General features: G+C 39.4%; 2 protein-coding genes and 1 long non-coding RNA gene across 3 annotated transcripts; 1 reads left to right on the forward strand and 2 right to left on the reverse strand.

Moving 5' to 3' along the window:
- Positions 1-3,681: 3,681 nt before the first annotated feature.
- On the reverse strand, positions 3,682-74,244 carry ZZEF1 (zinc finger ZZ-type and EF-hand domain containing 1). Its single transcript, XM_087957901.1, has 55 exons — positions 73,615-74,244; positions 66,493-66,637; positions 65,227-65,421; positions 63,334-63,505; positions 61,554-61,753; positions 57,928-58,138; positions 56,782-56,898; positions 56,496-56,674; positions 55,454-55,552; positions 54,342-54,433; positions 53,521-53,669; positions 51,564-51,675; positions 49,401-49,616; positions 48,649-48,749; positions 47,981-48,150; positions 46,700-46,830; positions 46,314-46,384; positions 45,256-45,370; positions 43,808-43,967; positions 43,491-43,612; positions 43,273-43,395; positions 42,151-42,317; positions 40,901-40,982; positions 40,571-40,772; positions 39,657-39,805; positions 38,522-38,762; positions 37,611-37,690; positions 36,586-36,679; positions 35,260-35,752; positions 34,284-34,448; positions 33,965-34,084; positions 31,993-32,154; positions 30,434-30,563; positions 29,155-29,293; positions 27,814-27,979; positions 26,683-26,945; positions 25,215-25,375; positions 24,159-24,324; positions 22,841-22,977; positions 22,249-22,526; positions 21,229-21,403; positions 20,709-20,841; positions 19,651-19,847; positions 18,540-18,659; positions 17,845-18,030; positions 16,823-16,923; positions 13,797-13,932; positions 12,400-12,759; positions 11,250-11,393; positions 9,292-9,460; positions 7,388-7,486; positions 6,815-6,980; positions 5,009-5,159; positions 4,852-4,923; positions 3,682-4,482 (listed from the first exon to the last, which is right to left on the reverse strand). The coding sequence occupies exons 1-55, from the start codon at positions 74,125-74,127 to the stop codon at positions 4,408-4,410; spliced, it is 9,072 nt and encodes a 3,023-aa protein (XP_087814027.1). The 5' UTR covers positions 74,128-74,244; the 3' UTR covers positions 3,682-4,407.
- A 421-nt stretch (positions 74,245-74,665) lies between these two features.
- LOC148132690 (uncharacterized) lies at positions 74,666-89,235 on the forward strand. The gene is made up of 4 exons (XR_015748063.1): positions 74,666-74,734; positions 74,936-75,072; positions 79,491-79,750; positions 83,971-89,235. It is a non-coding gene; the product is annotated as an uncharacterized LOC148132690 (long non-coding RNA).
- An 8,607-nt stretch (positions 89,236-97,842) lies between these two features.
- LOC113415153 (uroplakin-3b-like) lies at positions 97,843-118,787 on the reverse strand. The gene is made up of 6 exons (XM_026672432.2): positions 118,463-118,787; positions 112,286-112,435; positions 107,730-107,952; positions 103,915-103,991; positions 100,631-100,760; positions 97,843-98,083 (listed from the first exon to the last, which is right to left on the reverse strand). The coding sequence occupies exons 1-6, from the start codon at positions 118,530-118,532 to the stop codon at positions 97,972-97,974; spliced, it is 762 nt and encodes a 253-aa protein (XP_026528217.1). The 5' UTR covers positions 118,533-118,787; the 3' UTR covers positions 97,843-97,971.
- Between the last annotated feature and the right edge of the window lie 25,392 nt (positions 118,788-144,179).

A 144,179-nucleotide genomic window follows, 5' to 3' on the forward strand; every position in this document is an offset into this window, starting at 1 on the left:
GCTTCCAACTACCACTGCACGTCCTGTTTGCATTGTTTAGACTACGAATTTCAGACTAAATTTGACTATGAAATTTTTCAGCCTTCTGTTCTGCATCTGTTGGAGCATTAGCTTGGATAATAATCCTACTGAAGCAGGGTTTCTCAGCATTGTGAACTTTATGATGTGTGTCTTCAAGTCCCAGAATTCTCCACCCACCCACGCTGGTTGGAGAATTCCGGGAATTGAAGCCCACTCATCTTAAAAGTTCATAAGGTTCAGAAATGCTGTATTAAAGGACTGTGAAATCTAATTGATTTTATCTGCTGACTGACTGCATTTCATCCAAGTACTGTTTTTGCTATTAGGAAAACAACACAATTTCTTGTTTCCATGTCCCAAAGACCAAACAGTATGATCTACTGACTGAAAGTTTCTGATTCTAGTCCATTTCAATTTTTCGGATACCCAAGATGTTACCGCGTAGTTGATTCCTTTAATCTTTGAATGTGTTGAGATTTCCCATATTCATCTTTCTTATTTTCCATGTTCCCATATAAGTCTGCAGGGTTTTTTTGTTTTTTGTTTTAGTATGGCAACATCACAAGTTAGACATCCAAAAGGCTTTAATGTAGCTGTGTCATACACTAGTAGAAAGATTCTCAGTTCTTCCTCAGTAGTAATACTGCCATGTGACCGGAGAAGTTTTATCATCTGGCATTATATTGTCAACCACTTTATATTGTCTGTCCATCTGCCTTTCTTGATAAAGTGCAGAAATAGTTCATCATTGCTTTCTCCCACACAGTATGACTGTCTTTGCTGTTGTTACTAAAGTGATCACCTGCCTTCAGCATCTTCCTATAATACTGCTGTCATCAGATATAGGTGCCTATTTGCTTTAACTGGGCAGTTGGGATCACCTTCACGCTGGAGGTGCTGATCCTGCTGGAATTATACACTGTATTCTTGGAATACCTTCAGTGTTATTTGTTTATCTCTCCCAGAAAGCTCCTCTCTCCAATCATGAGGAAGTGGCATAGTAGGACATCAGGTCCTGCAATCAAAATAATTCACAAGTCTTGTCTGCTGACCAAAGCTGCAGATGTGACTATCAGCCTGTTTCGTAATGTACTGGTGGATCATCTTTAACAGTGTTTCTCAACCTTGGCAGCCTTTCAAATATGTGGAATTCAACTCCCAGAATTCCCCAGCCGACCAACCTAGAGTAGCTGGAAGTTCTGGATGGGAATTCTAACACACTGGAGGGCACTGAAATGGCGGAGCATATGACAAAGACAGAATCTGTCAATGCTGAAGGAAAATGAGAGAATAAAGCAGTTCTCTATAGACTAACCTTTCCAATCCCGATGCCCTCTAAATATGTTGAAATATACTTCCCATCACACTGGATGAGGAAGATAGAAACTAATTCAACACACCAAGAAGACATCAGTTTGGAGAAGGATGCTACACTCAAAGCTCTGGTAGTCCAAAACATTTATTTGAAATTCCTACAATTCAAACACTTTTTTGTTGATTGTCAACAAATACATTTACATAATGATCAGTCACATATTTGGTACTTCCATTTTTAATATAATTTTTTACAATATATCTCTTCATTTGTATATATTCATCGCATTTATAACTTCTTTTTAAATACATATTAAGCCAAACAGGAATAAATCTAAGAAGTTGATTTTAATTATGTTAAACTAAAACAGACTATCCTCCCCCAAACAAAATATTTTTTTTTGAACCCCACCTCCCCTCCCACCCTCCCAAAAAATAAGCATGTAGGAAAATTAATGACTACTAACATTTAAGTTTTATGTTGGGAAAATAAAGTTATATTAGGATGGTAATAGTCTCTCGATATGTTGGATGCAATTTAAGATACACAATAAATCACTTGTAGGCACGTTTCTTGTTTTCTTCTCCCCATTCACCCTTCAAATCTCAGGTTCTGCATTCATTTGAAACTACTACAGATAATGAACTGCAATGTTTGTTAACTGTCTTAAATTCAATGTATAATGTGCATCTTTCACACTAGCTAAAACAAAGACCATAATTCTTCCCTGTGAGAAAAAATAAGAGAGCAATCAATGTAAGGCAATGATTTATGTTCATGCTCAGCGGTGACCCAGTAAATTCCTTGTACAGAGATTAGAACAAAAGATGGATTCAATCTTTTCTAGCTTCAAAATTCTTATTGGTCATAGGAAAAGCAATAAGCAAGGTATAACAGTTCCTTTCTTTTCAATATTCATATGATTATGTAGAAAGAGACACATTATAAGCCAAACAGAAACAGGAGGAATTGAAATCATGAAGCTGTTGATTACAGGTCTCAGGTCATGCTGTCCCATGAATAAAATTTGCAAGTTTGTTTTAGAGGAGAGAGAAAAATAAGCTGAGACTCCAGGTGTCATGAGTTCCTTTCCCCTTTCAACAAGCTATCCATCAAAACCCTGTCTTTTAAAAATTGTGACGGACTTTTTTATTTTATTTTTTACAGGAGCAACATTGCTCTCATAATGGATTTTTGGCCTGTTTGGATACAACTATCATTGAAATAGCCTTCAGAAAATGCTTCCCTTCTAGCTGCACCTGATCCATAGCTTGTCTCAATATACAGCTCGGAAGACAATAGATATCTTTGCTACAACAGGTATCATTCTCCTGTTATGGATGCTTTATAGATAATCTGATTGTGAGAGAATGCATCCTGGCCAAAAGCTGATTGTGCTGGTTATGGCTTCTGCTTTTGAAGAGAGATGAGAGAGAAGAGAGTTAGAGGTTTTTTTCTACATTGATTGACACTTGCCATTGTAAACAGTCAAGTACTCTCCACTTTCCCTATAGTGTATTGCTTAAGCCAGGAAAGCTCCAGCCCCTTGGCACAATCATGAAGACCAATATGCAAGCACCTAGCATCATCTTCAGCAGTTATATCTAGCCTGGGGTTTTGCAACCTTGGCAACTTTAAGATGTGTGGACTTCAACTCTCAGAATCCCCCAGCCAGCCTTGTTGTCTGGGGGATTCTGGGAGTTGAAGTCCACACACATTAAAGTTGCTAAGATTGAGAAACATTGAATCTTTTTATTTCGCTGTCAAAAGATCAACCATATTTAAATCTTTATTTTATAAAGAAAACACTGGTTTTTTTTTTTAATGCTTCAGCAGGAGCAATATATTCGATGTGTTTCCCTACACTGATTTGCCATCACAATGTTCAGATCCTCCAGTTTCCTCTGGATTCTGAAAATCTTGAAAGACATACTGAAGCACAACTGATGACTGGCAAGCTTGATAATAATATGAATATATAGCTGGCAATATATGGTTTCCACATAGAAGCATCTAGCTTTCCATGCAGTTGTCCTGGGAGAGGACCAAACAACAACAACAACAAAATCTCCTCTACCCTGCACTGATATTTTCCCTCCTGAGGTGAGAAATTAAAGCCTATTTATTTCATTTTTGAGATCTTATGTCTTCCCAATTCAGAAGGAGCTCTGTGGTTACTGTTGTGAAAAGCAAGATGAAGTAGTTTACTTTCTCTACACCACAGTAGTCCTAGGATTTTGGGGGAGGGAAAAAACCCTGTTGCACTCCCGCTCTCTTCTCAATGTGATCTTATTGGGGGAAAAACCCCTTCCTTTCTCTTGCCTTCTTATGAGCAAATACTGTAAATTCCAGGCCACGGGAAATTTTATTGTATGACATCTCCAGGAATTCGGACCCCACCACTATCATTCCATAACTGTCCACAAAATCTACCCTGCTCTTCCCGGAAAATACATTCTTTCTTTTTGCTCATTTGTAGGAACTGATCTGGATCCTGGAAGCTGCCCCTTGGATAGGAAAGGAGCTCACATCTCAAAAGAAAAAAGGGTGTAAGGCAGCAATTCAGTTTTCTGCCATGCTGTAGCCTGAAACCCTCTTAAACATCTTGCTTCTTCCATCCACATTCAGGCATTTACAGGCTGCTACTTGCTAATTCCAGTTCATTCGCTCATTAGCCTTCTGGGAAGAGGGTTTGCCCAGGATGACCGAAGGATGTGATGACTGCCAGAAGATGACCTGAGTTCTCCTTCTTTGGGGGAACTTCATCCCCCCTTCCCTGCCTTTTTTTCTTCCAAGATTCAGAGGGTGAATACTGTTCCAAAGATATGAAGTGCATACATAACTCTTGATGGCACCAGAAGTGCTCCAAGGAATTCTCCCTGCTTCCCCAGATGTGCGCTTTTGCTCTTGCAGAATCTAGGTTGGGGAGGAAGAAAGGTTGGCTGGCTGCAGAGTGCACATACACTGAAGCAAGAGGGGCCTCTGCCTTTCTCCGATTCATGAACCGAGCGAAAACGCCTGCACCAAAGTTTCTCTGGACAAGAACTTAAGTTATTCTGAGCAGCGAAAGTCTAGACATTCCAGGGACTTGTTGATTTGTTGGGATAGTTAATGGCAAGACTAATAGCAGCAATGTTTTTCAGGGCCTGTTAAAACAAACAAACAAACCAACAATAAAAAAAAAAGCAGAAAGATAGTTAAAAAAACATTGCATTTACTATCAGGAAATGCCACTGGCTGTTAAGTTTTTTCAGGTTGAATTCAGCATGTTAATTTGAATTTCAAAACCAGCTTTCCCCAGTAAGAGAAAGTGGATTTAGAAGATAATAGAATAAACACTTGGTTTTTCTTATTATAGTATTTGAGCTAATTTTGGGAGCAATGTCTCTGGTTTCACTGGCCTGATGCCAATGTAGTCATTCCAAAGGACTTCACACAGAACCCATTTCAAACTCTTCCAAGTACTTCACCCATATGGAGAGGAGCTTTAGAACAGGAGGAACAGGCTGTCTTACCTGGGCTGTACAGTGGTAGAGATGGTCTTCCGTATTTAAGGCAAGCAAGTAATCCTGCAGAGACCCAAGTTCCTGCAAACAGAAAAAGTGAGGCTCATAAGCAAAATATAGAACACACTTTTGTGGTCTGCAAAACAAAGAAAAGCAAATGACTTACACTAACTCTGCTCTCAGCAACGAAGAAAAGTTCAGTGAGTGCCCGGTGGAGTGGAAGAAGGACCCCTGGCTTAGTGACTTCATACTTCATGGTTTTTTCCATGTGGCTGAAAAGATGCCACAGTGGCTTCAGCAAAGTGAGATCACAGTCCCTGGGGGGGGAAAAGGTGTGTTAGAATTAGCATGAAAGGCAGCGCTCTGCAACTGGCACGACCACTGACCACTGTTTTACGTTCACATACCAATATCTCAAGTTACTATTTTGAATGCCATTTTATCCCTGTAGTTCTTAGGAATCCAAGCATTAGCTTTACACACAACCACACTAAAAAGTTAGAGTGTAAATGTTCATTTTCCACAATGGAGCTGGGGCAATTGATAGTAGGCATCTTCTGCCCACTTGTCATGAAGGCAGGGCTCAAGATCTCTTCTTGAAGGAAATAAGAGTACTTTTGTCAGCATTAGACTGCAACGCTAGAGAAAGAGATGCAGGAGAAATAAGGCACTGAGGAGTGAAAACCACACATAGCCAGCTGGCTGCAAATAGGGATGGAATCCCGAGGTGCCTGCCTATTTTTCTGGCTAGAACCTTTAGGGCATCTGAAGGGCCAAATGATTTTGAGTCTTTCAAGCCTACTGATGTCTAGATGTCCCTGTATAGTTGTACAAAAACAACAACCCTGCTTTCTGACTAAGCCTAGTGGACCTGGGGAATAATTGCTGGTCATGTTCCTTATCTAAGGATGATTTTACTTCCTTGCTCCTTGCTGTCTGGTTCTACATCTCTCCTTAGGATGCAGGCAGGAATCCCCCTACAGGTGTGGCAGAATGGTGCTTGCCCACTGTGGTGGTGGATCTCTGTCTGAGCTGCAGACTGGTGATATTTCACTCTGCCCCCAAAGTCCTTGTGACTTGTGCCAGCTGGCAACCCAAGGCAATACAGAAAGGAATGGAGAAACACAGAAAGGAATACCACGGTGAGATGAGGAGGAGTACTGCTGCACCACTAGGCCCAGTCTCCATGCTTGGCCTCAGCCACTGCAATGATCCTCTGAGAGAGTAGGTTACATGAGCCTGCTGATCATGGCCCCCGTGCTAAGTTAAAGGAAAAAGGAACAGAAGGGGGAAAGTTCTGACCATTCTGGTCATGTGAATAGCCCATAAAGTTCACTGTTATGCATTGTCTCTTGAGCAAGGCAAGCCAACAGCTGGGAGAAGAGAGAAGGCTGGGAGAAGTCCACAAGTCTTAAAGTTGCCAATTTGGACATCCCTGTTGTAAAGGCTTCAGGAGAAATTTAAGTGCTGCCTTGAGAATGATGTGGGGGGGAGGACTTTATGTAGAGCAGGGATGTCCACCCTTACCAACTTTAAGATTTGTGAACTTCAACTTCCAGAATTCTAGGAGTTGAAGTTCACAGGTCTTAAAGTTGCCAAGTTGGACACCCCTGCTGTAGAGGCTTCAGAAGAAATTTAAGTGCTGCCTTGAGAGTGGTTGGGAGGGACTTTCCATTGGATTCATTGGAAAAACAAACAGGTCAATATTTATGAAGAAAGAAGTATGAAAAAAGCTAAGTAACCACTTGTGAGACAAAACTATTTCTTCCGTTTATACTTTGGAACGGAGAGAACTCAATTTTTTACACTCTCAATTCCAACTTAAACAAAGCGTTTAAAATGGAAATACACAGCCCTCAAAAATCATAGGATGACACAACATACAGTAGTAGTGTGGATTATGAGTCTTCTGCAAAAACACAAGAACTAGGAACTCCCTCAAGAAAAACAAAGGTGGGATCAGAACGTGTACCTCTCACCGCTGCACTGTATGATCTTCAAGAGCAAGTGGATGGCTTTCAATCGTTGGTGTCCAATTTGCCTGCAGGCCACGCCCACCTGCCATTCCCAAACTTTCGCAAGTGGAATATGAGGAATTACCTTTTCCTCCGACAGCATTTGCTTCAAGATCTCAAAGCCTGAAATTCAATATAAGCACACTGCGTTCTATATGCGTTCTATATGCGTTCTTTTAAGTCCCTGTATTCTTCTTTTTAATTAATCCTATACTCTTATCCGTAGAAAAGCTCATAACTAAGGTGGTGTACAGAGCTTAAGAAAAACATACAGATAATTGAGGAGATTAGAAAAGCGGTTTCATAAAGTTAAAATAATCTAGATAGGTAATTGTTTTTATTTGCTTAGGGCAGCCCCCTGACTTCCTCTATCTAGATGTGTTTGGACAGTGACTCCCAATGTTGTTGGAAGGAGACTGAATTAGATCTTCTTCCGTTTTCAATGTACATATTTATTTATTTTATTTAGTATCCCTACGTAAAGATACCCACTAAGCAATAATACAAGGTGTGACCTAAGCAGTACTGACCTGTTTGGAATCTCCCCAGGTGACCAGCTGTTACTGTAAACTTGTAACCCCACTCAGTATTGCTCATGTCAGTGGTGAATCGGTAGTACAGCGTATCTCCTGTCAAAGAAGAAGGAAAGATTCTCTCACACAGCCTGACGTGACCCGTTTGACAAGGCCTTTTTCTTTCATACACCTGTAGGAGGGAGACTCCTACAGGTGTATGAGTCTCCCTCTTACAGGTGTATGAAAGTAATTTTTACTATTTTTACTATTTGTAGTTTTCATAAGAATTTGTATTAAAAATGCTTTATATAGTCATTCTTTTTTTAAAAAAATCCTTCATTTATTGGAATTAATTAAGATGATGGGATTAAAATAATCAAAATTTATTTATTTATTTGTGTATTTATTTCAGAAAATTTATATAGCAATAGCACTTAGACTTATATACCACTTCACAGTGCTTTTTACAGCCCTCTCCAAGCAGTTTACAGAGTCAGCCTATTGCCCCCAACAATCTGGGTCCTCCTCATTTGACCCACCTCAGAAGGATGGAAGGCTGAGTCAACCTTGAGCCTGGTGAGATTCAAACTGCCACTGCAGTCAGTCGGCAGTCAGCAGAAGTAGCCTGCAGTACTGCATTCTAACAACTAAACCATCATGGCTCTTACTGCCTACTCACTCACATATAGCTGCCTACTCACTCACAGCGACTCTAGGCGACTTACAGGCAAATAAAAACACAATGACAAAAAATTAATAAAATAAAAATAAAATAATAACACACATACACACACAAGCTTGGTGACAACACACACTCAAATCAGCCATTTAAACCATTTGATAGGCTCCATAGCATCTAGTAACAGCTAAAACAGGAGTAGGAATATTTAGTAAAAAAATGAAAAACCACATTATCTTTGTAATCTGAAAGGCCTACTTCCCCGCTCCCTTGGTTTACACAGATGCAGTAAAATATAGTTTTTAAATAAAACAAAGAAAACTAACAGCAATCCTTCTGCACTTATAAAGACAGACTTTATCAGGATTCTTATCATGATAGAATTCAGACTAGCACTAGTATGGAAATAATGTTATAAAGAATAAATGAAGGACGAGGAGAGAATTCCATAAGGCTCTTTCCAATCTACAAAAAAAACCAAGGGAATAGAGAGGTAGAACAGGGTGTACATCAAACTAAGTATGGTCGTTAAATGAACCCATTGTCAGGAATGGACTTTTTTTTTTGCCCCAATCAGGACATTTTTGGCAAAATACATAGATCTAATTCCTATTTATGGCTTTGAGTTCTTACAAGCATTTCAGAGGCAGTATTAGAAATTACAAGCAGTGAATGTATACTACTTAATATTTTGTTTGAAAAGGTGTCCACTTGCTTCTCAAAAGACAAAGGTCAATTGTGATAATTAAGAGCATCTAATATCACCAATTAATATTTGATACATGAATGTTTTTGACTGCCCATGTCCAGTGTAGTAGCCATTTTCTGAAAATTGTCATAACATCTTTTCAAAATTTCAAAATGTATCCACTGGGCCCAAAACACTGGGTACTTATTTTCCAAAGCACCAAAAGGCAAGGCAAGAAACAATGGATGGAAACTAATCAAGGAGAGAAACAAACTAGAACTAAGGAGAAATTTCCTAACAGTGAGAACAATGAACCAGTGGAACGGCTTGCCTCTAGAAGTTGTTGGTGCTCCATCACTGGAGACTTTTAAGAAGAGACTGGACAGTCCTTTTTCTGGAATGGTATAGGGTCCTCCTGCTTGAACAGAGGGGTTGGACTATAAGACCTTCAATGTGCCTTCCAACTCTGTTATTCTGTTATGCTGTTACTTCTGACATGAATCTTCAAAATAAGGGATAATTGGTTTCTTGAAGAAATATTTTGTAGTTTACCTGGAAGTTCAAAATCAGTCCATTTGTGTGGAGGCCCGCTGAATGTATGTCGATCATGGATGAAGTCACAGCTGCTGGCTATGACCAACTCATCACATCCCTCTTCGGTATTACACTGAGAGTCAAATTTGACTGAGAGGTAGATAGCACCAGGGATATGAACTTTATCCTGTGGGTAAAAGAATGTATGAATATTAGTGGTGTTCCACAGTCCCATATCAACATGGACCAAATGGGTAGAAGCCAATCAACCAAAATGACTAAAGAAAACCTGCTGGAACCTTACAGCTCAAAAATGGGGAAATCCTTGCCTAGTCCATGAAGAGGAACATGCAGCCCAGCAAAACCATTTGGCCCTAGGTAAAGCTGCATGGGTCTATCTAACCACCTCACCAAAAGCTGAAGGTTAAGCATTTCAATTCCTGCAGAGTCACTTTTGAATGCAGAATCAAATATTTTTAAACAAATAAAATGATTTATTTCACCATTCTTTCAACGAGTTTCTGTGTCTGCTGTTTTTAACCTCACACCAAAGCTCAGGTGCTATCTTGCTCCACTTTCTAACAGTCCTCCTGATTTCCCCCTTAAATGAGTTGGGCGTGCACATATTCATGCCTGCTACTCACATGGAACCATCCTTCCCTTAAAGCCTCATCATTTCTATCCGGAGGTCAGCAAAAGTCCATTAAAGGTTACTAAAAATAATAATATGTTATTTCTGGCAAACCTTGATCAAAACAACTGTAGAATCTTTGCTTTTACTCCTAACAATCTTGATCTTTAGTCCTTTCAAATAATGTCCCAGAACTTGATTTCTTTCATTTTTTCTAATTTCTCACAAAATTCTTCAAAACTTTAATTAAATTTATTTAATTACAGACTTATTAAAGCTTTGAAGAATTTTGTGAGAAATTAGAAAAAATGGGAAAAAAATCAAGTAAATAAAATAAATCAAATATAAAAATTATCCAGGTCATTATGATTTGTCATTTGTATATCCCTTTCAATTATTAAAACATCAGCTGGTTTCTTTTGTATGTCCAATGTAGTATCTTTTTTATATAATTCTTGTTGCCTGACATTTTAAATTTTACTTTCAAATCAGTTTCAATCTTGTCAGAATCAAATTTAAATGTTTTTCTCTTTTAATTATAATCTTTGCTTCCTTCTAGTCTAATTTTTAAAATCTTATTTTTTATGGATGTTTTTAAAGAATTAAAAAAGAGCGATTTTCTAATGGGAAAGGCTCCTTACAATCAATATCAAAATCTTATTTCAAGACAAGATTGAATTATCTTATCTGGACCCTTAACCCATTTGTAACTTTCTAAAACCAAAATTTTAATCATCCTTTTGTTGTTTATTCCAAACAATTTTTTAAAAACTTGTATTTAAAACTTCTTTCACTAAGGGTTAAAGGAAACCCATCTGGTGCTGTAAAACTTGTCAATCCAAAAGTTCCTAATAGCCCAAAGGCAATTAATAAATAATTTCTGAAAATGTTTAGAAAAGGAAGCATACAAGCCCCAGTGTCCTTTCAAAGGTGCCAACCAGAGTTTGAGTAAAATGGCCATTCCCTCATCTCCCAGAGCTCGAAACCTGCCAGAGATTTCTTTCTCACAGTCTCCTTGGGAGGAACAACAGTCTGCAGCACTTGTGAATGACCTTATATCTTCCCCTTGTCTGGAGATGAATTATCAAAGAGCGAGTCTATTCGCCAGCTCTTCATTTCACTTCAGTCATCAGCTTTGCTTTTTGTGGAACTGTCTTCAGTCCGCCATTTCTTCTTTGGTAGCCTTGTACCTATAGTCTACACAGTAAGGCATTTAATTGGGTTGACCATAGCCACCTTTTTGATAAAATTGAACAATACGAGGTGGTCTTTTTCATTTGGAACTGCCAATGCAAACATGACTGACATTTTGCTCACCTGGCATCAAGACTACTAAGCATAGTACCTCAAAGTTTGTATTATTGTTGTAAGGATGCTTGGACTCGCGCACTTGGACTGCCATCCCAGGCTCCTCCATGAACTGACAGGCTGTAAGTGCCATCTTTGCTAGCATGGTTCCACTGCATCCACGGAGCACTTTCAGTAGAATCTGTAGGATAGACCAAGATGAGGGAATGACCACACAAAAATGATTCACAAAATAAATGTTGTTCCAAGTTAAGTTTGGTATCAATAAAAAATACAGGTGGGTGTGATGAGTAATGAAACAAGAAAGGTAGAGAAGAAACAAAGAGACACTGGATAGCCTTCGTCTGCTTTTGCCCGAGACCCTGAGGTCTAAAAGTGAGAAAAGTACTTACTATACAACTATTCACTATTTCTCCTTCGGAATGGATTCACAGATTTAAGTATGAACAAAATTAATTAGAGATCATTCTTAACAAGATTAGGAAGCAATTTCAAACTTTTTTTTCCAATTTAAAGAAGAAAACTAGGAGGAAGGAGATGGTTTCTAAGTAGAAGCCAAAATTTAGAGCACATGGATAAGAACACCTTGTAACCACATTTCTACAGGTCAAAACTGATAATCTAAAGGATTTTTTTTTGTTAGTATTAATGGACCGCTCCAGTAACATCAGTTATGGTCAAAACAGGAAGCATGCATTCTCCCTGAAAAAATAAGGCAGTTATTGTCCACCTAGCCCAATTCCTTTTACAGTGACTAACAGTTATCCAAATACTCAGGCATTCCAGGATCGCTTTATTTGAGATTGAACTATGATTTTCTACATGATAAATAAGTGCTTTACAATTTCTTACAGACATTCTACATCTGAATCTCTTCTGTCATGAATTTTATGCAATCTTCATGGATAATTTGATTATGCAGCTGAAACAGTCAGGTAACAAGGAAAGGGTGGGAAATGGAACAAGGAAAATGGAAATATTCTGTTTCTCTTTTTTCCTCTTGAAATTCAACTTGAATAGAAGACTAAAATATTGTCTTCTAGTGTATTAAAGACAAAATTGGCCCAAACAAAACAAGTGAGTTGCATTTGTTGCTTGGGACTGATTTATGTTCTGATTTATCTGCTAGTGTCAAGCTACTTTTCCCAGTTCACTCCCAAATCAGAGGGATAAAACAAATAATTTACCTTTTCACACAGCTGTTTTTCCTCTAGCTGCAACAGCATGTCCAGGATATATGTCATGTGTGCTGGGCCACTGAGATCTAACATCTCCTCACTTATTGCTACGTCGTCAGGCCACTCAGCCAATAACAAAGCGAGGACATGCCTGGCATACAGGACAGCAGTAGCTTCATTGACTCGGTAGAGATAACCCCGCACGGTTTTCTTGCTTTTGGAGTCCAACTCTTTATGCAGGAGGACAGAGCTTTTGGTGCGTCGTTGTTTGGCGTAGCTGAGTTGGAGGTCACTTTCTGTGTTGGTGATGAGCTTCTGGGTCACTGGGTTGGATTCATCAGTGGCTTTGTTGCAGGGAACAGGCTTGGACTGTAACATAAAAGGACTCTCAGTAGATGTGAAATTATCTCATTTCAAAATCTATCCTGCTTTTGGATGCTGCCCATGTACTGTGTGATTTTTTTTTATATAAGAGTCAGTAATAAAAACTGTAATGGGTCTTTATGATTAAGTGGAGACTGGAACTGAAGTCTTGCTTGTCCACATCTAAAATCCTGAATGGTATACCATGCTGAATCAGCTAATCACCTACCCCTAAATGACCGGACATATATTGAAGACTGCTTGTAAAGCTCTCCAAACTGGACACTAGTGTTTAAAAAATGCATTAACATTCTACAGTACATTTTGAATGTAAGGGTTTGATATTGCAGATATATCATATTTTTTGTTGTGTGTTTCTTTAATATCCTCTAGATCAGGGGTGTCAAACCCGGTTTCATTAAGAGCTACATCAGGGTTGTGTTCTGCCCCCACCCCCCCGGGGGGGGGGGCAGCTCAATGTCACTTGGGTGATCAAATGCCACTTTTGCTAGTAGTTTGTTTTGCTAGCACTCTGCCAGCGAAAATGGAGCTCATGAGGGCCGCGCATGGCCCTCCCAGGCTCCATTTTCGGCAGTGACAGCCTCCTACAGCCTTCTGCTAGCAAAAATGGAGCCCCAGAGGGCCCCGTGTGGCCCTCCCGAGCTCCTTTTCACTGGCAGAGGCGCCGTAGTTCTTCGTTGTCTCAAGGGCAGCCCTGCGGGCCAGATCTAAGTACCCCGTGATGTGATCAACGGGCCTGGAATTTTGACACCCCTGCTGTAGATGTATTAAATTTTTGCTTCTCCAAATATCTCATAGCTATGCCAATGAATGACTCAAGAATGGCGATATTAGTTCGGTGTACATTGCAATCAACCAGCATTTCTCAATGCCCGTGTCCTTCCAGATGCTCAGACTAGAATTCTAATCAGTTCCAGCTAATATGGTTAATGATCACGTTTGATGGAAGTATTGGTAGATATTACTACATAAATAAAAAAATAAAGTAAAAAAAAATGCTTTGCATAAAACAGTATGCTCACCAAACATGGCACAATGATCATATCTGTATCCAGGGCTTTGGAATTCTGCTCTTCTGTGCGTAAACGCTTACTGGGTTGCCATTTTTGAGCCAATGTACGAATCCTTTCATCCATGGTAAGTACTTCCCCATCAAATCTTTTAACAATATGCACACAAATATTTTTACTGTCAGAATTTAAAGACAGTACCTTTGAGCTGAGCAAATTCTACATTTAAAACCCTTCCCTATGTTTCATCCCATCAAGCGCTACTTTATATTAGCAGTTATACGGTCACGTGGCTTTGTTTCTAGGTATCTTGTCCATGTTCCATGCAATAAAAATAATTTATATTTTGGCCCTTCCGGTTTGCTAGCTTTCGGCGGCGGCAGGGATTTGCCACTGTGCGATCCCTGCTGCGTTCACTTAAGGTTCCCGATCCATTTGGATCTGGGGATACAGCTGCCCTGTAGAGGCAGCGGAAGATAGGGGATCCGGCAAGGGGTTTGGGGTGCCGCAAACCCCTCCCCAGCCGGCTAAACTCCCTTTTCCCGAGGCGGAGGAACGGCGGTCAGCAATGGCCGCCAAGAAAGCTGCAGCCGGGTAAGCAAGAGCAGGAGGGAGAGAGCTGAAAGAGAAGTGAAAGTTGCTTCTGGCTGGGACAAGACGGGAGAAAGTTATTTGGAACCTTGAAAGCTGTTAAGTATCTATTGTTCCTTGCGAGAGTTACAAGCTGCGAATACCCTAAAGGGAAAAGTTTTTTTTTTCTTTGTTCGACTCTCCTTCCTAAAGTGACACCGGGGAAAAAAAAATCTTTTTGGCTGTGAGTGGGAAGGGAGAGTGAAAAAAAATCTGAGTAAAATTTGAAAATAAGGAGAAGATTGCCTAGAATTGCAGAGTTTAAAAACTTCCAAAAAATATATTTGAAAAGGATTTGTGATTACTTTAACCCCAGAAAGAGAAAGTCAAGAAGAAGAAGGTATCTAAAAGAAACAGTCTGTTTGGATTGTTTGGTGATTTTGGAACCTTGGAAATTATTTCTGATTAAATCATCTGGGTGGTTGTTTGGAAAAACTTTTTCTCTACACAATGGCATCATCTATGGATGAATTGGAACTTATATATCAAAAATTTGAAAGAGAAAAACAAGGAGGTGAAGATGGACTTGGCACTATTTTCCAATACTTAGAAATGGCGGTTTATATTTATGTGAAGCAGAATGAGGATGATGGGGATAAAGAAGAAGGAGAAGCCATCTTTGATGAGAAAAGGACTTTGATTGGAGAAGGGAAAAAGCGGAGGTCTTTAAGATCTGGAAAAACAGCCCAAAAAGAGAAGAATAAGGTGGAAAAGGGACATTATGTTAAGAAACAACAGAAAGGGGGAAAGCAGAATAAAAGGGAGGTGGGGAGACAAGGGGTTAAAGAGGACAAGGAGAAGAAGAAGCAAGGGAGAAAGGATGGTGAGGAGCAAGATATTAAGAAGCAAAAGTTTTTCAGAGATAATGGATAAGTCTTATTGTTAATGGGATTCTAGAAGGTACATAAGATTGCATTTTTATATCTGTATTTAGAAGTAATTATAGAAAATTAGAAATAATATGTAGTTTAAAATGTGATAAAATATTTAACATAAACAAGTGAAATTTTTGTTAAGAAAAAGGGAGTATTGTAATGAAATATGATCCAAGATTGTGATGTGGGGGGGTGTAATAATCATGGAAAGCATAAGTGTTCCCACAAAGGCATGACATTCAATTGAAATGGATAAAATGTTTAAGATATAAATGATTGTTAATATTAATAATTAGAAGATGGTATATTAGCAAACCTCTTGTGAAATGAGATTTGAAGTAGAAGAAGGAGGAACATTTCAATGAAATATTGAGCTATAATATGTGAGGGGGGGGGGAATAATTTTGAAAAATAGGGCTCTCATAAAAGCATGTGATTTAATTGAAAAGTAATGAGTTAAATATCTAAGATATGAATGAATATCAATATTAATGAATAGATTTGTATTATTTTTGATAATATAGTATAATTTTAGAATGTATCAGACAGAATCCCAATGTAGGTTATGTATTTTATATTAAGTACTATAAATATAGGGGAAAAAGACAAAGGCATCATACTCCATATAGTGTATAGGAGAAGTACTTCTTCTTTTTTTTTAAAGAAGAAAAATAAATGATTGGCTGGAATAGAACAGACAAAGAATAATAAATATTACGATATGAATTGAGAGGAGATAAAAAAATAAAAATGAAATAAAATTGAGAAAATTTAAAGGAGAGGAGAAGTTATATAGAAAATTGAAAATGTTAAGAAGATATGAAATGGTATGTAAAATGAATATGAAATTGAACTTGTGTCTGTACCAAGAGTTTTAACCCGGGACTAAGCAACTTTCAGAAAAGAGATTTTTTATACTTTTATGTTTTGTGTTTATGTGTATTTATGTATTGTTTGTCTTGAAAAATAAAACTTGTTTAAAAAAAAATAATAATTTATATTTTACACTTTTAATTTGCAATATAAACATGTTTTCAAAGCCAGGGTAACTAATTTATCCTCTCTCTGTCTCTAGAAGGTCAAGAAAATTTGTGGATGTGTTGGGCTCTATCATAATTTATAGTAAGAATGAAAGGATAACAACTCTGAAATGGTTGTTTATCAAAAGATTATAGCATAAAGGTATCTTACAGAAGTGGTCTGCCTATCTCTGGGGTTGTGCCATTTTAGCTTGTAGATGAGCAAAACCATGATGGCATGTTTCTTGCACAGTAAATAGTTCTCCTCACTAAAACCTGGCCAACAAGAAAGCTGTCCTTTGAAATGATTCTCTTGTCTTCCTCAAAATAATCAATAGCTCATTTAGAAATACAAGTAGTCGCCTGGCCCCATTGCACAATACCTGCAATTGTTAAAAATAAATTCTTGGCTATCTGCTAATTTCCTTTTTAGGTATTTTTGATCAATAGATTAATTAAGTCACTATGGATAGATAAACTTTTCATTCCAAGTCGGCTTTGGAAATACGCTTACCTCTTCTGAACCTCTAGGAAGAAAGAATCTGTCCTTTTCATATGAAGTTCATACATGGCTCGAAGGATGTGTAGAGGTGCATCAAGAGCATCGTGTGTCATCTGAAAAGAGGTTTAACTCTGATTAGGTGAGAAGAAGGAAAAATATTTCCTAATATTAGACAATGTAGCTCAGGGTTGAATTCTTGGGTTCTTGGTTTTGGCTTGGTTGTTTTTTTTAAACTGCAAATATTTTTTACCAGATGTTTCATTGCCAGTGAACACCAAAAATCCAACTGTTTTTTTCTATGCCTCTAAAAACAATTGTGGAAGTATTGCAATGGCAGAGTCAACATTTGAATGCGAAATACTACGTTAGGCTTCCACAATATACAAATACCCCCACCCCCCGCATGACTAATACTGGTTGGATAGATAAGATCTGCTGTAAAAGATGGAGGTGTCAATGCAATTTCTGTCAATTCATTGCATTTACTTTCACAGAAAACAACAAAGTAAAAACACTAAAAACATCAGCCTAATATTACCTGAAATATATAGATCTGTTCAAGAAAAAGTTTTACATGGACTAGAGTCCACTTCAGAGGCTAACCATGTATCTGTTCAAAGTTGACTAGAGTCTATGAAACTGATAGTACACCTAATTTGTTGATCATTCAGGCATAACTGGGTCTTATTTTTGCCACTATAACATGCTAACAGGACTTTTTATCTGTATTTTGGGACAAACTGAAGTTGAACATTGAAGCAGAGATGGTGAAATGCAATATAACTTCAGGGACACACACTGTATGGCTGCACTCCTTGACTTTTATACCAGTTAGCCTTCTCCCTGAGTGAAACACTAATCTGAAATTTCTGCTTGTATTCTTAGGCCTGCCTTTTGTCTTGATGAGGACCAATCCCTTGTTGTCTCAAGAGAACTTCAAACAACATGCACAGTGCAACACAAGCTGACATGCTGTGCTTTTGAGAAAGCACTGTTCCCACCCTGTCCACTGCACAATAAAGAAAAAACAGTACCAGGAAGCATATTTTGGTGGTTTCATCCAAGCCCTCCAGTGGGTCAAGCCTATTCTGCTCAGGATCAGAAGTATCAACAGACTCATTTACTGCTTGCTCATGATCTCGCTCATTGAACTCTATGTCCTTCTGCTCAGCTATCGAGTTTAACTCCTTTTTTGAAGAATAAAGCATGACTGACAAGATCTGCAAGGACAAAGACAAGGTACAATTTAAGTTACAAGACAAATTACAGACCAGATTTGCTTCTCTTCTGTAAGGCTGCTTCCTCTTTAGCCTTTAGCTATACTCTCAGATTTTAGTAGTTGATCAATAAAGCATGAACATAATCAATAATAATATATTGTTAAACGATGAAGTGAACATTCATTTATTGAAATGCCACGGAACTCTTATTCTCAAAAAGGCTGTCACAATCTATAACAGACTCACAATGCCTCCAGTCCCCCCTCCCTCTATCAATTTGCATTCTGATTAGGTTTGCTGTGTGTATATCATTCCAGTCTGGAGCAAAAAGGCTAGTGACACATCCATTTAATATTCCTTAGTTGAAGCATAATTAGAATAATTAAAATTATGAAGAACACAAAACTGCAAGAATGAGAAGGAACTGCTGGATGTACAGAATAATTCAAATAACAGTACTGTTCATAGGGAAGAACTTGCCCAGCTGCTTAAATGCATTGTTATGTTACCTCCAAGTCTCTCAGAAGCCAAGTCTTACTGAAGCCTGTCCCTTTGCTACACTTCTTCACCAACAGCTTAAGCAAACCAGATTGCAGAAAGGCTGTGCGTATTTCTTCAAAAGCATGTGTCTGTTGATCACAAGAAAAAATGGTAACCATTAACACTTTGACTAAGAATGATAGCTTATCAGGTTTTCTCAATCTCAACAATGTTAACATGTGTGGACTTCAACTGTTGAGTTCACACATTTTAACAATGTTGAGGTTGAGACATGCTGGCCCATATGGACAGATTTTTTCCAGGATTTTTTGTTAAAGGATTTCTTACATGAGAAAGGCACTGAACATATGAAGATCACGTTTTCATCTATAGTTTGAAGAATTAGATATAGACCTCTGTTCCTTCCCAAAGAAAAAAATAATGTGGTATATTGTAATCTGATCAAGAAAACATAATCTTGGATTGCAGTGCTTGTGTATTAAATTATAAAGATTGAAAATAACTTTTTAGAAGGGTGAAGGGATTTTGGCTGCTGGCTTTTGTCTTAACTGTAACTTTTAGATAATAGAATTATCAACAGTCTTAAGCTGTATTCTTAGTGGACCTTCTTATTCCTTTAGGTTCTTTCTTCTGTTATTTTAAAGAACCTAAAATGGTTGGTTCAAAGTCAAAGCTAGACAGCCATTTTTAATTAACGTTTCAATCTGGATTCCAGGGCAGAGGCCTAAATGCCCTCTTAGACTCTGAAGCTAAACCTCAAATACTATGGCCACCAAATGAGATGTCTCATTTGAAAAGATCCTGATGTTGGTAAAAATTGAAGGCAAAAGGAGAAGGGAACAGCAAAGAATGAGATAGTATCACTGACGCAATGGACATGGGTTTAGGACATCTCTGGCAGACAGTGGAGGACAAGGGGCCTGGCACACTGTGGTCCATGGGGTCATGAAGAGTTGCGCACGATTTAGCAATTGAAATGTCTTCTTCCAGTTCTGTGATTCTATGTTTCTTTATCAGAAACCAGCAGTGGTCTTTCTTCTATGCTCCCCACCCCCCACACAATGATTTATATAATTCTGGGTTATAAGATGCCTCAGGAATCTTTGTCCATTTCTGTACCTTAAGTGTTCTGTAAAGTCCCTTCAGAGCAAGAGATAAAACCCACGTTGCTTCCACTGCCTCTGCAAAGCTACTGTCAATGCTGGTCTGGAGAAGATGGCTAGTTATAAACACAAAATGTTGGAGATACTGGCGGAGCTGGCCCTGAGACTCAGCATCATCTTGCTCACATGGCTTAATCAGCTGGAGATCTTTTACTAGAACAGAAATAGATGAATACACAGGTTTCAGTTGGTAGCTGTCCTGGGTTCAGCTCTGTTTACTTAAGTCTTGCAATGTGAAAAAAATACAAACTCTTTAAAAAAAAATTCAGATCCACCTCAAAAGTAAACTCTTTAAAGAATTGTTTTTTTACATACACAGAAAGATGATGTAAGCAGAATGTAGATTAAAAATAGGCTTGTAGTAAATAATTTTGTCATATGATATGCATTCAGCCACTTCTAATATTTTATTTCAATATAGACAGCCTTTACTTACTGCCTTGTTCAGTGACCATTCAAAGTTACAATGGTGCCGAAAAATAATTTTACAACCAATGTCCACATGTACAACCTTCACAGCATCCTTCAGTTACGTGATCACCATTACAGTTAGTGCGTATTGTCCTGTTGTTTTTCTCTCCACACATTTGCGGAGCAGAGTTTGGAGAGGAAGGGATTTCAAGAGAATAAGAAAGCACACAATGGACATAGTGGCACTGGCAGCACCAAGCATGCTATGCAAACAGCCGGTATAGTCCCCAATGTGTACTTGCTTACTCTCTTGTAATCCCTTCCTCTCTAATGAATGTAAATTACAAAAACTAATTCCTTTGTTAATTATCCCACTACTTGGATGACTGTTCCAAAGCAGTAATGGTTAGGAGGCAAACGTGTAAGTTATGAAACTAATAATCACAGGTTGTAGCAATATGCCAACTATCCCAGCACTAGATTGTGAGTGGGGAAAAGGAAAGCACAGTTGTGATCATGTAATTTTTCCATTTAGCTCACACACACACATTAAGTTTCAATGTACAAGATGTAAAGAAATATCCAAACATGAGTGACATGAACCTGCTTTCCTCTTTCGGGTTTTAATATCCACAACCACAGCCCTGTTCTTCTCTGTGAAATGCTTGAGGATGATCACATTGTGGGCCTCATTTGCATTATCCATGTACACCGATTTGGTTCCCATGCATAGAACCTGTAGAGTTGGAAAGAGACATTCAGATGACATTTGTTCAGTTAAAGTAGATTACAACTAAATTTGCTCTCTATCCAAGCAAGCTACAGGTAAAACTATGATTTACTGAACAATTTGAGGAAGGGGTTAGCCACTGTAATCTAAATTTACATCATTTGTATCTATTTATGACAGACATAATTACATACACATGTAATTATACTCCATCAATTTATGTGATTCATCTGGACTGTCATTCTGAAAAGATGCCTGGATATAACTTTTGTCTATTGCATCTGAAGTCCTCTAAACTGAAATCAATCAAAGTTTAAACTGTATGTCTTGGTTGCATTTCTATTTGCAGCTTCAGAAAGCGGCCTAGAAAAGCACATGCCTTAATATGCTCACCTCTGGAAAGCCAACAAGTACCAGTAATGTGAAAATGTTGGTATGTTTCAACTGAAAGGGAAGCTGCTTGATGCAGTGGTCGGTGAAGGCACCAATCACATAATGCCACTGAGAGGAGGAGTTCAGCGCTCGCAGAATGTCTGCCATGGTGCAGGCCCAGTCCAATCCGACACGGCTAGAAACCAACAGTTAGAAATAATTATTTATCTTCATATGTGCTCCCACATGTGCCTGTCTTACATCAACATTGCTTCAAAAACTGAAAGCGGCCAATGACTGTTTTGCTTCACTTGTAATTCCCACTGAAATGAGCTGCCTTCTTGGGGTAGATCCTGCCAGCTAAGAGGGACATTTCTTGCACAACTTACTGTTCCCCCCATGATTGTAATGAGCTGCAGAAAATGACTTGGAGGGCAATAAGTGGCCTTCAGGCAGTGAGTTTGAGATCTTTGCTTTAGGCAGGAAAGTCTTGCAAAGTTTAAAATTTAGGTCTATTTTCAAATAAGCTATAATACAGGATTATCTTTAGCATTTCCCATTTCTGTTTTTCTTCCCTTAAAAAATATTTACATTAGTAATACTGATAGCAATAGCACTGAGACTTATATACCGCTTCACGCTGCTTTACAGTCCTCTCTAAGCGTTTTAAAGAGTCAGCATTTTGCCTCCAACAATCTGGGTCCTCATTTTACCCATTTTGGAAGGATGGAAGGTTGTGTCAACCTTGAGCTGTTGAGACTCGAAATGCCGAACTGCTGGCAGTTGGCAGTCAGCAGAAGTAGCCTGCAATACTGCATTCTAATCACTGTGCCATGACGGCTCTTACTAATTTCATGTGAGCCTCAGTTTTGTTTCTTATTGAAGGCAGTATTTGCTGCCTTTTAGGGGTGTTTTTGTTTCGAGCAGCAGCCATGCTTGCAAACATTTTTAACATTCTGCCATTCCGTGATAGCTTTATAACAGAAAGCGTCACCTGGACATATTAAAAGCTTTTGAGGTTAAGCCATCATGAAAACTGACCTGTCCAGGCAGACTGCTCCCAGACTGAAGAGGAGATGGGTTGTTTTCCAGCCTTCTGGCACTATGGAGCCATCACCAGCAGCCACAAGGCTATGCTTGGTGGAGAGGACCTTGTTCACAGCAGCATCCACTTCTGCAGGAGTCAGTCTCCGAATCAATTGTCCCAGGAGCCCCAGAGTTAAGTGGTAAGTTTCATTTAAATGGCCAGCATTGGAGATCACAACATCAAACATAAGAGGAAGGATTTGGTCCAAGTTAATTAGAGACATTGTTAAGCCCTACAAAGAGAAATCAGGGAAGAGTATGGAAATCAACAGAGCGGATGATACAACATACTTTATTTTAACTAACATACTTCAAAAGTTGAGTTTTTCAAAGCTAGATAATTCGCAGTTTGTTTGTTTTTTTCATTTTTGAACCAACAACAGGTCTACTGGATATCAAACAATTTGAAGAAGGGATGGAATGGAATGTCCTAGATAACTCCTTCCTATTCATATGAACTTCTGGAGGGATTGCCCTTTTCTTACTTCCTTAATTATCAAGCACTTAAACTCCTTTACTGACTTCCCTAATTTGGATACTTCCTTACGGATTTCAGCCGTGGCAACATTGCAGCTAGTAGCCCGAGAATCCTCTTCTGGGAACATTCAGCAAATACTTCCTCTTGACAAGGCATTGCTTTTTCTTCAGCTTGGTGTGGAGGCAAAGTATCAGAAACTTCAACATCTGAAAACCAACAAACAAAAATGCTTCCTCAAGTTATGCTTACTGTTGAAATTATCTGTAATATTACAATCACTGCAGATTTACAATGCATCAATTCAATCTTCATAATGGTGCACATTTCCTCATCATATATAACATAGTAAAATAGGTCACTATTATTCCCAAATGGATATTATTTCCATGTTCATATAGGGAGTTCTAGATGAACAATATTAATTGAGACTGGCAACTCTGTCAATAAACAGCGCAGTCATGTATGTGACCATGCCATCTTAAATGGCACTTTCAATTATCACTGTTAAGCAAATCCTGCAGTCATTAAGCATGATATCACATGATTGCCATTTGTGATTTCCTGCTGGCTTCCCCACTGACTTTGCTTGTTAGAAACCAGCAATGAAGGTCACAAATGGTGATGAGGTGATGCAGGATGTTGTGGCCATTAAAATTGAGAGCCAATTGCTAAATGCTCCCATTTCAATTATGTGACCGAAGCAGTACAGTGCAGTCTCTTTATTCAGCAGTCCTGTAACACTGGACTGTCACTAAACAAGTAATCATTAACTGAGGACTATCTGTACATGGACTGGTAGAGAGGGAGACAGAGCATGCTAGGAATTCATGCATCTACCTCTGGAAGGCTGGTGATCGTTTTTGGCATTACCAGGATACAGCATTACACATGTAATATACTAACTATTGTTTGTAAATATAGGGTATTTAGGAAAAACATAGCAATTTTCTGATTGCATGATGGGCAGCTACACTAGTATCAATTTTCAAAATGTCCTTGTGTACGCAGTTAGGCTCAATGTTATCAATTTTCTAAGCTATGAATGAGAAATGAGTGAGAGCCTGTGTATTAAAGTGAATAAAGTGTTTCATCTAACCTCAGTCACAGAATCTCACTGAGTAACCTTTGGCCAATTACTTTCTCAGTTCAACTTAGGTCACAGGGTTTTTTTTGTAGGAAAAAGTAAGATTTCTACTGTGGTAAAATATAAGAGCACACTAAATAAATACATTTTAGCCAATTTAGAAATCAACAATAATGTATTGCTATTAGGAGCAGACCAATAGTAATACAGTTGGCTGCAAAGAATGTACATAAACAATCAAGAAAAAAGAAATTGAACAGCAATTGCTCTTTTTTTATAAAGGAGCTAAAAAGTAAAATTTACCTGGGGATATGCTCTCTTTTGCAAGTAAGTCTGAATTAAAAGCAAGTGTCTGTTTCTCTTGTGATACCATTTCTTTCTTTGGTGGAAGACCATTGGAAAGTTTGTTCTCAATCTTCATTTTACTCTCTTGTTTAGAAGTCTGAATTTCAGTAGTGCTTCCATCTCCCTAAGTAAAAATAACAGAGTAACTTCAAACTGTATTTTTAAGCAGTTACAGACTTTTAAGAAAGAAGCTATTTTAATTTTAGCCATTTTATTTGCAATGCTCCAATAGAATAACATACCATAAACCAGTGTAAAATTCTAAAGTTCTTGTTGAAGAAATGCTCCTATCATTAAGCAATAAAGGGGATCGTTCCTAATATATGAATTAGCCTTCTCAGGTTAGAGCTCTCCAGATAAGTGGGTTCTGTAATTCAAAGTCATCAGATTTGGGGAACTGCAGTGGCAGCACATCTTGAGTGTTCAGTGTTAAAGAAGGCTGTTTTGAATGTACACCTACCCTCCGAGGTCTCCAAAGAGAGAGAGTCAACTGCAGCTTATTCAGTAGCTGACTAAGAACACAGGAGGTGAAAGCCACAAAGGCTCAAGGTTTAGCCTTAGGAATATTTAGGATTTCTTCAATTTGATGTAATTGAGGTCATAAAGAGATCTTGCCTAAGACCAGGTGAACCAATAATCCTGGAACTCATCCACCTTCCTCTGTAGGAAACAGGTTGACCTGTTTATTAGCCTAGTGGTTAAGGAACTAGGCTACAAAACATGAGACCATGAGTTCTAGTCCCGCCCAAAGCATGAAAATCGGCTGGTGACTTTGGGCCCATCACTCTCTCTCAGCTCCAATCCACCTCGCAGGGTTGTTCTCTGCCTTGAGTTATTTATAAAAACAGGATTAAAAAAACTAAAACAAGATCACTTAGAATCCATCTCCCCTCTGTTGAGTGCACAACAGATACTCCCATATTTGCATATATCTCTTTAATATCAAGGATCTGCATTGATCTGCATTGATAAGCAACTTAAACAACTCAATATATGTTTTCAAAAAATATTTACATTGCTGTGGATGACAGATTTGGGTATCTTGTTATTTTCCATTATTTTCTCACTGGTGTGATTTTCTACATCGCTATCTGTGGAAAAATCAACTGAGGGCATCCCATTTTCAGACAAAGGTTCTTCTGGCAACATGCTAAGCAGAGTTTGACTTTTCAGACCTAGATGCAAAGAAAGTAAGTTTAGATGTTCAAGACAGGTTAAAAACAGTCTGAATTCAGGATTCACCCCAATCAATGCATTTCCGAAAGACAGGATACATGGAATTGGTTCCATCACATATCTACTGAATCCTTAATCCTTCATGTGTGTCTACTGTTCTGTTCTGTTTTGTTCAAGCTGACAGGAAATGGTAATGTGAGAGAGGAAGTGGAAATTCCTTTATCCACCCATCCTGGACAACTTCTACCTCATCTGGAGTTACTTCAGAGGATCTGGGATGGATTGTCTGGTTCCCTTTCAGGCATGAGCTGAAGCCTGGACCTGGCTCAGGAACAGCATTGCTTACGTTGTGGATGGGCTGCACAAAATGTGGATGGGAAAACACGGTCCTCCTCATCCTGCTTGATTCTCAGTACCATTAAATATTGCTCATGATGTTTGGGCCATCAGTGAGATTATACTGAATTTTCTTGGTGAATTCTTGTTGCAAGTTTAGAAAAAATGAACTTGCTATAAATAGAAGTTTCACATCAGAAATGGTGGTAACAGAGATGGAAGGTCAACCATCACTAGCAGCAACTGAAGTTTTCTTGATGTAAGACAAGCATCCGAGAGTTACAGATACCACAATAATGGCAAGAGCTGTCAAAATATTTTGGGTCATACAATGGAAAAGATGAGCTCCCTTTTGTTCCACAGAGAAACCTCAGCATGTAACATGTTCATTAATCTACCGCTGTGGAGTGATTTGAAAGTATCTATATGGAGAGCATAAATTCCTAATTCCTACTATTTTTATATGACTAAGTTTAAGAGAAACAGCTTAAGGAATCAACTATACACACTGCAAAGACTATTCAGGAGGAAGTCAGTTCAGACAAGGTTGATCTGGAATGCTGAAAGAGGATATGTGATGAACTTATTTTTGATAGACAAATATCCTTCATGTTTGTGGACTCTTTATGTCTACCAAAGCTGTGCCAGGACAGGAATGCTAAATATCTTGCATTCAAATAGCCACGTCTGTCTGCCCTTCAAGGTAGGAATCCATGAGTTCTAACACTGCCTTAATTGTAAAGTTACAGTTAACAGAATCTTGCAAGTCTGAAAGCACACAATCCACCCCTCCCCTTTCTTTTATTCTCCAAGCAACTAGGGAGGGTCCCTTCTAGGATGCTTTCCATGCCTTTCCCCTATTTTTTTTGTGGGCTGAGACGTCTCATTTCTTACTTTTTGCTCTGGCTGTGGTTCCTCCTCCTCCTGTTTCTCAAGGATATTCCCACAGTGTTACAATATCTCAACTCACCTTTTCCATGCTGCACTTTCATCAGGCAATCTCCTATCAACTGAATACATTCTTGCTGCAGGATTTTAGCATGAGCGATGATTTCTGGACTGAGTTCTTCTCCATCTGCTTGTTTGCCACAAGTTAAGTCAGCGCTGTAGAGAGCCAAGGCAGAAAACAGGAGCCAGGAATAGTTGTGAAGGTAGGGCTGGATAAGCCTATGGCAGTCACTGATCCTAAAGGTCACCATTGGATACACAGTGATGCTATGGGTAGGCAGGTGGCTAAAACAATAAAAGAGTCTTTGTTATAAAAGCTGGTTGATATGATCATTAATTAAAACAAAGTATTTTTTCCTGCACTCTGTTTAGAGATATCTGAAGCCTACTGTCTGTCATAGTGATGAATGAAACATAAATGGTTCAATCATGTGACCCACTTCATGGCAAAGGCATCAGCTACAACCCAGTCTGTACCACCCAGTTGAAAATTAATGATTTGATAGATACTAAGTTTTTACTTAGACAGAAGTGACTGTTCTTGACATATATCAAATACTGTGAACAATATCAAAGACTATAGCAAAAATGGGCAGAAATTATACAAATAAGATCAGGATATACTGGAAGCAAAGATGAATCGATAGATGGGGAAGCACAGCACTGCAGTACAGGTAGTTCAATGGCACACTCTGTCATGTGACTGGACTTCAGGAGCTTGGCAACCAAGCTACATTTATGGCTCTTTGTGGCATCCTGTGATGGCATTTTATGATCGTTTTGCCAAAAATGGAAATTTCCTTTGTTCATTTATTGACCGCAGCCAAAAGGGTTATAAAACTCAGTTTGTCATGTGACCGACACACTTTATGACCATTACAACTTACAACCTTGATGGGCAAGCTCCATTATGGTCATAAGTTGAGGACTATCAATATAGAAAACCTTTGCTTATGGGAGAAGGGTAGTTAAGCAAAGTAGAAAGGGAACAACCAGAGTGGTTTTCTAAGAAATTAAATCTTGTCAATTAACCCCTTTTGTTCCTTTCATCCTCCCCCAGACATCTTTCTCCCTATAGCAAAGACAATGTAAATACACAGAGAATGTGACCAAGAAATAGGCTGGCATTTAGTAGCCTCTAATGGGCCTGTACCTGTCGGAGTACTTCTTTGCAGAGTAGCATCCATAGCAAAGGTCAAAATCTTCACACACGTTGCAGTTAATGCGCTGGCCAACAATAATACCTTGGCAGTGATTGCAAACATACTCCATGTTAATCATGTCGTGACTGGCCTCGTGACCTTCAGGTCGCACTCCACCTTTTAGTAGGCAAATGCAAAACACGTCATTCACATTGTCATCCTGCAAATCATTCTGCACTGATGGCTGGGGAATTCTGGGACTTGAAAGTCCTTCTGGGACTTGAAGTCCAAATATCTTAAAGTTGCAAAGTTTGGGAAACACTAAAGCCTCAAAGCCACACATCCAAAGTTTCGTGCAACTGGGAGCCAGGCCCTGCCCTGCTGCCTATTTTCCTCCTACTGAAGAAGCCAAGAAACTGTGCCATAAAATAACTGCTCTGTTTGCTGAATGAATGTTATTCCACAAGAAGCTGATAAATTACTCCCGAGAAATGTACAAGTTAAAAAACCAGCAGATTGTGTTAAGTCTATTTCACAGAATCATAAACCATGAAACTAAGTCATAATTGGCATTAGACTTCATTGTATTATTGAATGGTTCTATTTAATTTTTTTCCCATTTTTTTCAAGGCAATGGTGAGATGTGTGTGTATAGATAGATAGCAATAAAAACTTCATTTAACAGATTTTAGTTTAGTGGACTTCAACTGTAACGAACAAAGTTTAACCTTATGTACATAATTTTAAAAGCTATTGGGTAACTGAGAGTTCTAGGCTTCCTATAGGCATGAAAACCGACTGAGTGATTTGGGACCAGGCATTCTCTCTCAGCCCAACACATCTCCTAGGGCTGTTGTACTGAGGAAAATAGGAGGTACAAATATTAAATAATATATGAAAAGGTGGGGTAAAAATCTAATAGTAACTCTAACAGCAATACCCTTCACACCAAACAATTGTAGGGACAATTAGACATTTCCTATTTACACAATCCTACATTTGCTAGTTGAAAAGGCTTGCAATATCCTTTTCTCCACCTGCCATGATCATCTAGATCATGGTTTACATCTAGAAGAGCAGCTGTTTATGACATGGCATGTCAGTACTGCTACAGAAATTCAAAAAAGCCCACTTAGATTTAACAGACATAGACATTTGGTTTCAACAAACACCCTTCCACCCTTTATTAATTTGTGGAGTTACTTTGTGAGTATGTATGCACATCTATGTGTGCACATATACACCCATATCCCGCCCCCTCAAACTGACTCTGAGTATAACAATGAAAGTTAAACTAGAGTTCCATTATGGGAAACCAAATTTATGATACAGTTTCCATCAATCTACCTTACCCAGAAAGCAGGTTTTACACAGATCCATATCATTGCACTGCAAACAGCGGTAGCGATGCCATGGCGCAATCTCATCACACCCATCGCATGATATATCCACATGTAACAGGTCACAGTAGCGGGCAATGAACATGTGCATCTAGAAAGGAATAGTGATAAAACGCTGATGAACAATAAATAATATAATGGACAGGGATAGTGGGGGTGTTGTGTCATCTTCCCACCTAGTGAACACTGCAGAAAAGCACAGGAGCAATCAGATGAAAATGGGAATCCAAGAAGGATGGCATCTTCCAAAACCCGAAAGTAATTTCACTGACAGAATTGCTTTGAATTTCAAAGGGAAGAAATGCATATTATATTCTGGTTTTGTTTCGAAAAGTTGTGTAATAGCATACCTCATCTTTCTGAAGCTCAACAGGCTTGGATACAGAGGGTTCCCAAAGCCACACAGGTAGTCCTTGACATATGATGGCTCGCTTAGTGACCATCGGAAGTAATAACAGATGCCCCCTCCAAAAACTTACAACCTGGTTTCTAAGTTCCGTGGTGGTGGCACAGTGGTCAGAGTGCAGTACTTCAGGCTACTTCTGCTGACTGCTGGCTGCCAGCGATTTGGCAGTTCAAATCTCACCAGGCTCAAGGTTGACTCAGCTTTCCATCCTTCCAAGGTGGGTAAAATGAGGACCCAGATTGTTGGGGGCAATATGCTGACTCTGGAAACCACTTAGAGTGGGCGGTAAAAGCACTGTGAAGCGGTATATTAGTCTAAGTGCTATTGCTATTGTTATTCCGATTGCTATCCTCCCCTGTGGTAATATGACCACACTTTGAGCACCTGGCAACTGGTCTATATTTATGGCTGTTTGCAGCTTCCTGCAATCACACAATCGTGGTTTGTATTTCTAAGAGAACCGCAATTTATGTTTCTGCCATAAACTGGCATTTATTTCTGGTTTCTAGCAAAAACTGTCCCACAGCAAAAAAAAAAAAAGGGGGGGGGGGCTTAACAATCATGGTGTTCACTTAACAACCACCACAAAGAAAAGATGGTACAACTGGTCATGTGATGACTCGCTTTAATAATTATCACAACTTATGACTCTAATTGCCAGGCTATTACAGTCATAAATCAGGGACTACCTGTTCAGAGATTCCTGAACACTCTTCCAGTCCTACTACTGTCCAAAAACATTTAACATATGTAAGCTACAGTACATCTCTCTGTTTTAAAATCTCTGTCTGAAAAGAAAAACGTTAACATTTTTATCCTTCTGACCTTTCTCTGCTTATCAGGATCTGCTTGGCTTATCTTGTCACACCAGGTTTCAAAAACTCCTTCCTGGCATTCGTCCATCCACTCTGAGTTTTGCTTGTAGTCAGCAAGTTCTTCTTCTTTGTTGCATGGACTGAGAACAAAGCCATTACATTAAAACTCATTACAGAACAATGACAAAGCCAGACAGACCATCTCCAACAAATTTGCATAAACAAAACTAAAACAGAAGAAGCTGTAGTTTCTGGTTTGCTAATCATTGTTCCCTTTGTTGCTGCTTTTGAAATGTACTCTTAGCCTTTAGCATTTTTAGCTAGCATGACCTTTGGGTAGGAAATATATAGTAGTCAAAGTACAATATAACAGCAGGACATCCAGTTGCAAAGAGAGATTTTAAAAAAATTAAGTACAGCTTTAAGATGTGAAACACAGAAATGTCATCTTAAAATCTGCTTTACATCTTCTCTCTCACAAAAGATGAAATACCTCTAAGACAATATCAATAGAAAACCTAAATACCCAGAAGAATGAGCTTACCTGCTTCACAATTATTGCTTCACCTTTAATAAAAATGTTTAATAAAATGTTATCAGTAGAACTATAATTGCAGCATCCTGTATCTAATTAGAAGAGATGCAGTGGCTCAGTGGCTTAAAAGACGCTGGAGAAAGTCTATATTCTGGGGGTTCAAGTCCTACCACCACATGATGGAGTGAGCTCCCATCACCTGCCTCAAAACTCCTGCCAACCTAGCTGTTCAAAGGCATGTACAGGTATAATCCTCGAGTTACGAATGTAATACAGCCTGCCAATTACATTTGTAACCCAAGGATTCATTAATTGGATCACATTAAATAAATGTGACCACCCCCCCACTTTACCCAATGCATTTGCTAATTGAATGCACAGGTCGTCAAATGCATGTGGTATCTTAGGGTGGGGAAGACAGTGTTGGAACAGGTCACTCAAGGCCTCCCCTGACCACTAAGACACATCATGATTGCTTAAAATCCTTACTTACTTCTTACTTTTGCATCATTCCACATGAGAAAATGTATATGTTTGTTGTTTGGAGATGGTTGCATGGCTATTGCATTTATACATTTGCAAATGTTAACCATTTGGCTGGAAGGGAACATTCAAACAATGAAGCACAGAAAACACAGGCTTATTAACCAATCACCATGCAGGATGCACATCTTTGCACAATGTGTAGTTGAGATTTGGGAGGTGTGCATGTCAACTCATCTGCAACTATCTGCAACTTATGCACACCCATCGATCCCTTTGCAGTGTAGGTATGCATTGATGCCTGCGTGCAGTTGCAGACAAATCTAAATATAGCTTTAAGCAATGACTACATTATTCCAGATAACCAAACCAAACCAAACCAAATCTATAATTCTATTCCCTCTTTGCAGAAAGTGACTAATAGTGAAGTCATAATGTTTACAATATTAGTACATTCTATATATAATCATTTAAATATTTTACTCCATTTTAATGAGTTTTTAAAGTGGTGTGGAAAATGCCCATGTCCAAAACGTATTTTCCTGACTTACCAAATTATCTTGTCATGCGTACTTATGTTTTCTTGTGACATGGTAAGAAGGAGACGTGGTAGATGAATATCAATGAAGAAGGAAAGATCGTTTGCTTCCCAGCCCATATCCAAAAAGTGAAGGAGACATGTCTGCACACAGGACAAGGCAGGCAGTAATGATCTAAACAAGTAATAATAATAATTCATTGAAATTGAGTTAGTGTCATCTAGTTGTATGCAGAATATAACTTTCATTCTTTGTAAGTCAAGGTAATGATAGCTTACCATCTCCATTAGTGGAACAGTTGTATTGGGTTATATCAGTAAGTGTATATAAAAAAATGAAATGTCACCTAATGGCTATTAATATTAAAAATTCCTGAATCTTACTCCACATGTTGATAAATTTCTCACAATAAATTGAAATCCAATGAAGAAACAAAAAAGAAGCCACTGCATGGAAGTCAGTAAATTTTTGCATACTTATATTGACAATAGCCACTCAGTCTTCCTAAAACTTGATTATTTAAATTTAATGTGACCTGAAAATATGCCACTGCAGCTTTGTCTGTGTAAAATGTATCAGAAATGAAGCCATGCTTTGGTTGTAGTTTAATAACTTATTTAAAATTTCTTCAGATACCAGAGTCTTGCTTAATTGTATCAGTCTATGTAGTCCTTAGCTAAAAATTGTATATAACTAAATATATCCAATATAATCACTAAATATATCACTAAATCAGCTTTATATAGTATAGAAACTGGTCTGATCTATTAACTGAATTGTGGGAAAACCAAATTCTGCTTAATTAAGACCTGCTGTTATGCTTGCCATGCAGGTTTCTAAAATGGACATCCAATTTTCAAGAACTCTCTTTCTAAGAGAAAGTTTAATTTGATAGACCAAGAGAGTCCAGCTGATTTTTTTAAAATAACTCACTGATTGGAATAATAGTTTCTATGAATAATATAATCAAAAGATACCAACTGTGCGGAAATGGATAGGTTAGCATTAAAGATAAAGGATAAAGAAGATACAGAATATTTTTCAACATGGGATTTGTTTTATCAATGATAATAGAGGTAGAAATTAGAAGTTGGAAGAATACCACTATGTACAAGTAAATAATTTTATTAACTATTATTATGTATAACTAAATTGACCCAGGCAGTATACTGTTTATTAAGCACTTATGTATATAAAATGTATGTGTGTGTGTGTGTGTGTGTGTGTGTGTGTGTGTTTTCTTAAGTTTTCGCGGGTACTTACATGTATGGTATTCAGCTTTGTTCGGATATTTTCCCACGTCGTTGTAGTTGTGCTTTTAAAGTTGTAGCAACGTTTCGGCAGAATCTCATCTGCCATCATCAGGCTTCTGTATTGTGTTCTCGAGAAGCACAAAGCCGAAGACACAAGCCTGAAGATGACGAATGAGACTTCGTCGAAACGTCGCCAAGACACTTCCAATTTTACACGGGAGAAAACCTGAATATCTATCTATCTATCTATCTATCTATCTATCTATCTATCTATCTATCTATCTATCTATCTATCTATCTATCTATCTATCTATCTATCATCTATCTATCTATATAAATGGTACAGATGTCTGACCCTGTGAATCAACAGTTTTACAGCAACTAATTCAGCAATATCTGAATACAGCAATGAAATAATCTCAGAAACTGATCCACTGTAAACAATACATGGTGATTATTTATTTATAACATTTTTGTAGTATTCATTCCTGATAACTCTGAGAGGCTAACGATCAGATACATCATTACAAAAAGTTTAATAAAAATCCATATAAAATAATAAAATATCTCAAAGTTTCAGAAAAGTATATGTATGTATGTTTCCAAATTGAGCCAATAAGTTTATAAACTCTCCATCATAGAAGGACCAATGGCTACCAAGAAGATCAATTACCAACATAAGTAATAACATTAAAGAGTAATTCAGCATGTTTTATTAATAATGCTCATACTTGTCACTGTAGTTGTTAAATCCTTTCAAAGCATTGACCAAGAAGTGAAGCAGCTGGTAGAAGGATTCCCGTATTTCTCGGTGTAATTCAGCCCCACACCCTTCTAAGTGTCCAAAATAGCTGGAAACAAACAAACAAAATAAGGCTAGCAAACTACATCATAAACTCTACACTGGGTGATACCAACATTACATGCATATATATGGGATATGGGGGTAGGAGATTCCATGGACAAGTGGACATTCCAAAGCACACCAGTCCAACTGTGTATGGTCTAAGTTGATGGAATGTCAGGGGAATGGTTTTCACCATGTCTTACTTTGTGAAGTCTTTCTGGCAAGCTAAAAGCTCCAGCAGGAAAATTATGCAAGGTGGAACAAAACAGTGAGGTTGGCTGAGTGATTTTAGGCACTGGAGGATCATCTTTAGCACTTCCAAAATATTTTTGGCTTGAGCTTTCCTCAAAGCAAGGATTTTCACGACACTGTGGATAAAACACACACATATCCAAATGTGATGACAGAATACTACCACCACCGTCATATTTAGATGTTGGATGCATGGAACAGAATTCAGAATTTACAGAATCTTGGTACGGAAAAAGCTATATGAATCTTGCCTCAAGTCATGGGTTAAACTTCAGATTAAACAGACTATGTTTTTCTTCTAAATTAGCATAGGATAGAATGGCATAAGTTGCTTATTCTGGATCCTGGAGCACCTGAATGGTTGCCTTCCACTATTCTGTCAAGTCTCAAGTCCTGAGGAGCCAGTTAGTACCGCTATCATTTTCACAATGCTCTTACACTTGGGCTGTTGGAAACATAGCTTTCAGTTTGCCATACTTCAAAGATCAACATTACCTGAAGGAATCAACGGAAAATGCTATTTCTGTTGCCTTATGCAATTTCAAAGAGAAGTTAAGCTCCATATTTGCTTTGTTCTGACATTAATTGGGGCTGTTGTTGAACGTTCAAAGTTAATTTCCTACATTTCTCTTCTATAGAATAATCCACTTGATATCTGCTCTAGAACTCTAAACAAAAAATTATTTTCTTTACTAAAATAGGGACTATTTTACTATGTTTGAGTACTGAAATAATTATTAAAATATATTTTCTTTCATTTGCTCACTCCCTGTTTAATGTCCGGAGTTTGCTTGCCACAACATATTTTCAATTCTTTATTGACTATAACTTATAGGGTTAAACAACATAGCCACTCTTGGAAATCTAAAGCAGAAAATATGATCAACCCTATGCACAGATTTGCATCCAGGATGCAATTTGGCTCACCTTTCATGGGAAAGAGACCGATCTTTAATGAAATCCAAGATGTCTTTCAAGATGGGATATTTCTCCTTGATGCTGGGTGCAGGTTTAGAGTCTTCCATTGAGCGGAAGGAGAGAAGTCTTAGCCTTCCACGGCTGAATGGAGGCTTGCGGGTTGGGGTAGAAGGTGGGGACAAGGTTTCTTCTGTCTCTGAGGTTTTTTCCAGGGAATTACTTTGGGATGCTGAAGCCAGTTCCCTCTGTGGGGAATCGGGCACTTGTTTTTTCTTGAGTTCAGAGTTCTGACCTCCCTCTGGGAAAGGGAAACCGGTTGCTTCACAAGCAGGTGATGGATGTGAAGCTTGGAAATCTGCTTCTATGACAGAACTTGTCCTATGGCGTTTACCACTAAGGCCTTGCCCTTGGTCCTCCAGATGATCAGAGTTAAGACCTTCAGTCTTGGCCCGTACAGGCAAAAAATTCAGCAACAGAAGACTTTTCTGGATACACTGCTGGGCTACAATGGAAGGCAATATATGTTTTGTAAGAATAACACAAGCAACACTCTGCACCCCAGGATCTCAGCCTATTCTTGCGATTCTTGTTTAGCAATCTGGAACATCCACCTTTGGAATACAGCATTTCCAAGTGAATGAAAGAAATGAATGAATGAATGAATGAATGAATGAATGAAGACTATTATGCAGACTATTAAAAAAGCAATACAAATTTAACACACATTAAAGCAACTATTAGAATAATGCTTTGGGTGAGTTCTCCTGAAAATTTCAAGGTTGGCCTCAAGCATATCAGTGCAGTGTTTTGTCAATCCAGGCAATGGCAAACTGAGCCTAGATGCTGTAATTCAAACAGAGCCCAGTGAGCAACAAGACCTTGGGACTAGTGAGAGACAGAAAAGAAAAGGTTTCCTCAATCAAGTGAGCAATAGGGAGACAGGGTCTTCCCTCAAGTTCATACCCTAATTTATAGACACTAGAACCTGTTTTTCTCATTTCTAATGCAATTTTTGGATTACAATTTGATGTTCAGTTAAAGAGTAACTTTCTACAGATACCAATAAGTATTTCTCCTTGGTGAATTTTTACTGGATTTTTGCTGATTAATAAGGACAGTTGAAGATTTAGAGATGGGTTTATAGAAAAAGGGACGAAGTATAGAATGAAGAGCTATCTGGTTGTATTTTAAAAGAGAGTGTTAAGTTGATAATGAAGCCGCTTTTGGACTTTTTGTGAGAAAGACAAATGTTCTTCAAAAAGTTCTTTGGAAAATGGACATATTATTAATAACTAACAGGATTGCAAAAAGAGGCGAGTGCAGAAAGAGACTTACCAAGACATTCTGGGTTTACCTCGCTCATCTCACTAGCCTGCTGCTCCTCCCCATTACTTCCTTGGCCCATGAGGAACTTCTGCTTCATTTCCAGCTGCAGAAAAGAGAGTTTAAAAAAGAATATGGTTCACATTAGCCTTTCTCAGATGACATCTCCACAAACATATTTTCTCACAATGAGTGAAGATCAGCAGATCAATGGAATTGTATTATAAGTCCACATCTTTTTAAAAAAAATCCTAGAAAAATATAAGAATGGGCAATTTAGAGACCTAAGTTTGAAAATGATTAGTTCAAATTTCGGCAAAGCACTTGGTCTTTGGAAGTCAGATTGCATCAGGAAGTATATGACCGTTAGTTTGATGAATGGGTTAACAACCGAATTTTCATGTCATTTCTTGCACAAGAAAGGATACCAGTAACTCATCAGGAAAACCAATTGATATATGAAAGATATGCTTGTCTCAGATACATTTAAGTGGACGTCTTCCCCTTCCAGAAATTTAGTATATTTTGGGGGATAGCACCTGCTAAACATGCTCCCTGACATGAGCAGCAGTCCTCAACCTTTCTGGCTTCATGGAATGGAATGGAATGGCGTCGGGGGGTGGGGGGTGGTTTGGTGTGCGCCCGCCACAAATAGAGCATCATGCACTCACATGCTTGCCTGTAGCTTGTGCGGCCCAGTTCCCAATGGGCCACGGACTGGTACCAGGCTGCGGACTGGCAGTTGGGAACCTCTGATGTTGAGTAGCAAGATTTTATGCTATTTTTAAATGAAAGGTTATTTGGGAGCTCTCACCTGTTTAGGAGTACAATCTGCACAGACATTGATCAATTCCATGAGAAATGAGTTTTGCAGGATTAATTGCCCCATAAAAGTTGGTAACTGATCAAGCAGAGCATTAGAGATACTCAAGCATTTAATCAACATCTGACCAATTCTGAACAGCTCCGAAACAGATCAACTCTGTGACCCACTTAGTAAATGACGAATATATGATAACACTTAGCAGACATCTTACCATCCATATTCTGATCCCATCTGCCAGCAAATATACTTGTGCAAATTCTTCACTTAAAGGAGATTTGCCACCACTATTCACTGCAAGGACAAAAAGATGGAGTTAAGATGACAGATCCTTTTAGTCTAAATCAGTCAAAGAACAAGGCACATCCTTCATACAAGGTGCAAAATCTTTCTAGATCTTTCTTAAAGAGGTGGCAAAGCTTTGCTGAGGAAAAATAGTGAACTGACCTTTCTACCACTTCCAGAATTCCCAACCATCTTGGTCTACGACTTTACAGTATTTTCAGGAATACATGTCTTCCCCTTTCATCTTATTACATCAAGGACCAGAATGATGTATTACAACCCAACACCCGTCTTTCTAAGATCAGGACAATTAGGATCAACCAAGGTATCAAAAGGTCTCCCATCTTTTGAGGTAGAAGAATCACAAAGTAACCTTGCAAATGTACCCCAATCAAATATGATACCCCATTATGGTGTCTTGGAAATTAAACATATCTCAAAACATTCTTCAGAGGAGAATGTTCAAAAGAGTGGTTTCCTATACTAAACTTCCTAGGAAAATTTAATTTGTGTACACCTTTCCCTGCCGGTAACACTACTGATTTCTGAAGCCTAATGCTTCAGGTTTTCCTTGTATATAAAGTGATGTATGTCAAGATCAAATATTATTTGAAAAAACATGCAAGCTGTACTTTTCTGGTGAATTTTAAATAACAACTTTCTCATCCTGATGACCTGTTAATTTGGTAGTCTACAGTTCCCATAATCCTCCAGCTGCCACAACCTCTGAATGTTCACTGTCATCCAGCACATGTGGAGAACATCATGCCACAGAAGGCTGCTATGTAATAAGAGCAGCAGTTTTTGTTATGAATATATATTCACTAATGTAGAAGTTACCATATTTTTGCAGCTTCCCATACAAATCTGGAGAGAGATACACCAAAGCAGCAAATGTAGATTGGACAGCTTGATCGATAGTGGAACCAGCAACTATATCTGTCTTTGGAGCCTGTTTATTACATGCCTGTAAGAGTCCTTTGAAAAGTTCAGAATTTGGCCCACCGAACTCCTGGGTAGGGTCTGACTTTGAGAACTCAAGGAGAAAATTATGGCAGCAGTTGGCATCTGAGTTGACTGCCTAAAAAAGAACATCAGAAGAGATACCGGCATTAACTTCTATTTCAACCCAACTCTAAGTTCCTAAAGATTAATTCTATAAGCATTGTAAGATCCAATTGCAACGTGAACATTAAAACAAATAATGTCATAAAAACTTTTAATCAGTTTGAATAAAAACTTAACTTAGATGCAGTAAAAATAATTTTAAGAAATTCAAAAAAAGAAGATATCCTATTTAGATTTAAAAACAGGACCATTAATCTTAAAAATCCATTTTCTACTTCCCTAACTGAAATGGAATTAGAAAGCTGCAGTGTTATATCCTGGTTATGGGGTTTGCGGATGGTTGGCTTTACCATGAGAAGGAAAAATCAACAAACTAGCCAAGATTTCAACTAAGTTATTCAAGTATCAGTAACAATGCCAATTTATTAAAGAAAATAAAACCCTGATAAGTCTGTATGATCTCAGCACTCTTTGCATTGTGGGTAAATTTCTTATAAAAATCCTATAATTTTAAATTCTATACTGTATAAATAAATCCTTGGTTTGATTTATAGTTCAGCACTCTATTGTATTAGGCTAATACATATTCCAGGCAAGGAAGTAAAAGAATATCCACAAAAACAAAGATTACATGACAACTGAACATGAACTCTGAAGAAATTCTAAAATTAGGGTAGAAAAAAAGGAGATTCCTCCCACTGCCACGAATGAAATCTAGCCTAATTACAGTTGCTCCCAGACAGATGTTAAACATACTTTTAATCCAAACTCTATCTGATACAGAATTGTGGCACAGCATTCCAGTCCCTGAATGATAAAACAGCTATCAGAAAAGATGGGGGGGAAATGATCAAAAGGCTCTCTGAATTGGTGTTACTAAGTAAGTGTAAGTCGCCAACCTTAATACCTTTTTATTTTCCTGTTGAGTTTGGCTTTGTTTTCTGTCTACTGGCATTTGCTCAGAACGCATCCGATGCCTGAAGACAGGTTTCCATAAAGGAGAGTTAAGAACAGCTGTTGCTTCTGTGGGAGGCAATTCTATTTCACTTTCTACTCCTGAAGAGAATAAACACTAAGTTAGATTAGAAGAAGCTTCATCAAATTTAATATATTTTAAGATTATAGTTTGTAATCTATATTTACAAAGATTTCTACAAAGTAAAAAATGAAAACTAATTTCACTATAAAAGCCAGCCAATACATATAAACTTTTTGAAATTGGCACTCTTTGCACCCTTGCTCCCATTCCTTCTGAGACTTTCAATATATGCATTCAGTGTTGCCATAGGTTATGGTGTTCTTTTTGTTGGATCTTGGATTTCCTGATAGACCAATACTTCTTTGGGGAACTATACTGGCTAAAGTAAAGTAAAGCACCAGAGGATAGATATCCCTATTCTAATCCACTTTGTAGCAAAATTATTATCTGTTCCTTTTTTGTCAGGAGGAAGTCCCCAAGCACGGCTTACAACTCAGAGAGGGAGGAAGGGAAGGAGGGGATGGGAGAGGGAGATGCACATCACTTCAGACAAGATAATCCTTTGAGGATAAATGAGTGGGTGAGATATGGAAACACAGAAATTCTAAATGAATTTAAACAAATGACAAATTCAGCTTTGATGCTGAGTATTTGTTTTAAAGCACATTGCTTAGCTTTTCTTCCACTGTCTCTTAAATGTATAGGCATTTTAAAAATAAACTTTGAAAATAAAAAATGCCAAGCCAGCAGTAGTTTTCAGCTGTATCATATCACATCCATGTCCCATCTATAAAAGCATCAAGAATTTGAAAATGAAGACATTTAAACTATAAATTACTCACCTTGTGAAGATTTTAACACCATACTCTGTGAGGCGAGGCGCCCCATTAACTTGGCCACAAGAAGATGCAAATCCAGGACCCAAGAAATGTCAACATCAGGCAATCCATAGGCTGTGACAGAGAATTTGTAGCCCCACTCATTATTACTGCTATCAGAGTAAAAAAGAAACTGCAACCGAGGACCAGTTTTGAAGGTCACTTTCTACAGAACAATAAAACAGCCAGATTTTTGTAGGTGTTAACAGGTCAGAAGAACAAGTCAAGATCAGATATCAGGGATATGAACATCATCAATATGAATTTCTCGCTTAGAATCTGGAGATTACTCACCTTAGGCCACTTATCTGTGCCAACTTTGGTATCATAGCGAGTTTTGGCTCCTTTGGCATCAGTAAATTCCAGATAATCATACCTACAATGTTTTTGAACAAATTAAAAGGACAAGTCTTAAATGGGCTAATTTTGGCACCCTGTGATTAATCTGGAAAATAAGACATGCAACTGAGCCACAAGACAATTTTTTTTATTATGGCTATTGGCCACCCAAGGTCCATTATGATGCTGAAGGAAAACAGAAAGTTGATAATGGAGAAGGGAGTTACATAGCAAGCAGAAGGCTCCAGTAGCAGGACAGCAGAAAGCCCACTCTCCCCATGAAAAGTTACCAAGTGCATTCTGGGTTGTTTTTTTCCAAATTAGGAAGTGATCTTGGAGTTACAGAGGACACTTGTCTGAGATGTTTCCTCATGTTTTATTCTTGGCCTGGGCTCAGGTCTCTTTTATTTGACCATTGCCTTGGTAGTCCCAAAGATGCTTTCAAAAGCAACTGGCCTTTCTTGGTTGTTGTTTTTTTCCTTGAAAGCATTTAGCTTCTTGGAGGACAAGAGAAACATTTTCAAGGAAAAAAATCAAGAAAGCCCAGTTGCCTTTTGAAAAAGCACCTTTGGGACAACCATGACTTGGATGATTGAGAACTTCCATAGACATTGCCTAGTAGCAGCTCTTCCTCCTGTTCTTCAAGGCCATTCCCTCCTCCCTCTACAACAGAGGTCTTTAAACTTGACAGCTTTAAGATTTGTGGACTTCAACTCCCAGAATTCCTTCTCCAGTCATGTTAGCTCAGGAATTCTGAGAGTTGAAGTCCACAAGTCTTAAATTTGCCAAGTTTGAAGACCCTTGCTTTACAAGCAGCCTAGTCAATATCTCAGTTTTTAACTAGATTAAATTGAAGATGCCACTTACTACTAGTGTGATCATCTGAATGCAATAAACTGCAATCCCTACAAGAAACTGATTACCACAATATATTTCCTTGAGTGGCAAACATTAGCAGTAAAGGACTTGATGAGAGAAGTTTTAACATGTGAGACAAATGTTATCGTTCAAAACCATCCACTTGTCTTCTTACATTTGGTTCTAGATTTAAAATTTCTGACTCTTGAAGAAGCAGAGTCCTAGGACTGGTATTACCTAAACAATCTAAGAACCACCTCTTTTTTTCAGTAGCTTTAAGAACATAGCTAATAAGGCCAAAAGGAAATATTAACCAAAAAATGTTAATACAGGATTGATCAACTTGCCTCCGCTCCGTTTCACATCTTTCATCAAACTCAACTTCAAAGGAAGTTGCTCCTGGGCACAGGAAGACAGTAACATCATGGCAGTTGTTATCATAGTTATGGGGAGATTCTGTTGTCCATGTTCGTAGTACCACTGGCTGCTCCTGCTGCCAGCTTTCTATACCCATCTGACACAAATAAAACCACAGAGGAGGAGCAGATATTAGTTAACCTCTCTGAAAAACAATTGTGACCACTTATGCAGTGGCATGGAAAATTAATCCAGACCCTCACTTTAGATCCTGACTTGTCTGGTAGCTATGGGCCTGCTCACTCAGGGATCTGTTTCTTTAATTTAAAAGCTGTATCTGACTTTCAAAATTGGATTTTCCTAACCTGGTTAACAACAGATCTTCATATATCAGAGGCTAGAAATCTGTGATTCAAGTGAAGCCTCTGTAATGCTTTACAGATTTTGGAACATGCTTTAAGCAGGACAGAGAAATGTCAGCTACAAGTAGCATAGTTGTAAAAATAGAGCAGTACAGAGCTAAGATTCATTTAATGACTGAATAAAATCAGAGTTTTCAAGTGCTATTCCAGCTACAATAGATACTTATTTTTTTTGGATACTATCTTTTCATTCAGAGCTTGGTAAAGTTTACGAAGTACTCACTCTTCCTATTTTTCCCCAATATAATATTAGCATGAGGTAGGTTGAACTGAAGAAAAAAAAGCCTGACTGGCCCAAGGAGATTCTGATTCAGAATAAACTAGAAACTGGGTCTGTCACTCCTTATTTAACATATGAGCCACTACCTCACACTTGTCCCAGAATCTCAGGTTATCTCTCTGAACTCCCAGGAATGTACTCCACATATTTTCTTAGTCTTAAAATCTTTTAACAGCCTATCAGCATTTTGCAACAGATCCTGGAATAGAACAGGTAACCAAAAAGCTGAGATACCAGAAGAATGTGTTCCAACTGAAGATAAGAATTTCCTAAGTACCCAGAAGCCTGCAATCTACTTAAGAGCTTCACTATGACTTCTTATCCACAGTGTTGGTACTGTATTACAATACCGGCATTTAGTTAAAAATGAAATATTGTTAAGCATTTGTATTTTTTTCCTCTCAGGTTACCTTATTTGGACTATTTTCAGGCTCTGCAGACAGATCATTCAATAATTTTGTCAATGTGCCAACATCTTGCAGGAGGCTCCCATGGGGGATGTCTAAAATGCAGAAATCCTGCAGAAAGATCATCTAGGGAACACATAACGCATCTGATGTTAACACTTACAAAGAGGCACCAAACTGAAAATAAGCAAGTGCTGTAGGAACTCATTCAGCTCACTCACCAGCTGACGAACTACCATGGCAAAAACAGAGTTGCTTAATTTTTCCACAGTGGTTTTCACATTGTATTGAGATAGGAGAGAATCTAAAATTGTCTTAATATTTGACAGGAACTGTTGCACATCTAGATAGAAAAAGAGAACAAGGCAACAGTTAAAGGAAATATCAGCAACAAGATTCTGTCACTGAGTGCCCACTAACTATATTGGATTACATCTCTCCACATTTATAAACAGACTGACACATATGTCGCTTTAGGTAAGGATAGCCTAAATTGTTGGTAACTACTTATGATTATTACCTCAGATACATTACTCACATTTTGTAAGGATTTCTTTGGCAAGACGTTTAGATGCTGCATCACTGCCTTTAAGTTGCAAGTAACACCAAGACAGGAGGCTACCCTGTACTGACCAGAATAAGGATGAGAGAACCGGGCCAGTATCTTGCAAGACAACGTCCTTCATCAACATTTCACACTGGGGGAAAAATCAGTTAAGTTACAAAGTTGTTAGAAATCAAAACTAAAAATTAAGCAACTAGAATAAAATGCACACCCTTTTCTTGGCCTGAGAGTGATCACATTTTCTACTTGGGGATCAGAAGAGGTATGGAACCAATGAGCAGATAGATGCTTTTCAGATACTTTCCCCTGCTTCCTGAAGTTTTAGAGAGTTTAAGAAACACAGCCAGTGCTTTAATATTGCCTGCCCTTTAATCCTTGCCTCAAAATTAGCACCTCTCAGATTGATTTGGGGAAGGATTCCAGGGTTTTTAAGGGATATAATTTCAATCCCTTAAGGTCCCCCACAAGAAATCTGTATCCAAAAATTTCAGTCCCATTTTCTCAAAGAGTATGCCAGGTGCAAATGAAGTCTTAGAGGTTATTTCCCTGTGAGCTGCCACCCCTGAATTAGAACAACTAACTGGAGGAATTGATATTCAACATCACATTTCCCCCCCACTTATTATTTTTAAATGCATAACATAACAGAAACTGCACTTTTTAAGTCTTAAGTGTCAAGAATAATTAAGCAAGGTAGACAATCTTTTGGCAGTCAATAGTCAAATCTGAATGAGATGAAGGGATCGAGGATCATAAAGTGGGTGGGATAACACCATATAAGTAAACTGGATGTGGCTATTTGGATTTTTTAAAAAAATCTGTGAAACAGCATTGAATCATTACGTTTAACTTGATTTCCTATCAGAAATCAAAATGAAACAGTTTGTTGGCCAGCTAGCCACCATTTCAACTTGGTCATAGTTCTTTTAAATACGTTTAATTATAATTAAATATAATTTTAAATGAAACAAAATCAGTTTTCTGCTGGTTCTTTCTCCTGTTTTGGGAAGGGCAATGCTTAATGCAGATCTGAAATATCAAATGTAACACTTCACCCCAAAAAAATAGGCATCCTTACTTCACCATAACTTCACAATCTGCAACCGGTTGTTTAATTTAAAAATGCTGTAAAATAGGGCTATTATATTAAAAAGAGCTTATTACTAAAAACATACAAAATTTATGTTCAGCTTTGGTTATGACCAACAAAAATCCAGCTTTATTGGTAATTAAATATGCCAGTAATTTTTTGCAAATTCAATCAATATTGTCACCTTAAGAGTATTTATTGGAAAAAAAACCTGATACACCTGTTCTGTAACTATTGGAACATGTTGTCAGAAGTAGCTTTCACAGACTTCCCAGAAATAATATATAAATTATCACTTCCATATGGGAAAAACATTTTTAAAAACTACAACCTCTTTTGACATCACCATCAGGAGAGTCTTCATCACTGTTAGCACTTGAGTAACATCAACATCTGCAGAAGTTCCTTTATCTGGTAATAGCAGAAGTCCTCCTGGATCCTGATCACTGGCAAAGAACATTTCCATCATAATGTAGTGTTAATTACCAAACACTCTAGAGCAGGGTCACAGTTCTTCCAAATATGTTTAATTATAATTAAATATAATTTTAAATGAAAGAGCTTTGCTGGATGAGGAACTCTTAGAGTTGAAGTCCACAAGTCTTAAAGTTGCCAAGGTTGGAGACCCCTGCTCTAGATGGAACATCCATTTTCAACAATTGGAATTGGCAACTGGTTAATCTTTAGATCAGTATTCCCCAACCATGGCCACTTCCAGGCATATGTATTTCAATGGCCAGAATTTTTATCAATGGCCATGGAATTCTAGGAGTAGAAGTGCACACACTTGGAAATTGCCAAGTTTGAGAAAAACTGCTCCAGATAATGCAGAATTCAACGTCAGCCACCCCTGCTAGCATGAGCAATAAAAGTGGATACTAGGATCTATCATTCAGCCAATTTGGTCCAGTGGTTATCACACTAGGCTAGAAAGTAAGAGTACGTGAGTTCAAGACTCGCCTTAGCCATGAAAGCCAGCTGAGTGACCTCGGGTTAGTCATTCTCTCTCAACCCAACTTACATCATAGGGTTGTTGTTGTGGGGACAATAGGAGGAGGAAAGTGTGCTGAATATGTTCGCCACCTTGTGTTATTTGTAAAAATAATAAAGATGCTATAGGAACAAACAACAAATATAACAAACATATGAATGGCTGCAGGTTTTAAAATAGAGCCATGTATTTTTCAATCCTTATGGCCACAGTTTATCTTTTTAAGTAATTCAGATGAAGTTCCTATATTAACCGTATCTATTTTTTTGTTTCCCAAGTCAGCAATCTCATTCTGATGATCTGCAGGTTCATACCACAAAATGCCAGATATAAAAATGTTTAAAAAAAAATGCCAATGAGATAATTCAGTCAAGAAATGCAAAGATTAGCTTGCTTACCTAAAATAAGCACAAAGCGATTTGAAAGTAAGTTGCGCAGATGGATTGTGTTTCTGCTCTGTAATATTATTCTGTAGAATAGAAAAGGCTCTTTTAAAAATAAATCTCACAAGCATAAAGTTTTGGCAACAGAAAAAATAAGCCTCAAAGGATTGTCGGGTAGATGCAAAATGGCAGGGATGGAATCTAGATAGCGTTATTTACAATGAACATGTACAAGATAAAATAGAGTTAATAAATATTACAACTAATAAAAATGTGTTTCTGGTAGGAAAGTTGAGGTAGATTGGACAGAAGATGCATGCATCTAAAGAATCTAATCTTAAAAAGTACTTTTAAGTAACAGATACAACAAAAGCTACATTTCACTGATCTACACAACATACCAGCATTGCAAAGAGCTGCTCCCGCCTGGTATGTCTCTGGGGGAAAAAGATGGCCGCTCCATTCAGTAATGTGTTAGTCACTTCCTGCTTCAGAGTCTTCAGCGGTGTGGACTCACTGTCACTGTTAACAACTGTGTGTTAAAAAAGATAAAAATATGCTGGCCTAATAAACCATTTTGAACTCCAATTCCTTTTCCTGCTATTTTTATTCTAACTTCTATTATAATCTCATCTCATACAGATATTCCTAGACTTACGACCACCATTGAGCCCAAACTTTATGTTGCTAAGTGAAGCAGTTGTTCGGTGAGTTTTGCCTCACTTTACAATCTTTCTTGCCACAGTTGTTAAGCGAATCACTGAAGTTGTTAAGTTAGTAACACACAGTTGATAGGTGAGTCTGGATTTCCCCATGGAATTTGCTTGTCAGAAAGTTGCAAAAGAGGATCACGTGATCCTGGGATATTACAACCATCATAAATATGAGCCAGTTGCCAAGTGTTTTAATTTTGATCATGTGACCATGGGGATGCTACAACAGTCATGAGTGTGAAAAACAGTCACAAGTCACTTTTTTCAGTGCTGTTGTACTTGAACAGTCATTAAATGAACTGTTATTAAGTCAAGGACTATCTGTATTTCCTCTATTTCTTTAAGACCCACCAAGAAGATACCAATTAAGGGTATCTTTGTTTTGGGAGGATAAATTACAGTCTACAATTAGTATGTAACAATTTCAGCAGCTGTACCAATTTGTAATAGCCAGGCTGGAAGACGACAACTCCCACCCCAGCAGAAAATAGCTAATATGAAGTGGCTTAGGATTCAACCTGTATGAAATGAGGCTTGGGCTCCAACAAATAGGAGATTAAATAGAAATTTAAATAAAGATTAACAGATATTCTTATGCACAAGGTCCCTGCTTTTTTTAAAAAAAAATCTGTGAGTTAAGAAGGAACTGGCCACAATAAGAAGCTAGCGGGGAGACTATAAATAGGTGAACTTCAGGTACAGTTAGTTTTTCTCCTTCCCCAGCAGAAAGCTAACTCAACTCCAAGTGCCAGTCATCTTGGGATCTGAGGTTAGGAATCTGTCATGGAATCAAGAATCAGTATGAGATTCTTGTTACCAGGAATTTCATAGCAATTGCATTTCCTTTCCATAACTCCTTGAAGAATTGCCAGCCACCCTGCTCTATAAATACCTCACATTATTGTATTAAAGGAAGAAGCTGCAACTACATGGAATCCATGGGTTGCAGTGAAAGATAGGAATAATCACCTTCACACAAATGTTTATAAAGTTCTTCTGCTGCTTCTGTACTTTCAAGAGTTGTTTTCTGAGCAGCTTTCTCAGTCTTTGCAGCCTTGGGATCTGATGTAAGCATTGAGAAACAACTCTGAAGAAGCTGTAAGAGCACGGCCTGGGCATCAATGCATTCTTCTCTTGGACTACAAGGAGAAGCCGCAAAACAATTGTCATGAAACAATAGTTAAGACAGTAATTCAGAGTTTAAAAAGCTTTCCCTAAATACATAACCAAGCCTAGAACCTTATGTTGTTTAACTTCCTATATGCCAATCAGTAGAAAGTCTTTATAACACATGTTTGTGGGAGTTAATAAATGCCACTGGAAGGCCCTGAATTCTGGAAAATGCAATACTTGCTTTAGATTTTTATTTTTTTCAACTGTATATTGATTTCCTTTTAACAACAGCATTGTGCCTGCTGATAATTACAAATGTGGTTTATCGTTTATTATAACTTACCAGTTTCACATCTTCCAATCTGCTGATTTGTTACACCCAACAGGACAGTGTGATTGTACTCATGTATTTGACAATAGACCAAAGCTGAAGGTTTTGTTCACTATTGATAACCACCACAATGATAACCCAACATTCAACTAACTATACCGATTTTTGTTTAATATAGTGGAAAGGGACCTACTTTTGGTGAAGTTTACTATAAAAATTCCAGAAAAGCTTTAAATCCAGGCCTGTGAAGTCCAGATACGATTTATACCGTTGACCACTTTCCTTCTTCTGAACCTATAAGAGGAATTACTAAATAATAAAATGGAAAAGAATTTGATTTGAAATAGATTTTGTTGGGACAAGAAGCGCAGCTTTTAAATAGAATGAGCGGGAACTGATTTTGCATCATGCACTTGATGATCTGCTATTTGCTGAAATGGAATCCAATCCCTGAATACTAATTGCATAATACATCTGAAAGTCTGAAATGGGCCATATAATCATGTACTTGTTATTACCTTAGCTATACCATCTAGTTATTGACTACTTTTGAAGTATATTCAAAGTGTTAGGATACTATAGACTGGATGTCATTAGGAGCTGCATTATCATTCTAGATCATCTTTCTAACCATAGACCCCACTGCCACACCCAGCTATGATGGAAGAAACTCAGATATTTAAATGCAACTGGTCAAATAAAAATGCCTCAAATTGCAAATCTGCATTCTGAAGAGAATGCAATCTGACTCTGGTTAATCCTTTGATAATTCCTCTGCATAACTGAATTCCATACAGAATGGGTTTTATTGAAATTTTGCATCCTTTTATATTGTCGTTCTTGACAAGATCCTTTGTTTTTAAGAGCTTATTAAAACTTGTCGTCAATGTGTCTTTACAAAACACTCTACAGAAGAGAAGTTACAATGAACAGAATGCCACATACCAAGTCTTGTGCAAGTTGTTGAATGAAGGACAGAGTTTTTAGAAGAAGAGTCATCCCACAAACGGTATCACCATTTAGTTTGTCACATTCCCTACAGATTTTGTTTCTGCTAGGTTCTTCAGATGCTGACCGAATATAACCAAAGACACTTAAGCCTTGTACTCCGAGCCGTTCAGCTTTCTCTTGCCTGGTGCATAAGAACTTTATCATCAAGTACTAGAAAAGAACAGAAAACTAACATGAGTCTAAACAATTTTCATTAAAAAAAGACTAAATCATTTCACACTAAGATTTACAAGCACAATCCTGCTAAGAAATATGGTTAGCTGTGCTGTTTGATCCATTTTCAGTTCTTTTAACATCAACATATGAGTTCTGAATCCATAAGACTAAAATGTTTGATTCGGGTCATTACAGAACAGCTTCTTTCCTGTTGGGGGCAATGCCTTTAACACAATGCCTGTTGCAGCATTTAGCACACATCTAAAATAGTGTGTGACTTTTTACATTAGACCAGGAATGTGCAATTATCATTAGATCAAGGCACTTAATGCAAAAGAATGCAGGATAAGGATGCATTTTAGGGAGGGCAATCATTAGGGCTTTAAATATCTTAAAACTTTGCAATAATTACATTTTGCTCCTTAAATTGCTATCCAAAACCCTGAAAAACAACAAAAAAGGCTGAATTCTGGGACCACCCACAATGTGTGTGAGGCAAGGACAGATATAAGAGAAGCTAATAGAACATTTGTGCCCCCAGATTACAACTCTGCTTTAAAGCTATACTTTGTTATGATCAAATATATATAGATTTACTCTATTAACAGCAAGAATACAACAGTCCCTAATACAAACAGTTCAAATTTGCACAGAATAACAGTCACCAAATTGGGATAACAATGGAAAAATTAAAAAGCAACCATAGAATGCTGCTGTTTGTAATGCTGCCTTTAGCTCGATGTGACTGAGATATCTAACTGCAAATTAATGTACCTTCCTCCATTAAGCCTGATATATAATTCATGTATTTATTAGATTAGTACCCTACCTTTATTTCTGAATAACTCTAGAACAGGCATCTCCAAACTTGGCAACTTTTAAGACTTCTGGACTTCAACTCCCAGAATTCCCCAGCCAGCATAGCCCACAAGTCTTTAAGTTGCTAAGTTTGAAGACCCCTGCTCTAGAAGGTGCAGAAAATGCTTCCACCTCTTACTTTTCCTATAATGACAATTTAGCGAAGTGGGTTGGGTGAAAAGAAAGTTGTGGTCCAAAGCTACCCTGCCACCTTTCACAACTATGAGAAGAGTACAACCCAGTCTTCCAGTTTCCACTTTCTATTTCTGCACAACTGAAACAGAACTACTACATAAAGACTCAATCTTGGTACAGTCCTTCCGAGCAATGCCTAATAACGAAGTTGAGATATAGACCACATTCATTTAATATGGATAGACAAAGTTAGCCAGGATTTAGGATTAACTAGGAACAAGGAATGAACTGAAGCATCGACCCATTTGGCTCCTTCTGACAATGGATGTAGCGAACTACAGACACATATCCTGTGGTTTGTTTATTAAATCATCTGAACAAGGAAGCCAAGATCACACTGCTGAGGTGGCCAAAGATCTTCCTGGAATGTGCCTGGCAATCTCTGTGCTCTCCCTTCCCCCATGTAGGACCAAACAGCACATTAATACTCTCTATCTACAGCACAGCACACCATACCATACCAGACACCAGTCTTTCCTGCTATAAAGTAGGATTAAGTTTCCAGCTATAAGACTGGAAACATTGGAGGTATTTAATAATATTCAAACCAGTATGTTTTTCTGTTTGCTTGACCTCCAAGAGTTTTGGTTTGGCTAGTAAGTCCAACCAAAAAGTTGTATGCATCTCACTGAACCACCACTGAACCCATTACGTAATAGATTATTCTTTTATGTCTGGATATATGATACAATGAGAGACAGTATGATACAGTGTACTTTCCTTAATTCTAAGAAAGCACCGGGTGACTTTGGGCCAGTTACTCTCTCTAGGCCGAGTTCCTGTTGTGAAGATAAAAATGAAGGGATATCCTCACACAAGTCATCTTCAGCTTTCAGAGGAAAGACGCCATGCATATCCATAGACAAAAAGACAGTGCGTCTGTTTTACCTTAGATATTCTACACTGCTGCATTTTGACTTCTACTTCATCCCATTCCTCTTCCATTTCAAACCATCCAACAGGATCTTCCTCTCCAAGTTCATCACATAGAGTGCTACTTCTGGAAAACAGGCAGCATAAAAAAAATAATACTTGTACTTTATAAAAAGTACCACTTACCTCCAGAGGGCTAGAATAAAGGGTTCCCAATACCAAGCTTCTTTTTCTGGGGAAGATTCAAAGGAACGGAAAGACTGGCTGAATAATCCAAAAGCATTGCTGCACTAAGGAAGATGACAGCAAGGTGTGCCCAACCTCCTGCTCAGTGAGGAAATCCAAACTAACTCATCTGCAACTAATTTCTATTTTGTCTTGAACAAATTCTGTGAAAGCCCACCAGTTTGCTGCGTAATGGGTTCCACTGTCACATTGCTTTTACTTTTAGCAAGAATTTTCTAATATTCAGTTGCAGTAATAACTAAAATCCATTCTTCCATATCCAGCATTTTGGGATTATTCAAACAGGTCCTGATCCTTTCACATCGTAAGGGTCTCGACTTACAACTGTCTGTTTAGTGACCAAAGTTACAAGACCACTAAAAAAAAAATGACTTACAACTGGTCCTTGAACCTATGACCACTGCAGCATCCCCACAATCGCTTGATTAAAATTTGGCCACTTAGCAACCAGCACCTATTTAACGACGGTTGCAGCGTTCTGGGTTCATGTGATCACTACTTGCAGCCTTCCCAGACAGCTTCCAACAAACGATGACAATTGGGGGAGGGGGGAGCCAAATTCACCAAACAGCCTTGTGATTCATTTAACAACTACAGTGATTCACTTAGCAATCGTGGCAAAAAAGTCATAAAAATCAGGCACGACTCGCTTAACAACCACCTTGTTTAAGCAATGGAAATTCTGGTTCAAACTGTAGTTGTAAATCAAGGACAACCTGTATTTTTTTAAGGCAAAGATATTCATGCTTATCATTCCTTTTTAGCATGATTTGTGCAGCATGACAAGAAGCACGGGGCCAGGGGGAAGATAAGCTGGAACAAGAGCCGACAGAGATGAGAGGGTGGCTCCATTGGCCTTGGAGGAAACTGGGGAAGGGCACAGCCAGTCCAGGCAGAGCTTTTCAGGATTAGAAAGGCTTGTAGACAAGGAGCCGCAGGAGAGATAGAGCTCAGGCGAAGAGCAAGGACCATCTCCTCCTGATCCTAGAGCACAGAGAGAAGAGAGAAGGCGAGAACAATGCAGACTGAGCAGGCAACGAGGGAGGAGAGTGCCCCACCCCCCTTCACAAGGCACACCTGGGGACAGATGTAAGGAGGTGCTGGTGGGAGGAGCATTTGTTGGGAACAAGCGTTGAATCTGTGGAGCCTCGTGTGCACTTGCCAACGCCTGGAGATTACTGTGCTCTGTCTTGTGGGGATTGCCCCCGTTTGCCTGCTTCATTGAACTTCTTGCTCTGGTTACTGTTTGGGCTAGCCTGGCTTATTGGACTACTAGCAGCCAGAGGCTTTTGAAGGTGCGTGTGAGAGCTTTGCTACAGGACTTGTAGTAAATGTGGGGACGTTTGGGGGCAAAGCTGGAACAATAAAGGGGAGTTAGACCTGTTCTCTGGCTGTGTTGCTTTTGTGCCACACCCTGGTCATCACAGAAATGATCTTGTGGATCAATTGGTCACTTTAAACTGGAATTGACTGTTGGGATTGTGTCTTCTGTCCCAACAGACTGTCATGCTTAGTTTTCAGGGAAATGTCACAAGTCAAAGAGCCTGCATAGAAAGTCCCAGTTGTCGGTCTTTTCAGTTAAAAAGAGCAAGCAAGCAGTGATAGGCAAGGCTTTTGTCTACTGAGCTCCTGGGGAGTTACTGTCAATGAAAGAAGCTTATAGGCTAACTTAATAAAAGGCAGTTTAACATAATATGTGAATGAGGCACATTTGTTTTATACGTACCTTGTTTTTAGGAAGTGTCGGAAATCCTCTAGTTTCCATTTGTCATAGCTCTCGAATCTTTTGAAATGCTTATCTGCATGAAATTTATCTGAAGAGGAATTGTAAGCAAATACCAGTCCACATCGGGCTCCAATTGCTCCTCTTCGCACCTATCAGGGGAAAAAAGCATGTTTAGCATTGCACAAACCAAGAGGAGAAAAATTAAATGACTCTTCTGAGATTAGCTCACATAAGCTCCATATAATCTTATTCAACATAAATAATACTCTTCTCAACTTTCAAATTGATTTGATGCATTACCTGACTCATTCATAAAAGTAGAGGATACAGATATTCACTGCTTGTTAATTTCATAATCCTCATCCTCATTTCAGCCATTGTCTATCTACTACAGGATGAAGGCCTCTTCCGCATGTCCCCAACCAATACGGTCCTGAGCTTTCTTTTGACAATTGGGCCCACAATACTTGCTGATGTTGTCAGATCCATCTTGTTTTATATCTCTTTCTTGGACGCTTTTTATCAAGTGGGATCCATTCTATGACTGCCTTGGTCCACCTACCACCAGTTCTTCTTGCTATGTGACCAGCCCGTTTCCATTTCAATTCTTAAACAAAATATTATTATTATGGGTTCCCTACTGCTATTGTTAATATTTTATTGTTTGATATATACGTTCTACAAACTTGTTTAATATCAGACTAAACCTTAAAGCTTACAAGAAGTTAAATTAGCAAAACTTTATCTTACTGATAAAGACCATGCAATTAAAAAGCAAAACAAAGAGATTCACAAAGAATATTTAAGAAGCGCATTCAGACCTTGATTCTGATTTGTGTGACCTGGAAGGCTGATTCTGTCCCAGTTGAGAGAATGATGCTGGCCTGTCTTTTTCCGGTCTCTGTCAGAAAGCCTTTGGATAAAGCAGAATATCTGGAATATTCAGAACAAACTTTTCCACATTGATACATGTTCGTTTGAGACTATGCAATTGGTGTGCACATTAATTAAAACTTAACTGTGTCTAAGAATTAAGTTCGCAATTGGAGTGTGCTCTTGGAACTTGCTTTACTCCTGATGGCTGGCTAGTGTATAAAATGCAGGGATGGTACTCACTTAATGACCACTCATTCAGTGACTATTCAACCTTACAACAGCACTGAACAAGTGATACTTATGATCGGTCCTCGAAGTTCTGGGTGGACATATGTAATGTCATCACAATCTCGGTGCTCAGTAACTGGCTCACATTTACAACATCACAAGTGTCTTATGGTCATGTGATAACCATTTTTGACCTTGACTGCTTGCTTTCAACAAGCAAAATTAATGGGGGAAACCAGTAGGAGGTTGTAAATGGCAGCTATGTGATATTGCAAGAATTGCCTAACAGCAGCAATTGGAAGTTGTATAATTGCTGTCACTAAGCAGCATGGTCATGTGCAGTTGTGCTTTATGATTGCGTCACTTAGTGATGGAAATTCCAGTCCCAATTGCTGTTGTTAACAGGGGAGTACTTGTATTTCAAGCCACTGTTACACATGCCCAGTTTTATTGCAATATGCTGAATATGGAGTTGGCTCTGAACATCTAAAAGCTTTTGGTTGTTCATAACATGTCTGAGAAAATGCTAAAAAAATTCCTGTTATTTGGCATATTGCTTTTGTTTCCAGCCTCAATTCAAATTGGAAGCTTTTACCACCATACTAGTTCATGATAAGTTTAAACCACTTTCTACCATGTTGATGGCTGTCTTGCGAAGTCATATATGTCACACATTTGTATTGTCTGACATCATTGCTCTTTTCTGTTTATTGGGTTTTTAATATTCTAAATTACTGTTTAATTGTATGGCTCTTTAATATCTGAGGCAGAAAAGCAAGATGGATATGTTTTTATTGAATTGAAAATGAGAATCAAAGGAGGCCCTTACCATCTCCTGTCCATGGTTCCACGAGCATATTTTCAGGTCCTGATTTGTCTTCCTTCCCTTTGACATCACAAGCTTGCAGAGTTAGCTGCAGGGCTGTTCCTGGAAAAAGCAGAGAAGCTTTATGAAGAGATACAGGCTGCCCAATTGAGTCTAACTGAACAGAGTGGGATGAGAATAACTCAGAATAACCTCTACTATTTCAGCTTAAGTTCACACGGATGACTCCAGGTCCAACATTTACAAGCAGAAGTATGTGGTTGAAAGAAAAACTTAAAATTTATTCTTCCATTTAACTGGGAATGGTCACTAAACAAACTGTTGTAAGTTGAGAAGTACCTGTATGTTCATATAGCAAGGTGTTAAACTGAGTAAAACAAAAGGGAGGTAAATAACTGTTTTTTCCCCCCACAACAGATACTGTGGGAAGTAGTCAACCTTAGGGGAAAATGGGGAGGAGAATCAGATGTGGATTTGCATGTGAAAGATTGAACTGAATTCTACTATTATAAAAAAATTATTTGGCTGAGTCACTTTTCAGAAGCATCCTGATCGTTTAGACTCCATGAAAGTCAGCGTAGCACAGAACTTAAGATGTTCAAGTGGGATCAGAATCATTTGGGGGCTTGAGAAAAAAGTGGGAAAGGGGCTAGAGCTTCTGAGAGGCAAATCTCTTTCACTCTCACCCTTAAACCTCCCAACACAAAAGGGGGGGGGGGGCACACAAAATAACGCTCACGACACTTAGCACAAAAATGGCTAATTCATGGTTGTAGGGAATTTAATTTGCTCCCAAATATTTCCCCACACATTATAAAATGGGCCATCTTGCTACTGGATCTCATCAGTATAATCTCAGAGATGTGTGAGATGCTGGACAACTTCAGGTGGACTATAGGCTGCCTCCCTGTGCTGTGGTTTGTGGACTGTGGAAGGCCAGCAGAGAAACAAAACAAACTCCTGGTCGCAACAATAGGTTATCTGCCAAATTCTAACACAGAGAGGACTGAACATCCCCAAGCCCAAAGTTTCCAGTGATGGTTACCATATTTGTAGAGCAGGTTTTGCCTGACTGTAGCCATAGAAGTAATTAGAGAAGCAGCCTTATAAGCAGTTTCCAAGTGGCCAGCAATTGTGCAAAGTGAATTCAACACTTTGGTCAGGCTCCCTCTGGCCAGAGAAAAAGCTAGCAGCGTAAGTTCTACTTCTGGAGAGGCACAGTAACTGGAACGGAAAAAGAAAGTTTAAAATTGAAAAACTTGCAATTTATTCTACCTTGCTATCCTCCTCCTCCTCCCCCTTTTTATATTCTAGATTAACCCTTACCGTACCTGGTAATTCCCAGGAGAAAATTGTCCACTTCTTCCAAAACATTGGAAGATAAGAAACTTGAAATGTCTGTAGAGCCTGGAGACAGAGACAGAGGTGGCATATGTTGCAATGCCTTCCTAGAGGGGAAAAGAAAGAAAAGCCAGGCCATCAGTAATTGTCTCAAACCTATCACCACAATGAGTAATATTTGCCCAAGAATCTGGCAACAAAGAAACAAGGGACTTAATTACATTTGCTTTTACTTTGTGTTTTAGCAACCTCTGCTTGTTTTAGCCATTCAGGTCCCTGAAAGCAGATTGCTAATGAATACTCGGATACCTGCCCTATAACAGGCTCAATCATGAGAGCTTATTCTACAGAGAATTCAAAGAAATTAATTTCTATAAGAAACAAAAACATCCCAGCTTGCAATCAAATTTGTTTAATCCATGCCATCCAGTCCTGTTGTACACTTTTTAGTATTTCCCTGAAGGTACATTTAAAAACTGGCTGATCATCAACATAGTTATCTATAAAGTAGTGTTTACAGTAGTATATGGACCTTGGCTAGCAGTATATGGACCTTGAATCTTTTGGCCACTAGGCTAGTAGTTAATACCTTTAGGTTTCCTGCAGCTTTTCCTCCACTCCATGGAGGCAGGGAAGAAAGTAGTTAGTGACTAAGTTAATTACATAACTTTATACAATTTTATTTTTTGAAAATAATAGCTTACAGTTTTTAAACTGTTTTGGAGTTTTAACTTTCATTATGGTGCATAAAATAACAAAGTATTTTTAAAGAGCAGTTAGATATTGCCTGCTTCATTTTGAAGGTTTATACTACATTAATAAAAGTGAAGCATGTATTTATAAAATTTATAGACTGTGGGACTATGGACAGCATGAACAAAGGAAATTGTTCCAAACTAGCATAGTTTAGGATTTTAAATCAGTTTTTTGTATTCCTGGATTAAAGATAGTTACATGCTGTCATTCAAAGTTCCAAACATAAGCTACAGAGCAACCTCTAGATGGGTGAATCAATATGAATATGGATGAATACTATTTTTTAATGCTATAAAGGAATATACAACAAGGTATGTTCACACTCAAAACAGGGAAGTGATTTAAAGAGAATTAACATGCCAAAAGAGGAGAGAACTTACTGGGTATTTTGCAGAATGGCATGAACAATCGCAGGGTTGGTTTCCATGGATGCTGTGACCAGAGAGGTCAAAAGTGACCAGTACCAGATTGCTGAAGCATCACATACAGAGACACAGTCTTTTTTCACTCTTTGGTACCCAATAGCCCTGAGACCATGAATTCTTGTGTCACATCCATCACTAAGGCAACGCTTGATGTTAATCTGTACATCTGTCAAGAATATCAAACAAGGGTAATTTCTTCCAGTCAAGGGCCAAACTGAAAATTTCAGAAATTAGTCAATTCTTGATACATCATTTAAGAACAGTTCTGAAGGCACACAGCTACACAGTTGAATTAATCTTTAAAAAACACAATTGTATTCTAGGTATAATCTCAATTATTTCAGGGAGTATTAATATGTCTTCCTAGTTAGCAAATCTAACCAAAGGTAAGCTCATTTGGCTCATGGTGACTTTTGAGGCAGGACTACTTTCTGAAGATTCTATGTAAGACAGTTTGTAAGGTGAGAGAGTTGTTCTTGAAGCAGTGGGGAAAATTGATAATTTAGAAAAAGTAAATGTCTAGTCATTTTCATAATCAGGTTACAATGGGAAAACTACACACCTTTGTTATTGTTGTAGTAATAGTAATTTTTTTCTCAGAAGTCATTCTAAATATTGATTTCTAATCATTTCTCATGTCAAGAATAATAAATAGATGCTTTCATGGGAAACATCAGAGAAATAAGTAACCTCTTGCCAGCAGAAAAAGGTATCAATTGAAAACTATACAAGACTCTTAGAATCATGACCTTGAAATGACTAGACTATTAATCTTTTAACAGTGGGAAAGCAAGCAAGTTAAATGCAAGCAAACACTGCAGCACTATCTCCAGAAGGGTGCATCTGTATCTGTACATGTGCTAAATACAAACACTCAACATCCCCATGAATTTATATGGAAAAAGACATGGGTGATTTAAGAGCAAAAAAGCAAAGGAAACCTACATAGTTCCCATGTTTGTCAAATGTAAAAGGTTTAAATGGCCAGCAATACTCCTGTGACAATGTCAGTTCTGGTTTTGGGGCTTTGGAGAATTGTAAAATGGTATTCCATAACCTAATTGGATTAATACAATTTCAATCACCTGGCATATCCTTCTGTATGAGTCTATTGAACTAAAAAGCACAATACCCAACAATTTCAACAAATGAATGTCCCAGCACCATGAGAACAACTCCTATGATATCATGATAACTTAGTAGGAACTATGTTCTGCCACTGACGCTGACGTGCCTTATGTTTGCAAGTTCAATTCTTCGAGTTCTACTAAAAACAAAACCCGGGGGTGGGGGAGGGGACACGACTAGAACAAGTAATTTACCATCTCTGACATTAGAGCATTATTTCTTCTCAATGATTATAAGATTGGAGTTCAAGACTCAATTGCCAAAATTAAGAATAAATTCCTACATCGAAGTAATCAATCAAATTTACAAGGAAATAAGACAGTATATTATATCAACAGCAGATGGATATAGGCCAAGAATTTATTTGGCAGATGGCCAGGCTATCTGTTAAAAGTAGTTACTTAGGGGGGAAATAAAACCAGAATTTACAAAGGGAAGTATAATTCCATTTGGATCAGGATACAAGTCAACCTGCACTATTTTTTCTGATCCAATTACCTTCCCTCAAACTATTAATCACAGAGGAAAATATACACCCAGCAATAATGCATTGGGGTGGGGTGATAATAGTATAGTTTTTGAAAAATGGCAGAAGAGAACAGAATGGATTGGCCTCCATTATTCCTACAGTATCGTTGTTTCATTATTCTGAAACAGGGTTCCACTACCACAATTGTTTTAAAGTGAAAACATTTCTTAGAAAAACCCAAGAAATACTCCATATAACGTAATTCTTTCAGCCCTATCATATCTACTCCAATGGGGCTCCTCTTGTCTCTGTTCTCATAGACAGATGCTGAATGTTGCTGATATACGCAACCTAGGCAACAATTTCTTGATTAAAAAAATGATTTTGTTTTGATTGTCACTGACAGCATATATATTTAATGGTTAGTTATAATTATGATACATGACTATTGCCCAAAGAGAAATTCTAGTGATTCCTAAAATGTTGCAGGTATATTTACACAATCAAGAATTGAGACTAATAATTGAGATCTGCAATCAAGTGCCCCAATATATTTCTATAACTAAAAAGTGATCCTGTTTAGAGCTGATTGGCCTTGAAAAACTAAAAGTTCAAAGTTCAAAGGAAGGAGATTTCCCCAAAGAACAGGAGAAAGTGCTGTCACCCTCCTCTTACACTATGAAACATATGAGAGAAACCCAAACTTACTTAAGTGCGGGAAATTTTCCTCCTTAGAACAAACTGGTACAAAAACATACTGGAAAGTTCCAAATAATTTTCAATTTGTTTGTTACTTTTAGACGTGTATACATATGTATGCAGATGGAGTCCTGAGTATAACTTTATTCGGGTATTATAAAACCCAGAGTAGCTCGTGCTAGCGCTCCCAATAATCTATGCCCTGTCTTCACTGACATCATTTATTATTATTAAAGTGCCTGCTTATGTAAAAGTCACTCTTATTTTTGAGTGGCCCTATTCCATTTCTACACAAATAAACAGCCAAAGATTCAAGGCTGCTGTTTTCATAGATAATGATGGTTGCAATGGACCAAACCACAACCTCAGGACAGAATTATGAGAAATAATTTCACTTGTGCAAATATGTTTGTAAGTTTATAGGTGCTACGAAGGGATGAAGGTTCTGCTAAGAGGAAATATATTTTTAATTAAATTATCTGATGGAAGAGGTGGTGAACACATTGACACCTCTCGATTAAGAGATGAGCCCCTTTTACATCTGCATGTCTATCTCCTACTTGTGAGAAGCTCCCTCCCCTTTCCTCTCACGTTCTTCAGAAAAAAAACTATTTTCTATTTTCAGGCTTCTTTTTTAAAGAAAGCAATATTGGAACCTCACAGCTATTTCCTGAAAAAAAACCAAAATGACCACAGAGAAAGAAGATTTTGAGGACAGTCTTCTTTTCATTCTGAAAAGCCAGCAGGAGATGGTGGTTGCAATTTCTTTAAAAGCCCAATTTGCAGAAACACTCAACTACCACTAACTTCCTTCTCAACAAACAGAAAGAAAGATGGTTTTTCTCTATCAACACAGTTAACAAAGTATTTGTTGGACCTCACTGCTCTTCCCTGCAAAACTCTAATGGGAAGAGAGAAAATGCACCCATAGCTCCCTACTACAAAGAAAAGGAATAGCTGATTGGCACATCTGATGCTTCTGAGAAGGCTAACCATCTCTTATCTCCTCAGGTTCCTCAGGTTCCACATTTGCAGAGACTTGAAGCAGTGCCTTACTGCTTCTATCTCCTACAAACTTTTAGCAAAAGAGAAATAAATATGTTCTTTCTCATAGAGAAAGACAGAGTGAATTATCTTCTCATCCAGTTTTAGTAAATAACAGCAATGGCTGCTTGCACTTTCTTTAAAAGGGTGTCAAGTTCTGCCTTTAGCTTCCAAGTTATTCAGTAATTTACTTAAAATAAAAAAAACAGCAAAAAAGCCAATTGTATTGTTATTGACTCACACATCTGACTAATGTTAGCGTTTTCCAACAATGTCACGTATCCAGTAACATTGCTGGGAATGTGAACATCTCGGACCTCCTGGAGATTGTTGGGAGTCCTTCCAACTGCTACTGTAATTTGCTGGGGCATGTAACTCTGGTCGTTCGCTGCGACAGCAATGGAGAGGTGCCTCAGAATGACATCTGGCTTCATCTTTAAACTGCAAGGCAGAAAGAAAGAGTTTATTTATCAACTGCAACCACAGTGGCCTCAGTGGCTCACAAAGTAAGAATGTATGCAATGAAGTATAAAAACACAAACACAGGACAATTAAGGTATGATGACACATCACTGTTATGGAAACTTTTAATACAAGCATTATTCATGAAAGCATGAAGAAACCAAGAGGAATGCCTTCAATACTCACATTTCTCAGCAACCAATACAAAAATAAGTTCAACTGTAGTCTACTTGACAGAAAATAGCGTAATATAGCAAGCATGACTGTATCAATTGATAGGCTTATATTTCACAAGATAAAACATTTCCATTTCAATGACTCTTGAGAAAACAAAAGGCTGCAACATTTAGGCTGCATTCCTAGTTATACTGCTACAGATATAGATACACAGACTGATTGTGCTGGATGGTTTTATCTTGGCTGTTGTGTTTTTGTTTATGTTATGATGTTTGTAACTTTTAATTTCTTGTCAGTTGCCTAAAGTCATATATTTGAGATGGGTTGCTGTATAAATTGAAGGAACAAATACATACTTAACAAGAAATAAAATTCCATTTACCTAAAATAGATTATCAGAGATGTACCCTGTTTCTCCAACAATACGGCCTCCCCCAATAGGAAGTCCCAGCATGTTTTATAGGCATGAAATGAAATTAAGCCCCTCCCCCCAAATTAAGGCCTATATTAAAACATGCAAAATGGTGGGGAAATGGTGGGGGGGGGCTTGCCGTTAGGAAGCACTTTTGTTGCACACCCGGATATGGTGCTGCCTGCGTTGACCCCGATACAAAGTGCCTCACCAACGCCGAGGTCAATATCCAAGCCCTCACTGCCCGCCCGCCCGAAGATGCAAGTGGGGGGAATTAAGTCACCCCCGAAAAGACGGCCTAGCCATTTTTTCGGGACTCAAAAAAAAATAAGACCCGGCCTTATTATATGAGAAACACGGTATTATTTTAGAATATTTTTATCATTTTTATTCTATTAAATTATTTGCAATAAATAGCATATTATATGTGCGCATATAATATACACTACACATAAAATCTAGCTAAAACTACAATTTTCTCTGATACAAGAAGGCATAATTCAGAAGATTGTGAAAAGAGAAAAGATTTTTCCCATTAGAAAAAGGTTTCTCTTGTGCAAATTTAACATATAATTTAACATTTGTCATTTAAACATTTATCATTTAACATATAATATTTAACATATCAAGCAAGCAATTAATAGTCCTGAAAGATAATCATAGCATGCTATTTTAGATCCATCAATTGGTATGAGAAAAATGCTTTTGCGGTGGTTTTTTTTTGTTTTTTGTTTTGGCCAGGTCAGATTTCTATCTGTTCAGGGTTCATATGTTTTAAGTATATGCCAGCATTAGGCTCAGGCCAGGCCTAATCGATGAATTCAGCTGGTTAAATGAACACAATCCAGTTGTACCACCCTAACACCTGGGAATCTTGTTTTAACAGAATTATAGATCAATTTCCATGAATGTCAGTTTTTATTCTAGCCATCTTAGGCAGTTTACTAAATATTTAGCAAGAAAGTCTCACCGTATCCAGTGTGATCGAGCACTCCCATCCGATTGCCAGAAGGAGGAAGTTTCTCCATTTGTCATTTTTTCTACATCGGCTGAATTAGAGGAGGTTTCTATATGGGTGTAGCACTTAGAAACTGATTTGAGTTTGTCCAATTCCTGATTTCCATTTAAATCACTAGGGCTCTCTGTAAAATGATCAGATATAGGGACAAACAGGATAGTCAGAAGCACTTATTATCAACAGATGTCATCAATTTGCATACTATTTTGCTTTTATTTGTTAACTTCCTAGAGACATACATTTGAGATCGATGATCAGATAGATAGATCTGTTCACCATTCTCTATGAATGTCTGCTCTCTCCTTTCACAGTGGTTACCCTCAAAATGTGGCACCACAAACTCAGAATACAATTTGCAAGTCATAAAAACATATAAAAACTGCATTCTCACAAATCATAAAATTTACCTCATCCCATAGTGAATAGAACTAAAATTTGAAGAAAAGAATTTTACCCCACCCCCTGAGTCTGCTACTTCTACGTTACTTTTTAATATTTTTCTTGTTTGTGGTTTTTTTGACATCTGTAGCTGTCTTGATGCAGTTTGAATAGAGAGTGGGGGAAAAAGGGAAGCACTTCTTCCCCAGTTTTGCTGACTAATGTGCACTTGTCTGAATAATGAAACAAAAAATTTCAAACAAAACTGTTGACTGATTTGTGCAAATCAAATTTACCACACTATTTATGGGCAAAGGAATGTATGAAATACTTTTACTTCAGTTTTTCAGAGTGTGAGAAACATTGATCATTGCTTTCTCAGGAATGGGTCTCTGCTGCAGTGGAAGAGCAATTAATTTTTTTCTAAATGTTTTCAAGGAGGGAAGGAGCAAAGGAGAGCACTAGCTATGGTCACGGAATAGTTGCTGTTTTGTACTTTCTTTCATGCTTCAGTCCAAGCATTGTTCTAGGTCATTTTAAGTACAGAAGAGAGATGGCCACTTCCAAAATGCTGCAGAAACACCTAGAACACTTAAGTGGTTTTGGCTCTGCTCCACTTAAAAGCATACAAATCCACTTGCCTAAATTAACAATTACACAATGCTGCAGCTTGCTTTGTTAGTTGCACAATCCTTCCAGGAAAAGAAGAGCATCAGGGAAAGTAATTCTATAAGTTTGTAGTAAATCAGGGATCCCCAAATTCTTCAGCTCATCAACCTCTTTATTAATTTTGAGATTGCTCCTTGACTGCCCCCACAAACATTATATGAAAACAATTTTAATAATAATAATAATAATAATAATAATAATAATAATAATAATAATAATAATAATAATAATAATAATAATAATAATGGTATCCTGAACCACTTTTGGTCAACCCCCATTGACCCTTGAGGGTTGATACTTACCACTATGGGGAATCCTGCTTTAAATCACTGTCTTCATAAGTACTGTATTGGGGGAATTGAAGAAAAGCACATAGGCCAACACACCACTAACTAATTTTTTCAAATCCAAATACAAAAGTCAGATTATTATAAATCCCAACTGTCAGTCTGATACTTCTTTGATTATGGGAGAATTTCTAAACAAATTCCTTCTCTCATATAAGCCTGTCTTTTTTGTAATATCAGCATTGGAAGCCCTATTTAGGTTGCCACAATGAGATGAAGGACATAGGAGTGAGAACAGGGATGTGGGGTGGAGGGTTTAAGTGGTGCATTCCAAATGTAAAAGAATCAATTGTAATTGAAATAGATATTTTTTTGGCGGTCAGTTCAATATAGACTTCATTGGTACCCAATTTTGAAAACTACCTTCAAGGCTTAGTGACAGAAAAACAGGATATAACTATTTTAAATAAGCAAGCCCAAAGTAAATCTATAAAAAATTAATTTTTAATACCTTTTCCTTTTAGGAGTAGTCGATCTAAAGAATCCTTTAGTACAGAAGATCGCATAGTGCAAATATTGTTAAAGTATTCCAAGACTGGATATGGGATAACAGTGCTGGTGATACGATGTCGATGCAGGAATCTAAGAATCATAGTAGCATGAAGACTAAGGCGCTCATTTGAGTCTGAAAATATATCTACAAAACCTGCAAGAAAAAGAAAAGATCCTCAGAGAAAAGAATATAAAAGTTGGTGGGAAAACTCATTTTACTCTACCATATCCTTTCCAATATATATTCACTCTGGGAATTTAATAAAACCTCACTACAAATGAAAATTATAGGTACTTTCAAACTGAATGTTGAATATCCTGAGAATACAAACCAACCCAGAGTTCTCATTCAAAGTACAAATGGCCAGATTCAAATTATCCTACTTCGGACACATTATGCGAAGGCCTAACTCTCCGGTGAAAACTGTAATGCAGGGAAAGATAGAAAGAAAGGATGACTAGTAGTCAAACAGATGAACTCGGTTATAGTGGCTTTGAGTGCATCTTTGGAAAACCTGAAAAACCAGGTTAGGAACAGATTATCAAAATCTATCTATGTGGTATCTAAGTTGGCAACAACTTTATGATACATAATCAATCATATAGAGCTGGAAAAAGAGAAAAAAACTATTTCTGGTAAAACTCATGAAAGGGTTATTTTAAGCATAAATGCTAAAAATGCATGGGTTAATTTTGGCTGATTGGAATCAGATAGTATTGCTTAGCATAAACTTATGTCATGATTTAAATGCTATCCATGATTATGTATCCACATAAAAAGTAATCAGTGGTTTCACTGTATAATACCTTAAATTGAAACTAATGCTTGGTTTAATCCATCTTAGAAGGACCAATGGACACATTTTCATATTAAGCTTAATTTCAGGTATTTTTATAAAAGTTTCCAGCTCAAAGTTGCAAGGTTCAGTTAGATACCATACCTTTAAAAAAACTGAAGGAGATAAAATAAGGGCATTGAAAATATAATTTTGTTCCACTATTCTCTAGAAATTTGGAAAAGCTTCATGAACTTAAATAATATTTTTTTTCGGGCAGTAGACAAAGTATACATGCACATACACAACTTGAAACATCACGTTTCTTAAAAGCTGTATCCATCTAAACCAGGACTGTCGAAGGCCTCAGTGAAAGGATTGCTCCAGTGCACAAATCAAAGATCGTTTAAGTGAAGATGACAGGAACATGTTCCTTCCTTTTTTCTTACCTGGAATAAGTGAACAACTCTGCATCTGCCGGATTACGTGACTAAGCTCTCCTTGCAAATTTGCACCACTAGAATTCTTGAGAACCTCCAGCATATTTTCCACATCCACTGTGCCATCGCCCTCAGGATCAAACTGAGCAAACGCCTAGTGGGGAAAACAATTAGAAAAGCCTCTCAGTACTTATCATACCCATCAGCTGTTGGAAATCAACGAATTTTTGATTAGAATTTGGTCAGCTTTAATACCATCTTGCTGAAACACCTTCCTGAGATTCTAAAAAATAACTCATATAATTATCTGTAATAATAATAGTTTTTATAATACACAGTTATAAAAAGTTAAATTCTGTAAAAGGGCTCTCACAGGAGAAATCAAGAACTGCAGTCAATACAGTAATGACACTTGGTTTTCTGGGGTAATATGCAAAGCAAAACACAGCATATACAAACTTGAGTGACAGGCTTTCAGTATGCCTGGCCTGAAGAAACAAATCCTCTTATTTCTCCTGGCAACTGTTCCCTATTTTTCACTTACTACAGTCCAACCATAGAAAGGATTGATATTAATAGTGGTGAAGGCCTCAGCTTTTCTGATCTCTGCAGTTAAGGTAACTGTAAACCACAATTTTAGATTACAGTATCCTTACTTACTGCAAATATTTGATGTCAAGAAACAAAGCATTCAAAGACCTTTCTCTGAAACAGGTTAAGTTGCTTTCCAAACAGCATAAATACAATTCTGGTTGCCAACACAGGGGTCAACACTGCAAACTGATGCATGCAGAATGCTGCTGTATCTGAACTTTACAAATATAATCTATATGAAACAATATATTAACTGATATCACAACTGTCTAAGATAGGAAAATATTTTACTACCTTTAATATGGCAGTTTCAGCTTAATCAGTAAGGTCTGACTCTTTGAGAGGATCTCCTACTTATTTAAGATTCTATCCTCAATGAATGTAAAAATACAGCTGAGCAGATTTGCTTCATCTGATGAAAGTAAACAATCTTGGAGAACATTTATAGCCTATCCATTCCTGCATAAGATGGCATCCACTTAACATAGAATGGTGCTCTTCAAATAAACATGTTAAAACTCTAAACCTAAGAATTGCTAGTGGTAATCATAATAGATGGCAATTATGGGAGTTCAAGTCCATTTGGAGCAGTGGTCGCCAACCGGTGGGCCGTGGCCCACTGGTGGGCCATGAGAAAATTTTTGGTGGGCCGCAGAGAAATCTCACCCCCAGAGCACCCCCACAAGGCAATTAATCCAAGCTGCGCAGCAGGAACCCTCCCCGCCCACTCATTCCTTACTGGAAACTTGCCTGCTAAATTGCTATTTTTCCTTTTTCCGACCATCATCTGTTCTACTGTGCCAGGAGATTTAGATTAGCTAGGAAGCAGGAAATGGCTGGATTTCTTGCTTTCTAGCTAGTCTTTAGATCTTTGGCTCAGCACAGCCGAACCTCCCTTAGGACTGAAGGTTCTATTATTCAGTGCAGACTTATGGCAAGCGAATTTGAGAGACTGAGCTAGCCAATGGCAGATAGATAGATCACTGAATGATTCTGTGAGCAACTCAATCTGCCTGCTTTGCCTGATTTTGGGTAAAAGTTGCTCTTTTTTATAAAAAAATCAATATTTACATGCATGGTGTGTTGTGAATTAATTTTGTGAGTTTGCTTGCAAGCAAATTTTATGAGTTTGCTCGCAAGCAAATTTTATGTGACAGACTGAGCTAGCCAATGGCAGACAGATAGATCTATGAATGAATCTGTGATTCTGTGAGCAACTCAATCTGCCTGCTTTGCCTGATTTTGGGTAAAAGTTGCTCTTTTTTATAAAAAATTCAATATTTATATAAATATTTATAACATTTACATACAAGCCATGCTTAGCCAGTCACATGACCACCAAGCCACACCCACAAATTAGGCCACGCCCACAGAACCAGTTAGTGGTCCCTGGGATCTAAAATTATGAGTTTGGTGGTCCCTGAGGTCCAAAAGTTGGCGACCCCTGATCTGGAGAATACAAGACTTGAAAGTTTGGATTATTTCTGGTGAATCTTACCACAAACTATAAAAATTGTTTCACCTGTATTCAGCACCTATCCATCTGAAGCAGCAATTTTCTGAGCTCAATGGTATGTCAACAGAGTAGGCAGTAAACTTATTATTTAGAGCTCTCTCTGTTCAGGTACTGGTAGATTTTATCTAACTATACTTAATAATCAATAATTTTGATTTTTTCTGCCGTAGTGTTGCTTTGATTATTTCTATTTGCAAGCATAATTTATAACAGGGGTCGCCAACCTTTTGGACCTCAGGGACCACCAAACTCATAATTTTAGATCCCAGGGACCACTAACCGGTTCTGTGGGCGTGGCCTAATTTGTACCTAAAAGCAGGCAGATTGAGTTGCTCACAGAATCATTCAGTGATTTATCTATCTGCCATTGGCTAGCTCAGTCTCTCAAATTTGCTTGCCATGAATCTGCACTGAATTTGCTTGCAAGCAAACCTTCAGTCCTAAGGGGGGTTCGGCTGTGCTGAGCTGAAGATCTAAAGACTATCTAGAAAGCAAGAAATCCAACCATTTCCTGCATCCTAGCTAATCTAAATCTCCCGGCACAGCAGAACAGGTGATGGTTGGAAAAAGGAAAAATAGCAATTTAGCAGGCAAGTTTACTGGGTAAGGAGTGGGCGGGGAGGGTTCCCGCTGCGCTGCCTGGATTAATTGCTTTGTGGGGGTGCTCTGGGGATGAGATTTGTCTGCGGCCCACCAAAATTTTCTCACGGCCCACCAGTGGCGACCCACCGGTTGGCGACCGCTGATTTATAATGTCTTAATACGTCATGTACCATATATTGTCGATTGTATTTAAATTTTCTAATATTTAATTAACTAGATATATGCGTTACTTTTTTAAGATCATACTTTATTCCAATATATTCCATAGCATGATTGGATTTGCAGAAATGGGCTCCAGAAATATAAGTAAACAAGATAATTTTGCCATTTGCTACAGCTTGAAGGCATGTAAATCAACCAGCTTTCCTATCTGAATAACTTGTTTTTTAACAGGGTGTGGCCCACTGAACCTTTGCCCAGAAGCAATATTGTACTTCTCTTGAAATTATCTTTTATTACATTATTTGTTTTCCACACCCTTCCAGCAAAAGCAACAAAATACTTTGCAGATTCAATTTTCTTGACTTAATCTTGCCTTTAGGTGCTTTGGGCATTTTTCTTGATTACAATAATTTAAAACTAAGGGATCTTTGCCATCCACCCTAGTCATCAGAATTGGCTCTAATTGGGAAAGGAGTTGTCTTAGATATCAAGGCTCTAAACAAAAGGAATTTTAATGACCAATAACTTAAGCTGCATTCAGAAAACAAGCTAATCAATGTAGCTCTCAGAACAGTAGTGTAACTTTGCAGTGCCTAGATTGCTCAGTAAGTTTAACTGCTGATGCTGATGCATCCAGGACCAGCTGATGTTCCTGGCTGGTCTTTGAGGGCAATTCCATTAAGAACAAATTATAGTAATCTACAATTGATGCATCGACTGGAGCTGAACAAAAGGCAGTACAGGCTACAACTTCCACCTGCTTTTGTAGCAGGTACTATGAATCCAAAAGAAACATGTAGTAGTAAACTTGTGCTGAGTAAGCATAACTTTGCTAAGAGTTATATATGATATTAACCTCGATTCAATTGGCTTCTGACTTAACATCTACTGCATTTTGCTTGGCTTAAGTATAAACCTATTTTTCCTATCAAGCCTCTAACAGACTCCAAGCATAAGGCCAGGATTTTTTGGGCCAGGGTCAGATCCACCCACTCAAATAGAATTGTAATCAATGCAAAAAATGCCTCCAATTCCAATTTCCAATCCTCACAGATGGCCCAAACAGACATTACTTGTCCCTGGTTGACAAATATTTGTCACTGAGAAGATAAGGAGAGTCATGATAGCTTACAACCATGAGGACAATCAACACAGCTTTTTCTCCTTACTAGGGCCTGTTTCCCAACTGCCAGATATCACATGTCTTCCAGAGCTTTAATTATTGCTCTAGCATCTTCTCAACAATTTCCTCACTTCAAGTGCCACAGGCTCAAAGCCCACTCAGATAAATATATCATTTCTGCAATATTTTAAGATACTGTGGGATCCCTGGTACTCCCTGAGCTTGGTTGTTTTCTTGCAGATGTTTCATAACCCTGCTAGATATAACATCATTGGAGCTAGCAAGATATTGTCCGCCCAGCTTCAAAGAGAAATATGAGCAACCTTATCTCTGAAATGCTTAGCCAGGTAATTGCAGTTTCCCAGCAGCTACTTCTAGCTGTAATTTTAGAGAAGCTTAGGACACTCTGAATTCTGCAATGGGCAAATTCTGCAGAGAAAACAAGAGTGAGAAATGTTTTATTGAATCATATTTATGTGCTGCCCATCTCACAGAAATGTAATCTTGCTTTGTTGCCCTTATTACATGAGGTAGACTCAGATTTTTGCTCATGCCTATTTTCAGCTGTATTCACATCATTTTCCCCAAGCTTGCTCCAAGTATCTCTTTACTTATTTAACTTCCCAAAACTCAACAGAAAACTCAGTCATGCTGAAAGAAGCAGCCCTATGTAATATACTTATTGCCTTCATATTCAAGAGGCTATCAATACATTCCATAGAGCTGCCCTAATTGTTGAATTCCTCAGACCCACCTGAAAACCCTGTACGTTCATCAAGCACAAGGGTCTTCAAACTTGGCAAGTTTAAGACTTGTTGACTTCAACTGCCAGAATTCCTGAGCTAACATGACTGGAGGAATTCTGGGAGTTGAAGTCTACAAGTCTTAAAGCTGTCAGGTTTGAAGACCCCTGATCAAGCACTTCAGGCAGGTCATCTTGAATCAATGCTTTCTCCCTGTGGAGGTTAGCAACCCCCATTAAACTCTTTGTCATGAGGAATGATCTGTCTGTGACAAGAACTGGTGCAAAAGTCTCCTGTTATCAGATCATGTCTCTGTCATAAAGAGAATATATCAAGCATGATCAACAACTATTTGGTGTGAGTCATTGATTACATAAGCATGTTTGTACTTTTTATATGCAACAATAAAGTTGTTGGCCAAGAACCTAAAGAAGTTGCTAGAAATATTGCACTATATGATGCCACAAGGAATATGGATCTACAATAATATAACAAAAATGTGTTGGACAAAGAAAATGCAGTAAACAATTGCCGGCTTTAGAGATAAATCACAAAAAATAGAATAAGTAGATGAAATTTGCCTAATTTGGTAGAAAATTTATTAAACATGAGAAAATGGATAGAAATTTTAAGAAAAATTGATAGTCAGGGGAAATATATGGTCTGTGAATGAATGCTTGCTAGAAGAAGAAAAATGATGCCATATAAGAACACAATTCTAACCATGTTGTTATACAGAAGAGTTGGTCAGGAAAAAAAATGAAAAGTAGAATACAGTGGGATTAAAGAACAAAATTATAACTCTTGAGACAGTTTACAGACATAGTGGAAACAATGATAGGTAAGGGGGGGAAAGGTATAAATTTTTTCATTAGATTTTACTTACCTTTTTTGCTTATCTCTTGTCATCATTACTCAATCTAAATTTTACTGTCAGTAGATTCTAATTTATTTTGTTTACTATTTTTTTCTGCATAACACTGATACCCCAAAAGGAAACATTAGGATTAATACTCTGTGTTTATCAAGAAATAAACATGCTGAAAGGGCTCCATTAAAATCATACTGACAATGGTCTTCATTTCTCTACAGTTCAATGATACATGGTTTAAAATATGTTTGTAAGCATTCCATATCTCATTATTTCAAATGTATTCCCTAATGGCATCCTTGGTGAAAACTGCACATGCTTGAAACTTGCTAATTGGTTCAGGAGAAAGCCAAAGATGAAATTCCAATAATACACTTAGTACTAAATGTAACCCAGAGTTTATGCATGCATCTTTAGTGGAAAACAAAAACACTGCCCCGCCCTCCAAAGGCTGATTTTTTTTCCTTAAGTGAGTTCATTCTGTTCTTTTGAACATTGTTCCTTAGGTCTGAGCATGGTGGAACTTGGCAGGAAGTGAACTCTAAATAGGACTGCAGTTCAGTAACAGTAATAGAGTTGGAAGGGGCCTTGGAGGTCATCTAGTTGAACTCCCTGCTCTCGCAGGAGACCTATACTATTCACGTTAGTCCAGTCTCTTCTTAAAAGCCTACAATGTTGGGGCATCGACAACTTCTGAAGGCAAACTATTCCACTGATTGATTGCTATTGCATTGGGAGAACAGTTACAGGAACTGGGCATGGCTAGTCTAGTGAAGAGAAGGACCAGAGGAGACCCGATAGCAGGTTTCCAATATTTGAGGGGCTGCCCCAGTTATTTTATTTATTTATTTGATTTGCCAATTGTTTACAAGATAATAAGTATAAGTGTATACATAGTTGTGAATACATGAAATGGGTACATATAAGAAAAATAAAAGAAGAATAAGAGAAACAATAGGACAGGGACGGTAGGCACATTGGTGCGCTTATGCACCAACCAAGTTAGGAGGGGGTCAAGTTAGGAGGGGGTCAAGCTATTTTCCAAAGCACCTGTAGGCCAGACAAGGAATAATGGATGGAAACTGATCAAGGAGAGAGTCAACCTGGAAATAAGGAAACATTTCCTGACAGTGATAACAATCAATCAATGGAACAGAAGTTGCCTTCAGAAGTTGTGGGAGCTTCCTCACTGGAGCCTTTCGAGAAAAGACTGGACTGTCATCTGTCCGAAATGGTATAGTAGGGTTTCTTGCTTGGGCGTGGGTTGGACTAGATGGCCTCCAAAGTCCCTTCCAACGCTGTTATTTTGGTTGTTCAATGATTCTGGTATCCTACACTTCATACATCAGAAAGATGCCCCGACGGAAAGATGCCTTGAAAGCCTGAGAGCAACAAGTCTTTTTGCCACCCTCGGAAGAGAAGCGCTACGGTCCCAGCCCTTTCGCCCTGCAGGTAATGCAGTTGAACCCCGGCCGGACAGCCGCCCTGAGCTTTCCGTTCTCCCCGCTCAAGCGCTCACCTCTTCGCTCCTGACTCGCTCCTCGGCTGCAGCGGCAGCGGCGTCCCCTCCTGCCCCGGCGGCGGTGGCCGTCCCTTGCGCGGGTCCAGCGCGGATCTCCAAGGCTTCGCAGAGCTGCTCGAGGCCGATGGCGTGCTCCCCGCGGCCCAGGCGCTCCTCCAACCAGCGCACCAGGGCGGCGTGGTGGCGCGAGAGCAGCGTCTCGGCCGAGGGCACCTCGCGCAGGCGAGCGGCGGCTTCCTCGCGCAGCCGGGCCTGTCCCAGCAACACCGCCGGCGGCGGGAGGGTCGAGGCGGCCGAGGAAGACGACGACGAAGCCGGCGGAGGGGAAGCTAGGCCCGGGAAGGTGGCCTCCATAGCTCCCGGCGGAGGTGACTCGCTGGTGGCAGCGGCCCAGTTGCCGTTACTATTGCTCCAGGTGACGATGCTCGCCGTTCCTCCTCCTCCCCCTCCTTCCGCTGCCGCCTCCTCCTCTTCTTCCTCGCCCTCGCTATGGCTCCCCACGTTCCCCATGAAGCCTTCGACCGGCCTTTTGCCCTCCGGCTCTCTCCCTTCAGGCGAACTCCTGTCACAGATCAGGAAGGGCCGAGACGGCTCTTTCTCTTTCGTGTCTTCTTCCCTCAGGACACACTTCCGCCCAAACGTCGCAAAGTCCGCTCGCCCGGTTTACGAGCCTGTCGTAAATCAGAGCGGGAGAGTGGGGTCCAGGGCCCGAGCGGCACGGCGAAAGATGGCCCCCTGTCGCCTGATTAAGGGATGGCATCGCTTTTCGGCAACACCGCAAACCTGAGCACGGGAGGAGAGGTCTCTTACAGCAACAGAGGTCTGGCCTCATTTTGTGGCAGAGTCGCAAAAATCACAGCCGCCTAGACCTAACGGGCGCGAGCGTCTAAGAATGTCGCAAAAGGCGATCAAGACTCGTCTTTTGACGGCAGAGATGGTGTCAATTTTGGCTGAGGGAAACTTGCGGCATAGAGATAAGAAAAGGGAAGAGTCACCTAGGTTTTTTTTAAAGGGCACCAATAAAGGAGAATATTTGTAGCTCAGGGTTGAAATGAGGGTTCCTTGGTGCTCTCTGTGTTTGATTGTTTTCTTGGAGACGTTTCATTACCCATACTAGGTAACATCATCAGTGCTAAGCTGTCATTTTAATTTCAAAAGGGGTTTTGTTTGCAGATCCAGATTGGCTGCGTAGAAATGAAAAACAGATGAGCCGCACTAGGCAGAAACAAGATAGGTGTGCTTGATTTTGATATTTATAAAAAATAAATAAATAGACGCGCTGGCGGTTCATCTTATGAAGCGGGAGTTTATTTTCTAGGGAGGCTGAGTTGAAGATGGAGAAATCGCTACGCAGGACGGAAAATCGATAGCATCGGAGCGTTGCGACGGGTAGAATGCCTTTGGAAATGGAGGTTCTGGTTATCTAACGCAGCGATTCCCTCAGAGACCACCTGGGTAACGTGTTTTGTAATATAAGTTACCACCTGCATGCTTCTAGTTGAGTTGGAAAGCAATAGTAGTAAGATATTTACCTCTTCGTGTAATTTATGCTGCCTACTGCGCTGATTCTCAGTAGATATATTGCTTCTGGCATTCAGTGTTTGAGGACCGCTGACCTAGGTAAACCAAAGGAACAGCTTGCCCTCGGAAGTTGTGGGAGCGCCATCACTTGAGACTTTCAAGAAGAGATTGGACTGCCATTTGCCAGAAATGGTGTAGGGTCTCCCGCTTGGGCGGGGGTGGGTGGGTGGACTAGATGACCTACAAGATCCCTTCCAACTCTGATTATCTATCTATCTATCTATCTATCTATCTATCTATCTATCTATCTATCTATCTATCTATCTATCTATCTATCTATCTATCTATCTATCTATCTATCTATCTCTATCTGACTATCTATCTATCTATCTATCTATCTATCTATCTATCTATCTATCTATCTATCTATCTATCTATCTGTCTGTCTGTCTGTCTGTCTGTCTGTATCTAACAGCAAGGGTTAAAGACTTTGCATCCCCCCCTCCACACACACACATAGTTCAAGATTTATCAGGCAAACCAAATAATTAAAAAATCCTCAAATATAGCACAAAAATGCATTCTTATAAACTGCCCACCTAACATTTCAAAGCTGTTTTTTTTTTTTACAACAGCTGGTGTTTGGCAGATAAATACAGGGATGTGTTTATAAAAACAAAATGTTGATATTAAAGATTAATCCTTTTTCCTTTGTAGAAAGTTAGCACCCACTCCTCCTAGAAGAATGAAATATTCTAGAAAATATTTAAAAAGCAGGATATTATATTTCTCTGGATGAGAAAAGGGGAAACATGTTTTTAAAGACAAAGCAGCTTCCTGCAGCTCCCTGCCCCTCCGCCCCCTTTCAGATCCAGGGTGATGGGATTATGGACATGATAGGATTAGCCCTCAGGACATGATAGGATTCGCCCTCTACCCATCTCGCCACATGGCGCTTGGGAAGATTACATCACCCAGCAAGATTCAGCCAAGCTACCCTTACGTGGCCCCATGGGAGTCTGACAACCAATCAGGTTACATTTCTTGCCACAGGAACAGGAAACAAGTTCAAAGCCCAACAGAGGTTATAAATCTCTCTCCCACTCTTACCCATGTGCTTCTTTTTGGTCAGGACCCATGTGGTCCTATCCACCATTAAACCATCTTTCCAAGCAGTCACCATGTTTCCAGTGTCTTTCTTCTCACTTGAAACTGAACCAGAGGGACGTTTCTTCCAATACCTTACTCTTATAAGGCCGTGGCACACCAAGCCAAAGCATGTCCCTCTCTTAAAATCACCCTCCCTTAAATTATGTATCAGCACATTGATATGTCATGTGAGTCTAGCCTGTTTAATTAATTTGATTCATGGCCCAGATAACAGGTTAATTCAGGAACGTCTTTAAATGTGTTGCTTGAATACAGCTGTTCATTGACCCTGCTTTGTCATTAGAAGTCTCTGTGACATGGCAAATCTTACTGTATTATTATCTTTTTTTGTATATAACTCAAGGGAATGAACATATCTAATACTTCTGCCTCCATTTTCCCTGCAACAACAACCCTGTGAAGTGGGTTGGACTGAGAGAGAGTGAATGGCTCAAAGTCACCCAGCTGGCTTTCCTACCTAAGGGAGGCCTTGAACTCTCAGTCTTGTGATTCAAGCCACTCAGAGTCACTTTGAAGCACAAGATGGATGGCAAATACATTTGATAAATAAATAAATAAAATCTACTGGTTGTAGCCCAGTTCCTTAACCACTTCATGAAACTGGTTCTCTGTATGATTGATGTGCTGCCTGCTATGCCTGCTCTTTCATAGGCAATCTAGCAAGAATTGTTTGTATTGATAAATCATCTGTAAAGATTTAATGCTTTTAATGTAGTACAACCACTGGACAATGGGAAAGTGTATATTTTTGGTAACAGTTGATTTAGCTACCAGATGTGTTTCTGCAATATATTGAGTCTGTTCTTGAAGACCACTTATAAACTGGAAATTAATTCAAAATCCAGCTGCTAGCAGCTGAACCGTGAGTGGACTGAGAAGCTGCAGTTTCAGCCTTGGCCACCATAGAGGTGGTACTGCAGCACAACAAATGGATATTGTCTTGATAACCTCCACTACAAGGACATCTGTCCTGGGGTGATAGAGCACCTTTTGCAAGTGAATTCTGTTGTCTTATATACTCTGGTTACAGAGTTTATTCCACAAGGTTCATGTTTCTAAATCACAGAGTTGGTAGTGGGGGGACATATTTTGGTCCTTATAGAAAATCTACAGAATAACACAGTCAGAAGGGACTTTGGAGGTCTTCTAGTCCAACCCCATGCTCAGACAGGAAAACCAATCCCATTTCAGACAAATCGTTGTCCAACCTCTTCTTAATGAATGTCTGCAAGTATTTCCAGTAAGCGAGAATACATCTGTTTTCTCTGTGTTAGTCCATGGTTAAAGTAATCCCCAATTTTTTTTTTACCTAATGCCCAAATTTAGGTAGTTTTGGTGTTCCTCTAATTTAAACCCATGAGAGCTGGAAAGCAAAGATCATTACTTTACTTTTTTCTATGTCCAACCCAGAAGGTGCAAAAGGTGCATTCTGTTATTGTACGGTTTACTCATTGAAATATTTATTTCTTATGGAAAATAAATGATAGAAAGCATCAGCAGATACTGCAAAGACAGTACCAGAAGGAACACCAGAGGATGCAATAGGATAAACATTTGCAAGTGAACAACCTATGTCTCAGAGTTTTGAAACAATAATATTTGTGTATATCCTACTTATCCCCCCCAGGGGCATTGAATTATGCACTTTCTCATTAGGACAAGAAATCTGTGAATAACTGTTGGAGCGTGCGTGCCTCCCTCTGTAATTGTGCCTGAAATGTTTTGAAAAAAGTAGCAGTGAGAAATGTATGCTACTTATGTGTGAAGATCATTTGAGTGTATAATAAGACATTTATTACGTATGTATTATGTTGTTCCATTTGATGCTTCCCAACTCTAAACAGCCCTGGGCAGATCACAATACACCAAAACAATATAAAAGCCACATAATAAAGAACAACAAAATCAGAACTTGGACAAAACAAGGAGAGGAAACTGTGAAGTCAGCAAACCCCAGAAGATCCCACCAGCAATTGACAAGGGGGCAGAAATCATGCTAGCCCAGAGCCTGGGAGAACAGCCTGGCCTGTATGGCTCTTCAGAGTGCCAACAGGGTGGTAGCAACCAGAGCTCAGGGGGAACTTTCTTCCAGAAGGCAGGTGCTGCATCGGAGAAGGCATACTTTCTGGAACCTGATCGATAGCCTTCTTTAATAGAAGGAACATGGAGCATGCCAATCCTGTCAGATCGAACCCCTCTGGTAGAAACCACATTATTAAATATTTCTGGGGCTTCAATAATGTGATTATGTTATTTTATTCACATTATTATTATTATTTTTTAAAGGAAGAGGAAAGTAACATGGACTAGCCTTTTCCACTGATTTTTTTCTTTAACACCAGAAATAATTAAGAAAAGCTTCAGTCATCGTGTTCATAATATTATTCTTTACCAGGTCTAAACAAAATTATCTTTGTCTTAAGGGCCTTTATTCTAATTTGGCCCTGCTGCACCTTATTTTTAAAAAACTCATTTCCATATATTTTAATTATATGACTGATGCCTTCTCTCTTGGGCTGCCTTTAACCCCAGCATGCCTTGGGGAAATAAAATAATATACAAGATAGCTCTCTTTCTAGCATTCTGATTGGCTGGTTGTCTAGAAGCCAGCTGTGCCTGGTTCTGATTGGTTGCCCTCACCTTCCCTTTCCATATCCTCACAACTTTTACACTTTGAAACATATTTACGGTTGCCTTAAAATGGATGAAGTCAATAAATGTGCTGAAAAATATGCATGTTTCCAGACTGCTGAACCTTGAAACAATAATTATGGAAGCTGTGCCTCTACCTAGATGTTAGCAAGGGCTGCTACTGCTGCCTGTGGTGTTTAGGAGAGATTAGAAGAAAGCCATGGAATTAGTGAAGTACTCAGTGCATTATCTGCCCTCTCCTGATCCAGGCAGGCTTCAGATTATCATCTCACCAAACCAGCAGTCCCAACATAAAGCTGTAGCATTTGCTAAAAGCCGGCAGTCCTTCCCTTTGGAGCATCGATCACGGATGGACTCTAGAAAATAGGAAAGGAGGTGCATCGGGCAGGCAATCCTGTAGCAGAGTCTCCAAGCAACAGCAGCAAGAGCAGTAGCTCTTCTGGAAAGAGAATGGGGGAATGGCAGATGAAAGAAGCAGCATTCAGCGGAAGGCAGTAAATCACCACCTTCTTTTTTTTTTTCACCCTCAGAATCTGTGAGCTGCACAATTGCATCCCATTGCTCAGATCCACCACCTTTTGTTTGGCTCCCTCCCTGAACAGTCACCCAGCCCCATTGTTACCCAGCAGAGTGGATCATTTGCAGCCAGCCGAGAAAAGCATCCTGCTTAATTGCCCGGGGAAGGCTTGGAAACGCTGAAATGGGAGGGAACCTCCAGTTTTCCAAATGCAGGATCTGAAGGAGAAGATCTTTGGATGTGAGTGTGGCCAAAGTTCAGGAGCAAGCAAAGGTAAGCGAACGACTCTTAATTAAAGACCTCTTGTTGGGCTTCCCCTTTGGAGATTCTGTATATTGTTTTTGCTTGTCCAATTGGTGCAGGTCAAAGGGCCTTTTGAGATATTGAGACTTCCAAATTCATCTTTCCTGTTTAACTCAGTTATATGGGCAGAACCAAACTTAAAGGAAAATTGAAGGAGGCATCTACCATCCAGATGGATCCTTCCTGTCCAGATGCAGTATATTTTTAGATACTGTTTGTTAGGAAGCAACTGTGAGAAAGGGACATCACCTTAATTTCCTGATTGTGGGCTTTCCAAGTGGACTGAATGGACCATTGCCAGGAGCAGCATGCCTCTTCTCGTACCATTTATGCCGTAACCTGACCCCAGATAATTGAAAGGAGGGTATGTTGGCAGTGCAGTATATGTAAACATTTGCTATTTCTTTGTGCTCATTTTTATTTAACTTTTTAAAGAGGCAGTGCAATGGTAGGCTGGAGAGGGAAAGGACCCACAGTCTCCAAATAGATGAATGTACAAGCTTCCCAGAATGGTATGGTTCAGACACTATCAGGAAGGCCACTGTCCTGAAGCACCAGATAGATTTCTGATCTGGAGTGCCACAATTTTTGCACCCGCTAATTACCTGTGATTATTATTACTTGGAATTTGCTAGATTTTATATGCAATTGCATGCTGATGTTTACACTAGAATAAAAATGAACATGCACCTTAACAATGCTGATTAATGGAAATAAAAATAAAAGCATGCAATCTAGGAATGGCCTTTTCAGCAGTAGCCACTTGGCTCTGGAATCCTGTGGTTGGAAGGAGTCATCTTGCAATGTTTCTCAATCTTGGCAGCCTTCAAGTCCCAGAATTCCCCAGCGAGCCTGCTGAGTTGAAGTCCACATATGATCAAGTTGGCAAAGTTGAGAAATATTGATCCAGGACATCAGGTCGTGTAGGAATCCACGTTAAAACATTGCAAATAGATGGTCCTCTGGCCTTCAGTAGAATACCTCTAATAAAAGGGATCCCACTACCTATCGTGATTGGTTTTGACGGTCAAAACTGCTCTGATATTTTGAATTTTTGTCTAGTATTGCACCATCTTCTTGTAACTTAAATCCATTATTTTGTACTGGAATGATGAAGAACAGATCTTGACCTTCTAAGTGACAACCTTCCAGGTGCATGAAGATTGCTAGCATATTCCCATCTATTTTTATTTATTTATTAAATTTATATGCTGCTCATCTTCCCAATACAATGACTCTAGATGTCTTACAGACCAGAGCTGTATAAATCTAGCTTTTTCCCCCCCACAGCCAGGCACACCCAGCAGTTCTGCCAATTTCTCTTGAGGTTGTATTTTCTCCAGATCGTTCTCATTGCCCTACCCCAAATCTGTTCCTCAGATTTCTCTGGTTTTTTGTTTTTTTTTAGTAGGCTCCCCAGAACTGGAGTGGAGGTCTGTGCAAAGCAATCCTATTTCTGATGTTTGGAAATTGTATTTCTGTTGATACTGCCTCCAATTGTATTTCCCTTTCTTTTCTTTTCTTTTTTTTTACAACTGCCTCATATTGCTGGCTCACATCCAGTTTGCAATTGATTCTGGTTTCGACAAGTCTCATTATCAACCGAGCCTTGTGAACCTGTGCATCTGATTTTTCTTTCCTAAATTAAAAAAAACAAAACCTTTCACTTGTCTCTAATAAATTCAATTCCTTTCAGACCATTTCCCTAATGTATCAAACACAAATAAAGGTATTTTTATTCTATTAAACATTTTAATATATTGAGATCATCTCTTAGATTTCTATCCTGCAGTGAAATTTTTACTCAGATTTTTACTAAACTTGCTGTTTATGCTTTCTTGATTTCATTTTCAACAACTAATCTTAATCTTTATTTTTTTTAAATGGAAACTTACTGTGTGGTAAGCAATCCTGGGAATGGTTTGTTTTAAAGAAGAGAATGCAGGTTTTAAAAGTAAATAAATGGATAAGTATATAACAGAGTAATCCAGAATGTCCTGCTTTTGTTCTCCATGCCTTTCTGACTATTTTCATCTTTACTTTAGATTTCTTTAAACTGGACGTGGACATTGATCCTTTCAGGAAAAAAAAAGTGCTGTTTAAAAAAAAGATGGAGCAGCATCAGTCTTACTTGTTTGTGCATTCTGGTGGCTTAAAGCAATATCTCATTCATTGCTTTTATATACTATCTATAGAAAGAAGGAAGTCAGCTTGGGTACTAGATATGCAAACTTAAATAAAAGTAAAATTGTAATGAATAAAGCATAAAAAAGAAGATATTTGTAGTCACAGTAGCTTTAAGAAAAAGAAAACTTCAAATCTGTATTAGGGCAGTCATTTCATTAGAACAACTCAAAGGCCAACCAAATGCGTGATTGGGCAAAATGGTGAATAGTATAAAAAGGGTGTTTTGCTGGCATTCAAGACATAACACATTTAAATATAGTTGTGACAAGCTTCCAGACAGGCAAACTGTGCATTATCTCTGTACAATTTATATACTAGATTGCCAGTGTCATCCAACCATCTTTAAAAAGTCTGTATCTGATGCCTCAACAAAGAAAGTGGACATTGGCTATATGTATACTAATTAGGCTATACTTTGAAATACAAAAATGATTTCAAAGAACATCTAACATTCTCCTAAAATTCTCCTTTTCAGAAATAAAGAACCAAACTGTATCCCCTTTTAAATATAAAATCAACTTGTTACTCAAAACTGTCTTCATAATCAACCATATTCCAGTGAAAAAGTTAGAACAACAGGAAAAGACAAACCAAGCAACTTTTATATTAACAAAGACGGAGATAATTGTACATCTGTGCAGCTTTTTTTTTTTTTGAACTTAGGACTAGATTTGGGGTTTGAGCCCTAGAGGATAAGTTCCTAAAGTAGATGGAACCAGACCAAAAATAGTAATAATACAGAGAGATAATTTAAATCAAATGTCATAATTCGTGAATAAGCTTTTTGGTGCTGCTAAAATATGAAATTGCTTTTTCTTCAAAGGAATCATCTGGTAGAATTAACCCATCAAGTACATTCTTCTTGGATGGTTTCTCAATTTTGGGAATGCTGGGATGTTTGGCTCCTATGTTAAGGAATAGTCTCTATCCCCCAGAGACCAGATTGGCACCCATCCTAAGAACTCCTTGGAAATTGATTTAAACTGAACTTTTTGAATAATTTTTGAAGGATCATGGATTGACATAGTCTGTGGTTAATATAAGTTCATTGTTTTGCAGTTTGTTTTATGAATTGTATGTTTATGTTAATATTTATATTTTTATTGCATTGACTATGGTGATATACGTATAAACCTAGCAGTCTATATGCCCAGTAAATCTCCATATCTGTAATCTTGAATGATGCATCATAGGGCAAGATTTTTTCAACCAAGGTACCTCAAAAGTTACAGAACACATCCAAAATCTGGGAGATAAAACTCCCATGGAGTTGAAATTTGGCAAATGTTACAAAATGTCACCAAACATTTTCTGTGGTCAGCTCCTGGTGTTTGACTGTGCTATACAGTTCAACATGGGTTATTTTCAAGGCAGACACTATCTCTTTGAATATCTCCCTGAATTTTTAACAACTCTTCCAGTACATTAGAGAGTCTGCCGTTTTTGACATCTGGTATGGAAATATCTTTGAAACAATGGCCCAAGGGGTCATGCATTCTCTAGTAAACTGATAAGGTTGATGTCCCTCATAAGTGGAAGTCAGAGGGAAGAATCTCTGGAGGCTAAATTTCTGGATAGCAGAATTACCTTTGTTGTGGAAATAGACAATGGAATTTAGTTTGGTTTAAATAAAAGATCCATATTTTCCCAGTCTTTGCAATGCAGCTAAGCTTAGATTATGAACTTAATGTTCTTACAGGAGAGAGGAGCCTTTGAACAGTAACGTGGATTGCTTTCACTTATTTTCAGATTGTAAAAAGCCTATCAGTGGACTGATATATCAGCTTTCTCTTTTATCAGACACTTCATATTTGTTTTTTTAAAGTCAATTTCTTTATATCATGAAAAATATTGAGAAAGTTGGAAAGTATATTTTTATTTTTATTTAAAGAAGGCAATCATCTTCTCTCACTTATTCTTCCATATTGTCTGCTCACCATTCTGGAGAAGTCAGAGAAGGGCTGAAATAAAACATAGATTTTTTTTTTTCTGTATCTATGCAGGACGATCCCACGCCAGAGACCATGGAAACTGAGTTAAGGCAAAGCATAGTCCCTGGCTTCCTGTGATCTCAACATTCATCCCCCGGCCCTCCCGCCACGGACACCTGAAGGCCGCAAGCTCCACAGCTCTTTGGAGGTATCTGCACCAAGAGACATGTCTGGAAAGAAGAAGCTCACAAGGCTGGTAGCTGACATTCTTCAAGAACTCCAAAGAGCTTTGGCTTATTTCTTAATTGTCTACACTTTACTGTTAGGCGGCTTCATTTGTGCCGGTCTGATATACCAGATCTTAGCTTCTGAGTAAGGGCTATGCCCCAAGTATGCTTAACGGAGACAAACATGAATTAATGGAGAAAGTGCACAGCCTTCTTTCCCACTTGTAATGAAAACAAGCACATCTGTAACTTGGGACACCTCCAGGTGGAAGTCCAGGTCCCTGATGATTGCCTGACACTACAGCTGGACAGTTGCCATTCCAAAGCTTCCCAGCAGATCTCTGTGACTGTTATCAACGAGAGGAGCCTGCTTAGGAGTGGTAATATTTTGCTGCCAGGAGATCCAGTGGACATTGTGCACTGTTAAGAAGGTGGGGTGGGGAGAGAGTTTCACATATCCGCCCTCTTGCAATTAGCCCCACGATGACGTTTAAAGGCTGTGGCGCTTTGCCACCATGCCCAGCAAAAATGTTAGGGATTCGCCGTGCTTTATTTTGTTTAAAGGGGAGAAAGCAACAGAGAGTGGGAGGCAATCAGCTCCTGGGCAGTAGGCAGAGATGGTACTCAGCAGGTTCTGACCAGTTCTGGAGAACCGGTAGCGGAAATTTTGAGTAGTTCGGAGAACCGGCAAATGCCACCTCTGACTGGAGATTTTACAGTATCCTTCCCCTGTCATGCCCGCCAAGCCACACTCACAGAACCGGTAGTAAAAAATAATAATGAATCCCACCACTGTTAGTAGGTAAGGCCTGCCATTCTCTGGGCTCAGCTGGCAGGGAGAGAGCTGCTTTGCTGCCTGTCAATTCTCTGTGAGTGCTACAGACTGACAAGCCATTCCATTCAGGTCCATCCTGACCATATTCAGGTGGAATTGGAGGGGATGGAGGGACAGAAACAGGGACCTCTTGGACATTCCCAGAGAGGCCAGGAATGAAATCTGACAAAACGGAAGTAAATTATAAAACCAATCTACTCAACTATTGTTCTGTTTCAGAACATTAAAGAGGTTTTAAGGCCAGGACTTCCAAATTGATGCCACCCCAGGGAAGCCTTTCTCTCTAATAACCAACTACTTGATTTTTAATGACAAGGAAATCCACCACAAAACTGGACTAAAGATCTTGCCTATCTCATGAGATATGAGATAATCTCGGTTTTTTTTTTTGCTGTCTCCTTTTTACTAACAGTCACATGGTACTGTTTAGAACAGTGTTTCTCAACCTTGACAGCCTGAAGATGTGTGGATAGTCAGCATGGGGAATTTGGGGAGTTGGAGTCCACACAACTACAAGCTGCCAAAGTTGAGAAACACTGATTTAATATCATTATCTACTTGGCAATGTTATTTTGGTTGGTTGATTGATTGATTGATTGGACATTATTTGCTGCTTAACTCCAATAGATTCTGGGTAGATCATGAAGTTTTACTAGCATACACATTATTTGCAATGCTGCACCCATCACTTTCCAGGGCGGTTTGTAACAAGTTGACCCACTTTTTTTAAAAATAATAATAATAATTAATGGGGCAACTTTTCTGGAAAAATGAAATTGGCCAGGAGTGTCTATGAAGTTGCATGTCAAAAAAAGGTCATGATGATAATACAACCATGTGACGGAAGCCTTGCCTCATTTTAACATACAGCCAACTCAAGTTGAGTGCACTTCAGTTGAGAACTGGGCAAAAATGTACTTTGGATAGCTACTAAAAATCGTTGGTGCCAGTGAATTCTGTATGACTTGTGTCATAAATTCTTTGTGCCAGAGCTCTCTCTAACTTATTTCTCTCCTGAGCTCATGCAAATACATATCTATATATCTGAAAACACCAAGAAGTTATTCCCCCTAGGTAAAGGGCTCCAGGCCAAATTAGTGCTGTCCACCATTCCTTGAGCCAGTTGGCATAAATTTTGTTGCCCTCATAGGCGATCTATAAGGAGTTCAGCAAACTAAGCTGCTTTTTGTTACTGCTGCCAAGTTGAGGAAAGGATTATGTCTGCCCCATTAGGTAAAACTACTTTATTGAGATTGGCTATAATAGCAGATTCTTGCAAATCTGTGCCTTCTTCCCCTTCTTATACTCCAGTGATTTAGGGAGGTGTCTGCCTGAGCCACTTCCAAATGTTATGTCTTTCTGGACTTTAAAAAAAATGTTCTATCCCCTTTTGCCTCGGTAACAGTTTCTGCACATTTTTGCAAAAAGTCGTCTTCCTTACTCTCTATAATTGATAAATGTCCCCCAATTTAATTTTCCACTCAGCTTGATTTGCCTGCTGATAAACAACTACTAATCACTCTCCTAATATGGGAAACGAAAGATCCTGCTCTTTCATCTCCTCCTCTATACTTAACACTGACCACCAGGCTATTTCAAGAAACAGGTCTAGCCTCCCACTAAACCCATGTTCAAATTTAGTTCTAGCAACCTAGAACTAAGGTGAAATGTCCTGACACTTAGAACAATTAATCAGTGGAACAACTTGCTTCCAGAAGTTGTGAATGCTCCAACACTGGAAGATTTTAAGAAGATGTTGGATAACCATTTGTCTGAAATGCTATAGGGTTTCCTCTAAGCAGGGGCTTGGACTAGAAGACCTCTGAGGTACCTTCCAACTCTGTTATTCTATTCTATTATTTTGGCTGACAACAGAGAGTGCAGGCCAGAGCAGGAGGGAGGGAGTGATAACAAGCAAGTTCCACCTTTTTTAGTGCAGTAAAAGAATAGTAGTGGCAGCAATGAGTGATAAGAGAACCCAGTTCTGATTTTACAGCTGGAAACATCTGGAAATAGCCTGAGAATAGATCAGATGAAGATACATACTAGAGTTAGATTTCCAAAATTAGAACTGGCTTGCTCGTAACAGCTGTTATCTCTGTGGCACTCAAATGCTGTTAGATACAAAATAAATAGGCAAAATAATGCACCAGCATCACTATGAGAACACTTGTGCAAGTGAAGTCCATTGCACTAATAGTTGTAGAAACAGCAGCTCCACTGAACTCAACCCAGGGGTGTTACACAGAGAGAGCCATAGTATTCTTGCACAAATCCTCAGAGCAAATCAAAGTAAAAACAAGTATGGGTGAACAATCCCATGTTAGCCAAAGCTAATAACACACATTTGGCAGAACCTGGCTTTATTTTTCCCTCTGCAGGTCAGGGTTAGCTCCGTCCCCTGACTGGGTCAGCAACCAAATAGGCAGTGAAGCTTGCCAGACCATTTTCATAGCAGCGAAGGATGACTTCGAGCTGCCTTATTGACTGGCTGTGTGTGAGACTGGTTTCTGCTTTATTGGCTAGGAGCATTTCCCAGCCATTACTGAAGCGATATGATTATTGCCATTTTGGTAGAAACACAGATGGATGGCTGTAGATACACTGGCTGGGAAAGTCTGGGTGTTGAAGTCCACACGTCTTAAAGTTGCCATGGTTGAGGAGCACTGCTCTGAAAGGAGCTATAAATTACTAGGGCAGCAATGTCAGGTAGCTACGGAGGGGAAATGTTACGGAGAAGCGTTTGTGCCATGATTAGAGTCCAAAGCTGCTTTTTATCAGGCTCAATTCCCAGTAAATACATGGATGGAAGTTGGAACCCAGTCAAATGCTCATCAAGTGTGATGCCGTTTAGCTTTTTGAAATTAGAAAAAAGTTCTCTAGAAGCTGGTACCCTTTGTGACTTTATGTCCTTTTTAGGAATCAGTGAAAATCTACATTCACAGTCTGATTTCCCATGTTGCATTTTCTTTTATCTGAAGCAAACTACAGTAACTTGCAGGCACTTCCCATACAGGATGTCATACTGAGCTAATCATTATATAGATTAAAGCAAAAAAGCAATGTCAAATTATTTCTCAGACCTGATTATACTTACAAAATATATCCAGTTCAAAATACATCCAAATCACTCAGTTGTAGAAAAGAGAGAAATATGGTCTTAAAGATCCCTAACATACAATTGACATGTTCCAGATACATAACCCCTTAATATTTATGTCTGGTTGAAATTCCTTTCAGTACAGAATCATAGAGGTGCTGAAACCTGTTTATATAATTTTCAGCAAATTCTCCAACTGTATCTGTTATCCATCCTATTTTCCAATCACTGTGCACATTGAGCAGCATTAGCAAAAATACCAGAAGTCATTTTATGCTGTTACTGAATCATTTTAGGGTCTTTCCTTCAGGTCATGGTTATAAAAAAAAACACCACATGGATAGTGCCTTATCCATAATGACTATGAAGCTCTTTTTAGGATTCTTCTCTGTTTTGTTTGGTATGGGAACCATAGTAATCTAAGAATAACTCTTCTGTATTCTATAAATTAGATTTAGTAAGGGAAGACTAGGAAATGACTAAACCAAATTTAAAAAAACAAAAGGAAGAAAAATTTACAAGTCAATTTTGTTGTCAAGAAAGCAATGTAGCCTTGTCCAGGTAGCCATCGGCTCAGTGTTAAAGTGACTTTATCCACAATATGCTTACTATTAATGTTCTGCAAAACCATTATGTTCAAATAATAAATTATGAAAAGGCAAATGGTAAATAGATATTGAATTTCCAAGCTCCACCTCCTGATTTCCCTAATTTTGTCCAAATCATGGACAATTGTGGTCACCAAAGGTAAGGGGCTACACTTCCTTCTTAACATCTGTCTGTTATCTTCTGTTTGCCACCACAATAATTTGAACAAACAGGAGAGAAGGACTTCTCTCTCTTTATTTATTTATCTGTCAACATGGTGACTAGAACAGGTTTTCCTGAATGAGTTTTAAAGATCTATAAAGAATTTTAAAGATCTATCATAACTGGAAGCTACTAGATGGCAACATGGAAAATTGTTTGGATCGAGGTTTGAGGGGAAACCCCTCATCTGGTACAAAATCACCAGCTAAAGGTTAGAAATGTAAGTTGTGGTGGGGAGGGGTCTTGAGTATCTCTAAAAATACACTGTGTCCCCTTGAGGGAACTGATGCTGTTTTAAAGACCGGAACTGTCTACCTACGTGCCGTGTTATGTACATTTATAAATAAAGTGCTAATACAAAGTTACTCAAGCCTACCATTCTTTCCTCTCACCAAACCTCCCTTATTCTGTAACAACAACGCAACCCTCCAGCAGAAGGACTAGCTGTTCTGATGGTTCATTACCCACCGCTGGGTGGTTTCTGAGCAGATGCTAGTACTATTTTAGTATTACTACTAAGAAAATTCCTACTTGCCCTGTGTCTGCATGTATCTTCCCAAACAGTTTGGTGGATTCTTGAATCATCCTGAAGCAAAGAAAAATAGGTTGGCTCTGAATACCAGCTCCTGTAAAACAGCAGGAGCAGCTTATTATCATGGCTGGGCTTCCCAGAGATACCTGTTGGGAAAGAAAGGTTATTATCCTTATTCATTTATCCAGGTGTATATTTCCATTTCCCTGCACCAGAGTTCGTTACTATTTTAGGAGGGTGGTGGGTAACAATATTTTAAGCAAGGACCATGTTCCTGGTAAGGCCTGGCTTAATGTCTATGGAGATTCTCAGTCATCCAGGTCAGAGTTGTCCCAAAGGTGCTTTTTGAAAAGGCAACTCGACTTTGTTTTTCCTTGAAGATGTTTCACTTCTCCTCCAAGACCTTTCTTCAGTTCTGACCGGAAGGTTGGAAGATGGAAGGATTTATATTCTTTGTGGTCATCTGGTCATTTGTACTCTTTCTGAGAGTCATTGAGGCCAATTGGAGATTTATATGTGCCCTGAGGGATTCCAAGAAGGTTCCACACCCATTTACACTATTCAGGCGGCTACTCGGGGCTCAGCTAATCCCGAGGGCACAAATAAACCTCCAAATGGTCTCAACAACTCTCAGAAGAGAGTCATAGTAGAGTCATCCACATGCTGGCGTCAACTAATAAAATATTTCTATGGTCTTTTAGAGTTGCCAACAGAAAGGGAGGGGGGGGCAATGCGGCAGCTTGCAAACTGAAACTGCATTCCCTAAATGTTTTCAAAGATAGTTTCTAGGTGATTTGAAGTTTTTGCCGCGCAAAATTCTAACTGGAGAATATGATTGATGACTCTTGGCTATGGATGTGTCCCATTGGAGAATATGAATTACGATACACCCAGGGGGTTAGTCAGCTACACCCAGGCAGTGCCGAACCTTTTAACTCCCAATAAATCCTTTTGAAGTTTTGGAAGTTTGGCTCGAGACTCATGATTTAAATGGGGTTAAGTGCCTGACAGAATCCTGACAGCTGGATCTGGACTTATTTCTAGGGACATGAGAGGAAGAAAAGGGGACAGAAGTCCTTTGAAACATTGAACCCCTGGTCAGACAATATGCTCCTGAATGCAAGCAGAGTGCTGAAAGATGCTAAGTAATTAAGGTCCCATTTAAAAACATCTTTGAACTGCAGTTGCTTTGGATGTAGTCCCTTAAGACCTCCATGGGCTAAGAAGAGCAGCTGTCAGAGTCATTCCAGAGTCATTCCAAAGCTTCTGTTTTTGATAGCATTTATAGTAGGAAGGACTGATCTTTAGAAGCATTTAAAGATGAATCAATGGAAATTGGATGTACATTTTTACCTGCAGACTTACTGGTGCACCCTGCAGAAAAAGTGTAATGCAGATTTTCTATTGAAACTGATTCTCTGTCCTTCTAGACCTCTGTTTTTCCAGACCAGTGTTTTTCAACCTCAGTTGCTAAAATGTGTGGACTTCAACTCCCAGAATTCTCTTAAAGTTTGCCGAGGTTAAGAAACACTCTTGGTGGAATTCTGGGAGTTGAAGCCCACACACAATTTAAAGTCACTGAGATTGAGAAACACTGGTCTAGATCAATTTGAGAATAACAAGTTATCAGGACTGCACACTGACTGGCAAGTGCAGGAGTGGACTGCAACATGGATGAAGGACTTCTAGGATAAGGTGGCATCCAAACAGGGGTGGTATTCAAATTTCTTAACAATTGGTTCTGTGGGTGTGGCTTATTTGTGGGTGTGGCTTGGTGGTCATGTGACTGGGTGGATGTGGCTTGCTGGCTGGGCATGGCTTGGTGGTCATGTGATCTAGTGGGCATGGCTTGTATGTAAATATTATAAATATTTATGTAAATATAGATTATTTTTTATTTAAAAAAGAGCAACTTTTACCCCAAAGCAGGCAAAGCAGGCAGGCAGAATGAGTTGCTCACAGAATCACAGATTAACTTAGAGATCTATCTATCTGCAATCAGCTACCTGAGTCTGCACTGAAAAGCTTCAGTCCAAAGGAAGGTTTGGCTCTGCTTTTAGATTACTAGAAAGCAAGAAAGTCAAGGATTTCCTGCTTTCAAGCTAATCTAAATCTGGCAGGGCAGAACAGCTGATGGTCGGCAGGAAAAAAGGAAAAATAGCAACTTACCAAACCAGGCAAGTTGGATGGCTCGCATGCCAGGTGAGGAGTGAGTGGACAGGGAGGAGCAGGGCCAGCCAGTGGAGCGATTTGCCAGTTCTCCGAACTGGGGACAATCATGTATGCAGTGTTTGCAAGAAATCATCAGCTGTGCCGTTTGGACAGCTGACAAGCACTGTGCTCGGGTACGCAGGGTTTGAAAATCCTCTTGTTTCCTGCTTTTTCAACCTCAGCTGTGCCGCGCAAAGCAGCTGAGGAGGAAAAAGTAGGGAATAAAGGACAGCCTAGAGCCCGGGCAGGTAGGTGGGCCAAACACCAAACCCGTTTCGGTGTCAGCTGCTCTTTGCAGCTACAGGTTCTATAGAACTGGGCCGAATCGGTAGCATCCAACCCCTGCCTCCAAAGCTTTCTAAAACAGTTTAATAGCAGTAGACAGAACAATGAGGATAACTTTATCCCCCATTGGGGGCTTGGGCATAGCTTTATGTATAACTATAGGCTAGCTTTAGGGACAATTTAGTTATTTTAAAAATAAAATGATTACTGCAGTCATTAAAGCACATTAAAAAAATCAACAACATAAGGAATATGAAATCCATAAGAGACCTATTGGCGGTTATAACCATCTCAGTCCTATAAACATACAGGTAGTCCTCGATTTACAACAGTTCATTTAATGACCAAAGTTACAATGGCACTGAAAAAAGTGACTTATGACCATTTTTCACACTTACAACCTTTGCAGCATCCCCATGGTCATGTGATCCAAATTCAGATGCTTGACAACTGGTTCATATTTATGACGGTTGCACTATGTCTCAAGGTCATAGTTTTGCGACCTTCTGACAAGCGAAGTGAATGGGGGAAGCCAGATTCACTTAACAGCCAGGTTAGTAACTATCAACCACAGTGATTCATTTAACAACAGTAACAAGAAAGGTTGTAAAATAGAGCAAAACTCACTTAACAAATGTCTCACTTAACAACAGAAATTTTGGGCTCAGTTGTGGTCGTAAGTTGAGTACTACCTGTATTATAATATCATGATGGCCCAGCTGGATAATTTTAGATTCTGGATTTAATAATTGTACTGTGGGCTATTTTAAGAAGCCATATGTGTAACTCAGAAGACAAACGAACAAATCCCATTTCTTTCCTCTCTCCCTCCACATTTGAGATGCTGTTTCTCAATTTTTAATGCTGTAGAAGGGAGACATTATGAATAACAATTAATTATTCATAACTATAAATAATGCAAACATAAAGGAAACAAATGCACATATAGTTTTGGTCTCATTCTACTCTTCCAAGACCATGCAACTCTATTTGCTGAGTGCAACACTCAGGAAAGTACTCCTATTATTTACCATTCCTACATTCTTATAGGAAACAAGATATTCTGATTATCCCAGGATAATCCCTACTCTCACCATGAACAAATTTAAATTTCTAATACTGCACTTCAATTGTAGCACTTAGTGGAAATAGTTCTTATGCAGTCGGAAGAAAGCAACCAGATGTGAGATCATAGCTAAAACAAAAGGTAGGTGAAAACCAGGTCTTCTACCCAAAGAAATTAGCCTCCAGCCTTTTGCATAGTTTGGGCAGGAAGAATAGAAAAAGAAAAAGAACTTGAAGTGTTATTTCACTATATGTAGGATTTGCATTTGATGCAAACTAATCGCTGGAATTCTTTCTTAATGGCTTCTTAGCTTTTCACAATAACATTAATTACCAATTGTTCCCAGATTCTTTTGTGTTTATTTAAATCTTATAGGAAGTCAGCCCCCCCACCCCACAGAGAATGAAATATTTAAGGGAATATTAAAAGAAGCGGAATATTATATTTCCCCAATGGAAAAACATGTTCTTAGAGGCAGAAAGCAGCTCCCAGTCTTTCTTAATAACTTTCCACAGGTGCCTATTAAGAAATCCTGGGCCAGCCTATTCACAAAATACCTTCATGTCCAGGTGATGGGATTAAAGACAGGATATGACCTTAACCCAGTGATCCCCAACCTTTTTTATGCTGCGGCCCGGTACCGGCATCAGCTGGGCGCCGCGGCCCGGTACCGGCATCAGCTGGGCGCCGCCATCTTTTTTTGATGAAAAAGTGCTTCCGGTGACCTCACCGAAAGCACTTTTTCATCAAAAAGATGGCGGCATACTACTCGTGAGCTTTTCGGGTAGAAATGGCTTTCTACCTGGAAAAGCTCACGAAGCGCTAGCGCCATCTTTTGATGAAAAAGTGCTTCCGGTGAGCTTTCTACCCGGAAAAGCTCACCGGAAGCACTTTTTCATCAAAAAAAGATGGCGGCGCCCAGCAAGCCAGCGGCCCGGTAGGACTTGTTGGGGACCCCTGCCTTAACCCCATTCATTGAGAAAAGTGGAAACAATACCTGTCCATTTCGAAAGACAGACTAGAGGCAATAGATAACAGGATAAAATCACTTACACATGCCTGATAGGATTAGGACTGAGGAAGTGATAATTAAGATTCATCTTGAGCCTTTGTGAAACAAGTAAAACCAATCATAACCAACCAATAATAAAACACAGAAAGCAAGCCCCTGGATTACAAAATGCTATAAAAAAACTATATAAAAACCCAAGCCAATTGGTCAACTGTCCCAGAACTGCATGCTGTGTGTGTGTGTGTGTGTTGGTTCTGCTCATCAATAAATCTACTTACTAGGCAGAAAAATCTAGGAGATCTAGATCCCATACCAGTTCCTATGATAAATGTGTCTTACCCTATATAAATTGGAGGGGCCCCGCCATTCATTTAGTGCCCTATCTGTAGTAATGCGGCACAATAGTGAGGATTGCTTTGGCTGTGGCTGCCATCTTGCCTTTTTTAATCCACTGATACCACAGTACTCCCCCATTGGCTGCTGCTTAGGTTTAATGAGCAGGTCGCTGAAATCCTTTTGCACATTTCACGTGCCCTTTGCTCTGCACAATGCAAACATGTATTCCAGTTTTGCTTCACTCAGAAAGCAATCTATTATAAAAAGGCTTTTTTAAAAAAAAAAATTCTAGTGTCCTCTTTTCTACCAGAGGTAGTTCTAAAGTGCCTCATTAGCCTCTTTTAAAAAAGTATTTTAGCTACTTTTGATCACATTGTATTAATTGTAGGACAGGTATATTATATATCTATAGCTGTGTTTGTGTGTTTGTGTGTGTATCATACAGATAGACAGGGGGGCATATATAGTGATCATTTTCCTCTGGTCGATCTATTAACAATTTTTCATTTTTGAAATAATATTAATATTTATCTCTTTAGCTTTTCTCAGTGTTATATTTGTTCTTTTTTTAAGGCACAGTAAGAGTATTTGTTATAAATGTTCAGTTGATGTGGCAACAATAGAGTTAGGGAATGTTTGCAGGCAAACATGCCAATTTAAAGTCCAATGTTATAATGGCTAATATCAATTATTCTATAATGGGACTAGTATTTTATTTGGGAATAAGAATCTTTTTGCTATTGAATATATTTAAGTAAAAATAATTGGAATACCTGTAAACACTGCAATTTTTTTTCTGTGTAATAGACATTATCCTAGCTGGCTAGGATAATGTTGTTCGTCTAGATTGGCATTTCTCAAACTTGGCAACTTGAAGATGTGTAGATTTCAATTCCAGAATTCCCCAGCTAGCACACATTTTCAAGTTGCCAACTTTGAAAAATACAGATCTAGAGAATCTTATTCCCACCAAGTTGATGGTTCTCAGAATATTTTTCTGAACATAAGGCTGTGGAATTTGCACCCTGTTCAAATATTTATTTTTATTCTTATTACTAGGATTTCCAAGCTGAGTTTTTGTTACAAAAACAAGTCAGATATTGGGGGGACTCTATAAATCAGAGTTCCCTGCTATAACTAATTATATTAAGTCCAGTATTTTTTCCCAGTTTTTTCCCTCAGTAACTTCCCTGAAGTGGTTTGAAAGGAACACGAAGAGGCTATATTCACAAAAGAGAACCATGTAAAGTTTTCCGAGTGTGGAAGTTAGTTTCCTTAAGAATACTGCTGAATTCTTTCCAGCTTTTATGTCCCTATTCTTTCAAGATGTTGAGTGCTGTGACTGAGTCTCCAACCAAGAAAATTAATTTCCTTGTGATATCTAATTTTTTTTAAATCCAGTTAAAAGAAAAATCTCCTTGGGAAATGCAATAAAATAATACAATCACATCTTGGCTGTGAAAGAATATAAATTTACTCTTAGTAACATTCATAATTTTGCTTTACAAAAACAAATGATTTAAAACAGAGAAGCCCTATTACAAATCCCTTTTTTTACATAAGAATAAATATAACATTAAGTTGTAATGGGAATTAGAGGTGGCTCCCTTTATGTCTTGCCTTTATAGCTGGGATTTACATTCTGACATCACGGCCCATGTTTCATCATTTCTTTGTCTTCATGGATTGTATCACACACTGGTGTTTCTTTCCACAGATTATTCAGCTATGTCTGTAGAATATGTTAATGATCATGCTGTCCCACTGTTGTCCTGGTTGATTAACGAAATGGAATGTTCTCATTACTGGAGCTGTGGTGGCACAGTGGCTAGAATGCAGTATTGCAGTCTGACTTTGCCCATTGCCAGCAGTTCAATCTCCACTGGCTCAAGGTTGACTCAGACTTCCATCCTTCCAAGGTTGGTAAAATGAGGACCCAGATTGGAGGCAGTATGTAAGCTACTTAGAGAGAGCTCTAAAGCACTGTGAAGCAATATATAAGTCTAAGTGCTATTGCTACTGACCAATGAGAATATTTTGAGGCCGCTGATCATAATTATATGAATTCCCCACCTCTTTTCCTGAGATACAAATAACTCCAAGGGACCCTACTAATGACTGATCAAAGATGGATTGACATATGAACACATAGCCTAGAAAGTATGATGGGAGGACCAAAATACATCACGTCTTCTTGGCAATTTAAGCAAGAATAATTGTTTAGTGTTTACACGATAGATAGAAATAAAACTTTTTAAATTATTGCATTGGGAACCAGCTAAGAGAGTTGTGTGGTGTTTAGCTGTTAATCATTGAACCAATTCACCCTTTTCCACTCCCATTATGTCATGGTTTACAAGTTATGCAAACTCGTATAATAAGTACTTCAACAGAATAAGAGAGTTGGAAGGGACCTTGGAGGTCTTCTAGTCCAACCCCCTGCTTAGGCAGGAAACCCTACACCATTTCAGGCAAATGGTAATCCAATCTCTTCTTTTTTAATTTTTATTGGTTTTTAAAACAAACATAAACAAACAAAACATAAAAACATCAAGCCATCTTCCATATATATACATACAGTGTATATATCTCTTCTTAAAAGCTTCCAGTGTAGGAGCATTCACCACCTATGGAGGCAAGTTATTCCACTGATTAATTGTTCTAACTGTTAGGAAATTTCTCCTTAGTTCTAGGATGTTTCTTTCCTTGATAAGTTTCCATCCATTGCTTCTTTATGGCAACTCCGAAGATATCGGAACACCACTATCATGTCACCTTCTTTTCCTTAAACTAGACATACCCAATTCCAGCAACCATTTTTGTATGCTTTAGTCTCCAGTCCCCTAATCATCCTTGTTGGTCTTCTCTCAAATACCTGAAAGGCTTTCACTGAGAAAAAGGTCTGGATTTGTTTCCAAAGTTCCTGGTGGTTGGATGAGGATGGAAGCTTCATAGAGGGAGACCCAAATTCAAAATAAAGAGGAATTTCTTGACCATGAGAACAATTTAGCAATAGAACAGCTGACCTGGAGTTCTAGGTGCTCCATCACTGGAAGTTTTCAAACTAATGTTGGACAACCATTGGTCTGGGATGATCTGAGGATTCCTGCCTTCAACAGAGGGTTGGACTACAACAGTGATCCCCAACCTTTTTTACGCCGCGGCCCGGTATCCCCAACCTTTTTTATGGCGCGGCCCGGTACCGACATCAGCTGGGCGCCGCCATCTTGTTTTGATGAAAAGTGCTTCCGGTGAGCTCACCGGAAGCACTTTTTCATCAAAACAAGATGGCGGCGCCCAGCAAGCCAGCGGCCTGGTAGGACTTGTTCCAGGGACCGGTACCGGTCCGCGGACCGGTGGTTGGGGACCCCTGGACTACAAGACCTTCACATTCCCTTCCAACAATTTGATTCTATGAAGATCTCACATCAACAGATATAAATCGTTGGTATATGAGTGTGGCTATATCAGAATGTATGGCCATAGTTTAAGATAGCCACGCTCACTTCCTCCCTTTTCTTCTGAGCAGACAAGAAACGAGAGATGGCAGCCCCTCTTCAAACATAAAATGTAACTGGAAGTTTGCAATTAATAAATGAAACAGGAAGCAGGCAGGAAAAGGAAAGAAAATACTAACTGAGCCTCAGCAACATAGGAGCTCATGAGTTGTTGGACAACTGATCTAGTATTTGATGAGAGGTGTAGCGTACTATGGTTGGATCCTGCATTCCTGGAAAATTGGTAGACATCTGTTTGTCACAAATGTTGGAACTGTGGAAAAGAAAGGCAAAGAAGGAATGAAGATGGTATACAATGAAATTATAATATAATAGGATTAGCTTACCTAGTAGTTCAAGAACATTGATATTTCTCCATCTGTTTTATGGCAGCCCTCCCACAGCACCCTTAGAAGTTGAGAAACTATTTGAAGGACAGCCTGTCACCCTAGAGAAATGTGGTTTTTCAGTACAGTAGGTTCCCACTTTGTAGAATCTCAGGTAGCAAATTTGGAGAAGACCTACCAAAGACTGTGGAAAACTTCCCCCACAGTATAGGAAAACTTTCCCCACAGTATAGAAAATCTTAGGTAGGTTCATCATCTCCTAGACCAGGGGTCGCCAAACTTTTGGACCTCAGGGACCACCAAACTCATAATTTTAAATCCCAGGAACCACTAACCAGTCTGTGGGTGTGGCCTAATTTGTGGGTGTGGCTTGGCTGGGCATGGCTTGTATGTAAATATTATAAGTATTTATATAAATATTGAATTTTTTATAAAAAAAGAGCAACTTTTACCCAAAATCAGGCAAAGCAGGCAGGCAGATTGAGTTGCTCACAGAATCACAGATTCATTCAGAGATCTATTTGCCATTGGCTAGCTCAGTCTGTCACATAAAATTTGCTTGCAAGCAAACTCACAAAATTAGCTCACAACACACCATGTATGCAAATATTGAATTTTTTTTATAAAAAAAGAGCAACTTTTACCCAAAATCAGCCAAAGCAGGCAGACAGATTGAGTTGCTCACAGAAACATTCAGTGATCTATCTATCTGCCATCGGCTAGCTCAGTCTCTCAAATTCGCTTGCCATAAGTCTGCACTGAATAATAGAACCTTCAGTCCTAAGGGAGGTTTGGCTGTGCTTAAAAGCAGACCTGAAGATCTAAAGACTATCTAGAAAGCAAGAAATCCAACCATTTCTTGCTTCCTAGCTAATCTAAATCTCCCAGCACAACAGAACAGCTGATGGTCGGAAAAATAGCAATTTAGCAGGCAAGTTTGCCGGGAAAGGAGTGAGTGGGCAGGGAGGATTCCCACGGGCCATGTGGGTGGCACAGCCTTGTGTGTTCTGCACAGCCAGGATTAATTGCTTTGGGGGGGTGCTCTGGGGGTGAGATTTCTCTGTGGCCCACCAAAATTTTCTCACAGCCCACCAGTTGGCGACCACTGTCCTAGACAAGTGGATCCCATTCAGTCCAAGTCCAAATTCAGCAAGAATCTTTTTCTCTTGGCCAGATTTCACAGTTGGGAGGACTTTCCAAATGGATGAGTTTGTCTATGGTGCTGAGCCAAATATTTGTTAAACATGGTTTTGAGTAAGCCACATTTGGCTGGCCTCACACATTGTACTAAGCTCTAAATAATGGTGTACAAATCACAATGGCTGGATTCTTATCCCTAAAAGCAAGCAAATTTGTGTTCTAGTGAAATGTGTGAACTATCTCACAATGTCAAGAAAAATACTCCAAGCATGTGAGTTGTATCACAGAGTATAAAAAAAGGACCTTTCTCCATGGGTTCAAGGTACCTGATTGGGTCAAGATAAGGCTCTTCTCCCATATATGTATATGTACCATGTTTTCCCGAAAATATGATCTACCCTGAAAACAAGCTCCTAGACCAATTTTCACACTTGCACCTAATATAAGCCCTACCCAAAAATAAGCTCTAGTTAAGCCCCACTCACCATCTGGTTGTACAAGGTAGAGCAAGGCACAGATGTAAAAATCTAGCTGGGGTGGGGTGGAGCTGCCCCACGTGCCTCGTACCCGCTTACCGTAGGACCGCTGCAGCCAGGCCTCCCATTCCCCAACACCTGTCGCACCACTGCCTGACTTTTTCTGCAGCCGCTTGTGGCCACTTGCAGCAGGACGCCACAAGGCTCATCATGTCAGTGCTGCCACTCGTTCTCACAATGGCACAACACACGATGCAGCCTCCTGCTGCATGCAGCGGCACCGATGTGACAAGCTATGCGGTGTTGGTTGCAAGTGGCTGCAAGCGGCCACAGAAGAAATCAGGCAGTGGTGTGACTGGTGTCAGGTGTGGGAGGCATGGCTGCAGTGGTCCTAAGGTAAGTGGGTAAGACATCCCCCGAAAATAACATCTAGTGTTATTTTGGGTCCAAAAAGAAAATAAGACTGAGTCTTATTTTTGGGGAAACACGGTAGGTAGGTAGGTAGGTAGATATGATATAGGTAGGTAGGCAGGTAAGTAGGCATGATAGATAGGTAGGTAGGTGGGTAGATAGGTAGGTAGGTAAGTAGATAGATATATGGATAGATAGTTATGATAGGTAGGTAGCTACGTAGGTAGATAGATATGACATAGGTAGGTAGGTATGATAGATAGATAGATAGATAGATAGATAGATAGATAGATAGATAGATAGATAGATAGATAGATAGATAGATAGATAGATAGATAGATAGATAGATAAAGTAGGTAGGTAGGAAGGTAGGTAGGTATGATGGATAGATAGATATGATAGATAGATGTGTGTATGTACATATATTCATAGATAGATGAAACATACTATTTATAGATGAAGGTGGCAATGAGAGCAGCCAGGAGAATAGCAGAGAGGATGGAGAGGATGGTAGCAATGATGGTCGTTCCAATTCTCCGCCGTCTGGGCTTGACATCAATTCTGTCATGACTTTTCCCTGGTAAAAAACAAATGTATAGTTTTATCGTGTAATCCTTTCACAAGGTGCCATCTTAGAAGAATGTCTCTTCCTCCAGGACAGGATAGTTTTTGTAATGCCTGAAATATTTCCTTGAAATCAAGATATGCAGGGAAGCGTGAACCTGAATTATTCAGAGAGCAGAGAAACACCTCCTCCAACAGGGTAGGTTGACATAACACCAGTCTTCCTGGATTTCTACAGTTAGTCCTTGACTTATGACCACAACTGACTTTAAAATTTCAGTTGCTAAGCAAGACAGTTGTTGAGAGAGTTTTGCCTCATTTTATGACCTTTCCTGCCACAGTTGTTAAGTGAATCACTGCAGTTGTTAAGTTAGTAACATGATTGTTATGAGACTCTGGCTTTCCGATAGATTTTATTTGTTAGATACAGAGGTCTCCAAACTTGGCAACTTTAAGACTTGTGGACTTCAACTCCCAGAATTCCTCAGCCAGCTGGCTGAGGAATTCTGGGAGTTGAAGTCCACAAGTCTTAAAGTTGCCAAGTTTGGAAACCTCTGTGTTAGAAGGTTTCAAAAGAGGATCACATAACCCTGTGACACTGCAACCATCATAATTACATGCCGGTTGCCAATCATCCAAATTTGATCACAAGACCACGGGGATACTGCAACGGTCATAACTCTGAAAAAGGGTCATAAATCACTGTTTTCAGTGCCACTGTAACTTCGAACAGCCACCAAACAAATAAGTTGAGGACTACCTGGATTTCCTGCATTTGAAAAGTGTATTTCTACCCTGGCAGATTTAGGCAAAATATGCTGCCATCTTTGAGTGTTGGGTGTTAGCAGGTTTCAGAAACGCAGGCAGTCCTTGACTTACAACCACAATTGGGACTGCATCTTCCATTGTTCAATGATGCAATCACTAAGTGAATCAACTTGGATTTCACACCTGTTTTGCTGCGATTGTTAAGCGAATCTGTCTTCCCACATTGACTTTGCTTGTCAGTGCCCTCTGGGAAGGTCACAATTAGCGATCACAAGATTCCAGGACACGTCAACTGTTGCAAATACCAAGCATATGAATTTGGATCACATGACTGCAGGGATGCTGCAATGGTTGTAAGTGTGAGGACTGCTCATAAGTCCTTTTTTCTGTGGACTTCAACTCCCAGAATTCCTCAGCCAGCTGGCTGAGGAATTCTGGGAGTTGAAGTCCACAAGTCTTAAAGTTGCCAAGTTTGGAGACCTCTGTGTTAGAAGGTTTCAAAAGAGGATCACATAACCCTGTGACACTGCAACCATCATAATTACATGCCGGTTGCCAATCATCCAAATTTGATCACAAGACCATGGGGATACTGCAACTGTCATAACTCTGACATTGAACACATGGGTATAAGTTAAGGACTATCTGAATTATTTGTAATACGTATGGGTCTTCTAGTTTTTTTCTTCCACTTTTTCAGCAACAAGTAACTCACATACAACAGTGTGAACTGTTCCTCAGAGGCTGCTTATCCTTTGCAACACTTCCTTGAATTACCATGCAGAATGGCCAACAATATTCAGAAAGTAAATTGCTCTTGTTGTGAAAAGAAAGTAAAATCCAAGAGCCAACATCTCAACAAACAGTTCCAAATGTATGATGAACATCCCTCCCATCCCGTCAGAGAACAATGAAGGCTGGGCAGAATGTTTCCTGCTCATGTTTATTTCACTGCAAATTCTAGCAAGATCCATGCAAAATTTTCTACCTCTGTAATGGGAAGTAGGAATAACCTTGAGGAACAGGAGGAAAAGTCATGACCAAGGCAATGGACAGATAAAAGAAACCTGAGTCCAAAGCAGAAATGTAATTTGAGTAAGTGTCTCAGACATGACCCTCCCTCATTCTCATGAAGATAAAAGAATGAGGGAGGCACATGGAGACTTGCAAGATTCTGTTACTTGAACCTTATAATAAAGTCATACTAGCATTCATAACTCTGCCATTCTAGTGTGTTCCATCTTGAAGGACAACCATCAATCTTGCAAGCTGACAGAGGAATTCTAGGAGTTGAAGTTGATACGCATTAAAGTTAACAAGGTTGAGAAACACTCCACTAAACCATAGTCAAACATATCATATTTTGCATCGTGAACTAACAGATTAACAAAGTTGGAAGGGACTTTGTACTGTAGGTCATCTAGTCCAACCCACCGCCCAAGCAGGAGACCCTACACCATTTCTGACAAATGGCAGTCCAATCTCTTCTTGAAAGTCTCAAGCGATGGCGCTCCCACAACTTCCGAGGGCAAGCTGTTCCATTGGTTGATTGTTCTCACTGTCAGAAAGTTTCTCCTTATTTCTAGGTTGAATCTCTCCTTGATTAGTTTCCGTCAATTATTCCTTGTCTGGCCTTCAGGTGCCTCTCTGTGGCAGCCCCTCAAATATTGGAACACAGCTATCATGTCTCCCCTGGTCCTTCTTTTCACTAGACTAGCCATGCCCAGTTCCTGCAACCATTCTTCATGTTTTAGCCTCCAGTCCCCTAATCATCTTGGTTGCTCTTCTCTGCACTCTTTCTACAGTCTCAACATCTTTTTTATAGTGTGGTGACCAAAACTGGTTGCAGTATTCTCGGTGTGGTCTTACCAAGGCTTTATAGAGTGGCATTAGTACCTCACTTGATCTTGATTGTATCCCTCTGTTAATGCAGTTCTGTTAATGCGATTTAGGATTGCATTACCATTATTGGTTGCCGCCACACACTGCTGGCTCATATTTAACTGGTTGTCCACTAAGACTCCAAGTTCCCTCTCACAGTTACTACTGTTAAGCCTGGTTTCACCCAGTGAAATTAACTCCAATGTCTAACTCCAATGTCTAAGGTTGCCCACTCGTGAAGCAACACTGGGGAGTTTTCAGAGAGTTGAAAATAACTAATAGTGACAATAATCACAATATTAAAATTAACCCTCCCAGAGGAGAAAGGCAGACTCCATCTACAATGGTTTTGCTCCTTTTCAGAAAGAAACCCAGCTGAATTTAATGCTTATTTTCAAGTTAGTGTATATGAAATATTACAGAGGTAGGTCCATGTGTGACTGTCTAAACAATATGAATGGGATTTCAACAGGCTGGACATGTGATAGATGATGCTTGTGGTACCCATTTCTAGTTACCTTGAATCAGTGTGATGGGATCAGACCATTTTGATTCCGCTTTGATGCTTGTTGAATTCATTGCCAGGAACCTGACCCTAGAAAGAGAAGGCTGTGTGTATTAGCGACAGTGAATGGTGTTCCAAATTTGTCAGCAATTGCTTTTTTTTCAATAAATGGCAACTATTCCTGCTTGATCTTTTCCCCCCAGGTGCCCTTGACTTCAACATTCAGTGAGGCTGGGGGAGTGTGGGATTTGTAGTGTGATGCCTGTGACCAGCATTGGTTTGGTAAGGCCATTCTAAATTCTACCATTAAGATGAATAGGATTCTTGTCCTGAAAAAATCCCAAATAGCTATGTCACCTATAGACCCCCATTCTCTTTCCACTTTAGCTACCTTTTAAATGCTGAATTTCAAAATTCTTGGAGGGGTGGGGGTTGCCCAATAACCACGCTGCCTTGCTTGTTAATTTAACTAACAAATTTCTATCCAGCGGCCAATGGTGGGATTGAAATAATTTAACAACCGATTCTCTGTCCCAATGACCAGCTGGGTAGGCATGGCTGGGTGGTCATGTGACTGGGTGGGTGTGGCCAACTTGACATCACTCATGTCGAGGGAGGCCTCACCTTGCCCAGTTTCTCCTTGCCACTCCTTTTCACGCCCGGCCACTCACCTCACTGGAGCGAGTAGTTTTCAAATAAAAAGAATGCTTGCCTTGTGCAAATAAATGATAAACATTTTGACGTCAGGTTTGATGCATCTTGGAAAGTATTACTGCTCATTCTAGTCTCCTTTCCTACTTACAGGTCCATCTCAGATTGTAATTTGCTACAGCCTCTTGTCTTTTGCATCATTCTATGGGAGATCATTCTGAAATGTTATCTGTGATGTTTGCAGCTTTACAAGTTTGTTTCCTCCAACCCTGTTTTCGCATGCAATTCTTACAAGTTATTTTGACAATCCTTCCTCCTTTTTAAACAAAGTAATGGTTAAGGTGCTGGCCTAGAAACCAAGAGATTCTTGAGTTCTATGGCTAAAATTAATTTAATAATATAACTTGGATTTCTATTTGCTTTTTAACTATTCATTTAATAATTAAAAAGAAAAATGAAATACAGATGTGAGAAAATGATTATGGAGGGGAGAACCATCCAGTGTTATAAGGCAAAAATAAAATGACCTCATTAAAATCAAGTGCAACTCAGAGCAAGTGTCATTAACAAGAACATCAGCTGTAAAAAGAAGGCAAGCACGGTGGAGAATTGGCAGGGGATCAGAGATTAGAGCAGGCATGTCTGCAAAATGTCCCAAAAAGCCAAGATGGTCATCAGATCAAAATTCTACCTGTTTCTAATGTACATGGCATATGGAGCAGTGCTTCATGGCCACCACCCTCCTAGAATACTTTTTTTTAAAAAAATAAATAAATAATCAATAGAAAACTTCCAGTTAAAGTTCTACAGGTAAACCTTCTCCCTGAACAACAGGGAGGGTGAGAAAAAAAAGGATGTGGGGTTTTTTTGGGTGTGAAACTGATTCGTAAATTTGGTGGGGTGTGGGCAGGTTTTGTGTAGGGATGGAGAACCAGTTTCTCCTGGGCCGGATAAGACCTTCACTTTCCTTTTATTCTGGTTTTTGGACCCTCCTTTGAACATGAGCACCAAAACTGACCATTGTCCCTTCATTCTGAGATGGAGAACACATGATGATGATGGATTGTCCCAGATCAATAAAGGAAGTACCTGACAATTGTAATGTAAGACCCCATTCTTAAGAGGTCTCTAAGGGGCGTGCATAAGCGCACAATCGTGCCTACCGTCCCTGTCCTATTGTCCCCAATTACTAGTTCCTATTTCTTATATTTAAACTTATGTTTATTCTTCTTTCTATTATATTGTAAGCATTTGACAAAATAAATAAACAAATAAGTTCTAAAATAGGCAATTCACAGTTTTAAAATAAATCTTCAACTGGATTCCTTTCTCCCAATCGCCCACCACCTATATGGACTTAGAATGTGGCTACCAAACCCTTCCTCATTTCTTCCCAAATAGGTGACTTTTAACAAGAAATGAACAGGAAATGTAACACAATTACCTTAAGTGACAATATCCAATTAGTCATTCTTGGGGGTCCAAGTTTCTTGGAGAAATAACCCTTTGACAATGAATCCTGTTGGTGATTTACTGCCTTTATTTCCTAAGACAAGCTATTGCAACCTAAATAATTGATTGAGCTTTTTTCTTAGAAGAACACATTTTAGATCTACTGTTACAAAACACTGGAAAATTCAAGAACAAAAGGGAGTGTAAATAATGACATCTACATGTCTTGGAAGCAAAGGTGATTTGCAATGGTAAAAGGCTATGAACAGATTAGTAAAAGGTATTGATGTAAGTCAGATTTATCTATCTTTTCTTTTCCTCATCTCATGTCTTTAACTTTATTGGGCTTATTGTTTCTGACTTCTTTTCAATTCTCTGCATAACACTGTTTATCCTGAAAGTTAACTGTGTAATAGGTATTGATATTTTTATGTGGAAAAGGAAAATACATCTTCCTTTGCATCAATAGCATTTAAAGATGCTTAAAGAGAGGAAATGCTTGGGCTGAAAAACAAAAGCAAAGAGCTTTGAAAAATGTCCCAGTGTATTCAGCTGAGTCACCACTTATTAGCAATATTAATAGTTTTATTCTTAACAGATTTCTCTCAACTGAACAAGATTTGTTCTGAGTAGCAACATTGAGAATGAAGGTGTCAAATGTTTGGATATATACTCGATAGCACATTTGTGTGTGAGAGAGAAAGAGAGAGAGAGAGAGAGTGTGTGTGTAAATCAAACCTCATGTTAAAGTTTATTGTTAAAAATTAAAATGCAGAAGGAAGAAGTAAAATAAACAAAGGAAAAAAGCAAATGAAACATTAAAGTGTGGGAGATTTTGGATATATGTGTGTGTGTGTGTATTGCTGTGTATATACACACACACACATACACACACACATCACACACACACATACACACACACATAGGTGTTATTCAGCTGGTTCGGACTAGTTCCGCCATACCGGTTGTGGAAATTTTGAGTAGTTCAGAGGACCGGCAATACCACCTCTGGCTGGCCTCCCCCCCCCCCCGCTATTACCTTTCCTATATTCCCTTGTTATTTAGCTCAGCTGATTCGCGCAGCAGAGCAGATTGCCACACCTCAGCTGAGCTAAAAAAAAAAAAGCTCAGCCCACCAGTGCTGACAAAAAAGGCGGTTTCGCCCTCTCATAGAACCAGTAGGAAAAAATATGGAATCCCACCACTGTTGTAAATGCTCCAACACTGGAAGTTTTTAAGAAGAGATTGGATAACTATTTGTCTGAAATTGTACAGTTTCCTGCCCAAGTCCCTTCAAAATCCCTTCCAACTCTATTATTCTATCCTATCCTATCCTGTCAAGCGGAGTTTCTTTAATTGTTGTTCTACTTTGCATCAGATTTGATGTTATCAAATGTTTTCTTTGCTTTCCCCTTCTTTGTCCACTAACTATTCTTTGCACCATTGCCTTCTCCAAAGAATTAGCACACATAAAATAGTGAAAGTAAATCAGATGATTTTTGTGTTATGATTTTAACTTCCAGTGATATGTCTGGTTTTATATGATTTGACACTTCTCTGTTAGTTACTCTGGGTGACCATGGTATATGCCGCAATTTATGCCAGCACCACAGTTCAAAGTTGTCAGTTCTGTATTATGGACATGTATTATTTTGATATTAATTCAGACAATGAAGAAGTAAGCTATAGAGAACTTCAGGGAAACTTTTAATATTCTTTTCTCACCTGTATGGTCCGGGACCTGGGAGAGGACCATTACAATATGGCCGCCAAAGATCCGTAACGCACGTAGTTTCTGCCCCCACGCGCAGGACGGCAATCTCATTGGGGTTTTCTGGACAGGAATAGCTTGACATTGTGACATTCAAAGTCATGTAAAAATCATTCGTGGCAAAAGATTGGTAAGTCAGATTCTTGAGCGATGGGAGATTTTTGAAACTCTGTACAGCTAGAAGGACAAAGAGCAAATGATTATTTCTCCATTCCAACAAAGCTGAAGTTGTCAGTGATGGCTCCATCATGCCTTGTCCACCAAACCATCATCAAATTTTAATACCATTCATCTCACAAAACAAATGACGTTGAGTAATGTACAACAGAGCTAACCAACAGTTAACAAATAACAAAGGATTGTTATTGTGGTTATTATTGTTACTAAAAACATTAAAAGCAAAGCTTAAGAAGAAATATTGGGCAAAGGGATATGAATAATCTCAATATTTTGCCAGTCTCTGTGTGTCCCTGGCCCTGATGGCAAAACCAAGTCTTCAGAAAGTCAAAAGTGATAAAGCAGCATCACTTCAGGGGGAGGATATTCTATAACATGGATGTCACAGCAGAAAAGACCCACCATTTATGACCTACAAAATATAGCTCCTGGTGGATCTGACGGGACAGGAAGATGTCATTGGGGAAATGTGATCTGCCATATAACCCGATCCCTTGCCATGTAGGGCTTTAAAGGTCTAAAACAGCATCTTGAATTGGATTTGGAAACAAACTGGTAATCAATGCTGAGCAGAGATGCAATATGTGCTCTGGTAGAAACACATTTAACTGCCCATGCTGCTGCATTTTGCACCCAAATGAAGAGATACTCTTCAAGGACAGTCCAGGGGTGGGATTCTACCAGTTCGCACCTATTTGCTGGAACCAGTTGTTAACATTCTATGCAGTTTGGAGAACCAGTTGTTAGAAGAAATTACTGGCCTAATCCTGTAAGGAAGGCAGGAAGGAAACATTCTGGTGTTGCTTACAGAAATTGCCTCTCCGTTAACCCTTATTACATTCTTGGCAGGACTAGACTTCCTGTCTCAGGAACCTCTCTGGAGGTTTTTTCCCCTCCTTTGCTGGTACTTTGCTTGTGTGGAGTGACCATTCAAAGTTACAATGGCACTGAAAAAAGTGACTTATGACTGTTTTTCACACTTACGACTCTTGCAGCATCTCCACAGTCATGAGAGGCCAGGGGAGGAGATGCGTGCCTCGATGTGAGTGATATTGAGTTGGCCACACCCAGCCAATAACATGACCACCAAGCCATGTCCACCCAGTCACATGACCACCAAGCCACACCCACCACCTAAGCCATGCCCACAGAACCAGTTGTTAAAAAATTTGAATCCCACCCATGGGACAGTCCCATGCAGAACATAGTACAATAGTCCAACCAGTTGCACAACGGCACAATAGAGCAAATAAAATCACCTGGTACAAGCAGGGAGAATCACTTGGTAACAGGAGAATCCCCTGGAACACGGGAATCGTGATAGAAAGGGGGAATACCTGGAAGCCTTCTTTCCATCTTATTCAGTTATTGTTAAGTATATTAAAGCAGGGATCCTCAAACTTTTTAAACAGGGGGCCAATTCATGGTCCCTCAGACTGTTGGAGGTCCAGACTGGGTGGGTGGGCATGGCTAGGTGGTCATGTGACTGAGTGGGTGTGGTGAGGTGGTCATGTGACTGGGTGGGCATGGCCAAGTTAGCAGTCCATTAAACAATACACACAAATTAAACTTTAATTCGTTATACTCCTGGGGGTGGAAACCAGGTTAGTGAAGGGAAGTGGCTGCCTTGGGGTGTAAGTGAGGGACTTCTCCCTTCCTCCCTCCCTCCCTCCCCTCCCTCTCTCCCTCTCTTGGGTGGGGGGAAGGAACCCCTGAACTGGTACTGGATGGTGGGAATCTGACGTCTGGAGGCCAACAAGTGGTGTGCTGAAGACCAGCTGGCCGGTAGGGAAATCCTGCAGGTGGCCCTCCTACTACAATCCAGTCCTCCCCTGCCTCCAGTACCACTCTGCCGGCCAAAAACAGGTCCATTTTTGGCCTCCCCTGGCTCCAGTAACACTTTTTGGCTTCCCGAGGCCTCCATGCACCCCATTTTTGGCTTCCCTAGCCTCCAGAAGGTGGGTGGGAACCAGTGGGTAGGTGGGGCGATGTGGGCAGGGCAGCCTCGTGGTCCCGTGCAGGCCAGATTAATGGCTTCGGCAGGCCGTATCCGGCCCGTGCGCCGTAGTTTGAGGATCCCTGTATTAAAAGGGTAACAACTGGAATAACCAAAGGCCATTCCCTTTGGGACAGCGCATGCTTATTACCCACATAGTCCTGTTTCCAGTGGTTCTGGAAAGTACTGTCTTTTTGATACACATAGTCTTCGAGTTATGACTGTAATGAAGCCTGCTTATCATGGTTATAAGTTGTGATAGTTGTAAAGTGGGTCAGTCACATGGCCAACCCATTTTTTTAACCTTTTTGTGAAGGTCATTATTCAAGTATGCAGTAGTTTAGTGAAGCAAATGTTTTGGTTGTTAAGTGAAACTATGGCTCACTATAAGCTGATTTTGCCAAAAAACAGAAGTAAACATCAGTTTTTGGGAAATACATAGTAAATCATTGTCATATGAGGATGGGGCACTGAAACTGGACATTAATGTGGCCAGGTTGCCTAGCGTCCAAAGTGCAATTATATGATTGTAGTGGGGAAGGGCGCAGAGGTGGTATTCAGCAGGTTCTGACCAGTTCTGGAGAACTGGTAGCAGAAATTTTGAGTAGTTCAGAGAACCGGAAAATACCACCTCTGACTAGCCTCACCCTCACCTATTCTCTGCCTCCTGAGTTCCAGCTGATCGGCTAGGTCTTCTTTTGTTGCCCTGCACAGGAGAATGGAGCTGGAAAGCAGGTTAGTGGGGTGGGGAGGGAATGGGATTTTACAGTATCCTTCCCCTGCCACGCCCACCAAGCCATGGCCACAGAACCAGTAGTAAAAACATTTGAATCCCACCACTGGAAGGGCAACTTTGAATCTAGGTCACAAGTAACTTCCAGGTAGGTCCTTCGAACAGTTGCTAAGTGGCTGGTTGTAAGTTGAGGACTACCTGTAGTTAAATGTGTATACAATATAAATCATTGCTTGTTGTTCCTCTTTCTCATATTCTGAGCTTTTGCCTGCCTTTTGTCCAGCTTTGCCAGTTTACTGTTTTGGTGCTTGCTGATATTTATGATTAACACCAAAGCTATATTGGTTTTTTTGGTGTTTAATCTGAGCGGCCTATGTGCTTGCTCTGTACTGACTATAATGTTAAACTGAGAGTGTGCTGGATGCAAACTAATCAACTGTACCTGGAAAAAAATCCAGGATTTTATTATTATTACTATAATTAGAATCAATGTTCCGCCTTCTCTTTTGCAATCTATTGTCAGTGCAGGAATCCTAGACCATTATAACCAGTAGAGGTCATTTCTGCACATATGGCATGCAATCATTCCTTAGGATAAAGTAAATTCCCTTAACATCCAATTGAGGTCCAGCCCAGCTGTTTTCCTTTCATACTCTGCAGTTGTTAAGTTCATTTGGGAACAAGTCTATGCACATTGCCAGAGTGAAAAAGTTGGGAATGGGGAGATGGGTTATGTTGTTGCAATGTCACTGGAAAGTACACTCCTGAAATATCCAACTCTTGTTTGGAGGCTTGTCTCGGAATAAAAAATAAGATAAAGTTATTGATCTTAATGAAGGCTTAATACCTATTTTAATTCCCACCCTCCTCTAATCCCATTGCTGAAAATCATTGATGTGCTGGTTAAATTTTAATTCACACTGTTGGAAACTGGGGATTGTAATTCCCCATCCAATCCCAGCTGAAGTGAAGATGGCACTTCCAAAGCTTTATCTAATGCAATGGTCTGCCTTGGAGCTAAACTGGATCATACAGTAGAGACTGTAACCATACATTATCTTTGAAACAAGAATAATCTTTAAAAAGAGGACTGTCCTATGCATAAATAGCAGTTAGCAATAGTACTTAGACTTATATACTGCTTCACAGTGCTTTACAGCCCTCTCTAAGTGGTTTACAGAGTCAGCCTCTTGCCCCCAACAATCGGGGTCCTCATTTTACCCACCTTGGAAGAATGGAAGGCTGAGTCTACCTTGAGCCTGGTGAGATTTGAACTGGCAAATTGCAGGCAGCCGGCAGGCAGCAGAAGTAGCGTGCAGTACTGTATTCTAACCCCTGCACCACCGCGGCTCATACAGCTCAAAAAGTACTGCACAGGAATTTAATTTGCACAGTAAGGTTACTGACCACATCACCTGGTTTTTATAGAGTTTAACGGGGGTTAGTATTTTTCAGTAACAATAAATATATAATCAATCAATCAATACATCTAGTAATTGCAACTGTGATGTAGACCTATTTTTTCTAGAAGGGGCCACTTTGTATTGGTTATTCTCTCTCTTTTAGAAATTATTACTAGTACATTGCTAAGAATAGTAACGCACCTTCACTAAGACCCACAACCAGCCAGATCTGATCCGTGGGACTGGCAACCTCCTTGAAAACACAATTTGGTTGCTGTAGGACAAAAGTGGAAGTTGTGATCTTCCCTGCCATTTCCTCAGAAGTGAGATGAGGGGTGTAGTCAACCAGCTCTGGAAAAAAAAAGAAAGCAAAATGAATTTTCCTCTGCATTCAGCCCTCCCAGCACAAAGGCTTCTCCATTTAATACTTTCTGCAGTGGATTAATCATCGGAGATTTAAAAAATGAAAGCATTCTCCTAACACCTCTTGTTTATCGAAATTGTATTAAAAGTAGATAAGCAGTAAGGGAAGGGAGATGAGATTAAAATCTGAGCTGCGCAGAGAAAAAAATCTTGAGTTTGGAAACTAGAGTACGGTAGTTACGTTGAGGGCTGCTTGAAGCTCAAGTCCAAAATACTTAAAATATTTGAGAGGCCTCCGATTTTTGTATCTAAGAAAAATGTTTTTCCACTGTTGAAAGACCTTTTTTTTCCCCCACCAAAACAAAAAATATTTCCCATGCGCTATTGTTATTGTTGTTGCAATATTGATAAGTAAAATAAAAAAATATGTTACAGTATTTTTATTTATTAACTTTGTTTGCCACTCATCTTGCTGCAAGCCAAGAAGTAAAATAAAATAAAAAATCCAAGAAGTAAAAATAAAAATAAATCTTGGATTGTAAAGAAGAGCAACAAAGATGATAAGGGTCTGGGGCAGAGGTGGTATTCAGCCAGTTCTGACAGGTTCTAGAGAACTGGTAGCGGAAATTTCGAGTAGTTCGGCGAACTGGTAAATACCACTTTAAGTTGGCCTCACTCCCATCTATTCACTGCTTCACTGATCAGCTGGGTTTTCTTTCGTTGCCCTGCACAGGAGAACGGAACTGGAAAGCAGGTTAGTGGGGTGAGGAGGGAATGGGGATTTTTCAGTATATCCTTCCCCTGGAGTGGGGTGGAAATGGAGATTTTATAGTATCCTTCCCCTGCCATGCCCACCAAGCCACACCACACCCACCAAACCATGCCCACAGAACTGGTAGTAAAAAAAATTTGAATACCACCACTGGTCTGGAGGCTAAACCCTACAATGAACTAGATACAATATGTTTAGCATAACAAGCAGAAGCATTGGGTGTCTAATCGGAGCAGCCTATGTGCTTCCTCTGTTCTGACTATAAAGTTAAACTGAGAGTGTACCTGGAAAAAAATCCAGGATTTTATTATTATTACTATAATTATAATCAATGTTCAGCCTTCTCTTTTGCAATCCATTGTCAGTGCAGGAATCCTAGACCATTACAACCAGTCGAGGTCATTTCTGCACATATGGCATGCGATCATTCTTATGTTATATGATATTGGTCTTCTATTTGAAAGGTTGTCACAGGGAAGAGGGGCAGGATAAGAAGAAATGGGTGGAAGCCAGAGGTGGGATTCAACTGGTGTTACTACTGGTTCGGTGAGAGTGCTTGGACAGCATTTGCAAAATGCTGTCCAGACAGCGGACAAGCGCTGTGTGTGGGCGCGCAGCATTTGAAAACCCTCTTCTTTCCTGCTTTTTCAACCTCAGCTGTGCCGTGCAAAGCAGCTGAGGTTGAAAAAGCAGGAAATAAAGGACAGCCAAGAGTCCGGGCGGGCAGGTAGGCCAAACAGATGAACAAAAGATTGTTCCAGTGAACTGGTTCTGTGTCTGCTGCTCTTCAGAGCTACCGGTTCTATAGAACCAAACCAAACCGGTAGCATCCCACCTGTGGTGGAAGCTCTTTGGAAAGTGAAACAAAGGATAAATTTCCGGACAGTGAGAATGATTAATCAATGGAACAGCTTGCCTCCCAGAGAAGAAGGAGAAAAGATTGGACAGCCATTTATCTGGGATGGACTAAGGACTTCTGCTTTGGGTAGGGCTTTGGACTAGAAGAGATATAAGGTCCCTTCCATTAGCTTCTACGCTTCCATGATACCAGTTAACCTTGAGGTGTGAGTAGATTCGATGTGTTGGTCAAACCAGAGACTTGGATCAAACGGAATTAAGGTGAAATCCTGTTATTATTTTTTCCCAAGCATGTACACGTAGTCCTCGACTCACAGCAGTTCATTTAGTGACCGTTCAAAGTTACAAAGGCACTGAAAAAAAAGTGACTTACGACCATTTTTTCACACTTACAACCTCTGTAGCCTCTCCATGACCACGTGATCAACATTCAGATGCGTGGCAACTGGTTCATACTTGTGACCGTTGCTGTGTCCCAAGGTCATGTGATCCCCTTTTGCGACCTTCTGACAAGCAAAGTCAATGGGGGAAACCAGATTCGCTTAACAACCATGTTACCAACTTATCAACTGCAGTGATTCACTTAACAACTGTGGCATGAAAGGTTGTAACATGGGGCAAAACTCACTCAACAATGGTCTCACTTAATACCAGAATTTTGGGGATCAATTGTGGTCATAAGTCGAGGACCAGCTATAGTAAAATTATACCTGTTAGCCTGGTCTCTCTATAGCGCCTGTACTCAAATGGTTTTCCCTTCTAGATTTGAATATAGGAGTAGGAAGCTAGAGCAGTAAGGAAATGAGTAGTGGTGTTTCCTAATCTACACAGGACAGTCAAAAGGGGGGGGGGAATTATGGCCGTGGCACTGCCATCAAATTCCTGCCCCTTTTATTTGTGTTCTTGTACAAAGGAGAGGGAATTTGAGTACATTGTGGGGGCTTCCAATCGGTCTTTTTAAAACCATCCCTGTGGACATTGGTGGTTGAGAATATACTACAATATCTCTCCCCCGTTTGTTTTTAATATCATCCCCCATGAGCATGCTGGAGGATGAAGACCCAAAATGGGAGACCCTAACGCTTAGTCTAACCCCACCTTCATAAAGTTCAGTAAACCCTAGCATTGCTTTGCATATTTTGAGAAGTGGGCTTTTCCTTGACATCTAATTAAAATGTTGTCTACAAGTTCCTGAGTTAGCAGAAACCTTTTTGTGGCATAAAACACGTTGCTTCTTGGTGGATTCCTATTCAACTTCAGGCCCTAGGTTAGCAAATAGCGTGTGTTGATTTATGGGGTAAAGGCACGTTAAAACAGGAATCAGCTGGGTTTCTTGGTTTTGTTTCCTGTCCCTCTTACCAGACATCGCCATTCTGAAGAGAAAGATCTGAAGCAAATACTCCAGAGGATAGACTCAAGATAGCCTCAATATACAGACTTGAACGTTAGGCCCTATCCAACAAAATAAAATTCAATGGTGAAAAAAAGGTAGGTTCTACATTTAGGCAAGAAAAACCAAATGCACAGGTATAGTATAGATCAGGCCTGTCAAACTCCCAGCCGACGCCCGGTTTAGTGAAGGGGGAAAAGGTCCCGATACATCACATGACGACGCTGTGATAATGTGTGTTTGACAAACCCCCGGTATAGATGCTACCTGGCTCCATAGTAACTGTGAAAGGAATCTTGGAGTTCTAGTGGACAATAACTTAAATACGAGCCAGCAGTATGCGGCGGCAGCCAAAAAAGCCAAGGCAGTAGGCTGCATTAACAGAGGAATAGAATCAAGATCACGTGAAGTGTTAGTACCCCGATATAATGCCTTGGTAACACCACACTTAAAATACTGCATCCATTTTTGATCTCCACAATATAAACAAACGTTGAGACTCTAGAAAGGGTACAAAGAAGAGCCACAAAGTGATTAGGGGACAAACACAAACATATGAAGAACGATTGCAAGAACTGGGTATGTTTAGTTTAATGAAAAGGAGTAAGGGTAACATGATAGCTGTGTTCCAATATCTAAGGGGCTGCCACAAAGAACAGGGAGTCAAGCTATTTTCCAAAGCACCTGAGGGCAGGACAAGAAGCAATGGATGGAAACTAATCAAGGAGAGAAGCAACCTAGAACCAAGAAGAAATTTCCTGACAGTTAGAACAATTAACCAGTGGGTGTTCTAGCACTGGGGGTTTTAAAGAAGAGATTGGATAGCCATTTGTCTGAACTGGTATAGAGTTTCCTACCTAAGCAGGGGGTTGGACTAGAAGACCTCCAAGCCCCTTCTGACTCGGCTGGGGAAGAGATAAATTTGAATACATGGATATACCATCAATTTTAACCATGGACATCCATAGGGAAGAATGGGGGCCATGATGAAATACGAACGGTGATGCTAGCTTCACTCTTTACACTCGGGTCAGGATGTCTCACACATGTAAATAAGGAAAGAGACATCATGATGTACATATCATTCTGCAAAAAATCTTGACTTGCTCCAGAAACTCTTGGTTTAAAAATCTATCAAAACTCACTGCACTTACCCAAGTGTCTTTTGAGTGTGCATTTAAAGGGAGCGGTGGTTGACTATAAGCCAAGGTTGCAGGTAAGCTTGTGCTGAGTGAGATGCACACGAGGGAAGCTCAGACTGTCAAGAATCATCAGCCAACCATCCATGAGAAAGGTGGCTGGCAGGAGTGAAATTCAACCACCTCGGCCCACCTCGGGAGAGGTAGTAGGGATGATTTGAATTGGTAAAAGAATGCCCGATTGCTCCTGGTTGCTATTACTATTATACCAAGCCACACCCACAGAGCCGGTAGGGAAAAAAATTTGAATTTCGTCATTGGTGGCTGGGATAGCAATAGCACTTAAACTTCTATACCGCTTCACAGTGCTTTACAGCCCTCTCTAAGTGGTTTACAGAGTCAGTGACAGATTCTCAAGGGGGGGACGCCTGTCAGCTTTAGAAGCCATATTTCACGTTGCCACACAGTCTGAGAGAATGGGGGGGGGGGTGATTCAAGCTGACAATCAGCCTGTTGCCCCCCAAAATCTGGGTCCTCATTTTACCAACCTCAGAAGGATGGAAGGCTGAGTCAACCTTGAGCCTGGTGAGATCCGAACTGCCAAATTACAGGCAGCCGACAGGCAGCTGAAGTAGCCTGCAGTACTACATTCTAACCACTGCGCCACCAGTCAAGTATAGCAGTCAAGACTTTGAACACTTGGAGATGGTCTTAGAATACTGAATCATAGTCTTGCAGGTATTTGTCTAGGCAATCACCCAAAGTCAACATTAATTTGAAACACCCTGTAATAAATGAAGGTTATATAACCTTGTTTATTGTATCACAAACCATAACTTTAGTTCTCCCTCACAAAAATAGAATAGAAACAAAGTTTATCTGGAAAGAAATCTTACTTTTAAAATAGAAACTCTTTGTCCTTTTAGTTGTTTGAATGAGCATATTACCCAAAAAAACTAAACAGGACATCAATCAGAATATTGTCCATATAAATCTAGAGATTCTAGGACATCAGTTAGATTATGATTACTAAATGTATTACAAAGATTCTTCGTTGTCTTAATTATTAAAGAAGTGGGAATATTTTCCATTGATTGACTTTCAAGTAGCTTTTCCACTTTGCTTTCATCTGTTTTATGTCAAGATCTGCTGAACCAAGTTGTTGTCAATAACAGTTTATGCTATGTATTAATTTAAAATGTCATTGAAAGTGTAAAAATGCCTTGAAAAATGCCATTTTTTCTTCTTTAAAAACAGAAACTGGAGAATGGACGGACCTTTTCATAATTAGGTCCTGATTTTTCACCTTATTTTAGGAAAGTTCTCTATGCAAATCAATGTTCATTCTCTTTCCACCAAATCACTTATACATTGATTAATATTTTCTTCATGAACAGTGAAAAACAGGGGCCTTGTTAATAATCTGTCCATTAAAAGAACAAGTCATAATTAGCAAGAGGTAGAAATTGCCGTCTAAAGGCCATGTTCGCACAATATGCTTAATTTGATTGCTGATTTAATTAATTTTCTGGATCAGCGTAATACATTGAACCATATACCCACCACACTGACTGGTTTACCAAAACATTTTTAGCAGGAAATAAATCAATGAAGCTTAGCTTCATTAACATTTCTCCCTACTCTCCATCTTTCGCCAGGTTTCATACGGAATATTGACACATAGCCAACATCCTTTTCCCATCTACCCTAAAGAATTTGCATTTTGCTGAGGAATGCCTGTTTAGCCTGAGGATGTTCGATGAGAGACATAGCACTGTATCTGTTATACCCTCAATTCCAAATGAGGATTTCATTAATTTCCCATGGAATCGACAGCCAAGCAACAAGCCTCTTACCTTCCGCATGCACAGCATGGATTGTTATCCCAATCAAAAGTACCATGGAGACTGCCAGCACGTCCATCATCTTGTCTCCTTCTCTGTCCTGCAAAAGTGTCTGTGCAAAAGTTGAATAGAGACGTTTCTTTCCCCCCTCGCCACCTCACTTGTGGTCCTGCCTTATTAGGCCTCGCCCACACATCTCATCCATTTTTGGAACCGCCATGTATTCTTCTTCCTCAATGGAAAGGGGGCAAGGGAGGGCTGGCAGCAAACAGGTAAGGCTAGTTTTCAAGAGGGAGAGATACATTGAATGTAAGCAATCAAGCAAATCCACCGGAACAAAGAAGTCAATAGGGAGAGGAGAGTTGTAAAATGTCTCACCTGGACTGGCATTCTCTGGATGCCACTTAGAGATGATTTATTACAGGAAAAGAATGAAGGTGTATGTTCTTTGTCTTGGAGATCTTGAATTGAAAGGGTAGGGATTTACTGTGGAAATGGATGTGTTTCTCAAGATGCAGCATGTTCCACGGGTTGGCCTGGCATTAAGTAGATCAAAGCAAACCAGTAAGGTTTGTTGGTTAAAGGACTGGACTAGCACTAGGAAAAGCCAGCTTCAAGCTGCCCTAAATAAATCACTACTTTTCAGCCCAACCTATCTCAGTGTTTTTATTCTGAGGACAAAATGAAGAGAGAGGCTGCCTCTGAGACTCTGAGGGAAAAGAAACATAAGTAATAAAATTTGTAAATTAATGAATATTATATATCCCCGAGCTGAAGTGCTTTTCATCTATCTTTAAGCTGGCAAAAAATTGCGCTGGCATGAAATTTGTTGCCTCTGCTGCTGAGTTTTTTTGCTTCTGTAAACTCCATTTCAAGTCCCTCAGTCACCTGACTTCCCCTTGGATGTCAAAGCTTAATATATTTTATACATCTGGGACTGTCCTTGGATGGTGTTGAAGTTGTGGGAAAAGACTATTTTAATACATGCACAGCAAGGGATAACTTAAAGCTGCCAAAATAATAAAATGAGCAGCCCGTAATTAACAGGCTACTAAAATTAATAAAATGAAGGCAACATCAAGAGGACCTGGCAGAAAGAGGTAGGCTGTCTCTGTCTCTGAAATTTCCAATTCTTTATCCTGATTTTTATTGCTTGTTTAATCTTCATTTTAAATGATATCGTGGGCACTGAGAGGAATTTACCCCTCATCAGTATGTCTGACCTCTTTTTAGTAGAATGTTGGGAGATACATCCTCAAAGAGATTTATTACAGGAGCTGTGGTGGCACAGTGGTTAGAATGCAGTATTGCAGGCTAATTCTGCCGACTGCCAGGAGTTCGATCCTCACCGGCTGACTCAACCTTCCATCCTTCCGAGTTCGGTAAAATGAGGACCCAGATTGTTGGGGTCAAACTACAGAGCACTGTAAAGCACTATGAAGCATTATATAAGTATAAGTGCTATTGCTAAATGCTATTGCTATTATTTGATAGATGATTGCTTACAAATATGGAGAAGATGGACAAGATTCCTTTAGTATTAATGGATGTCCATAGAAATGGGCTAAGCATTCTCTGCTTGGTTTTTGTATGGTTGTGTCTCTCCTTCTCGATTGGTACAGGTAGCCCTCTACTTACAACAGTTCATTTAGTGACCGTTCAAAGTTACAACAGCGCTGAAAAAAATGACTTACGACCATTTTTCACACTTACACCACTGGCAGCATTCCCATGATGACATCAGATGCTTGGCAGCTGACTCATATTTATGACTGTTGCTCATGTGATCCCCTTTTGCTTGTCCGCTTTTGTGACAAATAAAGTCAACGGGGAAGCTAGTTTCACTTAATAACCGTGTTATTAACTAAAACAACTGCAGTGATTCACTTAACAAGTGTGGCAAGAAAGGTCATAAAATGAGGCAAAACTCACTTAACATATGTCTCACTGAACCGCAGAAATTTTGGACTTAATTATAGTCATAAACAGATAACAGATAATCAGAGTTGGAAGGGACCTTGTAGGTCATCTAGTCCAATCCTCGCCCAAGCAGGAGACCCTACACCATTGCTGACAGATGGGAGTCAAATCTCTTCTTGAAAACCTCCAGTGATGAAGCTCCCACAACTTCTGAAGGCAACTTCTGTTCCATTGGTTGATTGTTCTCACTGTCAGAAAATTTCTCCTTATTTCTAGGTTAAATCTCTCCTTGTTCAGTTTCCATCCATTGTTCCTTGTCTGACCTACAGGAGCTTTAGAAAATAGCTTGACCCCTTCCTCTCTGTGGCAGCCCCTCAAATATTGAAAGACTGCTATCATGTCTCTCCTGGTCCTTCTCTTTACCAGACTAGCCATTCCCAGTTCCTGCAACTGTTCATCATATGTTTTAGTCTCCAGTCCCCTAATCATCCTGGTTGCTCTTCTCTGTACTTTTTCTGGAGTCTCAACATCTTTTTTATAGTGTGGTGACCAAAACTGGATGCAGTACTCTAGGTGTGATCTTACTAAGGCTATATAGAGTGGTATTAGTACCTCACTTGATCTTGATTGTAAGTCGAGGACTACCTATACTGGACCATGGAGGAAGAAAGTGGAAGAATCCTGGGAAGGAGAGTGGAAGAAGGAAATCTTTATGAGAGGAGGTGTTGGGGACCAGAAGGAACTGTACTCCACCCCTCCCAAAACCAGGACTGTCTGACCTAACCTTCATTTCATCACCATCATTAAGGAGCCTTTCCCAGTTCAGAGTTCTCCATGGCTAGTAAACAAACTGGCTCAGAAGGATGGAAATAATATTCCTGCACACCTGAAAGACCAAAGATTGGGGGAAATTGCTCTACAGGTTTGAAAGCCTTGCAAGAGAACCATGTTTGAGGAAGGAAAGCAAACAGGGAAACAAAACTGGCAACGCAATGCTTTGGCGATGATAAGGTAAAAGTAAAGTTCCCCTCGCACATATCTGCTAGTTGTTCCCAATTCGAGGGCGTAGTGCTCATCTCCGTTTCAAAGCCAAAAAGCCAGCGCTGTCTAGAGACATCTCCATGGTCATCTGGCCAACATGACTAAATGCCTAAGGCGCATGGAAGACTGTTACCTTCCCACCAAATGGTCCCTATTTTTCTACTTGCATTTTGACATGCTTTTGAACTGCTAGGTTGGCAGAAGCTGGGACAAGTAACAGGAGCTCACTCCATTATGCAGCACTTAGGGATTCGATCTGCTGACCTGCCAACCTTTCTGATTGACAAGTTCAACACTCTGCCAGCACGATACGGCCCCTTTATTTTGAAGGACGTGTCTATGGAGATTCTCAATCATCCAGATTAGGGTTGTTGCATATGGTTCTTGTTAGGAATATAAGTCACCTAACAGGTATTTGGGTTAGAAATATATAAACCAGGATGAACGTTTTGATACTATATCTTTAAGGGAATGCAAGAGCATGCAATTGGGTGTGGTTTTTCAAACATCCATAAGATGGAGCCAGAAACCTGGATTGTTTTAGTCTTAGTCTCAGAAGAGAGTGTGTCTGAGTGAGTATCTCTGTTTTCTTCTGTTGGAAAGTATTGCCGTTGCTCCATTTCTTCTAATTGACTGATATTACTGGATTTAATGTAAGTCTGATACTGAACTGTTTTTGACACTGGAATTTGTTATTGGATCATCACTGGATGAAAACTGACTGATTTAACTTGTGAATGACTTTGGATTTCTTGTTTGGACTTTGCTTAAACCTTTCTGGAAGTAAAAACCTACATTTACTGTACAGTGTATCTGTGTGCTCTGTGTGTATTATTCCTACACTACTCTCTATATCAGTGGTCCCCAACCTTTTTTGTACCAGGGACCGGTTTCAAGCAGAAAATTTTTGCAAGGACCGGGGAGAGAAGGAGGGGGCTTTCCTGTCGCCGGAGCTATTCCGAAACGCCCGTTTCACCCCCACCCCCACCCCGCCCGCCCGCTTCAATCCACAGTGTCCGTTCTGCCTGCCTGCCTGCCTGCCTTAGTTTCTGGTTGTTTGGGAGCAGCTTGGCTGAGAATAATAACTATTCGCTCTTTTACTCAGCCGAAGCTGTTCGATTCAACCATTAACGAAGGCAGGCAGGCAGGCAGAGCGGAGCACTGGGTTGAATCCAGCGCGGGCGGGCGGGCGCGGGCGGACGGGGTGGGGAGAAAGCGGGCGCTCGGCGACAGGAAAAGCCCCCCTGCTTCTTTGAAGCAGTTTCTTCCTGTGCTGGTGGAGGAGCGAGAGAGAGACTGAGAGAGCTGACCCAGAGAGAAGGACAGGCTTCGGTTGCTTCCTCCCTCCCCTTCTTTCATTTGTGTCCTTGATCCCGATCCCAGCAGCATTCACCAAAGGTGAAGAAAGCCGCCATTTTTTAAAAAAATTCTTTGCGGCCCGGTAGAGAGTGCTCCACGGCCCGGTGCCGGTCCGCGGCCCGGTGGTTGGGGACCCCTGCTCTATATGTCTCCCTGTATGCGCTCATTCTCCTAACGGGGAATTACCTCAACAGTTGTGATGGACTTGGAAAGGAAAGCACCTTTATTTTGATGGACCTTTAGAGCAAATATCCTCAGTGGGTTCCAATTCACAAATGAGTCAGCTTTCTTTTCACTGTCCCCAGGCCCTCTCTCTCCTTGCTCACCTCTCTTGGGCTTAATTCACATCACTGTGCAGAAAGAGGTGAGACAGGTAACGTTAAAAACTCAAGTATTCTACATCATACAATAGCCACTCAGATGCCCTCAGGAGGGTAATAGTTTGCTTCCTCTGTTGTTTCATAATGCTAGTCTATAAAGCATATTGTTTCTGATTTTTGAGGCCAGAATTAACTAAGGGATTTGCCACACTGCAGGTTTCATCTAATTCTATCCTACCTGTCATGCATCTGGAAATGAATCTGGCTAAAGAAGTCCTTTTCTATATTTCTGTTCCCTCCTTTGCTTTGGCCAAAGTGATGGCTTGATGTTCTCACTGGACCATGGATGAGTTTCCCTGCTTATAAAGAAGCCCTCCAGGACTGGTTGTTTTTTTTTTAAACAAAGGAAGAAAACACAATGGTTTTGCCATTTTTCTATACCACAGGCCAGAAAGAGAAAGCATCTAGATTAGAGGTGTCGAACTTGCGGTGTCACATGATGTATTGGGACTTTTTCCCCCTTCACTAAACAAGGGCAGGGGTGGGGCCAGCACGTGAGGTATCCAGCCTGAGGGCTGTGAGTTTGACACCCCTGATCTAGATCAATGTTTCTTAACCTTGGCAACTTTAAGATGGCTGCCTGGGCAATTCTGGGAGTTGAAGGCCACATATTTTAAAATTGCAAAGGCTGAGAAACACTGATCTGGATTGTGGTCAATTTCACATGAAATCTTGTCAATTTCATGGATCAAAAAAGAGGCACATCTTCGCACTATTTCATTGAATTTTGTTAAAATTGGCCGTGGGGGAGGTGACCAGAGACAAGAAGAAAAGTAGATTCCCACCATAGCTCCAGCAGTCATTTTGGGTGGAGGGTTTCAGTTATAGATGATTGAAATGTCACACACAAATTGAAGACTAGTGGGGTTTGAGCTGGCATAAGTCAGAAAACGCTACGTTTGATGCAGAGTCAAAAACTCTGGCAGGGCCAGCATTACCTGCTGGCTGGGGAGTTCTGGGAGTTAAAGTCTACATATCTTAAAGTTGCCAAATTTCAGAAACGGTGTTCCAGTCCAAACGAGTAGGTAATAAAGTTTACTCATCCAAACACTGATGCTATTATTATCAAGAAGCATATATACACTTAATAAAAAACCAATGATTATTTAAAAAATACCTGAATAAAAATATATAATAACTGCAACAACATAGAGATCAATCAGCATTTCAAAGACCAACAGTGCACTAAGAACTAGTAATGTGATGTGCCCTCAACAGCTGGCAAACCTACAGTGTTTGGATGCAAGTGGCACAGCTTCAAAAGAAGAGAGTTGAGATGATATAGCAATGTTGCCATATCATCAAAGGCCCTTCTTGGCTAATTGTGCCATGGCCATGTGATACAGGCTTGAAAAAAAACCCCATTGAACTGAATTAGCATAGGGCACGATAGATGCGCAGATGCCCTCTATACGTGGGGTAAAATAGCATCACCGAATTGTGGCAGTGGAGCTGAAAAACAAACTATCCAACACATAGTGACATGGTCAAAACAGAGCCTATAATGGAGATTTTGCTGATTTCCTGGCTGCGACAAATGAAGTAAACAACTATATAAATGTATATTAGATATACATTTGTAATTTTCCTGTTAAGATTTCAAATTTTATATTCTATGTTTTGTATTTTACTTCGTGTTCCTTTTACTAAAATATGATGTGGATGTGCCATACGATAAATACCAGTAAATACAATGAAAGTTTTTCCAGGGTTGTGAAAGGACAGACAGATACATAATAGGACACTCCTACGCCGTATTTATTTGTCTTATCGGCATCTAAATTGATGGTTTCCACCATATCATAGTTTAAATATGCATTTAAATACATGCTATGCAGTGGTGGGATTCAAATTTTTTTACTACCTGTTCTGTAGGTGTGGCTTGGTGGGCATGGCATGGCTTGGTGGGTGTGGCTTGGTAGACGTGGCAGGGGAAGGATATACTGCAAAATCTCCATTCCCTCCCCACTCCACGGGAAGGTTACTGCAAAATCCCATCCCCTCTCCACCCCACTAACCTGCTTTCCGGCTGTGTTCTCCTGTGCAGGGCAATAAAAATAGACCCAGCCAATCAGCTGGGACTCGGGAGTTAGAGAATAGATGGGGGCAGGGCCAGTCAGAGGTGGTATTTGCCGGTTCTCTGAACTATTCAAAATTTCCGCTACCGATTCTCCAGAACTGGTCAGCACCTGTTGAATACCACCTCTGATGCTATGTAACCAGCTGCTTTTTGTGGTCCTCTCTGAGCTTGGTTGTTTTCTTGCTCAAAAAGCACCAAGGAACCCACAATTCAATCCTGAGCTACAAATATTATCTTCTATCAGCAAGTGTTTTCTATTACTGGGTTTTAATTTATCTCTGTTATCCTTCAGTGGGTGAATAAGAACTTTCTTTGTAAGAAGGAGAACAAACAGGGTATTATCTATCAAGCCACACCTAGCTGCACACTATTTACACCTTGCTTAAAACCATACCTTAAAAAAGAATACAGACAAATGCCTAAAAAATATTCACGAGTGCCTGTCAGTACTCATGCATGGACAAGAACCAATAATATGCAGAAGTTTCTGAGAAGATAAGATCAAAGGATTACAACATACCTAGCAATACTTCTGATTTTTAAAGTATCATAGGAGAATGAAATTCAATGTTTCCTAAATAGAGAACAGCCTTTTGGGAAAAGGGGCATTTTGACAACCTTCCTGCTCAGATCATCGCAACTTAAGAAGCTCCAGATATCCACCTTCCGCAATCAGCATCTCAAAAACAACTGATGGGATTAGATTGATTTATATAAATTGACATTTTTACCCTGCTTTTTTAATAACTAGAATAATAAATGTAGTTGAAGGGATGACATCCAAGATGCCTTCCAATTCTGTTATAGTTCCTGTTCCTGTTACTGACTGTATTACATTAACCAAGAATCATAAAAATCAAAATATCTCAAGATTCAAATATGATTTGAATATGAAAAAATGAACACTTTCACAATTCCAAATATGGGATTCAATGGAATAACGGGAGCAATTCCAGGAAACACCAAGGAAAAATTAGAATAGAATGTACTGAGCTATAGCGGCTGGCCCAAAGTCACCCAGTTGACTTTCATGCTTAATGAAGACCTACAAGTCATTAAACTAGACTAGCATTTCTGAATCTTGATAACTTTAAAATATTTGGACCAAGTCCCAGAATTCCTCAACCAGCATGCTAAGTGGGGAATTCTGGGAGTTGAAGTCCACACAACTGAGATTAAGAAACACTGCCCTTGAAGACTTTCCCTAAGCCATAACTCTCTGTTTGAGTCTGGGAAACAAGGCAGGGGTGGGATTCTACAGGTTCGCACCTATTCGCTAGAACCGGTTGTTAACATTCTCAGCAGTTCGGAGAACTGGTTGTTAGAAGAAATTACTGGCCTAATCCTGTAAGGAAGGCAGGAAGGAAACATTCTGGTGTTGCTTACAGAAACTGCCTCTCCGTTAACCCTTATTACATTCTTGGCAGGACTAGACTTCCTGTCTCAGGAACTTCTCTGGAGTTTTTTTTCTCCTCCTTTGCTGGTACTTTGCTTGTATGGAGTGACCAAAGTTACAATGGCACTGAAAAAAGTGACTTATGACCATTTTTCACACTTACAACTGTTGCAGCATCCCCACAGTCATGAGAGGCCAGGCGAGGAGATGCATGCCTCGATGTGAGTGATGTTTAGTTGGCCACGCCCAGTTAGTCACATTACCACCAAGCCACACCCACCAACTAAGCCACGCCCACAGAACCAGTTGTTTAAAAAATTGAATCCCACCCCTGAAACAAGGTCCATACTTCTTAAAGTTATCAAGGTTTAGAAATGGTAATCTAAGCAGCCATATTGCCAGCACTTGCAGAAGGCCTGTGAGAGTCACACAGGTACTCTCGAAAATGGAGAGAAACCTGCTAGAGGAGGAGGGCAGGTAATGGGGGAAATATGTATGAGCCAACAATGCAAAGCCAGAATCTCGTGGTTGCCCAAGCCAAGGCTTGGCTCCAACCCAGCTGATCTTAGAGCCAACCTCATATTAAGATACAAATAGTCCTTATGAACACAACTGGGACCAGAATTTCCATTGATAACAAGATGATAGATAAATAAGATATGCCTGATTTTATGACCATTTTGAGAACTTCGCCACTTCTATACTCTACTAGGATATGACTAACAGAAAATATATTTCAGATCAGTGGTGGGATTCAAATTTTTTTACTACCGGTTCTGTGGGTGTGGCTTGATGGGCCTGGCAGGGGAAGGATACTGCAAAATCTCCATTCCATCCTCACCCCATTAACCCGCTTTCCAGCTCCGTTATCCTGTGCAGGGCAACAAAAGAAGACCCAGCCGATCAGCTGGGACTTGGGAGGCAGAGAATAGATGGGGCGGGGCCAGTCAGAGGTGGTATTTGCTGGTTCTCCAAACTACTCACAATTTCTGCTACCGGTTCTCCGGACTGGTCAGAATCTGCTGAAAACCAACTCTGTTTCAGATGCTTCTCATCTCTTTCGGAAGGCTAATGTAAATTGAGCCTCAAGTTTCTCACGAGTGGATGTCCATTCTAAATGCAATCCCCACCTCACATGAATGCATATATGAAATTCCTCCAAGGATGCAGGAAGAGAGAGGCGCTCTTCTCGATTGGCCACTAAATTCAGTGAACCTCAACCGATGTTCAACTTTGCTCCCTGCTAACTACAAGGATCAAAACCAACATGCCATTAAATATGAGATGGGCAAATTTATTAAATAAAGACCCAGGGATATCTCAGAGAAGGAAATTAGCATTCTGCCTTCAATTCAACAGGTCTACAGCAATATACATTGATCCGGAAATGGAGAGTTCTCAAATACCACCCTTACATACTTGTGTGCTGATTCTGGTGCAAGTACGTAAGTTGCAGCATTTCTGCATGTCTCATCTTTGGTGTCCTCCCTATGAATTCCTCTGTCTTAACTGAATCTAAATTTATCTATATGCTGTGGATGCAGGGTGTGTCCAGGTGGTGTGTAGGTGTGTTTGTATGCATCCCAAAAAATCAAAAGGTCAGTCATGACTAAACCATAAAGCCCTCCCTCCTTGCACGTGTGTGCAATCTTAATAAGTGTATCAAAAGAAAGGACTTTGATGGTGCAACCATGGTTGCCTTCTTGACTTTTTTGACCTGATCACCTTGGCTTCAACAGGTTGATGCATGACTTTGGGAGATCCTTCTCTCAGCTGCTGATGGCATCAGACTAACTTCCATTGTTTGAGAGACATTCCAAGTTGACACCACTTGTGTGAATTATGGAGTTCAGGAGAGCGGCAGAGGTCAAAGTACTTGTAGAGAAATGTTTCTCTACCATGGCGACTTTAAGATGCCTGGACTTCAACTCCCAGAATTCCCCAGTCAGCATTCCATTCTGGGAATTAAAGTCCAAGCTTCTTAAACTTGTCGTAGATTTGTCGAGGTTGAGAAACACTGATATATATATAGTGTTGGAAGAATTATCCTTCTGGGTTCAGTTCCATGTGGGGAAAAAGACACTGGAAACATGGAAGCTGTTTGGAAAGATGGTTTAATGGTGGACAGGACCACATGGCCTGGAGCTCCAAAGAAGGAAGGATGATCACATGCTCCAAAGTGAAAAGAGAAGATCAAGAAGGGCCGGCCAAGATGCTGAGAGACCCTTATATACTCTCTGTTGGGCCCCACCTTAGTGTTTCCTGTTCCTGTGTAAGAAATGTATCCCATTGAGATTCGCGAAGCTGCGCGATCCCTGCTGCGCTAGCCGCTTTTGGGGCTCCGATCAGGACGGGTACGGAGCTAGGCTGCCCTGCAGGGGCAGCTGAAGGTAGGGGGATCCAGAGAGGGGTTTGGGGTGTTGCAGACCCCTCCCCGGCCGGCAGAACCCCTTTTCCAAGACAGTGCAGCGGCGGTCCATAATGGCCGCCACAAAGAAGCTGGCAGCCGGGTAAGAATGCACAGGAGGAAGTGGAGAAAGTTTTTGAAAGGAGAAAGTTTTTCTTGGTTCCTAGGACTCTAAGACATATTTAACAAAATTCCTGAAAAGTATGACTTTCTGAATGATACCTTCTAGAAGAGGAAAAAAGCGGCAGTTTGGTGGTGCTGAAAGGAAAGCTTACCCTCTTTTCCTACGGAATAAATAAGTGGATATTAAGAAACCTATTTTTTTAGGTGAAAACTGGCTTTAAGCGATGAGTGGGAAGAGAGAGGACTAAAAAAAAATATTTGTATGCTAAGACTTTGTTGGAGGAGATGCCTTAAGGATTTGAAGACTAAAATATATTGCAATAAGATTTTAAGAAATAGATTTGGACTTTCTTTCTCCCTGATTGATACTACCCCAGGAGGAGAAAGTGAGAACTCTGCCTTGGTTTGGACTAATTGATAACTTTGGGACTGTTTTATTTTTTCTTTGGAATATTCTGGTTGTTGTAAGAAGAAAGAAGGGGAAAAGAAAAGAAAAGATTTATAATGGCTCTTTCTATTGAGGAACTGAGAAAAGATTATGAACAAGCAAAAAAAAAATGGTAAAGCTGGTTTGAAAGAAGCCTTCCTTTTTTTAGAAATGGCGCTTATTAACTATCAACAAACATTACAACAGATGAAGACAGCAGAAGAAGAAGAAGGAGAGGAAGCCATTTTTAATAAATTTCAGAGCTCGACCAAGAAAGAAGGAAGAGGGAAAAGAAGAGAAATAAAGGACTTAAGATTTAAAAAAACACTTAAGAAAGGGAAAAATAAGGTGCAAAATCAATATAATGATAGTAAACAAAAGGGAAAAGGAACACGACAGAGAAGGGAAGCCAGTAAGGCAGAGGCTAGAAGAAGGGGGGGTAGAAAGGTTTGTTGGGAGAAGAAAGAAATGGAAAAGGTGGAGAAAAGCTACAAAGTTTTGAAATTAAATGGGGAAAAAAGGAATCTTTTTTAGGGATAAAGGATAAAGTATAATTTCTTCAAAAATATTTTGCAAGGTACATAAGATGATATTGTAGTATTGTACTAGAAATAGAAAACTTAAATGGTTTAAGAGTTGATAAGAGATTAAAATGTTGAAATGTTTAATAATGATTGGTTTTAAAATTTAATAATATGAGGGGAGGTTTAGAATATTGAGTTTTAATTAAAGAGTTTAATAAGATTATGGTATTGATGTTATTATAAAATTTCTATTATAGTATTTGTTTTTAATATTTAGATCTATTGTTTAACTATGTATTTAATTATTCTGGATGTACTATTTAGATAGAATGTACCAAGCAAAATCGGATTGGGTATTGGGCATTATTTTAAAGGTTAATTTGATTAATTTAGGGGGGAGATAGAAAGGCATCATACTCTGATTAGTGATTTCAGGAGAAACTTCTTCTTTTTTTATAAGGAACGAGACAAAGGGACAATAAAGAATGGACAAAAGATACAAATATAATGACTCAAATTAAGATGATTAATTAAGATAGAATTAAGAAGAGTGAAATATGTGGAGAAGTTAATATAGAAGACTTAGAATGGTAAATAAAATAAGTAATGATATGTAAGATGAGCATGAATATAATTGAAGTCCATGAAGAGAGAGATACCTGGGTCCAAGTTACTTTCCAAAAAGATTTTTTTTATGTTTTGTGTGTTGTGTGTATATGTTTTTTTTTGGGGGGGGGGAGAATTAATAAAACCTTGCAGAAATATAGAATGAGAATAATGGTAACTAAGTCAGAAAGAAATAGATGAAATAATAATAATGAAATTGAATAAGAGTAAAGATAAGTAAAGAGAAATTGAATAAGAGGTTTTTGTATGTTTATATGGAAATGGTTTAAAACAGAATTATAATTTATCTGACTTGTTAAATTTATAATGGAAAAAGGTTTAAACATGTAATGGATAATGAAGATTTGTGTGTTTTGAAAATTAATAAAACTTGTTTTTTTTAAAAAAAAAGAAACGAAATGTATCCCATTGGCTGTCAGACTCCCAGGGGCAGGGTTTTTAGATAACTTTGTAGGCTTTCCTGAGTTCCAGTCTTGGTTGAGCCTTGCTGGATGATGATGATGCACTGAAAGGGCTCTTGGGCAATTGCTATGTAAAGAATTCTGGCCCAGGCCTTAATGGCCCACCCATTAACAAAGGAGGGGGTGAGCTTCTGCTTCTGAGGTATTTCTGCTCTTGAGTTTCTACTCTTTTTAGAGGAAATATTCTGCCTTTTTAATATTTCCTAGGATATTTCAATTTTCTAGGAGAGGGGTGGGTGCTAACTTCCTATAATAGTATATATTTGCCTGCCACATACAAAGTAGACTTCATTTATCGCATGAAATGCTCTCATTTCAATAAAGCAGAGTTCTTTCTCCCTCCACCAGGATTTATTTTAAAAAAATCATTTATAACCAAAGATAAACATTCCATACAGATTTGAAGCAAGCAAATGCCAAATGGAGGGGGTGGGGCTTGCATCTTTTTTGAGCATTCACTCCATAAGGCAACAAAGTCAACATGATTCATTGCAATTTGGGGTTGTAGAGAATATTGTTTCAAGGCATAAGGTTGTCTTAAAGGGGACTTCTAATGTGAGCCAAGAATGTGTTTAGAAAAGAAATTATTTCTATAGTCAAATACAATAACATATGGGGACTTGGGAAAGATATGAGACATAAAACATAAGATTTAAGATGGATCTGCCTTGGATAAACAAAGGCAACTCACCTATTGAGTAATTTCAAAAACCACTGAAAGTGCCAGATTATTGCCAAATGCAAGCTCTTCCTTTTCTGGGTAAAGAAAGAGAGAGGAGGTGAGGCCGAGTAATGAACTAAACGGTATTTTCATATCTCTTTTTCAAATACCTGATAGGATGTCACCTAAAACGTCAAACCATGTTTTTGTCTTGCTCAAAAGTTTTGGAGTTATTTGTAAAAAAGATTAAGGTGGGACATAAGTAAATAGAATAAAAATACTAAATATTAAGTTATAGGGGGGAAAGGGTTCTGATTAAAAGCAAAGGAAAAAATTGTCAACAGAAACAGGAACTCTTTGACAGGCAAAACTAGTGACCCAAAGAAATTGATGTCTCTTTGTTTGATATGTGTATTCAAGCAGGGGCTAAGACTGTTCTTGCTTTGGATTTGATTTGGATTCCTACAGTGAGCAGTGAATTCCAACTTTATGAGTGTGTGTGTGTGTGTGTGTGTGTATGAGAGAAAGAGAGAGAGGGGGGGGGGAGGGAGGGAGGGAGAGAGAGAGAGAGATGCTATAGAAAAGGAATGGAAAGGAACACACCTGCCCATTGTTCACCCTTGGGTCAAGTGGTTTCATAAGTAGTTTCTAGTTCTATTTCTCATGTCACAGAAGACATATGGGGAGTGGCAATTGCTCTGAAGTATGCACGTCAACTGTGCTTCAGGATTCAAATGAATCAATGTTTTTCATGCAGGATAATCATTACTTATCAATTCAGGCACAACCCTAAGAATTATTTCGGGTTTCAGTGGACAAAAATAATCTCCATTTAAATTGCAGTCCATATAAAGACTTGTTCCAGGATATGCTTCAATTAATATCATGCCCCCCCGCCTCTCATAAATGCCCATGGAGGGTTGAAAAACTTAACATTTAAACTTCATTATGTCCAAAAATCAGCGTAGAACAAAAAAGTATAGAAAATTGAATTGAATTGCATTGAATATGTACTTTATTGGATCAAGTGTGATTAGACGCACAAGGGATTTGTCTCTGGTGCAGAAGCCATCTGGTTCCCTTTCCCCATTTTATTTTATTTTGTTAAAAACTAATTGATGAGGGACTTCCGGTTTGAAGGGCTTTGGCGACAAACAGAAATCCGCGATCGTGCACAGTTTCTGTCTGGGCTCGCCGCTGGAGCGCCCCGAGCCGGCTGGTTTCGGGGCTAAGCCACCCCGTAGAGGTGATGAAGAGGGGGGAGACCGCCAGCAGGGTTGAGGAGAGCCGCATCTCTCCTCCTCAGCTGGCCATTACTCCCTTTCCCAAAGGCGGTTGCAGCGGTGGTCAGAAATGGCCACCACAAAGAAGAACTCAACCGGAAAAGAATGTGCAGGAGGAAGATAAGAAGTGAAAGTTTTGGCTGACCAGGTTAAATTGTAAAAGCAACAACTAAGGTACCCTGGAATTTAAACTTACAAAAAATAACATCGCTCCCAAAGAAGAGTCGGAAGCAGCGAAGGAAAGTGAAAAGGGAAAGGTTTGGCTTTTTTTTTCTTTTCTCTCCTTTCCTATACTGACAACTAAGAGACTTAAATAAGAAATCGGAAAAATCCGCTTTGACATCAATAGGCAATTAAGCTGAAAATAAAACAAAATGCCAAAGGGATAATAAAGATTTTTGGACATTAAAAATTTTCTTTTTCATAAGCAGGAAGGGAGAGAAAAAGAATAAGGGCAGGATCTGGAAGAGGGAGGAGACTGCCTGGAATTAAAAAGAATCTACAGTAAAACTTCAACAAGACTTCTAAAAGATACATTTTAACTGAAACTTTGCAACTAAATAGTAACCCCAGGAAGAGAAAGTGAAAAAAAGAGCAAAAAAGAAACAGCTTGCGTGTATTTGGGTTATTTGGTGATCTTTGGATTCTTGGTTATTATATTTGAATGACTAAAATCAATCGGGTGGTTGTTTAAAAATTTATACAATGGCACCACTTCTGGATGAATTGAAAATGGAACTTAAAAAGTACAAAAGAAGATGCACAAGAAGGGAAGGGTTCTTTTGGCTTCGTTTTTCAATTCTTAGAAATGGAGATTTGGAACTATGAGAAACAACAAGAAACGTCTGTAAAACAAGAAGACTGGGACAAAGAAAAAGCCATCTTTAATGAACAAGCAATTTTATGTGGGGAAGAAAAAGGAAAGGGGGGGGGGAGAGAATGGAGAATTTAAGACTTAAAAAAACAACCAAAGAAAAGAAAAATAATTCAAAAAATAAGTATAATACTGGAAAGCAACAGAAAAGGGGAATACAGAAGAGAGAAATAGAGGTAGAGAGACAAGGGGGTAAAAAGGGGAGAGAGAAGAAGAGAGGGAATAAGGAAAGGAAAAGAAGTTGCAAAAGATTGGAGCAAGATATAGAGAAACAGGACCTATTTAGAGATAATGGGTGAAAATCTAACTGAAAAAGGGATTCTGTAAAGCTACATAAGATTGTATTGTTATATTGGTAATAGAAATAACTTTAGAAAATTGGAAACAACGTATGATTAAAATGAGGGATAAAATAGTGTAATTTAGTGAAATGTTTGTGAATAAAATAAGTGAAATAAAATAAATGAGAAAATTGAATTAGGAAGGAACGGGAACATTTTAATTAGTTAATGTTTTATAAAATATAAGTGAAGGACAGGGGAATTAACTATGGAAAGCCTATAATTGTTCCCATAGAAGTATAATATTTAATTGAAAAGTAATGTTAAAGATGTTAAGACTTTAATGAATATTAATTTTAATGATAGAATTGAATTGGAATGGAATGTTGTTTTAATTATATACATTTATATTTTTTTCTTTTTTTAAGAATACAGGGTGTATTTTAAGAATGTACCAAGCAGAATCTGAATGGAAGTTATGTATTATATTGAATGTTACAACTTTAGGGAAAAGATATAAAGGCGTCATACTCCAATCAGTAACTACAGGAGAAATTTTGTTTAATGAGAAAAGATAATAGATAATTGAAACAGGACAGACAAAAAATATAAATACAATGATTTGAATTGAGATGAGATAATTAAAATAAAATTGAAAAAATTAAAAGAGGTGAAAAGCTATGCAGAAAATGTAAAATAGTAATAAGATATGGAATAGAATATAAAAATGAGCATGAACCTGAATTTGTGTCTGTACGAAGGAATGTAAACTGGGATTATGCTACTTTCAAAAAAGATGTTTTATTTGTATTGCAATATATGTGAGAGATGATTTAAAAGCGGAGTTAATCTGGGCGGATCCTGAAGGAAGAACCCTGGTGGTACAAACTTCGATTAATGGCATTACATTTTTACTGGTAGTAATCTATGCCCCAAATGATGATCAAGGTAAATTTTTCAAACATCTTCACCAAAAAATAATAGATTTCGGAAAAGGCAATATTTTTCTCATTGGCGATTTTAACTCTATTGCTGACTACCGGAAGGATCATAGTAACATGAGTAAGAATAAAAAAGGAAAAAGAGAATTTTCGAAGCCATGTAAGGATATGATGTACGAACTGAATCTGGTAGATATTTGGAGAAAATTAAACCCAAAAAAAGAACAGTTTACCTATTACTCTAACCCACACAAAATTTGGACAAGAATAGATATGGCTTGGATAAATGGTGAATTAATTAATGAAATCAAAGATAGCGAAATCTTACCAAACGACTGGGCTGACCACAACCCAATTCAATTAACCTGGAGAGGTAGAAGAAAACCAAAAAGAAGATGGACTCTTAACACTCACTTAATAAAAGAAGAAGAATACACTAATAAATTGAAAGAAGAACTGAACTTCTTCTTAAAAGAAAATAATAATGAACTAACTCGAAACAAAATATATGGGACACAATGAAGGCATTTATAAGAGGAACAACTATCTCTTACAATGCTATGAGAAATAAAAGAAAGTATGCCCAACAAAGTAACTTACAACAAGAAATTAAGGATTTAGAAACCCAACTACAAAAGAACCCCAAAAATCAAAGAATACAGAATCAGTTAATAACAACTAAACACAATCTAAATTTATTGGAACAAGAAAAATTGGAGAGTAGTCTGAAAATGACTAAACAAATTTATTTTGAGCACGCAAACAAGCCAGGGAGATGGTTAGCCCACAAACTTAAGAAAATGAAAGAAAAAAGATTGATACACCAATTAATGGACGAGAGGGGCAATTTGCAAGAGGAGATAGAGAAGAAAAAAAGAGATCACTTTTAAATACTTCAGGAAATTATACAAAAAGGAAGACGTTTGTGAGGACAAAATAATGAAATATCTAGAGGAAGCGAACGAAAAAGCAATTGGAGAGGAAGAGATAGAATTATTAAACAAAAATATAACATGGTCCGAACTGAAGTCAGCAACAGAGAAGCAAAGTAACAATAAAGCGCCAGGACCGGACGGGATACCTGTAGAACTTTACAAAACAATCATAGAACAAATTGGACCACTGATGCTGGAAGTATTCAATGAGGTACTCCTAGCAGCCAAGATGCCGGACTCGTGGAGGGGAGCCTTAATTTCGCTGATCCCGAAGGAGGACCTAGACCATAGACTTATTAATAATTATAGACCAATCTCGCTCCTGAATGCAGATTACAAACTATTCTCTTCTATAATAGCTAATAGACTAAAACAGGTTCTAAACACACATATCCATGAAGATCAAAATGGATTTCTCCCATTTCGACAAATTAAGAATAATCTAAGAACAGTGATAGACATTTCAGAATACTATGAAGCCCATCCGGAAAAACAATTTGCATTTATGTTTTTGGACGCTGAAAAAGCATTCGACAATTTAAATTGGCATTTTTTAGTTCAAAAAATATACAATATGAACCTCGGCACTAGATTCGAAAACGTCGTCACTACAATTTACCATACTCAACAGGCAAATATTCTAATAAATGGGGAACAAACTGACCTGATAAAAATAGAAAAAGGGGTTAGACAGGGTTGCCCTCTCTCTCCTCTGCTTTTCTTATTCGCCCTAGAATCTCTTTTGACGTATATTAGGCAAAATTCGAGAATTAGAGGACTGAGGATTAAATCAGAAGAGTACAAAGTACAAGCCTTCGCTGATGATTTGGTTTTTTCTCTATTAACCAATTGGAAAAAAGTACGTAAAAAACTTTATCTAAAAATACCGATTTGCCTATCTCCAATGGAAGCGATAGTACACCCTAATAATTTGGATATAACTAAAATGATTAAGTACGAAAATTTATTAGACCCACAAGGAAAACTGAAAACCCGACAAGAATTACAAGAGCGAGGATTTAAAATTGATCAGGGGGTGTACCTTCAAATTCATAGTAGATATAAACAAGATATTAAGGAATTTGGAATCTACAATAAATTACAGACTTTAGACAAAATTCTATTAGGACCGAGCAAAAAAAATATATCTAAATTTTACAAACATTTATTAGAAACTGAATTAGAACAAGAAATTGTCAAAGGAAATATGATTGCGTGGAGCAGAAACGTGGGACGGAGCATTACTCTAGCAGAATGGGAAAGGATCAGGAACAGGAACATTAAGATCACGAAATCAGCAGCTTATAAAGAAAACGCATATAAAATGTTTTATAGATGGCACCTGCCCCCTTCGAGACTGGCGAAGATGCACCCCAACACGAGCCCCAATTGTTGGAAATGCCAAAGCATAGAAGGTACCTTCTTCCATTTGTGGTGGCCGTGCAAGGAAACCCAGAAGTACTGGCAAAAAATTAGGCGCTGGCTAGAGGAAATAACCAAGGAACAAATAGAGTACAAACCAGAGTCCTTCCTTCTAGGAATTTTCGATAAACAAATACCCAAAAAATCAAAGTATATTGTAATTCATATCTTAACCGCAGCCAGACTGGCATTTGCCCAGTGCTGGAAATTATCTTCCATTCCCACTGAACATATGGTTATTCAGAAAATTTTACAATGCGCCGAAATGGACAAACTAACCCAAGCACTAAAAAATAAAGAATCCTCATCCTATTACAACAATTGGAATCCTTTGTATAATTGGCTAAACCAAAGATAGATCACCTCTAGGAAAATTATGGCCGAGGGCCTCGAAGCAGAGATAAAGAAAAGCACCGCCTGATGATACTTTTGAAGAAGAAAGGATCTTACAGACAGTCACAAAATATGGTTTTATTTTAACCGTTTTCCCTACTCTATCCTTCCCCTCCCTTACTCTTCCCTTTCCCCTCTCTTAGGCTTTCCTCTCTCTCCCTCTTGGCCTATGCCAAGGCCTATTTGTCTTTTTGTTGTACATAATTTGTAGTTGTGTAGTTCTTTTAAAGGTAAAACTAATAAAGTATTTTTCCAAAAAAAAAAAAAAAGGAATGTAAACTGGGATTATGCTACTTTCAAAAAAGATGTTTTATTTGTATTTTTTTTTCTCTTTGTGAAAACTCAAATAAAATTTACAAAAAAACAAACAAACTAATCGATGAGAAGCACCAGGTTGCACCACAAATATCACATGTGTCTGGCCTGTAGGCAAATAGCCCAGGCAGTTGTTTGCTATGGTCATATACTGTAACCCCCCCCCCCCCCCCCCCCCCCCCCCCCCCCCCCCCCCCCCCCCCCCCCCCCCCCCCCCCCCCCCCCCCCCCCCCCCCCCCCCCCCCCCCCCCCCCCCCCCCCCCCCCCCCCCCCCCCCCCCCCCCCCCCCCCCCCCCCCCCCCCCCCCCCCCCCCCCCCCCCCCCCCCCCCCCCCCCCCCCCCCCCACACACTTAATGAGGCTACTGAATTGGTTGAATCATAAATTAATCAAAGATGGTGGCTTTACACAACACATGCTAAGCCAATTGCACACACATACACACACACCAACATTGACATTACGTTCAGCATATTTGGAGAATAGCTGGTGTGTATTGCTTTTGTAACCAAAAGAATCACTTTTTCTTTTAAATCAACAGTGGAGATTATTACTGCAAAATACACCAAAACTTCATATATATATATTTGTTTTTGTAGATTTTCACAGGTACAGGTATGTAGGTCTAGGTGCGTTCGGGTCTTTTCCTGTGTAAGATTAAGAGTATCTTGGCGACGTTTCAGCGAGGTCCCACTCGCCATCCTCAGGCTGGTGCTTTCAGCTTTGTGCCAGTGCAAGCAGAGAGCTGCCGTCTCTCTATATATACTTGTGGTGGGGGCTGGTGTGCTGGGCTGGTTGGCTGCGCTGCTGCCTCTTGATTGGTTGATAGAGTTGATGTTGGTATAATGGGCTGTGTATTGGCCTTGTGAGTTTTGTTGTGGAGATATCCTGGATCTTGTGCTGTAATCTCCTGGGGCGTTTGTTTTTTAGTGATCTTTTTTCCACTAGCCTCTTGTGTTTTAATGGCTTGGGTAATGGGTTGTGTGATGGGCTTGCGAGTTCTTTTGTTGTGGTATCCTGGGTCCTGCATTGTAATCTCCTGGGTCGTTTGTGTTTTGATCTCTTTTCCATTAGCCTCCTGTGTAGTAACGGCTTGGGTAATGGGTTGAGTGATGACCTTGTGAGATTTATTGCTGTGGTATCCTTGGTCTTGTGCTGTGATATCCTGGGTCATTTGCTGTGTTGCAACTTCCTGAGTTCTTGTGGTATAATTTCCTGAGTTTTCTGATGTGATGTCCTGTGGCTATCCTGCTTTAGCTATTTTGCCATAGAACAAATCTTGCCTAGCACGTACACCTCTCAGGGCAAATTCCACTGACAGGACTGAAACTGACAGGATTAACTCCAAAAGTCTGTGTCAGCTAAAAACTGTGTATTTGGTATTAAGACATGTTTACCTGAAAAGTATCAGTCATGAAGTTTGCTCCTTGTGTCACGTAGCTTGGTTTCAATGATTAACTCTGTAACTTCATTGTTTCCTGCAATCACCCCGCACCCCCATCTTTGAATCAGCACAATAAAAGAGGACAGTGCAAAGCAATCGGGGCCGCCGGGACAATTCCATCTGCCCCAGGCGCGATGTGTTTCCTCACCTAAAGAAACTATTTGTTTTGTGTCTTTTTCTTTGTGCTTTGGCACTCACCCTTGCGAGGGCTCCGCTAAATTATTTCTTGAAGGGAATTCAGCAACAGACTGGAAAATCGAATCAACGGACCGGTCGCTCGACGCGACAGCTGGGGCTCGTCTGGGATCCCTTGATTCGTCCGGGATCCCTTCGATTTTCTGGTTTCACGGTGTGACTTCTGTCTAGGGGTGCATCGCCTTCACTCCCATTTCTACGCACCTGGCATAGGCTCCGTACGAACGTAAGTAATGGGCTCCTCACTTTCCAAGGTTTCGTCAGGACATAGGGACGAACTTTACGATTTGGTGAAGAAGGCTAATTCCTTTCAAAAAATCAATGGTACCACTGTGTACCCTATTTCTAAGAAATCTTTAAATAAATTTATAATTTACATTGAGGCACATTGTCCAGCCTATCCATCTGCTGGAACTCTCAGCCATTCTCTATGGGAAAAATTAGGGAAATATCTACACGAAATTCCTAGAGCTCCCATGGATATACTCATTTCTTGGAGAGCGATAATGGCTGCTATGACTACTGTTTATCCTCCTTCTAGTCTTCCTGAAACATCTTTTTCTCCTGTTTCCTCTGATTCCCCTTCTTCTCATTCAAAAACTACTAAGCCTCTTGCGGCTCATCTTGATACAATTTCTTCCTTACCACCTCCGTATCCTGACATTTCTTTCCCTCCTCCTTCCGCTCCATCTTCTCTTTCTGACTCTTCTCCGATAAAACCTGTGGGAGGTATTATAACTAATCTTCTGTCATCACCTCTGCCTTTAGAAATAGAAGATCCTTCTGCTTATCCTATGACTATTATCCCTGGTGCAGCGGGAGGCAATGTTCACAGCAACATTGAGTTTAAAGTTTTAAAAAATATAAAAGATGCAGTTACAACTTATGGATTACATTCTCCTTTTACTCAGGGAATACTTGATTCTTTGGTCACTGCTAATACTGTTATGTTACTTTATGACTGGAAAATGCTTTTCTCTATGCTTATGACTCCAGCGCAATATGTTGTGTGGCAATCTGAATATGAAAAAGGTGTTGAGGCTGAAATTCGTAGGGGTTTGCCTGCTGGAGTAACTGTAGATCATTTAATGGGAAAAGGTCAATCCTCTACTCTAGCACAACAACAAAATTCCCCCCGTCGCAGTTTTGCCATTATTCATATGTGTGCTATGAATGCTTTAAAGCGAGTGGATGATTCAGATTTGCAGTCCACCCAAGCATTTTTGAAAATTATGCAAAATCCTGATGAGCCATATGCTTCATTCATCAGTCGCCTTCAGACAGCCCTAGATCGACAGATAGATAATTCTACTGCCAAACAAGAGTTACTTATAAAATTGGCTTTTTCCAACGCAAATCAGGACTGTCAAAAAATTCTACAGCCAGTCGCTAATAAGCCAGGCGTGACATTGGCTGAGTTTTTACAACTCTGTAGAATTGTAGGAACAACCACTCATAAAATGAATATGCTTGCTACTGCTATCACTGCTTCATTATCGGATCCTAATTCCGCATCCACTTCTCCTCCCGATGCTTTCGCTGTAACACGCATACGGCAATTGTTTTAACTGTGGCAAGCCGGACATTTTAAAAATCAATGTCGCATGCCAGGGGTGGGGCCGCTCTTCGTGGCCAAGCTAGAGGTCCACCTCCTCATCTAAGCCACAAACCATCTGTCCTCGCTGCCGGAAAGGCTATCATTGGGCTTCACAATGTCGTTCTAATCCTTCTCTCTCTCAGCCTTCGGGAAACTAATTGAGGGGTCTTCAGCTAGCCCCGCCACAAAGGCTGAATTACCTGCCACAACATTTCCTGTGGTGCTGTTAGAGGATCTTGTGTATGATGATCCTGGTGCTGTTTTTACTCTTCCTTTAACTACAACGCTTTTCAAACCTCTGCCTCCTTCCACACCTGTCTTACGTATTCCCAATTCTTCCCTTACCATAGAGGGTGTGGTTGCTGCTCCTTACTTATATGATTCTTCTGCTCTTAATAATCTTGCTTTGGCTGCAATAGGGGATCGTTGCTTTTCTTTAAAAAGGGGACAGTAGTGGCTACGCTTATAATTTTGCCTCTTTTTGAACCTCTCTCCTTGTTTGCATTACAGCAGCCTGTCCAAGCTTCAAAACCCACTCTTTCTGTCACACTCAATGGTCGCATTTTTGATGGTCTGATTGACACCGGTGCAGACGTTTCTGTTATTCGTTCCTCTGAATGGCCCTCTTCTTGGTCTCTCACAGAAGCCTCTTCAGTGCAGGGCGTAGGTGGGGTACAAGCTGCTAAGGTCAGCTCTCATTGGCTTTCTGCTTCTACGGAGCATTCTACCTTAACTGCTTATCTTAAACCCTATATCCTTCCTCTACATTGCAACCTCTGGGGACGTGATTTACTCTCTCAATTTCAGGCTTATATTCAGCTGCCATAGTTTTTCTATCTAAATGTCTATTTCTCCTCTATCCCTTACTCTTAAAACCTCTCTTCCTGTTTGGGTGGATCAATGGCCTCTCACCAAAGAAAAATTGGAGGCTTTACATCTTCTTGTCCATCAACAGTTAATAGAAGGACATATTGAACCATCCACCAGTCCTTACAACACCCCAGTCTTTGTAATTAAAAAGAAATCTGGCAAATGGCGCCTCCTTAATGATCTTCGAGCCATTAATTTAATTATTCAACCCATGGGACCACTGCAGTGTGGCCTGCCTAATCCTAATTTGATCCCAGCTGGATTTGATCTCATAATAATAGATTTAAAAGACTGTTTCTTTTCCATACCTCTGGCACAAAAAGATAGGATCATCTTTGCCTTTACAGTACCAGAGCTTAACAACTCTAAACCCACCTCTAGGTATCAATGGAAAGTTCTTCCACAAGGTATGCTAAATTCACCAACTATGTGTCAATTTTTGTCAATGAGGCTCTGCGGCCTTATAGATCTCAATTTCCTAGTTTTCTTGTATATCATTACATGGATGATATCTTAATTGCTGCCGATGGGCCAAAGGGGACGGTCCAAAAAACCTTCTCGATCCTCTTGACCACATTAGCAAAAGCAGGGTTACATATAGCACCTGAAAAAATCCAGTCTCACTACCCAATGCAATATTTAGGCCACAAGGTTTTAGCTTCCACAGCATCTCCACATATTCCTTCACTCACACTTCCCCAGCCAACCACGCTGGTCCAATTACAGCAGTGCTTGGGGGTTATTAACTGGGCTCGACCATATCTTGCTCTAACCACACATATGCTATCACCACTCTTTCAAGCACTAGTAGGATTGAAAAATCCTGCAGATAAGGTCTATCTTTCAGATCAGCATCTAGAAGCTTTAAAACAAGTAAACACAGCCCTAGCCACCCGGTGGGTAAACCGTGCACTCACAGACACACCACCTTCTCTTGCTATCCTTTCCACTCATCAACTACTGACTGCAATAATTGTCCAAATATCAGATGCAAGAAATCTTCATATCTTGGAATGGCTACACCTACCACACACTCCAAAAACATCTATTTTACTAGAGCAGCGCAAATGGCTTCTCTTATAGAAAAAGGGCGTAAGAGAACCAAAGCCCTGATGGGAATGGATATTTTTACATTGTATATTCCTTTTAAGATCACTCAATGGGAACCTCTTTTTCAGACTTCCACAACACTGCAGGACGCGTTGGAAGATTGGTGTGGCCAAGTGTCGTGCCACCTTCCCTCTGATTCACGACTGCAGGTGTTGCGGACAGTTCCTTTGTTTTACAATCACCTTTTGTCCAACAGCCATTGAAGGAAGGCTTCACTGTATTTACTGATGGTTCAAAAATATTGGAGCATGTACATGGTACGAAAATGCTCAATGGCATAAACATTTAACTATTTCACAAACATCAGCACAACAAGCTGAATTAGCTGCCTTCCTATTGGCGTTGTCTCTTTTTCACAACAACCTTTAAATGTAATATCTGATAGCATGTATGTTACCCAGATGGTTACTCATATTTTCGATGCATATATCTCCCCTGTTACCCCTCCCTCTCTCATGACACTTTTTTTGCAGCTTCAGACCCTGTTGAAAAAACGAGGGAAACCCTTATTTGTAGCCCATATCAGAAGTCATCAGCAATTGCCTGGATTCCTAGCAGAAGGCAATCATATGGCAGACGAGGCTTGTAAAATTATGGCCTCCTCTCCCCTTCTCCAACAGCCTTCACCTGGGGAGAGTCATGATTATTTTCATCAAAACAGGAA

The sequence above is a fragment of the Notechis scutatus genome, chromosome 1 (genome assembly GCF_049901735.1).
Source record: "Notechis scutatus isolate UNSWTSFEM ecotype Mainland chromosome 1, rNotScu1.2, whole genome shotgun sequence".
Classification (NCBI taxonomy): Eukaryota; Metazoa; Chordata; class Lepidosauria; order Squamata; family Elapidae; genus Notechis; species Notechis scutatus.

Coding starts and splice junctions, on each gene's coding strand:
- LOC113415153 (XM_026672432.2), bottom strand. CDS start 118,532: ATGATGGACGTGCTGGCAGTCTCCATGGTACTTTTGATTGGGATAACA. Junction 103,992..107,729: donor CCAGGTCCCGGACCATACAG/GTGAGAAAAGAA, acceptor TTCTCTTTCTAG/GGTCAGGTTCCTGGCAATGA. Junction 100,761..103,914: donor TCCCATCACACTGATTCAAG/GTAACTAGAAAT, acceptor GTTTTTTACCAG/GGAAAAGTCATGACAGAATT.
- ZZEF1 (XM_087957901.1), bottom strand. CDS start 74,127: ATGGGGAACGTGGGGAGCCATAGCGAGGGCGAGGAAGAAGAGGAGGAG. Junction 66,638..73,614: donor AGCGAGTCAGGAGCGAAGAG/GTGAGCGCTTGA, acceptor TTTCCCCACTAG/GCGTTTGCTCAGTTTGATCC. Junction 43,396..43,490: donor CCATGGTAGTTCGTCAGCTG/GTGAGTGAGCTG, acceptor TGTGTTCCCTAG/ATGATCTTTCTGCAGGATTT.